At 48.7% G+C, this 142,607-nt stretch overlaps 1 protein-coding gene across 2 annotated transcripts; it reads right to left on the reverse strand.

Moving 5' to 3' along the window:
• Positions 1-798: 798 nt before the first annotated feature.
• Positions 799-117,123, reverse strand: LOC119404753 (uncharacterized). Of its 2 annotated transcripts, none has more exons than XM_049419007.1 (16): positions 117,040-117,123; positions 62,344-62,452; positions 27,242-27,493; positions 26,087-26,377; positions 24,778-24,907; positions 24,011-24,198; positions 22,890-23,044; positions 20,344-20,583; positions 19,392-19,617; positions 16,571-16,939; positions 15,453-15,620; positions 12,893-13,075; positions 12,501-12,591; positions 10,590-10,662; positions 7,424-7,603; positions 799-2,710 (listed from the first exon to the last, which is right to left on the reverse strand). In XM_049419007.1, exons 3-16 carry the CDS (start codon positions 27,375-27,377, stop codon positions 1,265-1,267), a joined length of 3,876 nt encoding a protein of 1,291 aa, XP_049274964.1. In that variant the 5' UTR covers positions 27,378-27,493; positions 62,344-62,452; positions 117,040-117,123; the 3' UTR covers positions 799-1,264. The 2 variants fall into 2 exon arrangements, with proteins under 2 accessions (XP_049274964.1, XP_037527344.1); XM_037671416.2 differs by lacking the exon at positions 117,040-117,123 and adding an exon at positions 86,356-86,374.
• Positions 117,124-142,607: the final 25,484 nt, after the last annotated feature.

Genomic DNA, 142,607 nt, shown 5'->3' on the forward strand with positions numbered 1-142,607 from the left:
GCAAGAAGTGTTGCACCTGCTGAATGACGCCACACTATAGCCTTCGTGACATTTTTCCTCAAAGTTCACAAAAAAAAAAAGCTGGCATTAAACACACAAGAGCGCAGAAAGCTTCCCCTTCGAAATCTGGTGGGTTCTTCACTGTACAACACGAGAGGATTGCTGGGAAATGCACTGCAGCAAAACATATTGCACAATCACAATGAACATCGCACAGAATTTAAACTATGCCAAAGACGGAAAACACTTTACAGAGAAGTTTCATGAGCTTCATGCCTGTACATAATTCTTGAGAAATTGAAAAAAAAGGGGAGGAAGAGAAGTTCTGTACAAGAACAACAAGTCGCAATAGCTTGTGACATTACAAACAGAGCTTCCAATAAAAAAAGAACGAACTCTGCAAAACGGAAAAAGAAAAGGACACAGGCTGTGCTTCTATTTGGCACAACTAAAGACAGACACCCTTTTACAGGGCAAGCCACGAGAGTGACTGCCATGTTTCACTTGTTCTTTGCCCAAACGTAAAAACCTATGCAACATTTCGCGCATTTCAAACAAACTTTGTCTGCTGCAGTGTACAGCCTCGAAGATGCTTCGGCAACAACTGGGCTTGCCTCCAGAAATGCAAAATGGTGCAGCACGGCAGATTGGTAAATGGTGCAGGCTCCTGAACAAGGAACGGTGAACAAAAGCCACTTTTTGCACCTACTCGCACGCGCTTGAAATGAGCTCACCAGGGTGGTTAATGGGGGTGAATGACTATGACAATGAGCCGACACGAGCCCTCGAAGCGATCTTTTCCTTCCCTTCGTGCTCCCGAAAGGTCCTTGTCCCTGAATAGCTACAATAGTAACGAAAAATGCTTCGTGTGTATTCCCCCACTACAGCTCGAGGCTGTTTTCCTTCCGAAAGTCTCCGCTGTCCTGAGAGGCGAGTTTGCAACGGTAAAAAGCACTCCCGCTCATGACTAGAGTGTCAGATATAAAGAAACCACCCCGTACGTTTTTTCCCCTGAGAGGGTTACCAGACTGTCGCAAAGGGCGGACGATATATGACAAGTGTAAAAACCAGAGAGAGAGAGAGAGAGAAACACTGGTGATAATCGAACAAGGCAAGTTACAGGCCCGCCCAAGACATCCCGACGGCTGTGGCCGCATAACGAGAAACACCTTCACACAGAGCAGCCGCAAGATCTGCAAGCTGCCAGCAGCGGCACTGTATCAGCGTTCGAAACTGGAGGTGTTCCTAAAGGCCCTCACGTGAGTCACACCGAGCAATCCACCCCCTCGGGCTTGACGCCGGGCACAAAGCTGACCGCAGAAGTCCTCGAATTGACGGTGTCGGCCGTATTGGGCAGCACAACGTACGGTGACGACGTTGGCGGAGGTAGTGCACTGTTGTCCTCATCTGTCTCGCCATCTCTGGGTGCAGGACGCGCCCAGTCAAAAGCGGCCACGTGTGTCACGTAAGGGGTCACACCTCTTGTTTCACTCGGAGACGCGCAGGGCAGGCGCGTGTAGCCGTTGGACGCGATCTGTGGCTCGCTTGTCAGGTCTAGTGGGGGCGGCTTTGTTGCTGGCTCAACAGATACAGGTGTCTGTCCCGATGTGCTCTGCGGTGACTGACGAGCTTCCACGAGTTCGTCGACACCGGGCCCAGAGGCACTTGAAAACGAAAAGTCCTCGAGCGAAGCGTTGTTACTGTTGTCGTCGCCAACGATGGCCATGTCATCCGAAGAGGAGTCCGCGTCGCAGAAGTTGTCGTCACGGGGACCGGGTTCTCCGGCAGGCACCGTTGTAGCCGGGAGGGCAGCGTGGTGTACACCGACTACGGCCTGAAGTGGCACGTAGGCAGGCACGCCTGGCCTGGTCAGTGGCTTTGGAGGCTGGATGCCAAACTTGGAGTAGGCTGGCCCCGACTGTGGCTCCGTCGCAGGTGGCTGGGTCTTCATGGCCTGCCCAACCGTCACGTATGCGCTGGGCTGTGGAAACAACGACCCGGGCCCGCTCTTCAGGTGTGGCAGTACCCTGGGTTGTTCCAGTGCCAGCCCAACAGTGATGTCCGCGCTCGGAAACGCGTGTGCCGGCAAGCCATTCACACCTGGCTGTTGCCGGAGTGCAAGCTGGGAGTAGGGAAGTGCTGGGGGCCCTTCTTGCCTCCTGGTGCCCGGAGACGGTCTGCACATGGTGTGAGGTGCCGTGGATACGTCCTCGCTGCTTCTTGCCAAACCAAACTTGCTGTATGGAGGGAGAGGCTCGACGGGTTCTGGAACGTTCTCGGATCCCTCGAACAGCGACGGCTCGCTTGTAGCCAGGGCCTGACTCTGAAGCAGCGGTGCCTGCACATCTGGGGTCGCCACAAGTTTGCTGTACGATGGTTGCGACGAGTCCGACGAGGGAATCACGATGGGAGGCGTCACTTCGGTGTCGAGCCCGGAGTCCTGACTCTCGCGGACTCTGTCTTCATCGAGCTTGGGAAGGTTGGGCCGGCAACGAGCAAGTGGAGTGTGGTTTCCGGCCAGGAGTAGACAATCGGGAGAAGGGGGCGCTGCGGGGTCGCTCTCAGCACCGGAGTCGCACGACGAGGTGGCGCCCGTGCGTGCCGTGCTGGCGGACACGACGCTGTCCTGGCCGTTAGTGCTGCCACCGCTGCTGTCACCACTGGGGTTGCGGCCAAAGGTGTCTGCACGCCGAGTCTTCTTGTACAGCAACTGAAATAGACGACAGTGCTTTGGTAAAGGATGCGTGTATGAACTCCTGTGCTGGGTATTCCAAAACCCCCACTATGCGTATTACCAGAAGTGATTGCCGAGCTATTCCGTTGCGATTGCATGACTTGTTTTAGGCCTTTCGCCACCACTGGCCTACTGCCATTGGTAGAAATTTCTGGGCCACGCCTTTTGACCAATGGCAGGGGGCTAATGGTGGCGAAAGGCCTAAAGGAAGTCATACAATCGCAATGTAATCACTCCGCAATAGCACCCCAGATCTCCCAAGCCCTGCAAAAAGCTACAGGAAACAATTCCACAGCTGCTCGATCTCCTGAACTTGGCAGCTCCGAATACCGTATTTACCCGCATAATTTGCGCCCTCGCATAATTTGCGCACCCCTAATATTTAGCTGGCTTTGCTAAAAAAGAAATATTTACTCGCATATCTTGCGCTCCCCGCCCCGCTCGAGCCAGCTCGCCGGCGCGCGCGCACTGGGAAACTTTGGACGGCCGCGCGGCCCTCACCGAGCAGGCGAGCGCAGTCATACACAAGACAGGCTGCGAGTGCGAAGTCCCTTCTTCCGATTACTTCGTTCTATTCTCCGGAAACCGCCGAGACCGTACCAACCATGTACCAACCGTACCCGAACACCTAAACCTGTTCACCGGTTGTCGGAACTATTCGAGCGTTCTCCCGCCGTGAGAATGCATGCACGCGACACGGCACGGACTACTTTCTGCATCGGAGGCGTGCGAGGGCTGGCGAGGGCCAGTCGCGCCAACATTTTCCTGCGCTGACCCTCCTCCTCTGCGTCCGCGCTCCGCGCTGCGACGCAGCCTTCGTTGATTTCGGAAGTTTAGGCAGTTTAGGTTTCGCGATCAGTCAGTTGCGTTTTCACTGTTCTCTTGCGCTGGGCTACAATAACTATTCGGCAAAATTCAAGCTAAGGAAACGGGAACCGTGCCGCAGAAGGGTTCGCTTTTTAATACAAGACCGGGAAGGAGACCGTTCCGAGGACCGAAGCATGGAAAGCTTCCTGCCGTTGAAAAATACCTTTTCAAATGTGCGCGAGAGCTTAGGCCCACCGGTATCGCCGTGCCGTGGCACCTCGTCACTCCCAGCATTGTCGCGAAGAGCTTCAAGACGCCTCAACGCACTCGACGGAACCAAGGACGACGCGCTTTGGGAAAGCGGTGACAGCGGCCGCGGCGATGATTCTCAGTCGGACTTCTCAACCAGTGATTCTGACTAGACCGTGCATGACCGAATCTGGCTGGTTAAAGTACGTGCTAATTCTGTTAAAAACCGTTCGTTTGCGCTATAATTTATTTTCTTCTTTAATGTATTATATCGCGCGTGTTAGGACTATATATTGTGCGTTATTTCAGATGTGCTCGCGAAATCTCCGCGTAATTTGCGCACCCCCTTTTCGGAGCTCCAAATTCGCGAAAAAAAGTGCGCAAATTATGCGAGTAAATACTGTAGACATTATCCATGAATCTTGCCACTTGCTGAGTGACTTTGAGACTTTCGTCAACAACTGTGGCTTGTATCGTGCAAACCGCAACAACACAGCACGCAGTAATTAGAGAATAACTTGTCATAATTAGCCCACACCTCCTGCCATGATTACTACGAACCACTATGATAACACAATCAATGCTAAATAAGAATCGGGAACACAATAAAATAGGGACACATTAAACAGAAAAGACTTGAACTAGAGTGCAAATTACAAGCATTAAAATATGCTACATTTAAGAAATTTCCATATATATAGTCCATGTAAGCCTGTATAATACACTTTTAAACTTAAGAAAAAATAGTAATCAGGGTGCAGGTAATTTCTACACTGAACCTTGAAGTGCGGCTTCGTGGCAGTGTAGATATCCCCTGATTAGACATTTTCACTACACAGAGGCCCCACACCGCAGTGGTATTAAGTTTTTAGGCGGCTTACACGCGGGAAAATGCGTCCATTCATTTGTTTCAAATATAGAGCTGTGCGAATAGCAAAATTTCGGGTACGAAGCGAATATTTTTCGAATATTTCTCGAATATTTCTAGAAAGTTTTTCGAATACTTCGAAGCGAAATTGCAGAAAGACAAAAAAGAGGCTTCCTAAGCATATTTTTATGAGACAGCGACATGAAAGTGTTTCTTTTCGCTAGGCTGATGAAGCACTGGCAAGGTGGTGTTTCATAGTTGTCTTATCAAGAATGAGGTAACGTAGAGGTCGAGTTTTATTTATGTGCATGATTTGGTGCAACCAAAGTGTTGCCGACAAAAGTTTACACGTGAAAGGCAAAGATGCCATTTCCTCAGCCTCTCCTCCTCTTTCGACTTCTGTGGAAGCCCAACTGATGTGGTGGACAAGGGTGCGCTCCGTTCAAGTCCGGAGTTCCAAATCTGCCTCGTAGACGTCGATATATAAGAACATCTGAAATTTTGGATGCTAAAAAGCTTCGGCTTCCGATTTTTAGGACTTCCTGCCTAAATTTTAGGACCAAAACAGCATTAATTGAGCCCCCACCTCTGCCACATCTTTCATCTCCATGTTGGAACCAGCGTTTTCTTGAGTTAATACATGTGCGACATTAGCAGAGCTTGAAAGGCAGCTTCGCCGCAATACCGCAATAATAGTTTGTTGATTTACAAACTTAAATCACTAGGAATTAACTCCAAAGTCGTCTCATGGATTGAAGCCTACCTCTGTTACCGTTCCCAGTTCGTTTATGTAAATAATGCAAAATCAGACCATCTTGCCGTTTTTTCAGGGGTCCCACAAGGATCAGTTTTGGGGCCAACTCTATTTTTAGTGTACATAAATGACATCTACTCATGTATGGAACCCGGGGTAAAAATAAGGCTCTTCGCAGATGACTGCGTCATTTACACATCTGCTAGGACAGTCGATGATCAGATAAAACTTAATAAGTGTTTAGAAAATATCAGCACTTGGTGCAAAAAATGGGGCATGCAAATTAACACAAAGAAAACCATGTACATGACAATCACTCGTAAAAAAGAACCTTTACACTTCACATACACACTAATGAACGATCGCGTGGAACGAGTTGACTCGGTTAAGTATCTAGGTATTACGATAACAAAATCGCTCAAGTGGGACATACACATTAGTAATGTTTGCGCTAAAGCGTTTAAACAACTTGCATTTTTAAGAAGAAAACTAGCAACGGCTTCCCCCTCGGTGAAATTAACCGCTTATAAAACTCTGGTCAGGCCTATATTGGAATACGGCAGCATAGTATGGAACCCGTATCAAAAATACTTGTGCCTCGCGTTAGAAAAGATTCAGAACCGGGCCATCAGGTTTATATACACAAAGTATTCCAGACATGACAGCGTCACCGCGCTTCGCATCGAATCTGCTATACCTACGCTCGCTTGTCGGAGGAAGATAGCGTGTTTGAAATTTCTTTATTTGATTTATCACGACCTGACAAAGTTAACCAAGTCCGACTACTTGGGGCCACCCGGACGTCATTCTAGTAGAACCAACCATGTCAAATGTATTAGGCCAATTATTTCCCGTTGTAACACATTGAAATGCTCTTTTTTTCCCTCAACAATAGAACTATGGAATTCACTTCCAACTGATATTGTTTGTTCGCAATCTGTGGCTGCTTTTGTATCGGCACTCGAGTTGCACCTTGAGTCGTTATCGCAACCATGACTACGATGTGTAGCATGTTATCAAACCTACCGCATACTCAGTATCTACGCGTATACTGTCCTTGTACTGTAGCTGCAGCTTTTCCTTTTCTTTTTTTTATGCTCAATTTTTTGCACATGGTGTTGAGTGTTTACGATGACATGTTATTGAGTGTATACGCGTGCGCGAATATGGCTCACTGCGTCGCTTATGTCATTTTTGTATAACGTGGCTTTTAATTAGGTGCCCAATGTGGATGCTGACTTCTTTTATTTTTTATTTTATTTTTATTATTTTATTTTTATTATTTTTTGACAGAGCTTGTCTATTGTATTTAGTTGTTCCTGTGTCGTTCTTGATCTCATCTGTCTTCTTTAAATGGATACTTTGGCAGTACTTTTTTGTATGCCCACTCCTGTATGAGCCTTCGGCTTACAGTATTAATAAATAAATAAATAAAATAAATACCGGGGTTTGATGAGGTGAAGCGTATTGAAAATTGAGAGACCACTTCCAATCAGACGACTGTCTCTTGGCAAAGTTCCACCGTAACGGAGCTTGAAAGGCAGCTTTGCCGCAGTACGAGAGTGTAATGATGTGAAGCATATTGAAAATCTGAAGGGGTCACTTTAAATCTGACGTTGACTGTATTTGTTTTTGGCAAGTTCGAATAGTTCGAATTGTAAAATTCCAGTGCGAATCAAATCGAACAGCAAACACTATTCGAAATTTCGAATATTCGCACACCCCCTATTTAAATACTTTGAAATTTCAAAAATATTAAATATGCAGCGAAGCGCATTCTACTACAGTAGACTCCTGTTAAACGAAAGCTGAAGGGACCAGGAAAATATGTTTCATTTAACAGGAGTTTCGTTTACTGAGAGATGAAAAGGGGTGCAGAATTCAAGCAAAAAACCAATCATGTTAGAGGCAGTTGTTCCATTTAAGCAGCAATTTCATTTAAGAGAGTTTCGTTTATTGAGAGTCTACTGTACATCATTTGAAGCGTTCAATCATTAGGCCTACTGCCTACCTCTTCAGTCGAAGAGCTGCTGCCCTGAGAACGCCCCGAGTCGTGGCGTTTCTTAGGACCAGCGCTGTCAGCGGCAGAAAAGCAGCCCATCCGGCCGTAGGCGATGTGCGGACTCCGGTTGGTTTCACTTGCCTTCCCGGCAGAACCATTCTTGCTGTTCTTGTAGCTCTGCATCTGATTCTGCAATGCGTACAGATGTGAAATGAATGTACAATTGAATTCTGAAGTAACAAATAGTCTCACACTCTCGATGTACCTCTACATATTGCGTAGTTAGGCAGAGTAAAGCTTTTATAATAGGAATTGAAACATGCATTTGTGACGTGTTCTTTGATTAGAACATTTGTCTCCAGTTTAAAAATATAGGTTTATTAGAAACAAATCTATTCGTACTAAGTAAACTCTCAGTAAACAAAAATCTCTTGAATGGAATTTCCGCTTTAAAGGGGTCATGAACCACTTTTCCAAGTAATGATCTAATGACCTCAGTATCGGAGTTTACTGCCTCCAGAATCGATTGCCGCAAAAATTTCTCGAATCCGTCAAGAATCAGCGGAGTTACGGGGATTTGGCGCACGCTCCCAGTGCTTTCCCTCTTTTCTCGTGGCGACGAGCGCACTCGGAAGCTAGACAGGGAGGGATGGCACTGGGGGAAAGAAGTTATGTCAGCGCACGTCATGAAACGCGATCGCTCTCCCGCTGTGATTCGCTTGCGCGAGTGCGGCTACCGTGTACTGAGGAGTGCGGCACCGGGAAGTGGCGGCACCCCACGGCAAGAAGCGCATCTGATCCGAACGCCGCTCTCGATTTACGCCGGCTATCGGCCAATAAGCATGCTATGTCTCTTGCGACGTAAACTGACAGATCCGCGACGTAAACTGACAGACGCCCCGCCCACCGATGAGAGTGAGAACCGCACCTCTGTTTGAAAAGAGGGCGCATGGGGAAACAGCAACTTCGCGCTCCGCTTGTGGCCTTTACGCGGCGCGCACGACTGTAGTATTTGGCAGAGCAGTTCATAGCCGTGTCAGCTTTCCGCAGGATGTGTTTTTTCAACAAGCCCAAGGGGTGCTTCATGACCCCTTTAATGGAACAACTGCCTCTAATATGATTCGTTCCGTACTTCCTCTCTCTACCCGTGTTCATATCTCAGCAAATTAAACTCCTGTTAAATTTGCGATATTTTTCTGGTCCCTTCTGGTCCAGTTTAACGGGAGTCTACTGTATCTTCTACGGTTTCACAGTGCTGCTGAGAATGATGTTCTTCACATGCGAGATGGTATAGTAAATACTTCCTCCGGTCTACAGTATACTTGAGCACAGCACCACTGCAGCACACCCAGATCAGAGAGCACGATCAATGCTCAAGAAAAACGTATGTGACAAGAAAGTACCACAAAGTTGTATACATGGCATAAATAATGGATTAATGTGACAAAAAGTACTACAAAGCTGTGTTCATGGCATAAATAATGGATTAATTGTACCAGTGGCCATTGCCCAAGCCTAATATATGCAATGTCCGATTCATTATGTGTTAGCTTACATGAGTGAGTGGATGTCATGTGTTTGATATAGAAGGACTAGCCCAAAAAAGATGTACCGTATTTACTCGCATAATTTGCGCACTTTTTTTTCGCGAATTTGGAGCTCCGAAAAGGGGGTGCGCAAATTACGCGGAGATTTCGCAAGCACATCTGAAATAACGCACAATATATAGTCCTAACACGCGCGATATAATACATTAAAGAAGAAAATAAATTATTGCGCAAACGAACGGTTTTTAACAGAATTAGCACGTGCATTAACCAGCCAGATTCGGTCATGCACGGTCTAGTCAGAATCACTGGTTGAGAAGTCCGACTGAGAATCATCGCCGCGGCCGCTGTCGCCGCTTTCCCAAAGCGCGTCGTCCTTGGTTCCGTCGAGTGCGTTGAGGCGTCTTCTTGAAGCTCTTCGCGACAATGCTGGGAGTGACGAGGTGCCACGGCACGGCGATACCGGTGGGCCTAAGCTCTCGCACATATTTGAAAAGGTATTTTTCAACGGCAGGAAACTTTCCATGCTTCGGTCCTCGGAACGGTCTCCTTCCCGGTCTTGTATTAAAAAGCGAACTCTTCTGCGGCACGGTTCCCGTTTCCTTAGCTTGAATTTTGCCGAATACACTCAAACCTCATTAAAACAAAGTCGCATCTGCCACGAAAATAACTTCGTTATATCCGAAAATTCGTTATAAACGTTTATTTGTAACACTGTAGCTATGAGAAGACTATTCTTCATTTACTTCGTCATAACCGACAATTCGTTATATCCGTGTTCTTTATAACGAGGTTTGAGTGTAGTTATTGTAGCCCAGCGCAAGAGAACAGTGAAAACGCAACTGGCTGATCGCGAAACCTAAACTGCCTAAACTTCCGAAATCAATGACGGCTGCGTCGCAGCGCGGACGCAGAGGAGGAGGGTCAGCGCGGGAAAATGTTGGCGCGACTGGCCCTCGCACGCCTCCGATGCAGAAAGTAGTCCGTGCCGTGTCGCGTGCATGCATTCTCACGGCCGGAGAACGCTCGAATAGTTCCGACAACCGGTGAACAGGTTGATACGGTCTCGGTGGTTTCCGGAGAATAGAACGAAGTAATCGGAAGAAGAGACTTCGCACTCGCAGCCTGTCTTGTGTATGACTGCGCTCGCCTGCTCGGTGAGGGCCGCGGGGCGCGGCCGTCCAAAGTTTCCCAGTGCGCGCGCGGCGGCGAGTTGGCTCGAGCGGGGCGGGGAGCGCAAAATATGCGAGTATATTTTTTTTTTAGCAAAGCTGGCTAAATATTAGGGGTGCGCAAATTATGCGAGGGCGCAAATTATGCGGGTAAATACGGTATGTGGAAATTAAAGCGTGGTTTATGCATGGTAGCATTTTGCGCTGTAACTTATGAATGTCGCACCAGTGACGAAAATGATTTTTCTCCGAAAACGTGTTTTTATTATTGCCCGTTTTTTCTCAATTTGCCAGTAGCTTCAGAGCCATCCACTAGTAACAATCGATCAGCAATGTATTTTCGATGGCTTCACACAGTTATACCTCATGTTCATGATGAGAATCTTATCGTTTCGCGCGAGACTTCGTAAAATTCCCGTGACGACACGTCAGAAATGGGAAATACTGTAAACTCACTGCTTCTGAAGAATCCAAGCCATCAGGAAGCTGAATCTTGATCTCTTTGATAAGGTCCACTTTCTTCTTGAACCTACAGAAAGAAGATAGAAGAGCAGAGAATCAGTGCCAATGCTTTGTGTTTAGCCACGCAGGCCAACCTGAAACATCTGCAGTACCATTTCTTTGTTGTTCTGTAAAAAATTTTCTTTGTCTCCCATTGCAGTTCCCTGTCCCACATTCACCTAAAAATGTGTGCACGGCTGATGAGATGAAAGGCTGGCATTTAATAATGCAACAATTCTGCTGCAATTCTGTTCCTTATTGTCTTTGTCCAATGTGAGGACTTGTCCTCCATTATTTGTGGCTACGACAAGAAGTCCCTTCGTCAAAACAATGGCTCCCAGTTGTGCCCCAATGCTGATGACATTTATTTATTTATTTATTTATTATGAATACCCTCAAGTGCGGTAGATTTATAAAGGGGAGGGGGTTACAAGTGAATAGCAATTCAAATACAGAAAGAGTCACATAAAGGTGGCAATGTCATACAATGTTTAAATACAAGAACATGAAGAAACATTAGTTACGGAAATTGTTATACAAACAGCTATACAAACAAAAAGATAGCACAGCACTAAACAACAGGTAATCAGTGGTGGAACAGTGTTATGGAATTATTCTGTGCAACTATTTATACATTCTATTGTAACACCTTTAGATGCAGCAAACACAAGCAGGACTGTTCTTTTTTTTTAGATCAGAGTGACTTTTCTTGCGACGTATTGCTGCATACCCCTCTTGCATTCATTAACACTGCTAAATATTTCAGTTACCATGTATGAATATTGAGGGGCCAACTGATCCAAACAAGGCAAGGTATTCACACGAAGAAAGACTGGAAGTGATTGACACTTTGCAGCATTTAACAACACTTAACATATAGGCTTACTTTTGTAGGATAAACACTGGCCTTGTGAACACAGGGAGCTTAATTAAATTAAGAGTTTTAAAGTTGTTCAATTCTAACTGCCCCAATGCACAAATTAGTGAATGCAAACTTTTTTGTCTGTCTGTGCCTTGAAATATCTGCCGCCTTTGTTGCTTCTGGATGAACATTTGTGTTTTATGTCACTAACAGCCGAGAATAAAGCCGATTGCCCGCCCAGAAAATGGCCAAACTAGCCAAACCACGCAACCAACGATCACATGCTGACTGAGGAAGAAAAAAAAAAAAACTAATTTGAGACTCTCTGGCCTTGGTCTCTTGCATACCCAATGCTTTTTAATGTGACTTTCGCTACAGTACACCAGTGCCATGTGGGAAAGCATCTTAAGAATGGGAACGGGTTATGAGCTGCCATGGGATCAATGTGTTTGATTGGGCAGGTTGGTGCTGCATGGTAGACGAAGAATAAAAACAGCACTAAACACGGGACGAGAAGAGGACACATACACAGCGCCGATACTCAGCGCCGTGTATGCATCGTGTCCTCTTTTCGTTCCATGTTTAGCGCTGTTTTTATTCTTCGTCTACCTGCCACAGGACAACACATTTTGACCCGTCATTATGCAGGAGTGCACGCTTTGTACAATAGCGAGCACCAGTATGATTGTTGACATCTAAAAACTTTACTGGCAATCATGCAGAGCTGGCTTTGATGCTGCTGCTGCACTGAGAAACAATAAACAGCACGTTATGAGAACTTCTGATAATAAAAAAAAAAAATCCTGAGGCCCCCTCGAGCTTGAATTATCGAGAGTACAAACATAAAAAGGTGTACTAAGAGGTTACGGAGTTAGTGGGTGTCCAAAGCTACCCAGGGGTGCCGTATTTATAGATGCACGTTGTTTTCTGCCACGGGCTTCCCTTCATCAATACTGCTGCTAACAGACTAAACTCAGTAAAGTGAACCAGGCTGCATATCTTACCATCGTGCAAACACGTAGATCGAGAAGACGAGGGCGGTCAGGCCGATGGTTCCACCCACGGCACATCCAATCACGAGAGCGACGTCTGTCCCTGCAGTGGTGGATGAGAACGGTCAATCATGGCCACGAGCGACACACCGTCACCGACAAAAGCAACCTTGCTGCAACTATATAAACCAACACAGTGTACTAACAAATGTCATCAGAAAGCTCGAAGCCTTTCAGAACCACTCGACATGCTTCACGCAGTGTAACTGCCGTGAAAGCAATCCTTCATCTCCCCTCACTTGACCACTCATATCGCTTCAGGGGAAAATATTATTCCAGGACTTTAAAAGGGCACTGAAAACATATTTTTCAATTCCAAGAAGTTTTGAAGGACTTGTACGCACCCAGTTCAGTCCTGGCACACTGCGCCGGACTGTCCTCAGTTAGCTTCCCACTGGAAGAGGCCCTTATTACGGCCCGGTAAACTGCGTTGGCAGACAGCCCTCCCAGCTCTGCCTCTTCGTCATCCCGATCCGTAATGTTGTAAACCTTGCAGGTCTTGGGATCGTACTTGCTGTACATACATCCTGAAGATGAAAGAAAAACAAACACACAAATTATTGAAACCTATGTCGATCTAAAACAAAGGCAAAAAAAAAAAGAAACAGTATGGTGCATGAAAGCTTTTAGCACTATCTGTTGAAGGGGCCCTGCAACACTTTTTCAGCATGGTCAGTAAAACTCTGCCGATCGGTAGTCGAGGCTCCTGAGAACAAGCGAGCCTAACGTTATAGTGCAGCACACAGCCTAGAATTTACAATTAATTTTCGATGTCAGCTAAAAATCATTCCCTCTTCCTTCTAGAAATGATGTCATATACCCAAATTCATGGCCGCTGGCTGATTGCGAGCTGCACAGTTACTGAGGCTGCCGCATGCACGCGTGCGCTCGCGATCACACTGAAAGTAAGCCGCGCGTTCAAAGAAAATAAAAAAAAGGGCTCAAGGTCACAATGTGCGCGATGTAACTTCTTTCCCCCATGCCACCCCTCCCTGCTGCTTAGCTTCCAGCGCGCTCGTCGGGACGAGAGAAGAGAGGAAGCAATTACAGCGTGCGACAAATCTCAGTAACTCCGCTCATACTTGACAGAGTCTAAAATTTTTTCGGCGGTCAATTCGTGAGGCAAATAAAGCTCCTTTAATGAAGCTATTCGATGTTTACTTGGACAAGTGTCGCAGGGCCCCTTTGACATGTACCAAGTGGTTGGCTTCGAAGTTGACTTCATTCAATCGGCATTTCTGAACCACACGACTACACTCAAACGTGATTATAAAAAAGTCACATCCGACATGAAAATAAGTTCATTACAATCGATAATTTGTTATATTGATGTTTGAGTGTACTGCCATTATAAGCAAATAGAGCGGTTGCTCGGAGACTGAGAGTTGGAATGTGCTAACGGAATTCTTTAAAAAGTACAATTGCGCCCTTTTATAAGAGACATGCACCGCGAAGCAGTTCTTGTCACTTTATACGAGGTGTCTCTTATAAGCAGAGTACCTGTTTCTCATTTTCTGATCAACCCTTATTGCGATATAGGCACACTGGTGTCTCTTGTCTGTTACATCGGTGTCCCTTATAAAGGAGTTTAACTGTAATACAAGTGAAGATGAAGCAAAGAGTTTGGATAACAGCAAATCAAAGAAAACATTTTCGTATAAGAAGGAATATTGTGTATGCTTCTATCAGACTTCTCGTGAATGGATGACGGTGAAACTTGGAATGCAGACTAGTCATAGAAAATACAAATAAGGCGCGAACTCCTTTTCCCTGTGCAAAATCAACAACCTCTGAAGGAACTACACGTTACATTTGAAACTTCGCTTCAAGAATCATGCAACATTCCCTCGTATTATGTCCTTGGACATGAAGTATTAGATACGGAAAGGATTAGGAAGGAAGGTGCTTTCTCAAAGAAAAACTAAAGCGGCCAAGCAACGTATGTGCTGAATATTCAAGGAACAGTTAGCGGCAGGTGAACAATTGGTAAAAACGAGCTGCCTCCAAAAAAAAAAAAGTGCTCGGGACTTTCTATCATAATAATCTATCTTTCTGCAATTCAACATCCCTGATTTTGAAGGTTTCAACTATCCACGCAGCTGTAAAGGCTTTACCCAATTCTTGTTTTCTTTCTTGTCCATTGAAGCCTTAGTTAAGTTAGGTGAGGTTAGGTGACAGTGGTACCTGTTGCCTGTTCTACTTTTATTCTGACAGCATTTATCATATGCTAGCATTGCGAAAGCCAGTGCTCTTGGTTGATGAGTGAAATGTGTTTATCCTTGCCTCTGCACGTGGGACAACACATCTGTGAGCTTAATCAGTAATGGAATGCTTACTGCAATAATAGGCCAACAAAGGCATGAAAACTAATCTGTGTACTTGTCTAACACATTGCCATTACTATCAACACTTTGCCTTTCTGATGGAACTCTGACACTCGCGTCTTACTACCATGTTTAGTTAGGACTAAGTTGTCAGGAGAGTCATGTGTACTCTCCTCGTTTTCAATTGGCCTTGCTAACTACAATAAATCGTAGTGCTCAGACACACACATGAACGTAAAAAGAGCCGACATACAATTCAGGCACGAAGCAGCAGACAATCCCTTTCTAACCGCTACGACAATGGGCAAAATGAAAGCAACTCAAGGATTTAGGGTTGACTCTCCTTAAACAGAACCTGAAGGGACCAGGAAAATATGTTCCATTCAAAAGGAGTTCCGTTTACTCAGCGATGAAAAGGGGTGCAGAATCCCAGTACGAAAGCAATCACATTACAGGCAGTTGTTTCATTTAAAGCAGCAATTCCATCTAAGAGATTTTGGTCTACTGAGAATCTAGTGCACTGTTAAAGTATCGAGCTCTCGCCCTCGGCTCGTGACGAGCGCCTACAAAGGGGGCTCACCGTTAGTGTCGTGCAGTGCCTGCTTTTGGTACTTTGGCAACACCTCGCAAGCTTCGATCTGGTAGCCGTTCACGTAGGATTTCAGCGTACTGCACTCGAGTTGCCAGCGCATCAGCAGTGAATGGCCGCCGTTCTTCTCCAGCGTCACTTGCGTGATCTTCTCCAGTTCTGCAGCGAATGTGGAAGGGAAAAACGTTACACCCTCGTTGCGAATAAACAATGCCAGCGTGACAGTGCATTCTTGCGGCGTTATTAAAACAATACCGTATTTACACAGTCGTTGGTCTACCCATTTTATCTAAACTTGAAATTCAAAGTTGGGGGGGTTAACTTACAATCGAAATCAAATTTACAACCACCGGTTACGGCGGGACAAACGAGAAACTGTGGACGCTATGGCATGGTTACATTTCGTTTGCGTTCTGGCTCTACCTGTAACATATAGCATATTTTCTCGCGGATAACCCACACTCTTAGTAACGATTCCGAAAATTTAAAAATGATCTCTGCGTATTGCCGCAGAGCTGGCTTCCCTACAGAGCTGTGAAGCACTGCCGTGAAGCCACCTCCACATGCCACAATTCGAGTTTTTTGTCTTAATTGCAAATTTCTGTATATCCACTGTTTCAACCGGCTGTGCTCTAAACGGACCCCCACAACTCTGATTTTCGAAGTAATCACCTGTTGGAGTGTACATAAGCTCTCCCAAACATTATGTGACTCACCAGATTCTACTTTCATCTTTACCTCTGTTCATATATCACCCACCCGCATTTAATCTCTAGCACGTGCTATCACCTTACTTACCCATTCAATATCTACATGATTAAAGGAAGAGATCCAGACAATGACCAAAATGATGTTATAATCATTTGGGTTGGTGTCCGGATCCCTTATTTTAGCAAGTTTCATCACGACCAAACGAGCTTCTGTCGTACTCATGACTTCAACATCGACATGAATACAATGAATCACAGAAGCATCGAAGCTTCAGCGAGCTAATAAACCCTTTATCGTACGACTATAGTACAGTCGCCTCATCGATAATGAGGAACCCGCGCAAAACCTGCTGGTGCTTTACTCATGTTAACCCGTCATATCTGTGCTGCTTGACTCACCCTTTGACACTGGAAGGACGCACGTCGTCCAGTGACTCTCTGAGGCCTTGTCAACGGTCTGCGCCGCGACCGCAAACTGGTACACGTTGCCTGGGTCGAGGTTGAGCACTATGGAAGACGTGTTGAGCTCAGTCTTGCGCCACTCGATGGATTCGTTGCAGCTGTAAGAGCGCGGCAGCATCCGCGGGCACCAGAACACCGTGTAGCTCATGGGTCCCAGCGGCTCGGAGCTGGTCGCCTGCTCTTCTTCCGTTGACGTTGAAGTTGAGGAGGTCAGGAAGGGCATGCGGGCGGAGGGCGCGCGCCATGAAACCACGTAACTGCCGGAGCCGTGGGCAATGACCTCTATGTCCTGAGGTGCGTTGATAACTGGAAAAGACAACGTCGTTTGGTGTTGCGAGATGCAGTGCGACGTGTTTCCACCAGAACACCTGCCTAGCAGTCACCCACTTCTCAGTAAGCTAGGCTGCCAGGGTTGAAAACTAGTGCGTTGCGTATAACACTGTCACCGAGGTGCAGCGAATGCCGGCAGCAATGATGCAAGGCCGGCACAGCCTGAGAATGTTACCACTACGTTATCATTCACACCAAAGCAAGCCAATCGCTCCATAAATGTGAATAACTAATGGCATCATCATCAAACTGCTCCGGTTCGCCCTGGTGCACTGTTTCGTCCAATCATTGTTGCGCATGGGCACACAGTGTGATTGGTCGAAAACGGCATAAGAAAATAAACAATGTTTACCCGCTTCTTTCTGTTGATTCCCTCTAGAGTAAGCCAGTATTCCGTATCAAAGAGATATTTTATGCTTGCACTGTCGTGTACAATCTGCACTGCTTTTTCTCAATTTACAGTGCGGCAACACGCAATGATGGAAGGTACCTCCAAAAGGATGCAACATCAACGTCCACTTATTCAGGCAGCGTGGAACAGAAGTGGTGAGCAAACCAGCAATTCTTGAGCAGTGATCGTTATTCTCGAAGACAAACATTCAAGCAGTCTTATTGCTGACTAACATAAATGGTAGAATGTTACAAGAGAAGAAACACAAAAAATGAGACTACACTGTACTTAGAAAACGAGGCATGCCGGAGATTCTACCGTATACAGTAGAACCCCGGTGATACGATCACCGATCGTACGAATTTCGGGGTGATACGAATTTTTCTGTGGTCCCGGCCAAGGCCCTTTAGCTTGCAATGTAATGGAGTACGGTTGTTACGAACCGATTTTCAACCCGCGACGTTTGATATGAACGTACGCTACCGTGCAGGTACGAACAGGTGCTGCCCGCACTGTCGCGGAAGATGCGCCAATCGCGCGGCCGCAGGAACCCAAGCGCGGGCAGCGCGCCGCGCCGTCAGTTTGGCCATCAGCGGCGTGTCGTAGCCTCTGAGATTGTGCGCGAGAATCTTGAAAGCCTTAATGCGCGTTTGTGTGCCTTCTTGTACAAATTAGAGATGACGTTGGCGTCGCGTTTTTTTTTTTTTTTTTTTTAAGTGCTGACGAGTGCTGCTGTGCTCGAGGCAGAGTCGTTGTACTGTGTTTGCAAATGCATGCCACGCCGATGCAAGCCATGTCCTCGCAATCAGACATCCCGTTAAAGGTGGACGAGGACCTAAAGAGGACGGTCATGGCGAAGGAGCTAGGCCTCGCAACGTCAACATGCACGGTTGTTGAGGGCGCGCACACCTGCCAACTCTCCAATTTGCACGGGGACTCCCGATTCTTGAGCAAACCTCCTGATTGCGCGGGCACGGCCATAAATATCCCGAAAAACATCCCCAACACCAACGCGATAACAAAAGAATCAAAACAAAGGACAGCGGTTGAAAATTGTCTGACCTTCATATATCGCATGCAAAGCGCTCCTTAAGTCATTTTTGTTGCAGTACTCCGATGTCATGCGAGAAAGCATACTAAAATTAGGAAGGGGCTACTAGCTGTCACGGGCCACATCACACCTGGTTCATCACGCGCACAAGCAACGTATGTTTACGAGTACGAGTATGATCATTCACATCTTCAAACCTTACTAGAATTTCTTCAGAGCGCTTCATGACGTTACGGCCCTGAGAAACAATAAATGAAAACGGATGCCAGCTTTCTTTTGTCGCAGAGTAATTTTGCATGTTTTCTGGTGATACGAATTTCGGAAGATACGAATATTTTTGGCGACCACGCGAGATTCGTATCACCGAGGTTTTACTGTAGGTTCCGAGGTTTTACTACAGGGGGTAGCCAGTCTGGCTTTCAGACATCGGGTCAGTAAGTTAAAGGGACACTGATGTAAAACAATGAATTGGTTAGGTTGATAAATTTTACTCTGAAAACTGTAATGTGGCTAATTTATACATCATAGCTTTAATAATAGAAGAGAAAGTCAAGGTCGAAGTCTCGTTTTTAAATTTCGTGCTGAAATCTCCATGCGTGGCGTCATGGATTTCAAAGTGAATTTTTTCGTATCTCTGCAACAATGGCCCAACGAAATTTCCTGAAACTTGGCGCGTCAAGTCTTTGTCGCTCTCAGAGGACGATGTACTTCATTTTTTCCGATTAGGAATGACGTAGGTCCCAGTAGACGCCGTCAAAATCAATGACATCATTGCGCTTGGTGTGAGAACTTAAGGTGGCAATTTTCTGTCAGCGTATTTTGTCGCTTGCCAAGTGTCTTCTTTTGGTAAGCGTGGTGATTTTGGTATTGTGAAAGAGTAACTTACTAATATGGGAAAAATCGACTTTCTCTTTAGTGTCCCTTTAACATCTTTGGGCTGGTGTTGAACATAACGTATAAAACAACTGCAAATAAAATATACTCACGTTCGTCGTACTTGTCCACCTGGAGGCTGGAGTGAACCTGGGAGAGCCCAATTTCGTTCAGTGACCACAGCTGGAAGTTGTAGCGCAAGTTGCGGTGCAGGCCTTCGAATGTAACGGTGGGCATGTCGACAGTCTTGTTCTCGCACTTGTCCTCAGGTGCATCCTCCTCGCAGCAGGTGATGAGGTACTGGAGTGTGGCCCCGCCCCACTTCTTTTCGAGGAGAGCCTGCATTCGTATTGTGAACCAAACAACGGTCAGGAACTACTCATCCAAACCCGACAAGCAAGTTGGCAGAAAGGACTGCGAAAAACCAGGAAAAAAAAAACATAGAATCACAGGTTCAGGCATACTGCTAATCTACAAGATACTTTCGCACAAAATGTGCCACCGTTGGTCGAGTTCTGTAGGTCAGAATGGCGACGTCTTCAACCACCAAACTACGATGCATTCTTTAATTTTGGCTTTGGCCAATGCTTGCAATATTAGCAAAACTTCAGTTGTTACGCTGTGTGATGTTTATGTATTGTTTGCCGACAAGATAAATACACTTAAACTCCATTACACATGAACAATTCACATCTGGCAAGAAAATAACTTCCATTATATCTGAAAATTAGTTATAAGTGCGTATTCATAGCACTGTATCCATGACAAGACTATTCTTCGTTTACTTTGTTATAAGCGATAATTTGTTATAACAACGAGTGATCATATCGTTGTGTTAAAAAGGTGTTCGACTTTGCTACTCTTTGAATCTCATTAGACCGAGATGCACTTTTGGATTGATGAGAACGGATGCAGCTTCTGCAGGAGTTACACTTCTACATAAAGGAGAGCACGCATTATATGCAATACCGTCGCGTCATTGTCCATTTGAAACACGAGTCAAGAGTTGGCAAAACCGGAGTACCCAGAGACGAAAGCGTCAACGAAGAAAAGAGTCACACTCACCGCAAAGTTAAGCACGATGGTACGCCGGCTCTGATAATTCTGCACCTTGAAGCCGCTTCTCGATATTCGAGGCGGCGCTTCGGGCACGTCCTTCAACGTCGTCTGCGAAAGCACCACATCGTCGGTCCAGAAATATTCCTGCACCGCCTTGGATGCCCTTCCTCGAAGTCGAAAAGTGTACTCAGTGTACGGGTTCAGCTGCTGTATCATGTGTGACGTCTTGTTGAACACCTCCACAGTCTGGCGAAAGAAGCACCACAAGGCAAGAAACACACATCTTAAGAAACAAGACAACTTGAGAACTGAGGCAAGTAAGTGCAAGAGTGGAGACGAAAGTAATGCATTCACTCACACGCAAACTTTCGTGACTCACCAAGGGGGCAAAAAAATGTTCCCATACAGCGCTAAACGTAGTTCAAATCCAGCGCTAATGTCGTTCATGTGTATCAATTGGTGTAGTTCGAAATCCTGCGCTGAATGCAGCTCCAATACTTTGAAAGCTGAGAAAGTGCGTAGCACGAGCACCCAGCGATTCCCATTACGCTGTTGTTAGTTTCCGCCTGTGAATGATCTCTCGCAGGAGTTCATAACACCGGTGCTCCTCCACTGGGAGGAGAAATCGTGAGCTCAGCGAGACGGTGGCCCCCTCTATTGTGCGGCGCAGGAGTCAACCACATGTTTCCATAGCATTTTTAAGTTAATTATTGTGATTACTTCTTCGTTATTTTTGTTATGTTATTTTAGACCTTGTTCGTTCATTTTAACTCAGTTTCGAGCATTGCTAGCCTTGTTTTAGGCCTGTATTGACTACTTGATTACGAGCGTGATCACGCCACGAGATCAATGGACGGACAACAAGCCGGTCCCCTTAAAATGCTGCAAACTCAAAAGATTACAGGGGACAAGCGAGATAGTCCACAGCATTGAGAACACCCAGCAAAACAAAACACAGAACGTTAAGCAATGCATCAACTCAAGCTGGCTAGTAATCCACGATGTTTTTTACGCTTTAGATTTTGCGTCCTTGCACGAGGGGGACACGAACTGCGGAGTGCACAATAGAACCTGAACCAGTTTACAAAAAACTGCAAGCCAGTTTTAGGGTGTTGCGTATACAAAGGTCCTGCATGTTACCTAAAGGCGCAAAATCTGACTCTTCCCGATCTCTCATTCTCGTTTTGATGGCACTGTAGGTAAACTAAATATATGAGGTTTTTATAACCTCGAGAGAAGTCAGAAAATCAATAACGTAAACATAATTGAGTACAGCATGTAAAAGTATGTAGAGAATAACTTTTTATTGATGGATAATCATAACGAAAAGTATTTGCAAGGGCAGAGTGTCTTTTCAATGCGACATAAACAAGAGTTGCACTAAGTCGGATTAACAAAATTACGCGCATACTGTTAAAGAAAACTGTATTCAACTGGCTTCGAAAAGGCTGATGTGCTAGTTTGAAAAATCAAGGACAAGTTTTCTTCGAAATTAAGTTTTAATGCCTGTACTTGCGCTTGCCTATTAAACATACAGCTTCATATTCCTAAATGGTGCTTATGAACGAGAGTAGCTTGCCAGCTAGTGCTGAAGGAAAAACTGCGGTCATTTAATGCGTAAATGGCACATTAAACAAGTAAATGGGCAGAGTGGGGAATGCTGCATTTGTTCTAGGACATGGCTAGTCCTCTGCATTGCGCGCCCCTTTCCAGCTGGCGCAGAAGTACAGAGGTTAACACGGGGCTCTTTGAAGATGATAAACAGTTAGCTGCTTCAACTACTCTTCTTGACGCTACTTTAGTGGAGACAACAACCATTGTTCTGTCACGAGGTGCTTGGACAAAGGGCAATAACGACTAGGGAGCTGAAAAGGAAAAAAAAAAGAAAAAAAAAAGAAAGTAGAAGGCTACAGCTGCAACGGTGGAAAATGAGGAAAACACCCCAGGCCTCTCTCCTAGCACAGAAGGTGTGAGCTCTCTCCGACTAATTATGCGCAGTACTAGGAAGGCCAGGCTTTAACTCGGATTCAAAGATTTATACGGAATCGCAGACTATCACCCACGAAGGACTACGCGCAGGCGTTCCAGGTTTGGCTTCCAACACGTGCGGAGACATTTCGGAGCAGTTGCAAATGACTTGGGATTGGACACGAGAATTTATGGAATGTGGGTGCACATAAACAACTTTTGATTTATGCTGGTTTGTTTAGTTCGGCAACGATTTTGAGTTTGTGGGGAATACCATGTCTCAGGGACTTTCTATTAGTGGGCTGTAGTTTTTGATACTTGCGAGTTGTTTTCATCTCGCAGTGGGTACACTCTTTTCTGCTGCTACCTTCTGAAAATATTTCTGTTACTACGGTTATAAGTCGCACCATAAGAGAGAGAGAAAGGTGAGAGAGGTCATCCAACCTAAATTTTAAGTAATAAGCTAATGATGGGTTACTGAAAAAAAATATATATATGTATATGTAGTAACAGTCAATTACTCTGAGTGTAAGGCACAGATTGTTAGCATCACAATATAACGAGAAAGAAAAATGAAAATGTACCTTCCAGGTGGATTCGTATTGAGACTGGTAGCGGATCTGATAGATGACAAGCAGTTTTGGGTTCTCTTTCTGCTCTATGCTAGCGTTCCAGCTAAGTGTGATGCTCCTCTTGGACACAGCACTACACTTGAACTCAGCCGGCTCGGAAATTTTCACTGCAAGCAATGGAAGGCAGAATAAGAAAACAATACTCCAGACACAATACTTTGGCTATTATCGTCCCATACCATATAAATATCAAGCATCTCTCACTTCTAAAACATTCACGCGGGTTCCCTCTTGAACACATGCAATGGTATTTCTTATCGAAAATGAGGAAAGAGATTATGATAAGAGATAATAGGATGTCACGTTCGACAAGAAAACACCTTTTCGATATTCAATATAAGGATGCATTCATTACCAAGTGAAATCAACGAGACATGTTTTAGGTCAACTTCATTCATCTATGTCCATTAGATTGATTGAGGCTTATGACACATTGATGTGACAGATACATCTTGTACTGTATATAAGAAGGCAAATTAAATATAACTTAGTAATGCAAGCACCTGAATTTTATACAATCAAACCTTGCCAGAAAGTTAGCCCAGCAGAAATTATATCTTCATAATATTTTGAAGTCTTTAAACATGTACACAGTCACATCAGCGAAAGAAGAATGCGTAAATAAAAAATATGTAGCTACATACAATAATTTGTTACAGCCATGCATTCATTAAAACGAGCTTTGACCATCGTACTTTACCAACTACACAATTCAATGAATGAATGAATCAATGAATGAATGAATGAATGAATGAATGAATGAATGAATGAACCAATCAACCAAAGTTTAGCCAGGAAATTCTAGGTCGTCATCAGGACTAAAAGCTTGACTGGGTCCCTGAAGACCCTTACACTGGCAGCACATGACGTTCACAGCACGAATATGCATAACAAATTATAATTTTAACATACGTAAGCGATACTGTAAGAGTTTCGGTAGGGATGACATCCAAGTAATAAACATAGCATAGAGAGAATTACAACAGGATTTGCGTCAATTGTAGTAAAACAGTGTGGCAAAACAGTGAAAAACAGCGCTTGCCCCTGGGAGCAACGTACTCAGAAATCCTCACCTATATTAAGGTGCTCTATAAGGTACGTGAAGTTCCTGACGCCAAGGGCATTTGTTCCGTTCATGACTAGGTGAAATAGTGTGGTTTCCTTGCGAAACGGAGTCTTGGATGCCACAGTCCACGAGCACGACGATTCATTTCCAGAGTGGGCCGGCAGCGGGCATGACCGATAAAAGCCCTTGTGTGCCCTGCGTGCGAAATTTGAAAGTGAGCCACGTTAATGAACTCGGCATTCACACCAACGTGTTTTAGACACGGCAGAAACAAGTGATCCCTCACTTTTGCCACCCTTACGACGAGATCTAAGGGTAGCACTTATGAGTGAATTTCACGGAGTTTAGAGAAATACTACCATGAATGTCCACAGCTAAATGCCATATCAAAAGCAGACGGGCATACCTTCGCTTTGCCATAGGGTAGCAGCCTTACCCAACAAACCAATTTGAACATTTAAAGGAAGCAACTCTAACACTTTAAGATTAAGCACATTGAATAATGGTGCTACGTGCTACTGTGTGTGCTTTGCTGAATGCACAAGTACCAACATGGTGCATGTTTTGTATTTCCCGATCAGCAAAGAATACCATGCCAACTAGTTAAAGCTTCAAAAGCAGTAGCAACGAGACAAAGGCTTTTAAGAAGATCACATCACGAACAGTGCATCAAGAATAGTCATGGACCTGGCGTCGAGGTCTGGCATGCGTGCCGAGTTGACAGAGCAGCAATCTCTGGGGAGCAAAACAGCGCACATGACGGCCACCACTCACCGTGTCAATGCAAACATCTCTCCGAGCCTGTAGTCAGTCTTGACACTGTTTGGTGGTGGTTCCCAATAACAGGTCACGTTCTTGTAGTAATAACTGATACATCGGAAATTTTCAACGGGTAGTGGTGGTTCTGCGAAATAAAAAAGAACAAATGTTTCAGCTTCAAGCTGAATCAAACATCTAATTCCTCAAACTTCAAACCCACATCTAATTGTGGGCCTTAATTGCGTGCAGTGGGAATAAACAACAGTTTCCAAGGTCCCACCAATGAACTCAGCCTCTCTAGAAATTAAGGCAGACAACTGAGAGCTCACACCTACAAAAGGCAAGAATGCTCTCTGCGTTTTGCACTGACTGTCAGATTGCTACAATTAAATGAAACTCACATCGCTGTCTGGGAAGAGTAATAATCATAACAATATACAAATGACCTTAAATAGGCAGACACTGGCTGCAACGTCCATGAAGTTACCTGTGTTAGAATACTATAAAAATGATATTGCAACATTGCACCTATGACGAACTCCACAGGGAAGCCATTCATGCTTTCTATTCACTGCAAGCAGGATACTTCGGGTACTTTTCCAGTACCTACAGCATGAGACACACTTATCAAACGCACAACTCATGCAGTTAAACCCCATAAATATACCTGTGTTCGCTACGTTTTCCCGGCATTTACGATCTGAATGGCAGTCCTGTTTGAGACTTGTTTTTAGCAACTGTTAGCAGATGCTACGTTTTCCTGGACCTTGCATTTTTTTTTCTTGGTCCTCTAATAAATGGAATGTGCTACTGCATATAAATACATCAAATTCCGTTGTCTTGCATGCCAAATTGGAGATCTGATCATAAGGTACGCTGTATTAGGGAACTCCCGAGTAATTCTAACCACCTAATTTTCTTCACAATATCCACCTAAATTTAGGCACACAAACAATTTTTGTACATCTCACCCATTGAAATGCAGCTGTCATGGCCAAAGCTGAACCCATGAACTCGCCTACATATCCTTTCCATGACAGTGGATTAGGCCACATACATACCTAGTGACCATGGGTGTTGGCAGGGGGGTGCAAAAGAGGCACTTGGACAAAATCCTGCCAACACTCATGCTATTGACATAAAACGAAAAGCAAATGTAAGAACTGCACAGAAGTTGCTGAATTTCAAGCGTCAGGGCTCCCACAGGGCTCCAAGTTTCTCATTCGTAATGAAGACTTCTAAGTGTTCCGAACAATCGAGTCAAATTATTGTCTGCCCGTAGGAAAGTATACAGATAGATGCACTGTGACGACGTGGGACCCACCTCCAATGGTGACCTGCGTGGCGCAGATGTGGAAAACCTTGTCAGAGGGGACGCGAATGTTGCAGTTGTAGTTGCCCGTGTCCGAATACTCTGAGCGCTCCTTGCGAAATGCCACCCACATGTCGCCCACTGTCAGCAGATCGCTGGGCACCTTGGTGTCGTTGAATTTAATCTCCAGGTGGCTGCCGTTGACCGAGTACTGCTTGTTCGAAATGCTGAACTCTGGAGTCTTGAGGGTGCAGTTGAGCACCAGTGGGTCTCCCACTTTCAAGCTGAAGTCCTTAGGCATGTCTGCATGCAGAAGATACGACTGCTTAGATAGTTAACAAGAGCCATTAATAAGAACCTTAATTGATTACATTTCGCTTTAAGTTGGGGGTTTCGTAATATTTTGCTGTGCCCCTGCAGTTGCGAGTACACGTCATGCTTGCATGAGTCATTCAATGGGTGAATGACATTAGCTATGAATCCAAAACAAGGCAGGAGTTGGGGAAAGATGGAAGCTTGTGCTGGAGCTGACGTTTTGACAAGTGGATTTGTCTTCGTCAAGGCTGCATCGTTCGAGTAGCAGCACAGCCCTTGTCTATGAATTTTTTATCATTAGCTATGGATGTAATTCCCTATTCCCGTGCAGCAGCGACAAAAATGACATTAACACCTAATTACATGCGCTGCAAATGAATTTACACCTGCCGTATGAAAAGGGTATTAGATACAAGTATGGTGTTTTGAGTGTAGGAGGATTAATCAAGTTTTCAGCAGTTGCTGCCAAAACAAAAACACAATTACGAGACACACCGTGGTGAAGGGACTCCTGATTAGTTTTGACTACCCAGGGGTCTTTGATGTGCACCTGAATATAAGTTAATAAGTGTTTTTTGCATCCTGGCCATATTTGAATATGGCCACACACATTAAGCCACCAGGGTAGGAGGATTACTTCCAATTAACTGAATGATTGCATCAGAAACGCTTCCATCACATCACTGGGGTGATGACAACAGGCTGGAAGCCTGATCGACATAATATTAGATAGAGAAACTACTTTCTGTTATGCCGACGTAATACAATAATACACTTTGCCACTTGGCACACAGCAGGGCAGCAGTGTTACATGCTTTTTGGACACAGTGAGACAACGTGGGCAGAACCTACCTCCGGAAATGGGCGAGAACATAGACTTGCAGAGCGATGACTGGGCACCTGGAAACACATACAGCAGGAGCAGAAGCCTGACACCACATGCCAGGCGCCGCCTGTGGCTCCCGCCCATGAGAGGACCGGCGCGCATGTCCCCCTTCGTTGGTTACAGATGGCGCTATAGCAGGGTCCGTCGAATCATGCACCCGGTGTGACAACTGGCGCGCTGCCCTTTTCAATCAGCAGACACAGTTGTTCCGCAGCGCTCTGCGAGAAGATTCAAAGTGACGAGAGTTAAGGTCAACACCTAGCATTACTGCTTTACAAGAAAAGCCAGCTTGTATTGATTTCTGTGGTTTTTGGTATCCCAGGTCTGCATGTGCAGTAGGTCATAACCAAAAGCTAAAATAAAGGTATTGCAAAGGAATGACCAAACAAAACTTACACACTTTGTTGGATCAGACAGGAAATTCAACAATATCTCAAACAATCATTCACACTTCGCAATGCATAAAGCACCAACTGTTCAGAGGAGTCCCCACATGACATCTAAAAAAGACTATGTCCCAAAAGAGCCAACAAGTCAAATCAAAATTCCAAAACAAATGGCTGAGTGATGAAGAATATTTGCAACAGTATTCTGTGGTTTGAACGCTACCTTCCAAGAAAGAAAGCCTGCAACCATTGCTGCATTCAGAAAAGGTCCGACAAACAGTACGTTCATATTGAACGAGTTGAAACACTCACCCAATCCCAAAATAGGCAGTTAGACCAAAGAATTTGAAAGAGTAGTCCGTGACTTCCTGTTTACAAACACCAACTGCCAAGGAAGTGCAGTGCAGCCCGTCCACCAGCACGTGTGGCCCGCACTCACACGGAAGCCAAGGTCGACTAACAGGACCTGCCAATTTGCTCTCGCAGGGGTGAACAACATGGCATGGAATGCAGAGAGCCGAGACATCATCTTTTGCACCTCGAACATCATCCTCCGGGCCGTGCCAAGGGGAAGGCCGTGGCCTTGCAAATCCAAAGAGAAACGCCCCTCCCCGCTCGCCACATCTCACCCAGCCCTCCCTCACCGCAACACCCTCCTCTCAAAACCAGTTCCACCTGTCCATGGAACGCCGAACACCCTGCTAGGCTACAAATGCAAACAGCAGCAAGCCTTCCTCTCTCCTGTAGCAGAGCCATTTGCTCTCCAGTTTTTCTGCTGCTGCAAGGAGAGATTTAAGAGAGACACACCGCACCCCTAGGGATGAACAAGTAGTAGCTCCTTGTCATCATATGGGCTTTCCCTTCCCCACCTTCTTCTTTCTCTCTGTAAGCGTGATTGCATGCAATCAGACTCCGAAGTGCATGTATGCAACGATAGCTGGCACGCTGTCGCTCCCCTTCTGTCGTGTAACCAACCCGGAAAACACAGCCCTGCCCGACCGTGTAACCAACTCACAAATCGTCCACCCTGCACCTATTTCCTTTGCAGATACAACATCCGCAAGTGACACAACGCAGCCTTCAGGTGGTGCAGGTTTTGTGCACAGCACCTGATGGGGGTTGGCCCTGCTTCCTGGAGTAGCGTGGTCACGACATAGTAACAGCACTAACATTTGCTCTATCCTGTCGCAATATACTCACTACAAAGCAAAAAATATTGGCTTGATGACAAAGCAGTCAGTACTAATTACTGTGTAGTCTTAATGGAGAAGGCTTCACACAAATTGAGACTCATAACTATAGCCTCAGGGCATGAGGCATTCATTTCTAAGCTGGAGTATACTTGCACAGCTAATAATAACTCTGTAATGAATAAACAGCAATTATGTGCGGTGATCTTAAGACAGGAGTTAAAAATCTTAAACACAACAAGTCCATGACACTATGTTTGGCACCTACACCTTATGGCTATCACTGGTTCAGTGGCAACAATTATTTTTGCACTCCATGTTGCTTCCTGCTGACCTTAAAGGGACAATAAAGTGAAACAATGCATCCGTTTAGATTTATAAATTGCACTCTGAGAAGTCTAACGTCATTAACTTCACTATCATAGGTTTATTAATAGTGGAGAAAATCAAGGTCAAAGTTTCATCTTTAAATTTTGTGCCATAATCTCCGCACTTGGCGTCACAAATCTCAAAGCATATTTCTTGTATTTTCACAACATTGGCTCCACGAAATTTTCTGAAACATGGCATGTGAAAGTCTCTGGCCCCCTCAGAGGATAATGTACTTCACGTTTTACTGGTTAGGAACTACATAGCACCTATAGATGCCATCAATATCTCTGACGTCACGACATTTGGCGCGGGAATTTCAAGGTGGCATCACAACTCGTATTTCCTTTGTGGCCGTTTTCTCGCTTACCAAGCGTCTTCTCGCGGCAAGCATGGCGATTTCAGAATTGTGAAAGAGTGATGTACTAATACGAAAATAATGGTTTTTCTCTCATGTAAGATTCATGTAAGCGTATGAACTAGCTACTGCAGATTCTCTTCACGGTGACACAAAGTACAAACATAGCTTCGCTGTGAGCAGCAGATGCTTTCAGAACAATGCAGAGCCCTTCAACTTGAGATTCCTTTTCGGTGAGTAGCCTTACTGGAGGGGGCAGTCAACCCTGTTGACAACCACGAGGCTTTTGAAGCCGGTGCCAAACACCGCGATCAGAAAGCGAGGGTGTGAGCGAGATTGAGGGGCCAGTCCTGCTGCCTGCCTTGATGAGCTCAAAATAAGTTGAGCCCCTCTCCGACCCAAAGGGGCAGCAATGGCTCACTCACACGGGTGCCCGGGGGAGGAGCTACTGCGACAAGGACCGGCGGAATGCTTACGAAGTAAACACGGGCCGCTGTGACTGGACCCTCGGCTGATAGCTTAAATAATAAACAGCAGTTCCCGCTTGCCACACAATGGAAGCAGGCAAGCTGAAGTACCAAACAAACACACTTTGCATAGCGTGCCATGCAATGACCTGCACATCTTCCTGGAAATAACTTGACCCAGCCTCTAAGGAGACTGTGCATCTGCACTAAATCTCTCTCATGCGAGTGGATGCCTGTGCTTTCGGCGATTGCCAAGGAAAGCAGCTCCTTTATTTTTGTTTACTTCGCTGCCTCTGAGTTCTAAACTTTGCATCTTGCAGGCAAGCTGGTGCAACCAACATCAACCCTCTCCTAACATGAAACCACTAACCAATTCATCAGAGTAAGAAGGAAAACGCAGATGAGGAAAAAAAGAAGACAGACAGCAATAATACAAAAGTGAAAGAAAAAAATGCACGCTTGCCAACTTATAAGCCTTATGCAAAGCATGAAGTCTCCAGTGTCACATATTTCAGGTCATACAAGTTTATGCAAGAGGGATGAGAGGAGGAAATAAACAGTGTGAAGGAATGGATTCAAGCAACATAGGTAGAAGTAGAAACACCGGTTAATAAAACATTCCTTGTTGCAGCCGCCCTGCATTTCCGAACCCATGACACACACTGTTCTTGAATTGCAAATGCAACGTGAAAGCAGGCGCTGCTTCGAGAGAGTTACGAAGCTGACACTACTCGAACGCCTGCTGAGTGCCATTAGTTATGCAAGGTGCCTATTTGCATAATTTGATCCGGGCGTGACGCTGTAGTGGCGATGGTGATAAACAAAAGTGATTTGTTGCACAACATGCCAAAGTAGATTATTACATGTAGCTGCATTTTCTTGGCCAGTAGCAAATGCCACAGAACAAATCAAGAGGTTGTTTTGTAATAGATGTCTAAAAAAGACGTGAAGCAGCACAACGCGTAACAGATGAAGCATTCCTGCTTTACCACGGCAGTGTCAATTTGAATCCTGAGCACGACCATCAAGAAATGTCATGCAAGAATGTGCCACTAAATTGCTTGACGTCCTGGAGCCAGAAGGATGCCTGAAATGGCGTCTTAATTTGACATCAAAGGCCGTATTCTGTAACAATTAGGTTTCCAAGGAGCGCAAATGGATGATGTCATCAGCAAGCATTGCGACAAGGGGCATCACCCAATCGCATGCTGGCAAAGCAAGCTCATCGGAAACTGAATCTTAACAGAATACAACCCAATAACTTGCGCATACATTAGCATGTAAGGACAGCCTGCGTACTCAAAATGTCTGCCGAGGTTGGCTGAAAAGCAGTAGTGTGATTAGCTCCTAGCCTTGAGGGCAAGCCTCCGTGTTCATGCCATTCGGATATTTGGTCTTTATTAATCGACAGGCTCAGGCAATTAGAAATTATATAATCTTGTTTGGATAAGAACACTGCCTGTTTTAAGCAAGAGAAGCTCCGCCATAGATTACATCTCCGGAAGGCGATTCCCGTGTAATGCAACAAGTCTTTAGTAAGGCAGGCCAAATGAAGAACAAGAATATGCTAAATCCAAGAAGGGTGCAAAATTCGCACCTCCTCACTCGATTTCTCGCGAGAGTTGCCCACACTTGCAGAGAACCGATGACTCCGGCACCGCCTCCCCCCCCCCTCCACTACCCCCCCGAAGCCGCCATACTATGGCATCTGCGTCTGCTCCAGAAAGGCTGATAAATGCAAAACCTTCAGCAGAAAGAGACAACAAAAAAAGATCAAAGTTAGGCGCTAGATACTACATACTACACACGCGCGCGAGTGGGAGAGGCAAACGAGATGGGGGGGGGGCACAGAAGACGAAAGACGAAGGAGGGCGTGCGCGACGATGGACGGACGGGCTACCAGAGGGCGGGGGCGTAAAAATCCCGTCTGCCAAAAAGCACTACGCCCCCCCCCCCCCCCACCCACTAGTCCAAGTCTCTCCAAAGCGAAAGCCCAGCTAGAGAGAAAGCATGCACCAAACTGGCAAGAAGGATATAAGAGAAGACGGTCTGTGAAGTGTGCCGCCGTCTGCTTATCGGCGTCGCCATCCATCACTGCGGGGGTGGGGGGGTTCCGCCAGGGGTCCGGAAAGCCGGGGCAGCCCCCCCCCCCTTCCCCACTCTTCCCGGCACCTCGCCTCACGCTGGTTGGTGGTCGTTCCTTGCAAAGGCGCGCGAGAATGACATAGAAGGAGCTCTCTTTCTTGTTATCTTCCCCCTGCCAGTTCCGTGCAAACCTATTTGCTCCAGTTTATATCGGGTGCCACTATCGAAAACGAGAACAGATGGGCATTACTTTCTCAAGAAAAACTTGGCAGTGGGCTAGTTGGTTAAACATTATCGAAGATTTTTGCGCAAACTTTACAAAAAGTGACTGGGAACAGAGTAAGAGCACACAAACGGAACATATGTGCCGTTTGTGTGCTCTTACTCTGTTCCCAGTCACTTTTTGTAAAGTTTGCGCAAAAATCTTCGATAACATTACTTTCTCTGCCACCCTAAATGGTATCTGCAACTTGCGTGCCAAACGCGACAGAAGGTAGCTCTTGTTGACCATAAGGAAGACGATGCTGCAGCCGGATCTCGAAATATTACCTTCAAGACGAGTTTTTTCCGACTCTCTCAATATTTCGCGGAGGAAGCCGCTGACGCACTGAACAGCAACTGTGACTGGAAGCGTGTGAAGTTTTGTGTTCTTTTCCTAGCTAAAATGATCTCGCGCAATGTTCTAGAAAGCTATTCATGGCTCGAGGTGTCAAGAGTTGGGTTCATACGTATGCTTGTCCGTCTTCGTTTACATCACGGGGTGCGAATTAAACCAGGGTTACTCCGCATGGGACGATTCATCACAGGAAAAGGACAAGGGGATGTATTGTAGGAGAAGATATTCGAGAGCACTACACTAAGACAAAAGAGCTTGGTGGCCATGGTAACCCACGAACTTCCTAGCATACACCCATTCATCTAGAAGCAGGGGCGACGGAACGGACTGCCTGTGTCGAATCGAACAGTGCACGCAACTATGCCCTGGGACAAGAAGCACCACAGGGGCTCCGGAACGAGCGAGAGGCGCTAGGCAGTTCATTTCCCGTCGCCTCAAGCTCATGCACCCCGGGCAATCCCTGCCATGGCGCCGTCAAGCACCCTCCGGAGCGTTTGGCGGGCGGCACGGCGTTTAAATTGAGGTCTCCCTAGGGGATGACGGAAAAGATATTTGCCGGCTGTGGACGCATTGCCTCCGAGATAAGGCGCGCCGCTCTGTCTCGGAGGCCACGCTGGACGCGATTCAGGGACGAGCGCGCGATGACACTCCTTGACGCAAACTGCGCGGCAGTGAAAACGAGTATCCCAGCTGCGAGTGTGACAGCCGGTTAGCGTGCGAGGCCTCGAAGACGCCGGAAAGGACGAATGACTAGCATAATAGCCGCCGTAACTGTACAGCTCCAGCAGGAAGTGATTAGCGCGAGTGACCGATGAAGGGACCCGCAAAATGGCGACACGCGGAGCTCTTGTTCACAAGGGTTATGAGAGGCGTTGCCCCGAGCGCACCAATAATGAGTGGCAGACACAATCCATCTGTTTCGAAGCGGTAGTGCCCGGCGGGAAGCAGCCCATACTGAAGTCAGCCCTTCGAATGTTAGTCGCGATTTCACTCTTGTGATCACCGATCACATGTGTTAAACTTCTTCCGTTGCAGCTGTACATAAGTCGTAACGGCGAGGTTGACTAAGCCACAGCTGCTGAAATGTACTGACCATATACTGGTAGCCTTCCGCGGCATAAACACAAACTCCAGTTTTGAAGCGAGCAAGAATAGCCTGTTTGACCCTTGTAATGGATGCTAGGATAGGTTAATTCAGAGTTGTAACGCGAGAGTATCCGAACGAAGCCAATGAGCGTTAGATGGCGGGTTTTTTCTTTTTCTTTTTTTTTTCGTACTTTTGTAGCTTTCCACTTCTCGAACAATTTGCGCAAAACCCCGTGCAGAGTATACAACAGGATAAGCACGGCTAGATTAGGCACCCTCCACGCCCCAGCATTTCTTCGAATAATTTCGCTCTTTATGCGTTGTAAGTTGAGTGCAGCATCGCCAGTGAGCTATTTCTTACAGGGTCATGCTGTCCCCCATCGGGCGCGAAGAGGCAGTTCACGCTAAGGCCAGTCCGGCCTCGCCACCGGGCGGCTCTGCGTGACAATGCCATTATTGCGGGTCCGAATTAGTTTTCACGATGTGAGATTCTTTAGATGCATCCCAAGCACAGCGTACACGAGCGCCTCGACCCTTTTGAGAGAACTGCAGCGGTCGCTTCGGAAGTCGAACCTGCAACCTTCCACTCAGTAGCAGAAGAACGTCATAGCCATGCACGACATGCGTGAAAGAGCCACTCGGCTGTAACTCACGTCACGGTGCTCCGGTGCTCGAACACGGCGAAGGAACAAGCACCGGCCGCTGCGATAGCCAAGAACGAGCGGAGAGAAGCTCTCCGCGAAAGCACAGATGTGCAGGGCAGCCCGTCCCACGCGCACCACTCGCCGGCTCCGTGACCAGCACTCGAAGCAAGCAACACGGGGTACTCGCGGACGCCACTCGTATCGCACCGACGGAACAAGAGTGCCAGACGACGAACCAGCCCAGCGGGGTCGTAGCCTGCTGCTCCTGAGGGGAACCTCTTTATAGGATGGAGATTGCGCCGTCGACCCTTCCGGCAAGCCACACACACACACGGACGAGAAGGTCAGCGTAGGGAGGGAAAGAGGAAAGGGGTGGGGGGGTATCGAAGAAGACCCTAGAGGAAACGGACGGAGGAAGGGGAAACCAGCGGCTGCGAAGGGATTCTCGCTAAGAGGAAAAGCGAGACGTCAGTCGCCACGTGACCACCGCCACCGCTGCTTGCGCCCCGGGGCCAAGCTGGGCCTCGTCTTCCCAATCAGGGCGGTAAACACACGAATCTCGGCGGGGGCCTGCATTTGGTCGACGTGACCGGCGATACAAGAGAGAAGTCCTCAGCGTCCATCTGTTGTTTGGCGCGTGTGTGTACGCGACGTGAGAAGGCAACGGGCCGGCAAAGGAAATCGTCGATGACGCCGGGATGGACGTAACCGTGACTTCGGGGCGAGCGGCGAAAACCGCGTTCAGGCCCAAATAGTTTCGTATTTTCACGGTTGTGGGGGAGAGAGAACTCAAGAGAGAGAGAGAGAGATGTTCACGAAACAGCCGGTACCAGCGAAGATCTTCCATGGCACGCCCGTCGGCACGTTCTTCGTAGAACGCTCGGCGGGAGAGAAGAACGCACACGTCCAAGAAACCCGAGACCAATCGAGCGAAGTTCAGGGATCGCACGCTCGCACAGCTGAAGCGGAGGAGGGCACCGCTACAGAAGTTAACAGGCGCAACAAGCAAGCGCCAGATCAACGCTAATAATTTTCGCTCCACACTTCATATTTTCCCAAAACAGCCAACACGGTGCATCTTTCTCGAACGTGCACGCTTCCACGGCATCTTCCGAGAAGCTTCGCGCGTCACGGAGCAATATCCATCCGACTGCAGGCAGGGCCAGCGGGAGGCGCAAGCGCCGAAAGAGGGAATGCTCTCTGTTCATCCGTGGGCCGCTACGAAACCATAACAAAGGCAGGCCGAGGAAGCAAAGATGACGTGGGAGCAGCAAGAGCAGCGGACGCTTCTTCTCCGACGCGATAAACACCGGAGAACGCGGGGCTGGCAGTTTATTGTGGTTAGGAGGGCGCTCATCCTTCCCAGCTCTCACTTTCTTCTTGTTTTATTCAGGGCCACGCAAGCACCGCCTCATTGCATCGCGCTGTACGGCGGGTGCATGTCCCAGAAGCGAAGCACTAGATGTCCGGGACGTCCTGGACTGAAAGCCTTGAGTGGCACAGCAGTTTGCGGGCTGGCGGAACGCGCGCTGGATTCGCGTGGGAGAAAGAGAGTGAGAACAAGAACGAGAGGAAGAAACCCTCATGGTTTACAATACCGTGCCTCCCACAAGTTCCCTGCGGATTACGGTCGAGGGTCCGTGGAAAGAAGGCAACGGACTTCGTGCTAAAACAACGGCTGCAAAGAGACAAGAGGGGGGAGGGTTCCCACTTGTAGAGGGCCATCGGTTCAACGGACGTTTACGCGCCTCGTTCTCGGGGTTCGGATCCGGAGGGTCTTGAACGCCAGCGTAGAAGGAAGACGCGGTTTGAGGAGGAGAACGAGAAGAGCTTGACGACTGAAGGGGAGAGCTAAAACAACATACAGTGTGGCGCCACGCTTCTACCGCCAAGACCCGGTGTGGTTGCTAGGAAGACGGCGGAAAGACAACATGAAAGACACCCCCCCCCCCTGCTTTGTAGGAAGGGAAGGAAGCAGAATAACAAAGGTTGGTTTGACCCAAGGTTTCCTTGCGAGATCCGCGGGCTGCGCTAACGTAAACGTGCAGCTCGTTGCTTTAGAAGCAGCGAGCGGGAGGCTTGGTTAAACAAATTGAACCGCACCACGCTCTCTGCTCTCCTAGCGCGAGTTTGGAGAACTGAACCCCAGCCAAGAGCATTCCCATGATCTTCAGCACGCAACCATGCCGGCTATACGGGTCTTTCCACGAAGACCAGCGCGTGGAACGGTATATACGGTTGAAAAAACGAAGGATACACAGGAAATTCCGTGAAACGATACGTTACGTTCTGTAGAAAGGACGGGCTGACCTTTACCGAGAAACTAGCAAACTATACACGTTTTAAGCCAGAACAGGCATGTTTCTTATCTATCCTCACCATGGAACTCGGAGGAGGTCAATGGTGGAGGAGGCACGGTTCGAGACCGGGGTTCTGCATGCGCACAACTATTTGGTATTCTTAATTAACCAGCGAGAAGTCATGCTGGTTAAGTCTGGAAAGAACGAATTCGCACGGGAAAATCATACGATCATTCAATGCTGGATTGAAATTGGATGAAACCGACGCTGCATTTTTATTGCTGCTGAAATATTTGTCACAGCCTCGTGAAAACTGAACTAGACGGTTCACGTTCGTACCGAAGTAGAGTAACTAAACTACAGAATCACGATAACGTCGCGAGATACTTTCATTTATTCACCCATAATGTAGCCGCTTTGTGCCTTCGTTACGCAGATGGCCCAAGGCCCCAACTCAAAACACCTAGACTTCGATCAGAAACCATCGTCATCGTATGCAGTGTTACAAGAAGTTGGTGAAAGATACTCATGGATACATCGTCTTAACAATTAATGCGTCCTAGGCTCGCGTGGGAGCAAGGTAAAAAGTTCACGAAATAAGGATCACGCCAACCACGCCCTTGCCTGCTGCCTTATGTCCTTCAGCTCTCCGCTGTCTTGCAGTAAATAAATTTCGGCTGCGCTCCGAAAGGGTTGTGGGATAGGCAAACCTAAATCACGGCAGAAACAGCCAAAGTACGCACTATTTTAACTTACGCAGCAATATTTGCTGAAGAGACACTATCGCGCTGCCTGCCGTCATCAAAGGCAGTTCGAACGTTCGGCTATGCTGTCATCGCGCCGGAGGTCGAGAACCTAAAGCAGTGTTTAGAAAGACGGCGTGTAGACAGCTGCTGCTGCTGGCGCCGGCGTCGCCATAAAGAACCGCGAATGCGCAGCTGGATATCCCATTGGAAAATACCGAGAAAATAAAAAAGTAGAAGGGGGGGGGGGGTTAAACAGGAGAGGCCGGGTTAGGGACCGCGGTTCAACAAAAATCTACTATGCTAACACGATATATGCCCAAGACTAGCACTCTTGATTTTAGATACTTCAGCAAACAATTACATATCGAAATATAACATCGTGTCAAAAACTTCCCACGGTGCACATATATAGTATCAAGATGGCGTGTCCACATGATCGGTTCATGTTGAAGAGATAGTTTAAAGCGCGCCGGCACACAGACAAAAGATTACAGAAACAGACGTCCGCTCGCTCTTTTGTAACCTTTCGTCATATATAGGGTCGCTGCGGCACTCCAGCCCAGCGCCCTTGTGTTTCTTTACGTGCTTTGCACGTCTATCCACACCATTATTTTGGTTCCTCTACACGCATTAAACCAAACTGCGGAAACCGCTAGCATTTACAGCGCTTTACAAGTTACAGTATATAGGTTTGGCGCAGCGCGCTACCCTATACAGCCCCCTGTGTCGTGGACTGACGGCGTCCGAGTGTGTGGATAGCTATACTCGGGTTCTGAGAAAAGGGCGCCGCCGTTATTATTTTCATACTATAGCCAACTTTCAAAAATCTGTCCGGTTTTCCAGCGCTTAACGGGGTCAATTGAAATAACGTACTGAATGACAGTGCAATAAGTTATATCGAGGCTACATGACCGCATACGCATTACAGAACGGTGAACTGCGTATATCACTCGACTGTGCAGCACTCTCGTTTTAACGAAATACCGCTTATACCGAAACCCAACTCCGGCCACATGCGACTTATCCTCCCGCTCTTATCCTCCTTTCCAAAAGTTGAAATACTTCATTCTAATCAGTTACGCTCTCTCTTTGGAAGCGTATATACAGTGTCAACAATTCCTGTCGACGGAATGACCTCGCTTACTTCTTCTGGGAAGCTTTTCCTAAAGATTCCATCTCTTAGAAAAGAAACATGTAACAGAATACACCCTCTGACTTAACAGGTCAAGGAGAAGAAGAAAATAACGGCGCCTCGTTACTTAGAAAGCGAAAGTACGAATTAATTTATCACCAAACGCGCACGCGCCTGCATTATCCGTGAAGCCCTCCGGCACAAGCTCGCTGACATAAGCGGGCTCGACGCCCCGACCCTGTCAGTCACGCTTATCTTACAGCAAATGGGCATGACGGAACGCTGCACGTATAACGCTTATCTCGCGTCTCACTTCCAATCGGGCTCGGAGAATTTCAGCCATCTTGAAGATCTGGGAAACTCTCGTATGAATCTTTCTCTGTATGCTTCGCGTGGGGGTATAGGTTTTGAGGACCTTCTCGAAAACGGCAGCGCTTTCGGGTTTCGAGTCTAAGGCGCGGAGGTCTGGTTCTCGTCAACGCACACGCAACGATAGATAGCAGGTGACCCTGAGCGGGAAAAGGAGCGCGTCCGCGCCAGTGGGGATGCGCTGTTCACTTCTGGCTTTAGCGAAAGGGACATACTACTGCGCCGAATGCTGCGGCGCGCAACGCAACGACGCGCATTCCAGTTGCGAGAGCGGGTCTGGGAGCCAAGGCAGATCGGGTATCGGTTCCAGTGACCGAGGCGCCGCTGTGTCCCGAGAAGCTCGAAGGCGCAAACGTCGAACGTAGCATGCACGCTGTTAACGCGTCTCGAATGCGACAGAACTCACACAGCTCGTCAATCACACCAGTTGTGAGAGCAGGCCCCAAAGGCAAGCCTCAGAAGTATCGTGTACGAAGTTAAACCGTGTCTGCCAACTGTCACAGACGGAAGAAACACCTCTGTGGAAGGCTTCGGACTATATGTTGGCATGAGCCTTCTTTACACCTGCCATCACGCGTCGGAACACATTATGGACGTAAATATATAATGTGGCACATTCTAAGCGTTCACCGCTCTGCCACCGGATGTGCAGCACGTCTGTATCACCTACAACATCACCCGTTGAACGAGAGTACTACATTCGGAAAAGAGTACTACATTACTATATTAGGAAAAGCGGAGATAGATGTATAAGCACACCGTCAATCTGCCTCATTGACAAGGAATTTTCCTCGAACATCTTCGACATCTACCACTCTTGACAATACTTTATCAACGTATATAAGTGTTAATAATAATAATAATAATAATAATAATAATAATAATAATAATAATAATAATAATAATAATAATAATAATAATTGTTGGAGTTTAACGTCCTCAAATCACGATATGATTATGAGGGACGCTGTAGTGCGAGGGCTCCGGGAATTTCGACCACCTGGGGTTCTTTAATGTGCCCCTAAATCTAAGTACACGGGCCTCAAGCATTTTCGCCTCCATCAAGAATGCGGCCGCCGCGGCCGGGATTCGATCCCGCGACCTTCGGGTCAGCAGTCGAGCGCCATACCCACTAGACCGGATATTTGAGATTGTTAAACTTTTGAACTAGTTTCCATAGCGCGAGGATCAGCACTCTTAACGAGCTTTCATGCGACAGCCCGCACGGAAAGCTTCACCGGGTGGTATATATAATAATGTAAGCGAAGAATCTCTGAATGACGAAAAACGACTTCTTTTGCCACGAGCTCGTCGGCTCCTCTCTCGTCTGTCTCCACGTCATCGACTAGACGGGACGGAAACCCAAGACTCGACCCTAAACGCGCCCCTTCTGTCATCGCGTATTCCGTGGCGGCATTCTCGGTATAGCGCAACAAGTCTCTCGACTCCCGTTTCTCGCCCCCCCCCCCCCCCCTCGCTACCCAAGACATCGCCGCCTTTGGACCGATAGCGCTCCCGACGAAGTCGTCCCCTATCGTATACGTATACACGCGAGCCTCTTGGACCAGCGTCAAGTGGCCACGAATGGACTGACGCGACAAGAAAGGGCACCAATCGGGGCTTTCGCCGGAAAGGCTCGCCTCCACGCGACAGCGCCGATAGACACCGCTACCAGGAGATGAGGGTCACGGGGGTTGTAAGCACGCGTGTCAAGTGACCGATACAGCTGTGCGCTCTCCAGGAAGCACACACGTACAACAGGAAGCAACGACGCCACGTAGACGGCAAGCTGAAGTGGCTGAAAGGGCACAGTTTGGTTAAGGACCGGTATAAGAGAGTCTCAAAAGTGCGCTTTAAAGCGGATACCCGAAGTAACGTCACTGCGCCGGATAGGCACGAAAGCCACATAAAACCTAATTAGCTCTAGTAGGGTACACTCTCAGCAAAAAAGTGAGAGTCACTTGTCTCTTTTTGGTGAGTCCTGACCTGGCGCGTATGTGACTCTCTTTAAAGAGACACGTGAACTCTCTTTGGAGATCACCATACTCTCGTCGGAGAGTCGTGGGACCCGTAATAGAGTTAACAAATTTCCTTAAAGAAATCCATATCTGTGGCAAGTCAAGACTCACCAAAAGGAGTCAAAGGACTCTTCTTCTTAGGGTGTACATGTATGCTGCAGCGGCTAAAGGCACGCAAACGCGCACATATGATGTATGCACGTATACCTGACCGCCCACAGACCTCAACGTCGACGACTGAGTGCCTTTTGCACTACAGTATGAATGATGTCATAGCTACTAGCAGGCAAGACCACTGCTAAAGGGGGATTCCAATAGGCACCGCCATCATCATCATTCATCATTTCTATGTAACTATGCCTGCGTGCTCCCTCTGTCAGCGCACGTTGGAAGCTTGATCTAATGCGCCGAGTAAGTCATCAGCCTGTCGTTTGGAAAACAGTAGACTGCGCAAACGGTAGATGATGGCACTGATGGCATACATCATTCATCACCATCATTGACGATGTGTATTTAAACATAGCTGACCCCACTCTTAAAGGACCAGTCGTTAGCTGCGGCTGTCGTCAAGACAGAGATCCACCGTCCACAATCTTATATCTCGTCTCTCTCCTATTTACATGGCGGGTGTGTTTTCTGTGGAAACAGTCAGTGGAAGCTCACGTCAGTAAAGTTAGGACGAGCATGGCGATTAACCTTCTCAAAGTCTTTGTGCAGTATAACAGCGAACAGTTTACTTTACCAAACACGGTAGCTCCGGTTCTGCAAGAGTCAAGAACATGGCGATGTCCTGTGCGCGCGAGACGAGTTAGCAAATCATCAGGCGATGATGTTTTTTGCATCCCTCGTGTTGACGCCGCCGGTGGTTCATTTTCACGTTTGATGAGACATCTGAGGCTTTCGTTTCGCTTTAATATTAATATTTGCCACATTATTACATGAAAGCCTCGCTTCGAAGACGTCGCTTCTTATTAGGCGTGTAGCACGTACACATAAATGACGTCTAACTTTCTTTATCGCGGTTATCGAGGTTAACTGCGTTCATGTTACAAGAATTACAACATCACCCGAAAGGGCTCCAATTATGGCTCCCCATGTATATCAACACTTGTAAACTACGTCGTAACGACCGCATTACTTAGGCAGCAGCAACTGGTCTTAACGACCATCCAGGCCTCAGTTTCAACTACGCGAATAGCTGCTTCCGTCAATTCCTACCACATTCCTCATCACGGCCTGAGAGAGAGAAAGAGAGGTGCCAACGAAAACAGGCAGGCGACAATTACCAGAGACAAGCAGCCGAGACAGCGGCGTGCCGCTAAAAGCTGCCAGCCACGCAGTGTAAGTGACCTCCTCCAGCAACAAGTTCGCGTGTCGCTATCACACGACGACGGCGACATGCGGAAGGGCAAGTGCGGCTTTCAAGCAAGACAGCAAAAAACAAAAGAAAGCCGAAGGAAGATAGACAACAGCTATGGCTACATGGAGCGGCTGTAAACCGACCTTTAGATGTTATGGACTCCTTCGGCGAAACTCGCGACAGAGACCACACGGCTCTCGCACTCTTTTTTGACGACGGCAGCGACAAGAGGCAGCGAATGACAAAAAGCGCGTTGCGGAGTTCAATGACCCGTGCGTTCTCTGGCCGTCATGTCGCCCTGCAAGCAGCAGCAACAGCCGTCCCCGGCGCCCTCGCTGCACGACGCGGGTCCGCACGGAAGTAGTAGTCGTCGCCGACCGCCGCCCCGCGCTGCCTCGATAATCGCATTCGCCAAGGTTGTCGAGACCTCCTCCTCCACCCGAGACGCCGTCCTGGCAGAAAGAGCCCCGGATGCAGCGTGATGCGAGACCTACAGCGTCGAGTTAACATATACAGATGCGACGTGCCACAGCCTCCTTCCTGCCAGAGTACGTTTACAATGTCTGTGCGATATATGCTACGAGAATGCACGACACTAGTAAGTGGGCCCCCTGCGGTTGCGCCAAGTTTTGGGTGGGACGACGCTTCATCACGACGTACTGCATCGCGCGTTTCGACATAGGGGCCGTGGTCGTTGCTTTATACTCAGACATCCAATATCAAATGAACATTGAAGTGAGACGTAGTGCAGATCACACACATACACAAGCTCACTAAACTGCTGGAAGATTTAAAGTGGCCAAACGATGACAAATATACATCCGAAACAGTCTGCATGTGCTACCACCAGTACTCGCTCACAGAACTTTCGTGTTACAGTCGCTCGATCGAAGGGCACAAAAGTGAAGACAGAAGTTCAACATTTTTATCAACAAGCTCTACCCATCACTGCTTGAAAACACGTAGCGCCTAGCATTGGCGCGACAGCTCAATTGTCGCATAGCGCCAGCGTACTCCCCTGATGACCTCTGCAGGAAAGTTCGTATAACGACCCGTACTCGTACGTACCTTTCGCCGCAGTACACACGGGGACGACCGAAGGCAACGGGACGCTCGATCAGTATACGAGCTCCTCCCAGACAACGCTTCTCTGTGTCTCCAGCCGCTTCGTCTTTGGAGCGGCGCCGAGTCCGGCAGGTTTACGAACGTGTCCGTGTATAGATGCCCCGACCGCCTGCATCGCGGACCGTCGCGATGATCTCGTTCCGGCAGCGGATTACGACCGACGGCCCGGGGGATTCAGGGCAGCGTAATAATAATAAACACGGCTGAACGCTCGCTGCCACTGTTAGCCTCGGTGCAAAAGCCGACAGCGGCTTTCCAGCTTCCGAAGCCGACGACTTAGGAAGCGCTGTAGTCCGGCAGGGAGGGCCTTATCTCTACCAAGATGGCGGCCGAAAGGCGGAAGAAGGAATGGAATAAACAAAGCAGGACGGACGCGATTTCAAAACGAAAGGTAGAGGGGATCAAAGAATCTGATCTGCGTTCGAAGCCCGGGCTGTAAGGAAGCAGCAAAGGCTGCGGCAAAGCCGAACACACGAACACACGAGTTGGGATAGACAGCGAAATACATAACGTCACGAAGTGATGATCATGATCGCGGAGCTTGGAATTTATTTTCACTCCGGGAGAGAAGAAACTTGATTTCAGGCGCGCCTTGAGAGAGTTCGCAAAGATGATGACGTAAAGATGAAACGTTGGAAGAAACGTATAGGGAGAGAAAACAAAATTGAAGAAACAGTGAGGTGAATGGACTACGCGTTGTATATACATAGATGTAGCAATGCGCAAGAATAGAACGAAGAGACGAAAGAAAAGAGCGCGACACGCTGTCGCATTGGAAGTTCAAATCACGCCCCGTCTTTTTCTGAAGAGAGAGTGAGTGAGTAAGGACGGCGGATGTTTTAGAGCGAGCGAATCCGGCATAAACTGGAAACCGCTCCCCGACGCTGCCCGTACACATGGTCTCGCGTATACGCTTGGCGCTGCCTTGAAATGGGAAAAGAAGCTCTCCGCTGAGAACCGTAGAGACGGAGGCGGTGGTCTTGGGGCCGGCCTGTATGTATAAGCAATGACACGGGGAGCGGCGCACGTTACTTTACGTCCGCGGATTTCTTTTCGCGATGGGAAAAAATGGGACCGCGCGAGAAAATGCGGGAAGGCAGGGTAAAAATGCTGCGCCACCGCCGTGCGCTACACCGCGATATTAAAGCTGGAAGTCACGAAACCGCGCCGCTTAGAAACCCAAGCGGATTGTTGGTGGTAAATAAAGATCGCGTGACGAGACGGGAAGAAGGCATTACGAGGTGAGCTGACGCAAGACGTGGGTAACCGAGATCGCAGGGAGAAAGTGCAGTCGCGCGTGCCTCGTGCATAAAGTACGAGGAGATAGATGCCTGTGTGTAGTAATACTTTAGCTGCAACGGTAACGAAATGGCGCCGGTGGTATTGGCAGACCTTGAAGTGCTAGTAGTATAAAGTATACATAGTAGCGGTAGTTGTGTAATTAAATAACGAGTCTGTCTTATGAAACCACGAGATCATCATGAGGAACGCCGTAGTGAGGAGGACTCTGCATTGATTTCTACCAACAGGGGCTTTTTCACGTGCACCCAAATCGAAGTAAAAGGGCGTTTCTTTGCATTTCGCCCTCATCGAAATGCGGCCGGTAATCGAACCCGCACCCTCGTGCTTAGCAACGCGAAGTCATAGCCCGTAAGCTAGTAGTAGTAGCAGCAGCAGTAACAGGATGAGGAGGAATAAGATGTAGTTATGACGTGGTACAGGAAGTACTGGTAAGGAATGGTTCTTGTATAAAATAGTAGTAATAGCAGTTGTAGTATAGTGGTGGCGGCGGTGGTGGTGGTGGTGGTGGTGGTGGTGGTGGTGGCGGTGGTGGTGGTGGTGGTGGTGGGGTAGTAGTAGTAGTAGTAGTAGTAGTAGTAGTAGTAGTAGTAGTAGTAGTAGTAGTAGTAGTAGTAGTAGTAGTAGTAGTAGTTGCAGTATTGCTATAGCTACTGCTGCTGCTCTTGAAGTAGTCATAACGGCGGCGGTCGGGCTGTCAGTGACATCAGCGCAGACAGGCGCAAATGCCACAATTGGACACAGCTGCCGACAGACACGCCCCCTAGCGGCAACGCGCGCGGTCGTTAAGGCTAGAGTTAAGGAAGGAACTGTGAATAACGAGCGAACGAGTTGCCCAACTTAGCTCGACAACGCGAGCGAAGAAGCCAGTTCACCGCGGCCACCATGGAGGAACGGTCTGCGGTGAAGGGTTCGCAGTCGCATTCCGAGACATAAACGGGAGCTCTCCCAAGGCGTTGTCGCTCGAGCAGCGAGGGGAGGACATTCGTTTCTAACACGTCTCGCGGTTGTAAATCCTACGCTCTCCTTTTTTCGCCCGCTCCGAGGCGGTGACGCCGAGTCGCCATTTATTTCCCAGCCAAGCCAAGCCCCAAGAAGCCGTTCGCGAAGTCAGCAGCAACCGCGTGGTGCTCCGCACGCAGCAATAAAATGGCACCGCCCCTCTTCGTCACCTTCTTCTTTTTGAAAGTCGCGCGCTGGTGTGAAGGCAGGTTAAGAGAGTGAGAAAAAGAACCGAGACGAACGATTCGAACGAAGGAAAAGTTTAAAAAAGAATTGGAGCCCCGAAGACAGGAAGCTGAAACCGTCTCATCCCCTCCTGTATTTCTTTACCCGGCCTTGACATCGGTGAAACCTGACAGAACGTTTGCGTTCCCTACTTCGTCATCCGCACATGTTGAAAATAAGCTTTTAAAAGAGAGAGAGAGAGAGAGAGAGAGGGGGGGGGGCGCAGTACCGGCATATCTTCAACAGAACATATTCTTTTTCTTTTCTTTGCTGCAACATGTGGAAGATAACAGCGGGGGAGTTGTCCAAGAAAAACGCGAGCTGCAGAGCCAAATCATGAATTATTTACAGGTTTACCCTCTCGGGGCTGCTTCGGTATAAAAAAAAGGCTCGCTCGAATTTACGTTCGGTTCATTTCCTAAGGCCCCAAAACAGGAGGACCGCGCCCACGAGAGAAGGTCGTGCTTCGACACGCGTACTTTACGCGAAACGCAGTGGACAGACGAGAGCACGTCACCTGGCGTCTACGTTTCATGTCTCTGTGATGTTTACAGATGCTACTGTGCTGACACCCCAGTGACTAATAATGGTACTTAGTGACAACAAATTCAGTGACCCTTTATTCATATTTAAATGTTCTGACGTGTTCTAGTATCATTCGCTAATGATTATGCGATGATCTTGGCCATTCAGCTGTTGTGCACGAAAAAAAAAATAATAAAGCGCGACCAAGCCTCCTCTTCAAATTTCAGATATGTGGCATTGGGTATATGGAATCGCCATAGACAGACAACGTTGATGATCAGTTCGATTTAAAATATGACGAAGCCGGCAAAAGAGAACTTAGCGAAGACAGCACCAACACTATGGAGACGACGCAGACTACACTGCTGTCCAAACAAGATAAGATAGCGGCCAAGAGGAGAGGCTTAGGGGACTCGACGGGACAGTCGTCTCCCTCAAAGGAAAATACATATAGCCACGCTTTTATACATGCTGATTGTAAGCTTTGTTGCGTTCTTCATAGGTTAGAACAGGAAAAAAAGAAAACGAAAAATAATCAGCGACGTGTGATTCGCTTAGTTTCATAACCTTCACTAGCCGACGAGAGGTGGCGTCACTTCGGGCAGACGACATCTAGACACGTATTACTACTGGGGCTCAAAGCTGTCTTCACAACTGTCAACGTAGACTGTCTCCGATGCTCGCCGTAATTAAAAAAACTCTTATGGTGACATTTATATGGCTATATGGTGACCTTTATGATGGCGTATTCGAAGGGCTGTTTTTGTAGGCCCTCTACCAGAGCTGCGAATCCACGTATTAAAAAAAAAAATACTCACAGGATTGCGAGTTGGCAACGTTGATAACGCTCCATGTATTACTTGTCAAAAGTGGCAGTGTTGATATTTTACTGTTAGTACCAACAAAAGCTGCCTCTATACAGATTATAATTGGAGCAGTATCGTCGCTTAATTTCCCAGCTGGGTATTCTCATAACCCAGTCTTTAAAGCTTTGTTTCACCGGCTTCATAGCAACGCCATAAAATAACGCAGGCTATATACGGTGTTCTGCGACAACCACGTGACCAAGACATCCAGCAGTATTGTTAAAAAAAACTGCGCCGTACGTTTACATAAACAGACGAATCAAAGATCAGAAGAAGATAACGTCATAGAACTTAATCTGTGTTTGGCATTGCTCGTTGTACTACTACATGCCTAACGTACTTCTAGAATTCCGTCAAAGCCGAGCCGATCCAGAGCCATCGCACACACTTCAGCCATTTTAGAACTTGTTGAAGGTTTAAACGTGTTGCTGCTAGAGAGCCCGCTTCTTAGTGATGCAGCTATGAACCTGAAACGACCGATAATATTCCGTAAGCATAACTATCAAACTAGTTATAGTACGTCGTCATAACCAGCTTTTAGCGTAACACGAAAAAACTCAACCTATGGGCATATTGTATCTTCATCGCTGTCACAACCACTATAGTTCAGTGGACTTGAGACAACTTGGAAAAGACAGCAACAAAATGAACAACCAACACGGCATGCTTATTACTATTTCTTTTTCTTTCATCCAATCACAGCGAGCTGGTTAGTGAAGTTCCTGCGAAATTCGTAATCACCAGGCCATGGCCCGGGCGGCAACAGCACGGCGAAACGAATAATAAGCGATAACGAAAAATCGCAAAATATGCAGATCCGCTGCATCGGCGCCTGTCGGTCGTTATAGCATATAAAGTGGAAGCACTCAGCTGTTCGTAACTTTGCGGAAAAGAAAAAAAAAATGGCGTGATGCAAATTCCTCGAACAACCACATCCATGCCAGTAGCGTTATCAGGAAGAAAGTGGCAAAGCCTTCCTTACATTTTTCTTTAAACTCGGCTCTTGTCTCGGGAGAATGTTTTTTGCGGCGCAATTATGAAAAACGGTAGAAAGATAAGGAGCGGCGAGCGAGGAACAAAAGTATTAAGATAATAATTAAGGCCAGAGTGTTGGAGAAAATAAAGTACAGAAGAAAAAGAAGCTTCGGGCTGCAGCCGAATAACTCTCTGTATAATAGTCATGTACGAAAAAAGCTGGTCTGTTCTGAAAACTAAAACAACTTCTTACACAGGTTTAATTCTACCTCCTTTAAAGCGATCGCATAAAAGCCGCGAGTATCAAATTGACAACGTGGAATTACAAGCGACCTCGATAAAAGGTCAGATTGCCGTATCAGAAACGGCTAATCGCGGACAAGTCCACGATTGAGAGCGCATTAGTTATAGGAAAACTGCGCATACAAAACAAATACGCATATATGCATGACCAGCGCACCTTCGTCGTGGGCCGCACTTCTGTATACACTCGTCGGCGCCGGCTTTTTTTTTTCGCGTACAACGCCGCCGCCACCGAAATCTGTAACTCATAACAGGCTTCCGCGGAGGCTTCCCGAAATGCTGAAATTTGAGTGATGAAGGGGGTTACAGAACCAGGAGAGGAAGCGAAACATGCTGCGATCGATTGCTGCTTCCGGTCTGACCTTTCGTACGCGATAAAAGCGAGCGCCGCCAAGACATCGGCGGGCAGCACGGCCTATACTACTGCACACATGCGTTCGTGCAGAGATGGCAAATACGAACAGACGACGCAAGCAGACGACACGTGTGAAAGAAAGAAAGAAAGAAAGAAAGAAAGAAAGAAAGAAAGAAAGAAAGAAAGAAAGAAAGAAAGAAAGAAAGAAAGAAAGAAAGAAAGAAAGAAAGAAAGAAAGAAAGAAAGAAAGAAAGAAATGCCCCCACCTTCCCGAAGGGAATCGTGAGGAAATGCGAATGCTTTTCTTGCGCCGAGAGTACACGGCGTAGTAATTTTAATGGCGTAAAGCTGGACACATCGCCCCGCCACGGTGGTCTAGTGGTTATGGCGCTCGACTGCTGACCCGAAGGTCGCGGGATCGAATCCCGGCCGCGGCGGCTGCATTTTCGATGGAGGCGAAAATGTTTGAGGCCCGTGTACTTAGATTTAGGTGCACGTTAAAGAACCCCAGGTGGTCGAAATTTCCGGAGCCCTCCACTACGGCGTCTCTCAATCATATGGTGGTTTTGGGACGTTAAACCCCAGATATTTTTAAAGCTGGTCACATCGACGCGCTCAAGTGTCTCCCTTTTGGGCGCCTCTTTCAACGAACGCTTCCTACGTGCGTTCGTAATCACCTCAAGGATGTTGCCACCGCCTTCAGTGCAGCACAAACGCGTTTAGAACGCGCTGTTTTCAGGCTGTGTCAAGGCAGCACAAAAGCTACAAACGCGTTTCAAACGCACTGCATTGAGGCGGTGGCGCAGGGAGGAGAGAGAGCGAACGGCGAGAGGAGCGGCGAAGCACTGCACCTACCCTCTCCTACACTCTCTCCACACACGCCAGAGCGCACTCCTCCTCTCCACTCACTCTCCGCTACTCCGCCCGCACCACCTGCTCCGGTTGCTAGGGGGGGGGGGGGGTAAGCGCCCGCGCCCGCAGCTGTTGCTATGGGAGAGGGAGTGAGAGCGGGGAGGCGCGCGGACAACGCCGGATGCCTTACATAGCCCGACTAAGAAATGCATTCGCATTTAAAACGAACTGAAAGGTCGTGAATCATTTAGCAAAGAGAAAAAGCAAACTGCAGTAATCCTGCTTCAGTGTGTGCGTGTGTGTGCATGTGTAGGTGTGTGTTTTAAAGAAAAGTGTAAAGATAAAGTTGACACGTGCCGCTGTCGCTGTTTTGTAAAATTTTGTACAAAAGTATATAGCAGAAGGAAGAGGGCGGGAACATCGTTCGAATATCAGGGCGGAAGTGCACGTCTTCTTTTATAACCGGACATCTTCAATTGCCAAATCCCTGAGAAGATCGCCAAATGTCATTCTCCCCGAAACAACGTTAATTCATTCACGTTATAAAACACGTGGAGAGAGAATGAGGGCGCGGAACAGGGAAACAATACACGATCTCGTCCATTTCGCGAAACGCGCTAGCGCTTCCGTAAAGTTGCGACACGAATTGCAGGCGAAGACTCGAGCGCAGGAAAACACATCGTGGGAGTTTGATTTCCCGACATAGCTTGCTGCCAGTACCGAGCGTAAGCTTAGTTGTTGAAAGCAAACTAACGTTCGCAAGATGACACCCGGTACACAATAAGTCTGTTGAATTGGGGCAGCTATCGGTTTAAATGGGACTCCACCTATCAGCTGAAAGGGGACAGCTACACTTCGCGACCTCCGTTTATTGTAATACGATTTCTCAAAGGTCAAGCAATGCGGCACGCGCGTTCGGATGTGCACAAGAGGAACAAGACACGTGGGTAGCTAGGTAGGTAGGTATACGTACACGTGCGCTCTTTCTAATTGGACGACTCGGCCCGGGGATGTTTTTTACGCCGGTGCAACGAGGTTTCGTATACACACGAGGATCAAAGCGGGAGCTCGAAAATCTCGTCGCCATGGAGACGGGAAGCAAGAATGTGGAAACAGTGACGCTTAAATCGCGATGCGGGAGCGGATTTTAAGGCCTGAGGAGAAGCGAAATGAAATAAGGAAATAAAAAGACGGAAATTGGGAAGCTTGTGCGCGTCGGTCGCCAAGAGAGAGGGGTTGGTTGGAGAATGAAATCAGGAAATGGGGAAGCAGGTAACGCAAGACTCCCGCCATTGAAGGGAAAAAATGCGGGAAATGAGGGGTAAAAATGGCCGCAGACGACAGAGGCAGAGAGAGAGAGTGTGTGTGTGTGTGTGTGTGTGTGTGTGTGTGTGTGTGTGTGTGTGTGTGTGTGTGTGTGTGTGTGTGTGTGTGCGAGAGAGAGAGAGAGAGACGTTTCGAACCTACTGAAGGTCTCCAATACAAAAAGAAAGAAAGAAAGAAAGAAAGAAAGAAAGAAAGAAAGAAAGAAAGAAAGAAAGAAAGAAAGAAAGAAAGAAAGAATACGCGTAACAAGAACGAAAAGTAGGCTTAGCAACCGAGTCGGGAGCCGAAATGAAATCGGCTTTGGGGCGGGAGACGCGGCGTTTTCAGTAAATTAGTCGTCGCTACAGCGCGGGACTCGTTGTTCAGCGCAGTTTGTACAAACGGGAAAGCCTGGGGAAAAAGAGGGAGAAGCTAGACGCGAGCTCCGGTTTCCGCGCAATTGAGGTTGTTTTTCGCGTGTACCACGCGCGCGCCGCTTCAATGGCTTTTCCTTTCTTCTTTTTGCAGTACAAAAAAAAAAAATTGTAAGGTGAACAAGTGGAGGGCTAAAGGCGCAGCTTCGCAGCGGCAGGCAAGAAAAGGATTGTACAGATTAAGCGAAAAACGAGCGCCATTCGTTCGCGTGGCTCCGAAAAAATGGGTACAGTTCTTTTAGGGATTAGGGAGCGCCGCTCGGACGCCCGCGTTGCGGGACTTGTTTTGACCGGAGAGCCGTTGGAAAACAGAGCGGCTAACTCGAGTCATTAGCGCGCAGGCCTTTGGGATGGCACGCGCGAATCCCTTCCGGCGACGGAGTATCTAGTCGGGATGTAAAACGCGACCAGGAAAACAGTTTCGCTTGCGAGTTTTTTTTAGACCATTCCAGGAAACAAGATGGCCTTTGTTGGTGTTTTGTCACAAATTTCAACGACCAGTTGTGTTCGGCCAAATACGCGCTCGTCGAGTGAGGTAGCTTAGTATAGAACTCGCTCGCTTCGCGAATTTCACGACGCAGCAATGAGCTGCAGCGTTTATGACCGACTGCGCACAGCGCACGGGATGTCGTTGCACGCGTCGATATGCCTTTCGTTGTTGCTCTGAGGTGTTTCATTCAATTTCGTTGATACTTTATGCAGAACGCAGCTATAGCTCTGACGGTGGTAAGACCAATTATGCTGAATTTACCTCGACGCGAATCGCTCAACATATCTTTGCAGTCTTGAACACGGCTTCCGATAGTCACCATTTCGAGTAGACTTGCGGATGAAGCAGCAAAGGCACCATGCCAGACAAGACTCACCGACGGGGGAAAAAGACGAAAAGAAGATACCCACGGCTTGACGCTGAGTCATGAGCTAGACGATCAGGTGGCAGCTTAGTGGTATGATAAGCTAAGGAGAAAGGAATGGTAGACTCTGAACGCAAGTCGGATATTTACTATAAGGAAATAAACAATGCCGCAATAGCGAAATTTACATAAACCAGATCATGATACACCACCCGTACATATAAAGACAGGTAGAGTTTCGCTAAGGTTGAAGGCTGGTGTTGATATGGCGCAACTACAGCTGATAGCTCTGCACTTCGACGGGACAGACAGGAAAGATTCAGACACAACTGCACGACAAACGCTCTGTTGTGTGAGAATCTTTCTTGTGTGTGCTGTCGATATGTTGCGCTATCCAACCCCAGATAGGCCGAGTTTTCTTTTTCTTTCTCGCTCTCTTCTCTCTTTCAAATCGAGATCGCTCTGTTGAGCTCGCTATGCACATAAGGGCGAGCAGAACAGAGACTAAGCGACAACCGTCCTTCCTCAATATGACGTCGACGCAAAAATGTCTCGGCCATGCCAGCCACAGCTCCATCCGAGAGTCTGCTGAGCACACGAGAATTAAACAGGGCGGCTCAAACAACGCCTTAAAAGGACACTAAAGAGAGAAAAGCTATTTTTCTCCTATTAGCAAGTTACTCTTTCAGGCTACCAAAATCACCACCACTGCCGCGAGAAAACGCTTCTTAAGCGCGAGAACGCGCAAAAAGAAAATGCAGGTGGCGACGCCACCTCGAAGTTCCCGCACCAGTCGCCATGACGTCATAGATTTTGACGGCGTCTACAAGAGCCTACGTAGTTCCTAATCTGTGAAAGTGAAGTACATTGTCTTTCTTCCACGGAAGCCAGAGAACTAACGTGTCAAGTTTCAAGAATTTTCGTTGCGCCAATGCGGCCAAAACGCGAGAAAACGTTTTTAAATCCGCGACGTGACTATCAGAGATTCTGGCGGGAAAGCTTTGAAACTTTCGACAGATTTTCTCGTCTATTATTAGAACTACGGTGGTGAATTGAAATTGACGACACTAGAGTTTTCAGTAGAATTTATGAGTCTAAACTAATTTATCGCATCATTCAGTGTCCCTTTAGTGGCCACCCACCCACGAACAACGAGACTGGAGTTAACGTGGAGGTGATGAGGGATGCAGGCACAGCGCACGACAAACGGCTGTCCCACTTTATTCCGACGCCAGCGCTTAAGAAAGAAGGCGCCGAAGTACTGAAGAAGACACCCCCGCACACGGCGGCCGCTGCAGTTTTGAGAGCGGTGACGAACTTCCGACAGGGGCAACGAACGATTCTACAACGCGGGCGCCGCTGCTGCCGCTGTAGAAAGGCGAGGTCAATCAACCGAAAGCGATGACGTACAGTCCCGCGACGCGACGCTGTTTCACGACAGCCACGCGAGCGCACGCGCACACAGACGCACACGAAGTCACCCCGGCGGAATCTGCAACTGGGTGTTCCTATAGAAAAAAAGTGCGCATATACATACACGTATATTTACACGCTTCGACGCCTCAACGTCCCACGCGAGCAGAGGCGTGGAGAGATGGATCGCAGCACGTTGTGATGCCGACGCGCCCCCTCAAGAACTCGCCAAGACGTGACTGTGTGTATTTCGAGTTCTCCATGTTGCACGATCGACACTGCGGGAGACTCGGGGTGGTACGCGAAGGGTCGAAGAAATATCGAAGGCGCGGGCCTTATCCAAGCCATATGTGTGGCGCAGCTGGCAAGCCAAACCTATACGTCACCTGCGTACGCGCATTAGAAATGCGCGGAGCGGGGAACTGAAGGCGAAAGCTGCCGCGCTGAACGAAAATCGTAGCTAGGCCAGCGTCATTCGTCGGCGCGGTATATACGGCCACTGACACGACTGCTCAAGGTCTCCGATTCCGAAGGGTGGTCGAGTCAAGAAAGGCAAATAGTAGATAAATGTGATAGCTGATTTTTTTTTTTTTTAACCCGAATGGTGGTGGTGCTGATTCTGATATATGGAGTTTCACGGGGCAAGTACCAGGTATGTCCGACGAGCGCCATGAGCTTTTTCTTCCGAAACGACACTCGATTTCGAAAAACAGCGTCGCATAATCTGTTACTCGCTTCACTCGAGCCGAGATGTACGTCGTTCTTATTTCGTTTTTCGAAAGGAAACGAAAGCAAACAAAGAAAAAAAAAAGGGACCGACAAGACTTCTGAAAGCGCAGAATCGAAAATAGGCAGTTAAATGGGCAGACGGACAAAACTGTGCGAAGAACGAATACATAGGGGTTTGCGTCGGTTATAATATATGTAAAATATTACGAGGAGGTGGAGTTAAACGGTCCGCATTGCACAGGACAGACGCCGTGACAGACCGCGCTTGGTCCATATGTCTCGTAACAAGCGCGGTAACGTGTTACTCTCACAATGGAATAGGACAAGTACAACACGGAAGAATCATTGAGAAGGCTAGGTGGCTGCACAGAAAGTAACCGGTGATGTTTTCGTCCGTGTAGTGCCTTCAAATACTACCCACGGAAGCATGCCCGAAAAACACACACACACACACACTCCCTCTCTCTCTCTCTCCTCATAACTTTTGTGACGTTCGTTTCAGTATAGTTTAACAAACCGGCGAGCCTGCTTACATTCGCAGCGCTTCCACAACACGAAGGCGGCAGCCAAACGGAAGAAAAGACAAGGCGCACAGCGATACGCGTCATCAAGGTCTACACCGGCACCCACCGCGTATAGCCAGTATAGCAACGACAGTGCGACACGTGTGACAACCGACGCGTCGCTATTTTCCGTCACGCCCGGCGTCTGCGGGCGGCGCATGCACTATGCATACGCTTCGGCTCGGCTCGCGCAACGCGGCGCATGCAAAATGGACGGTGCCAGCACCGTCGCGCAAGCAACGCACAAACGCACAGACAGTGGCGCGCGCCGCCTGAAAACGCGGGCAAGCATCCAAGACATCCTGCGCGAGAGGGAAGACACCAACTGACACGCGATGCACGCATGGCCAGTGAAGCCTTCGAGCGCTTATGCGAAGGTCGTTCGTCGCCAGTCGCGCAAAACAGCGGGGAGCGCTATAACGCGATGCGACCGACGCGTCGGTTTCTGCCTAACTCAACGTCCTCGTCGTTGTATTGTCTCTCGACTTCCGCACGGAGACAGTATAGTGACTTGAGCGAACGCGGCCAGTAGTAAGAATCGCCGTTCCTGCGGCTCAAGTGGCATTCGCGGTAAGGATGAAGGTCTTGCCCCTGGAAGCGCGTCGCTCCGTAACGCGACAACTGGCAGCCCGGCCTGGCGGCAAAACACGCCCGCCCCTTATATAGACTAGACTCTAGTTTTGACTTATATGAATGCCGTCGTCGCGATTCTGTCAAGGCATCTGGATCAGGAAGTAACGCTCGCCCACTGTTGAAGAGAGCTGAGACGGCAATGACTATACGGTTGAAAAGCAGATCATAAGTTACCGGTGCGCGTGCATCGCTCCCGTGTTTTTTATGACCCAACGAGCAGGCATACAGGAGTAGATCCCTCTCGATATGGATCTATTCGTAAGGCCAGTCTTACTTAACTCAGTATCATAGACAAATGCCATCACACTTGGCGGAGCTAACAAAAAGGTTTTGAAAGGAATCATCCTTTTTCTCTTGTTCTTTTCCCGATATGGAAGCGATAAGGAACGACACTCATGTCATAGAAGAAAATGATGTTTTCACTATTTTGCGATTTGTACGGTATGCACGTGAAGCCAAGTACGCTGCATTCTATGTATAGAAGGTCGCCCTATGTATACTTAACAGCTCTATAGCTTTATTGTCAGAGCCATGCAACTGACGAGCTGTCGGTTCTCATCTTAAAGACAACCGCCGTTTAGTTTGGTTTGGTTCGCGTCATGTCTCATTTATTAAGCCAATCACCTAGCCCACCGATGCACGTAGCAGCAAAACTATGGCACCGGCCGATGCGCAGATTACGAACCAGCAAACGCACGACTGTGACAGCTGCTGTCCCTGTGGCAATAAGAGGTATACACCTGCCTCTCTGACACACTCAAAGGCGCCGCAATAACCTTACTCGCAGGCTGACACCTCGGAGGTCCCTTCTAGTATGCCTTACGAAAGAGCCCGCATGACGTCATAGCGCAGGTAGCCGCTCATGTTGCCGCTGGATGTCGCAACGTACTACAGCCGACTATCATGAGCTGCTGACAGCTGTAGCTAATAGCGTGAGCACCGCCTACGAGCTGTCACTGAAACTGCATTACCGTCTGTCTGTTTGCGAAACCCCTTTCGCTTGCCGACTCCAGTCGATTCTGTTTCATAACGAGTATCTGAACGTCCTAAAGCCGATTCATACGACTTGTGTCCTGTTAAGCAGTTGGAGCAAACATGAGATAGACGGACGAACACTGCTCTCCTCGTATTGATGTCAATACGGAAATAATGTGAGAAGACTTATATCATGACACCGGCTCAACGAGCTTCGGCCAGTTCAGAGCGAGGTAAGTAATACAAGTCGGAAGTCGTGACGCAAAGAGCGAAATGTTAATGACACACAGCTGCAGCATTCGAAACAGACGCGCTAGTCAAATTAAACGCCACTGATTCCTACACTGGACGAAACAGAGACGCAGAAAAACGTGTCACTGAATATGACCGCTAGTAGAGGAAGTCGTTTTGACGTCACGGTGACGTCGAGTGTTAGGTCTATTTTATCGCCATAGCAACCTACAAGTACAACGATTTAGAACGCCCCGAAAAGCCGGGCCAACCAACAGTCGCCTACCTCTGGCCAAGGCTAAACTACAGGCTGCGACACGGATGCCACCCGTATTCCAAAAGCCACGTGACCGCGGCTACATGGGACTTAAGCACACCCATTTGCTCCATATTCGCCCACCGAAACACAGGCGTGGCAGCATCACATCGAGTCCCAACAAATAAGGCCGCACTTAAAGAGCGCGTTTGAGTTGCCGCTGTCAATTGCCGCCCTTCGCGCATATCCACGCGCGTTGGCAAACACGGCAGCAGCATGCACACCCCCTCAGGCTACAAGATCCAGTGACAACAGGCGCCGCACACGCAGGACCCACCAATTACGCTTCATATTTCAAGACGAAAGGAAATCGCAGAGACAAGATAAATTAGAGGTCTAGGCGTACATGCACGTCGACGGCAAAGAGGCCTCGTAAAAGGCAGCAAATACGTCCCTACCGTTATTTAAATATCGGTTTAACGAGGTCGACGAGAGTCGAATTAATTCGTCATATCGAAAAACCACTCGAGCGAATAACGTATTTATTCAAGAGTAACGTCCTTACTTGCTTCTCAGCCTCAGAGATCAAGGAGTAAGGCTTGCAATAAGTAGAGAGAAAACACAGATTCCAAGTCGCTTGCGCTGAGCGAGTGGCGCTCTGTAGTAAACTAATGCTCAACCTGCTATGCTGTTTCACGGCCGGTTTCCTTACAGGAAAGCGGCCTGCCTGAAACCTGCATTTTAATGAATTTATTGCAGGCATGTCTGAATAAATGCCGAAACACTCTGACGATGACGGGTGTTCTGTGACGCGTTTCTTTGTCCACATCAGCACTCAAAATACGTTAATTCAATGGAGACAACTTCGTTACCTCACGATATTCAGCACGTTATTATTTACAAATGCGTACTGGTGAATCGAGAGCGTCGCAAAACCGTGTTTCGGTAAGTCAAGGCTAGACTGTATGAAGAGAGACTTTCAGTCACGAACGGTATGAACATAGCATATGGAAAATCATCTCCTTTAGAAGGCCTTTCACATATTGTCCGTGTGTTTTCAGTTCTCGATGACGAAGTGGTGCTTTGGAGCTAAACTGTAACAGCCATATAAATAGCTATGTGCAGTCGTAACAAATCAACAATATTCCATTAGTAAGCCTCACGAGAACCGCCAAAAGAATGGGCTTAAAAGATTGTGCTGCACAAAAGCGATACTGCCGCGTCCGCAGCGTAAAATCCGATCAAGGCGAATGTGCCGGGAATAGCTCGGATTCCGAGCAGCTAATGTGGCGGAACCTATTTGATGACGTCATCACTGGGTAAGCGAGAGGTGATGAACAAAAAACAGAATAGTTATAGCTCGAAGACGAAAGAGAGCTGCCGCGCAGGTCGAAATGACGTCTAGCGGAGACACAAGCACGCAGATACATAAGCGTCGTGCGACCCGATACCCTATTAGCCGCGCCACGCACTTTCAGGACAGCGTGCGGAGGCACGCGAACGTGTAGAGACAGCATTCGCGCACACCGCCGGCGTCATTAGCGAGAGACTCTCCCGTGTACACGATCGATAATTGCCCTCTCGTCTGCAGGGCCGCGCGGTTTCACTACGCCGCGGTGTCGCGCTCCACGGTGGCCGTTCCACCCCGGAGCTCCATAATCGTATACCGCGCAGCAGCTGCTGCGACAAACCCTTGGGAACCACAGCTTACGCAGAGAGAAACGCTGACTGGTACTGAGCTCCGACGTGCGCAGACTGTCGTGCCACCTGTGAACGCAAAACCGAACTAACGACGATCACTTTTGGAGCGACCGTGATCACTCGTTCACTCCAGTAATGTTGCGGATGAAGCTGAAATAATAAAGTCTAGTTTCACTAACACTCCGATTAGACGCAGAAATGGAATTTGTGGCTACTCTTTCTACCGATTACTACACCGGTTTTTCGCAGACATGTAGAGAAGAATATATAAAGAGAGATTTATATCGAGCAAGCAAACTTGTAGCGGGCTTTATCATTCATGACTGCACGATGCGCGCGCGCAATATGAACTTGAAGACACATGCGTCGACTGTTGCGTCATTTGTAGGATGTTCTCTATGTTCAAGACGCCCAATTCGGCGGCGTCCGGTTGTGCGGTATACTCCGAACTAATTCTGAGTTCCGACTTAGTCCAACATTTCAAACGTACCTAAATCTAAGCAGCCCGAGATAATTTGAAAGGCTGCAAGTGGCCAACAGCGTTGTGTCAATTTAGCGGTGTGTTCACGGAAGATTTTCGCCGCCATCAACCACAATTTGCCGGTACCCAAAACCAGGTCTATCACATTTGCAAGGAAAGAGAATTCGAACGTGCAATAACACCGTGTATACAGTTCCCTGTATGCACGGTGTTATTAAACCCTTTATGCAGTTCCGTATACAGTTCTGCGAAGAGAACACGAGTGTGTTCCCTTTAGCGAACCGAACTGCATACAGTTCAGATGTACACTTATACAGTTCGGAACTGTATACAGTGTATACAGTGACACGTCAATCACTCGAGTGGGAAACGTCGCGGTGAGCGTTGCGTCACGCAGAAAGCGTGAAGTGATAGATCGACAATACGGTGCCGGGGGGGCCAACACTGCGACATCGAGGAACTGCTGAAGAAGAGAACAGCCACGGCAACCATGGCACCCTGACATTCCCAACGTCAGGCAATTTCGTCTCGTTCAGCTTACGAGCTTCGCAGCATGGAGTACGCCGTGCTCACGAAGCACCGCGTGCGAGACACCAAGACACCCGGGAAAGCTTCACAACGAGGTACTCGAAGGTCGAAGACGCTGCACTCGGCACACGACCGAGCAAACATGATTGCGACAGCGCCGTGCAAACGCTCGGAGCTGGTCCGTCAGCGCCGGCTTCAAATGCGCCGCGGAGACAGCAGCAGCAGTAGAGGAACGGAACGGGGCAAATCGAAGGCGACTGCGAGGGATGACGGCCGCGACTGTCATAAAAGTGGTGAAAAAAGCATAAACTTGCGCGTCTCTCGAAAGTTCAGAGCAGCGCGCGTGGGAGAAGGCGGACTAGCCTCGCGGCAACCCGCTTTTGACTTTACACACCACCTTAATCTCGTTCCACATAAGCACGCGGAGCATCTTAAAGAGCAGTGCTTGTCGCCGGGGCTTGGTGCATAATGATCCTTAAACAAGAAAACGGACTAAAAAAAGAGGACAGGACGAAAGCTGCACATTGCCAATGAGCTTCATTAACAGGCTTTCTTTCTGCGCTGGTCTCGGCAACTAAGTGACACATCTTTGCGGAAATGTTCCACCTAAACTTACGTGCAAGGCGATTAAGAGTGACTACCTAAAGAAATTAACAGACGCTACTTCGTTCGCGCTGCACTGAACTAGCGAGCAATGGAGATGCAAAACGACATCGGGAGAACAAAATGGCGTTTCGTCACTTCTGCGGAGACTGCGGGTATGCACGCGAGCAAGCGCAGCAAACCCGCTCGTACGGGGACAAGCTATGCAACGTGCATAACCCGATGGGCAAACACTTTTGAGCGAGGCGTAAGACACACAGTCGCGCGCTCGCTCTCTGAAACCACGACCTTGCAAGCCTGACGCAGCTGCAACGAGCAAAGAAAACGAGGACGAGTGAAGAAGTCTTCTTCTTCCTCCTCTCTCTCGTCGGGGGGGAGTCGATGACAGCTGTCAGTTAGCGCATGCCTCACGGCTCAGCGGCAACGTGACGTCAGCGCGGAGTTCGTTCCCATGCGTGTGCGTGTGCGCGCGCCTCGTCAGAAGCAGCGCCGACTCACCCCAAGTACGGAGCCCACGGTCTCGAATACTCCTCCACGAGAAGCCGCTCAAAAAACACCGCCGACAGAGCGCTTCCAATGGCGGACAGCATGGAGAGGATACGCGGTTGCCTTTGAAAAAAAAAAAAAGTGACTTCTTGTCATCGCAGCGAAAACGAGAGACGCGGTTCTCGTTAATGTTGCGCTCTTTCTCTCGTGGTTCTTCTCCAAAGAGATGAAAAGCTACGACGATTCTGTGATGTACCGCACACCGTCCGATACACAGCAGAATCACCACATGTTGGTGTGCCCACATGTTGGTGTGCCCACAAAAAAAAAGATGGGGAAGCACGACACTGCGCTGTGTTGTGTGTCACCCACAACCTCCTTGGTGTCACCCTTCTTTTCTTCGTCTGCGTTAGCCGCGCTGTTAGCCACGACTAATATATACCAACTCGCCCAGTATCCCATCCCGCTTAATGAAGCATTCGACTGGTTGCGTCACAACGTTCTGAGACGCACATGTCGCTGAATCACAGCTGCTACTTCGTGCTGCTAAGGAAATTAGTGAAATTTCAGTCACTTTAACAGGAATATACCTCAATGATTTATTTTCCCGCTAAAGCATAGTTGCCTAATTAAAAGGCGCTTGGAACATTTCAGGAAAGGCTAGGAATTTTTGTGCGATGTAAACACTAGCTTTACCATTCAACGAAATAATTCACAGCACTATCTGCTCCTTTGAATTTTAGCTAGCCCCCCCCCTCCCTATTTCCCTATGCTAACACAACTCTAGCGTAAGGAACGCTAAGTGACAAAACAAGCAAAAAAGAAAGTCACTTCCTTTCTTCTCTACCTTTCTCTAAACGCTCAACACATGACCTCCGAGATCGGGCAGCGCGCTCTCCGCGTGCTGTGTAGCATCTCGGAGGCGACGTTTGGAGTATAGCCACTCTGCACGCAGCCAGGCTATCTATAACCAAACTCGGTTGTCCGTTTATGTGGAACATACCGGACTGAACGAAACCGCGCGAAGTTGTGTGTGCGCCACTGCTAGTTACCCGGGAGAAGGTAAAATTCCGCGAAGCGTTTCACTCGAGTCGAACTCTGCATATATTAAAAGGAAGGAATGCCAGGACTTTATAGATGGTCCGAATAACAAGATGGTAATGAAAAAAAAAAAAAAAGAAGAAAGAAAGAGACGGACCGAGGAGACGATAAACATCACTTACGTGTAAGGCGAGTGTCCTGGCGGCGTCCATTTGGATGCACGGAAAGTAGCAACGGCAGCAGCGACGAGGGAAATATTCAGTGCGCCGGTGGTCGCTCTCTTATCAGCGCCTGCGAGAAAAGCAGAAGGGAAAAGCGAAGTTCGTGAGAAGATTGCCGCGAGGCCAAACACGTAAAACGAACAGAAACAACAAGAGAACTTAGAACTGACTGTGGAATGCAGGTATAACACACACATCTTGAGACATAGAAAAACAGAAATGTGATTACGTGATCGCAGTGCGTACAAAGCGAGACCAAACACGCAAAACAAACCAAAACAACGAGAAAAGAACACACAGAGTTGACAGCGGAATATAGGTAGCATACACACCGCAGTACACAGAAACACAGGAATCAGATTACGCGATCAATGTGCGTACAAGGCGAAAAAACAAACACACACACACACAAAACGTAAAAGTGGCATTGCGAAAGGCAAAAGAAAAGCAACCGGCATTTTTTTTTTTTTTTCGCGAGTACGAAGCCTAGTGATCTCGCAGTTTGAGAAAATTAACGGCAGTGTAAATCAAGCTCCCACAAAAAAATTTTTGAGCGGGGGCTCTTTTACTGGCTTTGCATAACGGAGTATCATGATGCCCAAAGACAATATTTCTGACCAAACTCAACTAGCTCATCTAACCGCAAAAAAGAGAGAGAGAGAGAGGAAGAAAAGAAAAAAAATCAGAATGGTGGTTATGCGGCTTTGTTGTAAAACTTCGCATAAACGGCACACAGAAAAGAACTACACTACACGAGCTCTCACTTGCAACAGATATTTTACTGCGCGAACACGAAATATATAGCCAGGGATTACGTGTTGTATTCTTTGTCGTCTCTGGCTATATATTTCGCGTTCACGCAATAAAACATCTGTTGCAAGTAAGCGGCCGAGCAGCGTTGTTCTTTTCTATGTCCCGTTTCAAGTCAAACGGTCCCTTATGGATTAGCCTAAGACGGCACGAAGTCGAAAGTCATGCTCCTCTTCCTCTTTTCTTCTCAGTCCCCCCCCCCCCAGCCCCCCCATAATGGATCCCCCCCAGCCCCTCCCCATAAAGCTTTCTGCGCCCAACGTGGTTTCGCACTGCCTCCGCGATCGGAGGCGTTGGAAGCTTTCTGCCCTTTCATTTTGCAGTGCCTTGGGATCGGCACATCTTTGATCAAGCGAATGTATGATGCGATGACGTCACCGTAAGACGTCACGTTATGTGACGTCATAATAATAATAATAATAATAATATCTGGGGTTTAACGTCCCAAAACCACGATATGATTATGAGAGACGCCGTAGTGGAGGGCTCCGGAAATTTAGACCACCTGGGGTTCTTTAACGTGCACCTAAATCTAAGTACACGGGCCTAATGACATCACAAATTCTGGCGATCTGTCACGTCATCACATGATTTATTTTGCATCACTTCATCCTGACACTTTTCGCGTTTGATAAGGCATCTAAGGCGCTCGCCTCAAAAACAACGTGAAAGAAAAACAAAGTAGCAGATGACGACAGCAGGGTGACCAATCTCAAGAAACCACGAACCTGACCGCCTATATGTATACTATACGTCACAGGGAGGAGGCGACGCGAGAGCACTACGGACCACAGCAGTAGACACCTTGAGTTTTCGCTACAAACCCTGTCGAGCCCGCTGTGCCTTATCGAATGCACCCGATCGTTCTACAAGACTCCATTAATCACAAGCTCCGTTCTCGACCGAAACCGTGCCCCAGAGCGACACGTGGGGAAGCCAGATAGCAGGCAACAACGTCGGCGACGCGGGCGCAGTGATAAATGTTGCAGGTGGCAAAATCTGATTAACTTGAGAGTAGCGGGCGAGTTTTTGTCAGCGTTGGAAAGTACGGAATACGTACGGAAAACGACAAGATATTGCTCAATCAAACGCTGCTGCCTCCGAATTACTGCAACCGGTCCTTTATTTCTCGCTCTTCCTACCTCCGCGATACACACACACACACACACATCCTGGTCCTTGAGAAGGCGGCAGTGGCAAGAACTCATTAAGTCTCGAGTTCCTCCGAACTACAAGACAAGGCGCACCTTTTGTACTTCTTCTTGACTCGCATTTTCCCGCGAAACGCCTCGCTCTTTTACTCGCAAGAGCCCCTATCCGCCAAACCACCTCAGATGCCACAAAGTGTAAGTATAAAGCAATCCCCAAGTCGGAAACATATAAAGAGAGAATCAGTAGCAAAAGCGGCAAGGTCTCGGCGGTGCCGGGATGAAAAATGTCCCACCTTGGAGGGGGGTGTCTATGTGTAGGGAACAAGGCGAGGCCTAAAACAGCGGGTGGGGAGAGACGACGGACTCCATAACAGCGAGCGAGTCGCTCGCGGTCACGTACTACATTATAAATAAGGTCACGGAGCGCCGAGGAAAACGGCCTAGCCGCGACGAGGCCGCGGTAGAAGGACAAGACCGCAGTGGTAGACAGACACACGCGACGTCGATGAGAGTCCCGGCCCTTTCTCGTTCTCGCTCTCGTCCTCACGCTCTTGCCTCCGCTCCTTCCCTTACTTCCCGCGAAACGACGACATTCACGACGCACAGCTAGAGCTGGAACAGTGACGACGGATCAGAGCGGCGCCCCGCATGCGAAGGCATGGAAATGCAAAATTGCGAGGACGGGCTCGGAACCCTATATTACGACGGTCCTCCTCACTGCTCGCAGCGCTTCATATTGAGGTCACTGTCTCCCCCCCACCCCCCAACTCACCCCCCTCAAAAGAAAAAGAAAGAAGCTTAATAATAAGAGGGGCAAATAAGGAGCGGTACGGAAGCGAAGCCTGCGGGAACCGCCGGTTCGCGGAGGAATATTATTACAAGAGTCGGCAAACGAGCGATAAAAACGGGGGTGTGTCTCTTCGCCACCGAAGTTCGGAGCTGTGCGGCAGAGCCTACCCTCAAGTTACAAAGGAGACCCACCCTTCCCAGCGCGTGCGAGCTGAGCCCCGTTATTGAAGTGAGATCATTTGACATGTGCGCGTACAGTGCGTTGCAATGTCGCGCGTCCTTACATCCTGCGATGTGCTCGAGGTATACCCTCGGCTGCCTAATGTTCCGTTAAAATCGATTTACATATGCGTCACATTGTGCGACGCAGTATCCCGCTGTTTTTTGTTTTTCTTTTTTTGTTGACATGAAAGAATATTTCATTGCCCCTTCCGTTTAACAACAGCAACGACAAAAGAAGACTATTTCAGCATTTTCAAAACTCGGCCAAGCAATTTCAGCATCTCGAAACTCGCGCAAGTTACCAAAGTTCTTAGAAAACGAACGTGATTTGGCCACGACTGCGCGCTTTCAACTACCAAAAAAATAACGTTTTTCCTCAAGATACGAACTAAGAGCTTAGTATAACTTTGCAGATTGATGGGCTTCATGGACAACATATGGGCTTCATGGACAACATGGACAACAAAAGAGGGTTTTCTCACGGTTGAGGTGAAGAGATCGTTTCCGGAACGTGCGCAGATGGTTCCCAAAGAAGCGGCTGCTACATTATTTTACGTTTTCTGTTAGAGACAGGCTTAAGTGCTGTAGTACATGGTGAGATATAATGCGTGGAAATAGTCGCTCAGGCGGAGAAATTGCCGGCCATGTCTGCCAGGCTTACCACGCCTGTGGCAACGCCATCACCAACACCACCGCCACCACCACCTTACTACATTGCGCTACTACGACCAACAGCTCTATCTACCAGAATTTCTTCCGAAATTTCACCTTTGCCCTGCTACCGTGCCCTCCGATATACGTTGTCACGAGAGACCACGCGACCGATATCAGAGGCCATGTCAGTAAGCACCTGAAGTACGAATTATCGGCAATATACGCTCAGTCGGCTCTAAAAGAAAACGCTAGTGACGTTGTACACATGGACCGAACGACACTGAAATGCATGATGCATACTGTCGGTTTCGCCACGATTTAGAATACCGCAATGGCGCTATCTTAAGCCAATCAGATAGACTGTTACGGACGTTTGGACCAATCAGAGCTCAGGAGAAGGCGAATCCGAAAACATCAGGCTGATAGCGACAATGTGAAATATAGAAGCCCCAGTCGCCGCGACGTCGCTTTCCGAACCGCACGGCAAACTGCCAGCCATCGAAAAGAGACATCTGCTACGACGGAACAGGTTTCTTTAAAACACTCGACGAGCTACTACCAGGCAGTCGACTGCAGACTGCCGTGCAATGCCAGCACAGCAGCCCTGCAACCGCCAGAAGAACACAGGGGAGACTTTGACAAAAACTCGGCGCGCGTAAAGATAATCCGACAAGCACGAGCCGAAGCTGCAGGCTACACGCCAGGTCGCGGCTGGCCAGAGATAAGGATCTCACTTTCGCTCGCCCCGGCTCGGAAAAATCCCCAGCAGCAATAGTATACGGCTGTATAAAAGGAGCAGAGATCTGTAGATAAAAAGAAACGAAACGAATAAATAAAGGGCACCGCGTCGTTAATCACGCCCGCAACTGCATCATCAAAGAGACAAGCGCGGTCGCAGTTTACGAGGGGACGGGCGATAAAATAAGACAAGGGGAGAGAAAAGCCGGGACGGCGGGTGCCCGAGGAGACCATCTCGAACGTCAAGACACCGAGTCGGGACCCTCTCCGTGACTTCTTATACAATCTTAGTACGGATGGATGGGTAAGGATTTGAAGGCGGAGGATGAGTGGGTCAATCAGCCGATAAGAGAAGAAGCTTTCAAGTGACTCAATCGAATACGAAAACATCTCGACCTTCTTGTAGGGTACAGGAGATTTTCTTATGCCACTGTAAGGCAAACGAAGGCGTAAGAGCGGCGAAAGATTTAAAAAATAAAAGGAAGGAAGAAGGAAAGAAAAAGAAAAAAAAAACGCCGAGAGGTGAGACTCCTGGAATGTAAAAACAGTCTGAAAGAGCAGCAGACGTGACTAGCGTGGGCAATGTTCGTTCATCGAATTCGAACCATACGTCAGATGTTGGCGCGGTGTAAGCTGGCAGCGCGGGCAACTGGTATCTGCCTCGCGAGTCGGTGGGCGAAAAATTAAAAAAAAAAAGGACACGACTTTGATGTCTGCGTAAGCTAAATGGACAGAGTTATACCAGTTTCTTCTTACAAGCTACCGGCCGATGCGCAACAAGAGTATACGCTCCGGTCGTCTCGAAACAAGCTGGCGTGGGACGGTCGCTGACAGATCGAGCCGGCCGGGACCCTGGCGCCGTCTAAATTGAAAAGGATGGCAGCGGCCTGTGTAAAGGCGAAGATGTAGCCTATAAGACACGTACGTCCGTCGGCTCCTCTTTCTCTGCTGTTGTGAAGACGGGGGATACATGCGGTACACGGTGCAGAGCGAGACACCGATGTTGTCAAGAGCAGACTACACGAGAACAACACGTGGTGACGTTGCATTTGCCATCTGCCCACCTCCGAACATGTATGCCTATGTAACCGAGACTCAAAGAATGCAGGCATAGCAAACTCGGCGTTTTGTCTATGCATATGCGAACGCACGCGTACAGGTTCCGGCAAATATTACGACCCGCAGAATTTTTATATTGGTGTACTTATTACAGCACACACTTCATGACGGAGAGAATAAGGCGACAAATCCTGAACTAGGCGACGCAACGTTACCGTTATAAAGGCGGACTGTGAACTTGACCCGACGTTAACTATCATTCAGCCATGTTTAGCCGACATTAGACACCATGTAGCCAACAGCGATCAGCATTACCCAATGCCAAACAATGCTGGTACCTTGTTAGGGCAAATACAGTAGCTCACGACACCGGTCGCCGCTCGTTCACAAATCGCCGAAGATGAAAAGCCAGATGCAAGTACAACAGATACCGGAAAACAGCGAAAAACAAGGTGATTGCCGGAGGACTTTAAGTTGACTTTTTCTGCGATAAAATTCATTCTATCTTTCGTCCTGTCGCCTTCTTTTTCTGCGTCCGTTGTGCTCATAGATTTTTCGTCTTCGGTCATCTAGCCCACTGGCCCAAGCTTGCAATTGTCGCTGAAGGGGGCGAGGGGGCGGGCGTATGACAACGTAGTGTCATATCTATAAAACGCACAATGAAGCAATACCAATCTCCACCCACGCTTACAGACCCTGATAAGTACTATATTACAGACCACGCCAGCTCTTCTGGAGTACATAAAGCCAACTTCGCGTGTGCTTGTGACAGTGACCGCGTTTAGTCCTGTTGTGTATGACAAGGGCTATCCATCAAGCACGCCTCCATGTCATGGGACCGCGATGCGAATCAAATTCGGCGTCCTTGAAAAAGCGCGCCTGGTCTCGTATAAGCGCAATGCGTCTTAACAATTTTCGTTGCCAACGCACGTCGTCTCGAGAAGGCGTTCAATCCGTCACGATGACGAAGCGCCCGGATCCGCCTCACGTCTAAAAACGACGAGCAGTGGTCCTCGCTGAACGACCACGCACCCCCATTACTGAGATGCTATTCGCTCAAACTACGCTCATAACGTCAACCTGAACAAAAGAGAAGCCCATCTACATAAAACTCCGAAAACTTTGCACAAAGATGAAAGGCCGCCAAGCTACAACTACGCTGGGTTCGCCGAAAGAAAGAACGGCCATCCTCATTTCCTACTTGCAGTTCGCAGAAAACACACACGCTGGCTATTTCGTCGTACTCTAGAGTCATTGCCTAAGGACACTCGCACATTTAAATAGTGCGTACAGCGACGCCTAATTGTTGCAATTGTGTCTAGGACTTTGTTATCTCTCTCTCTCTCACGCGCGCAGAGAGAGAGAGAGTGAGTGACTGTGTGTGTGTGTGTGTGTGTGTGTGTGTGTGTGTGTGTGTGTGTGTGTGTGTGTGTGTGTGTGTGTGTGTGTGTGTGTGTGTGTGTGTGTGTGTGTGTGCGTGCGTGCGTGCGTGCGTGCGTGCGTGCGTGCGTGCGTGCGTGCGTGCGTGCGTGCGTGCGCTTCTTTACCCGACACATCTCAAGACATCGACCACGCGATAAACGTCCACACGCAAAACAAAAACCATTTCAATCCGGTCTTCTCTTCCGTGGCGAAAGACGATAAGCGTCGCACTGCCTAGAAGAGTCAGCGCGCATGCGCAACACGACAAAATAAAGTACCCAGCGCGCACCGCGAGCATGGCAACGATGTCAACACACGAATCGCCCATCGTCTCGCATCAAGGATCCGTTACGTAATAAGCAAGCAAGTCGCCTAGTGCCCGAAGCGAGACACACGAAGGCGCCTCGCTGACGAAAGCAGAACCAAGGCACTCCGACGAAAGCCAATTAGAAAAAGAAACAAACCAACAGCACGGTCCACGCAGACGTAGGAAAGAAGTAAGGGAGGAGCATTAGAGTTGTGCACGCGAAAACTCGATAGCCGAGCTCTCGACCCTGCTCGCTACACCACGACGCACGACCAAGGCCGTCACCGGGCTCGTTACACAAGCGCACGACAAGGAGAGGTAGGCTGTAAAACGAGGCGCGGGACGCTTTGGGCAACACCCATCAAGGGTTCTTTTGAGGCACCGCCGCGACCAACGTGGCTGCGACAGAGGGTGGGGAGAGAGCTGGTGCCCGGCCGTTGCAGAGTCACATGCCCACGGCCTCCGAGATTCCACCCATAGGGATCACAGAGGCCGTGCCATATCCGTAGTTTCGTGGGCTGGTGTGCTGGCATGGTGCTTGTTGTAGATATTGTGGACAGGATGCCTGTTCTGGACATTGAAAGATTGCAATGACTGTTCCCGTGAAGGACACTCGAACAAATTGTTGGAAACAATGGTCTGGTTCCGCTTGTTGCATATGTAACCACGTTGTCGAGTTCGCCATCTTTTCGACTATGATTGACCGACAGGGCTGCTACGTATGGGCCTCGCTCATTGACTCAAAATGCCGCTATAACCAAAAGTACGGATAGCAAGTGCATATGCATAAGCTAACTACTGTTATTCCGTCTTCAAACTGCCTTGCAACGTGTCAAACGGCCTTACGACACGGCTACGCTTAGAAAAATACGATTGTTCCTAAATAGGCCGATTAAGTGCAGCAAACAAAGCGGCGGAAACGTCACGCACGGAAAACCAGACAAATACGTAGAATAAAATTCATTCTAATGGGAAACGATAAATAGAATAGAAGAGTTCTACTAGAGCTCGCTTTATATAGTACCATAGAAATTGGGTAGTCAGCCGAGTTGAAGTGATGCGTACGACTCTTTGAGGCCGAGAAGGGAGACAATGCAGTGGCGGTCACTGCCGATGTCCCGGTGCCCGCCTCGTTACCAGGATGCGCACAGAGCGTCGAGTCGCACAGAAGGAGGAGGATCCGCTCTGGCAGCCGAATGACAGGTTACGCGACGCAAAATCCGCTTTCCCGCGGCGTCCGCACAGATCACAGAGGAGACGCCGCGGAGCGCGCCTCAATAAGGATGTCGCCGCAGTCTGACACGCACGAGCAGGGCACCTCGCGACGTCAGTCTTCTACAGAGTTGTAACATCCTAGCTCACGGCCAGGACTCACACCAGACTTCTGCTCGCCGTACAAAGGAATTGTAGAGGCTCGACCACTGCGTCCGTCGAGTCTCCGCAGAAAGAGAGAGAGAAGGGGGGGGGGGGGGGAGAGGTGCAGCATGACGCAACGGTATCGAGAACCCCTTAGCATCGAGGGCTTGTCTACATGCGTTACAAACAAGAGACCAGCTGCCGCGCCGCTTCGCCCTGTATTGTGCGCGCAAGGCTGCGACATGCGGTTGTGTCGATCGCAATCGCCCCGATCGAGACATTTCCAGCGAAACGAGAGCTGCGCGACTTCGCCGCGCGTGTGCACACAGCTGGACGGTGTAAAGAGATCTCGAGGCGAGGTTGCCCCGATAGGCCAACCCAATAACCGCTGAAGTTATACCCGGAGGCGCGAACAGCATAAAACGCGTAGAACACCAATTACGCTGCGCTGCAGCAACCAATTTCATTCTGCGTACGTGACCACTATAGCAACAAGAGAAGAATTTATCGGGTTTACAACGTTTAGAAACGATACGAGACTTTTCGCTTTCCGTCACCGTCACAGCGGGATCGCATTTCACGACCATCGGGATTATGCGCCTTTTTCATTTTCCTGAATTGCCCTCTGCCGTTTTGGTAGGGGTTTGGTAGGGGCCGGGACAACCGGTATTGCCAGAAGCAAAGCTTCCGAGATGGTCAGACGTTTCGCGACATTTCCGCTAGGGGAGACCGCATGCGCGGCGGCGTCGTGAAAGAAGGGCTGATTCCGTAAGTGTTCTAAGTGGACTGACCGATTTCAGCAGGCCTGACTATATAAAATTCGAGTTCCCATCCCTCAAGAGTCGAACCCTGAACTTCGTGTTCGGTAGCATAACGCCGTAGCCACCTCGACGGATACAGAAACGTAATACAGTGAAACGCCTTCATAAGAAGCGTTCCGCACGCTCAAAGTACCACTTTGTTTTATCATCATCATCATCATCAGCCTGTCTGCGGCCACTGCAGGGCAAAGGCCTCTCCCATGTTCCGCCAATCAACCCGGTCCTGTGCTTTCTGCTGCCACGTTATACCTACAAAATTCTTAATCTCATCTACCCACCTAATTTTCTGTCTCCCGCTCACGCGTTTGCCATCTCTTGGAATCCAGTTTTATACAGGTCCCTTATTTGTAGATGTCGAGCACCATAACGTTGGAATACAATCGCTGGGACTGGACGTAAAGAACCCTTCGGCGTAAAGGCCATTTCGCTGTAAAGGCGTTCAACCTCGTACGCCTTGAACGCGGAACAGAACCAATTTCACGCGAAGGAGAAACAACTGATTTGTTTTAGAGAACCACAATTATACGGTCCATTGACAAATTTCACGCGAAGGAGAAACAACTGATTTGTTTTAGAGACCCACAATTATACGGTCCATTGTACGCCTCAACCAGCAGCTCGAGCAAGCGAGATTCCGATCGTCCAATATCGTCACACCGTGCCGAACTCCAGGGCGTCGGTCTCCTTCAAGGACGCCGAAGCACAAAGAAAACCGACGAAAACCATCTTTTTGAAGAGCCACTTCTTAAGGCTTGATCTTCAAAAGCTACGAGGGTGTAGCGGGATCGAAGTTTAAATGGCAACAAGGGAAAATGTCGGGAACGGTCGAGTAAGCACCGAGAATGCCGCGTATACGTAAGACTCGGCTGTACTCAAAGAATTCCGGGTTCGTTTCACAAAGGAGGACACCGCACCTCCGGTTAGGTTTAGTACTCCCCACGAAAAAGAAAAAGGAAAAAAGGGCAAAGCCAGCCACGAAGCTCACGCTCGCCTAGAATGACGGCAAAAGCTCAATGGGCTCAAGTGGCCATGAACGATCGCTTGCCGAAGCGCGGTGAAGAACACGCAAAGACGACGACTTTTGCGCGTCCCTTCTCGTAGCGTTCGAGATGCAGTCACCGTGCCTAAAAACGCCCCTCGTCGTTTCCCACATATCCCCTCCAAATTCACTCAGAAAGGGACTTTTCCCGCGTAATACAAACAGGCAAAAAAGGTCGCAGTATTTCTTTCCCGAAGTGACAAGTAGCGATGCTAGTGGTTTCGGGGGCTGTCGGTATGAAGGAAGCCCGCCACATCCGGTTCCGCTCATGTCGCAGTCTTTCTTTCCTCTCTCTCCGTAACAGATGACAGTTCTCTCTCATTCTCTCTCGCCCGTGCAGTGTCATTTCCCGTAGCTTTTCAATGACCCCCTCTCCTGAAAAGCCGCGGGCACGGCGGTGTTCTCTTTTCTGCCCGCAAAGCGAAGGAATGGCCCCGGCGAGGCGATCCCATACAAACAAGAGCGTGGGGCACGGTCGGCCCAACGAACCTGGCAAAAGCGGGAAAGAAATACACAAGACTCTTGCCTCCCGTTCGCCGCAGTGAACGGTCGATCGCTACGCGAGAGCACAGGAAAAATGGGGCGTAAAAAAAGAAAAAAAGAAGGCGAGGGCGGCCATAAAATATCCTCGAAGTGGGAACCACAAGCGCCCGAAATGGGATGGCCGAAGGACGGCGGCAGTGGGTTTACGACGCAAGCAACAGCTTGCACGTAAGCACGCAGTCGCACGAATAGTAAAAGCATAAAGATAGAGAAATAGACAGTGTACAAAGAGAAAGAAATAAAAAAAAAGTCACCGATTTCAATGTCGAGAGCTTCGAGTCGTTTTTCACGCGTGTGTAGGCACAGTCCCAGAGTGCGCAAAAGGACAGCAATGACACGACTTAATGGTAACGCTCGTGTTACAAACACCTCGTTTAATTGTCGATAGAAGCTACGTTCTTTTTTTTACATATTTGACATATTTAACAGTTGACATATTTGATCTCATTGTCAGTGAAATTGTGCATAAGCTGCTTAATCCAATACGCTAAGCCCTGCTGCATGATCTGATAACTACACCTGGAACCAGTAGTAGCAAGCATGCAACGAACACCGTGGCGCCGCCCTGGCGGCGTGCTGTGGATGTGACCAGCGTGATAGATGAAGCAGGCGCGCTGTAAACACAGCACAAGCGTGCGTAAAATACGGAGATATTCAAAAGCAACTGCATCATCATAAGTAAAATACATCTACTATTTGGTGACCAACTGATTCTGCAAAATAAATTTGTCGCCAGCAATGGATTTCCCATTGATTGAAAAGGCAGCGAATGCGCAGCCTCCGTGATTCACGGGTGAGTCGTAGTCGGCAAAGTAAAACACCAGAACGACTCTTCAAGGTGCTGCGTCAATGACCGCACGATGTGATGGATTTCGCAGTCTCTGTATGTAGCGCAAAAACACGAGGACACAGAAGAAAAGACACACGTGTGTCTGTCCTACGTGTGTCTGTCCTGATTCCTCGCGTTTTTGAGCTACATACAAACGACTGCAAGATGTTACACCAAGCCTAAATAATAATTGCTCGTCTTTAACATCCCAAAACCACGATGCGATTATGACAGAAGCCGTAGCGGATGGCTCCGGGAATTCCCACTATCTGGTGTTCTGTAACGTACATCTAAATCTAAGCATACGGGCCTCCAGAATTCCGCCTCCATCGAAACGAGGCCGCCGCAGCCGGCATTCGATCCCGCGACCTTCGAGTCAGCGGCAGAGCACCATAACCACTAGACCACTGCGGCGGGTAACAAGATTAGATGTCAACTCAAGCGCACTATTACGGTGTTCCCATTGACCAGCTATGTTCCAAGAACAACCAAAGGGACGGAAAAGTAAAATCCGGAACTGCTAGACAAAACAACATGAAGGATCGGAACGGCCGCCCGACAAGCGTATGGACCGTGGTATGCACAACGAAAAAAGGGCACCCAAAAGGAAAGACAATTTGCACCCTTCTTCCCTCCAGGGTCTTGGAGCGTCGTTTGCGACTCGGGGAAGACCACGAAGTTCGAAAAGCCACTTCGAAAAGCGCGCGGAACGTTCAGCTGCTTTTCAACCTCCCCTTAACAATCCGTGTCATCTTCGCAGGGCACTTTAGACTGAAGTTGCAGCCGAAAAAAGAAAAAAAAGTGCACGTTTTTCGATCAATCTCCCGAACACAGAAGGCTGCGAGAAAGGGAGAGTCCGGACCACTCTGCTTCCTCCAAACGAGCGGCGCCATTGGCGCCACAGACGCTTTCTCGCCGCACGCGATAAATAAAAACACGCAAACACGGCGAGAAGGCTCCGCGACCACTCTCACCGTCGTCGTCATATTGTCGTCACGGGCTGCCGAGACCGGTCTAAAGTACGCGCGTATGTGTATATATGCACGCTGTGTCCGAGTTATCTGCAGCACGGCTCAACGCCTGTGAGCGGCAGCAAATCGCGCCACCTTAATGAAGACCCTACAAAAGAAGGTGGACTATACCTTAACACAAGCACCGGTACGAAAGCGTGTCTGGAGAGTGCCGGTTCCCGCAATTCATGCAGTTGCGAAATAACCGTTAGGTAATCTAGCAAGTTTTGTGAAGATGTCTTTAGGAAGTTAGCAGAACCACTCGAACACTTGGAAGTCATGGCGATTTCGCAACGAATAACTATCACAAAAGTTCTGACACAGCGACACTGTACACCTGCTGCCGGTTAAACATCCAGTGATTAAAAGCAATAATAATCATAGGCGTGCGCACAGGGGGGGGGGGGGGGGGGGGAGGGGGGGCGCCACCTAATCACCTACGGGGGGGGGGGGGGCGCAAAATCTGATCCATACAATGACCACCCCAAGTCACCTAAGAGGAGGGGGGGGGGCGCAAAATCTGCCTCGTACATTGACTTAGTAGGGGGGGTCGCTGCGATGGACCTTCGCCCCCCCCCCCCTGATGGGGAACTCTGCGCATGCCTATGATAATAATAAACGACACACTCGGAGAAACAATGGCAACAGCGGCAAGTCCGAAACCGTAAAACACCGAGGAAAAGCGACGCACAAGGACCCTAATCGCAGGGGCAGCTACTTTTCGCCGCCGAGTTAGACTGGCGGCATGCACTGAGCGCTGCTCGCAACTGCGTACGCGTCGGTGCAGCGCTATACGTAAGCGCACTGCCGCATAAACTGCCGCGCGCGCGTGAGCACTCTGGCGAATCCGGACGGACGGGGATAGACCTTGCGTCCTTCGAGAGAGAAAAACAAGAGTCGGCGAACTCCGCACGGGCGTCGCAGGACTCGCACTTCTCCTCCTCTCCCTCATTTTGCTACCTGAAGGACGGGACACGCCGACGCCTCTCGCTACGTAAAAGGTGCACATGAGCGTGGACGACAGGAAAGTAACGAGTCCGCTCAGCTCACGTACCACAGGCGACTGACTGGTTGCGGAGTGACGTCGGATGATCGCAATCGCTCCCTGAGAGCCCGCCGGCCGGCGTGGAAGGTTGTGGGTTCGGTACCCACTGGCTGCTTGTTGTCCTTACGTCGTCAGCTTTCATTCGTCGTCTGTTTACCTCATAATTGCAACATTTTAATTAGGAACTACAAATAACAACCTCTACGATATGCTTCGTTTCGTTATCCGATGGTCTGATGTGAACGTGTGAACAAGCTTCCGTGAAGACGATGTAGCTTGGCGATGGCTCTATTTTCAAAGTGTTCATGGATAGATGAAAGCCTCGCTAAGCTGTGCACTGCACTTGCTAAGCTGTGCAATGCACTCTCAAAGATAGAGATAACAAAGCACGAAGTTTCAAATGGGTATGTCACGTGCGACATTCTAGGAAAACACCCGGGACAGAAGCAATTGCCGGCCACGACTGCCAGGCTAAGCCCGCCTGTAGCAACAACACGTGTAAACAGAGGCAATAAATGTAAAATGAGTTTCTTATACTGCCGAAGAAGATAGTACGCTGCGACATTTTAAAAATGATAAGTACTGCTGTGAGAAGAGATTAGAGGTTATAAAGGCTGTAACGTCTTATACGGACACCGCCACGTTTCCCGGGGTGTGTATAAGATAGAATGCGCACATTGCGCCTGGTTCCAAGAATCGCGACACCCGTGACCTCGGCGCGTAAACGACCCCAGCAGACTTCCGTTTTCGTGGTAGCGATTAGCCGACCGCTATCGCACGATACGCTGAGCGCTGGTGCCTCCAACACAAGGGGAGTTAATTAACAAAAAGCGCCGAGCTCCTAACAGCTGGCTCTTATTTCTGGTCAAAGCTACAGTATGATTACTGTTGGGGTATTACGTCCCAAAACCATCCCAAAACCACGATACGGTTATGAGGGACGCCGTATGTGGAGGGATCCGCAAATTTTGACCACCTGGGGTTCGTTAACTATCGAAATGCTGCTGCTGCCGCGGCCGGGATTCGATCCCGCGACCTTCGGGTCAGCAGTGCAGCGCCATAACCACTAGTAAAAAGCTGACACTCGTATGTCAGCTTCGACTAATCAGCTACTGACGTTAGTATGTCAGCCATACAGACGGGAACTGTAAGTGTTTGGCCTTCCATTAGTCCCAGTATAGCGTCGACAAAACTTCGCTTCAGGTTAACTTCACCGCGGTTCGTCAATATTTCACAGTGCCTCTACAGCACTCTTCCGTTTGCTGCCCATTCATGTAATAGCATTCTATTTGACATGGTTCCCTGGTATAGAGCCAATGCGTAAGAAAAACGACTCAGGAAACAATCCAGAGCGCCGCACGGCAGGGAGACTGCCACACAGACATCCTTGTTGCGACACCCTCAACACGTTTCACGATGCTATGCAGGCGCATTCTGAACTGAAATATACATATATACCCATAAAAAAACAATTCACAGTTATTTGCTATAAATAAGACGAAACTAGACGGATAAACTCGCTTTTCCAATCGCCGCGACAGAAAGAGGTCCCTGGTGAGCCATTTCGTTCTGGAATAGTCTGAAGTGGACACTTCGAAATCGAACTACGAGCTGTACACCGCTGACCAATGGTCCGAGTACACTTGGTCGATGGCCCCGCAATGCTGTCGAATGGCCCCGCAATGCTGCCGTGAATATTGCCTAATATTCACAACACATAACCCGCTGCCCTTCTCGACTGCACTCCCAAGGACTTCCCTTGGCAAACGTGGCGTACAATATATGGAGGCGTCTAAAGCAGAACCTCCTCGGCAGCACCTCGATCTCACTTTCAAAACCAATCGCGATTGTTCCGTGTTATCCCGCTTGTATTCACGAAGTGAACGGAATGAACAATAGAGTGCTTTAGCAGTACCGGTTTACCGTAGCTCAAGTACGGAAGCACCGTACCGTCGTGGTCGACACGTCACTTTTTTTAATCTGGAATAACAGTATTAGCGACTGTAACCATCTCGACATGTTACCGTACCCATCGAGCAACTTGCGCAGCTAATAGTTTTTCGGATCATGGCACGTTTTACCCGGAACGGCAAGTCACTGCAAGAACGCCATAATAACGCACCAATGACAGAACAGCAGGTGGCGCAGTGAGAACGTCGACAAAAATTCGCTCACGTTACACACCTTGTTACTACACCTGTTCCAGTTTAAAAACAAGAAAAAAACTAAGCCCAAGAGCAGCAGGTGTGATGAGCCACGGAAGAACACAAGTGGAAGCTTCAGGAGGCTTCCTTTGGGACGGTCAAGACGCCGGCGAGGCCCAGTGGACCCCCAACGAAAAATAAAACCGGAACCGCAAGGCCGTGACTACGTGATTCGTCTCTCTCGAATCCTCCTCGTGAAACTCATATAAACAGCGAAGAGAGACGGGGGCGGGGGCTTAGCCACCAGTTGTGCAACAGCGATCGTGGGGCCCAAAATATTCCGTAATCGTCAACGGCGAGAGAGCCTCGCCAACACCCTCTCTTTGTTTCCCTCTCCCTCCAAACAGTAGTGCGGTTCTCTCTCCTCCATCCACGAGGTAAACGATCGCGAAAGCAATCCCGAGCGAGAGCGCTGTCTTAGAGAGAGAGAGAGAGAAAGAGCAGAGAAGGCGGTCGTGCCATTCTCCATCCTCAACAAATGAACGTGCCACGGCTATGCGCGGCGCCAGGAATTGGCGAAGAGAAAGAAAAAAAAACGTATTTAGATCTCGGTCAGCTTGTCACGACTTCGCAAGACTTGTACGTAAGTACGTATGAGAGCCGCCCGCGAAAACTGCCGCGGCTGGCCGGCCAGCATCAGCGTGCCCTCGCATCGGTTCCACATGCTTATGGCACATTCGGGTGGTCGTTTTGAGAGCGCTCTGTGTTTGGAAAGCGGTGAATAAGCAGGTATGCAAGTCACGTTTCTCCTTCCTCATCATGTATTGGCCCGATTATTTTAGCAGTAACGCTTAGTTGCTATTTTACCAAACTTTTTTCGGAGCCTCCGGAGCGCTCGAAAACGACAAGTTCAATGTACCAATACAGTCTGCATCGACAGAACGGCTCGCACGCACGAATATGATCACCGGCGGTCGCGAGGACCTTTCCGAGAGCGGCCTAGGAGAGCCCATATTAAGTGTCTAAAATTGAGAGGCCTAATACGTAATGCTTTTCGCTTGCTCATGCTCTCCCCCGCAACTTGCATGTAACTTTCGCTTACGTTATGTCCCAAAAGCACGATTGATTGACATCTCCTCTTCCGAGTGGTGTGCCGATTAAAAAAAAAAGAATCAGAAAGCTTTCCTTCAAGGTCTGTTTTCCAACCAACAACTCTTGTCCACAGACTGCCTTTCGCGCAGGAACAAAATATCTAACCTAACCTAAGAAATCAACACTGGCCCCTGCCTTTCATTTACACCTTTTTTCACTCTGTGCAGCAGTGCTTGCACCCCTACCCTGTCCACTACTGAGGGTAACTGAAAGACGTGACATTCATGTAGTGGTTCGTCGAAACGCCTTTGCGATGGTCGTGCACCTGCAATGGGATGGGGGAGCGCACTTGGAAACAGGTTTGTAAGGAGAGTATTGGGTGCAAACAAACCTTGCAGGAAAGCATGCATATATATATATATATATATATATATATATATATATATATATATATATATATATATATATATATATATATATATATTCAAATGGGGTTGTTTTGCTTGAAGCAGGAATACACGTTGCGTCGCGGAAGGCTTCTTGCAAGTCAGGTCAGGTTACCAGCGAGCGCGAGCGCGAGCGACAACCACAGCCACCGATTGTCGTCTTCCTCTTTCACAACAACAGAGCGTCTGTCATTCGCATTCAGTACAATTATTCCCCGCGCAATAAGGAGCCATCCTGGCGACCTAGGGGCCAGAAAACACAGGAGGATCGTAGCACTGTTTGAGTCTGGACACGTGAACGATTTCCTGGCCACGGCGGCGATGGTCAGAAGATGGTTCCAGTGGCTCGATGAGGTAGTTCACCGGCGAAGTCTGCTGAAGTACACGATATGGACCGTGGAACTTGGGGACCAGCTTGGAGGAAAGGCCAGTAGTAGTACACGGCACACGCAGCCAAACGAGCGAGCCAGGATCGTAGGTAGTAGTGCTAGTGGACGCGTCGTGGTGGTGCTTCTGGCGCCCCTGGTCTTGTGTTGTGAATGAGCGTGCAAGTTGGCGGCATTCTTCAGCATATGTAGCTGCTTGGGATAGAGTTGTGGACTCTGAGGCATCGGGTCGGTACAAAAGAATAGTGTCCATAGTACAAGAAGGCTCGCGTCCGTAAAGTAGGAAAAAAGGGGAGAACCCAGTAGTGCTTTGAATGGCGGTATTATAAGCGAAAGTAATAAACGGTAGTACGCGATCCCAATTGGAGTGGTCTGACGAGATGTACATAGACAGCATGTCGCCGAGAGTGCGGTTAAAGCGTTCCGTCATCCCATTGGTTTGAGGATGATAGGCGCTTGTGGTGCGGTGGACGACGCGGCACTCACGCAGCAATGCTGTGATCACGTCTGAGAGAAACACACGACCGCGATCACTCAGCAACTCTCGAGGGGCGCCATGACGAAGGACGAGATTGTGGAGAATAAAAGTGGCAACGTCCTTTGCTGTCGACGAAGGAATGGGTGAAGTTTCGGCGTACCGTGTGAGGTGGTCGACGGCAACGATTATCCAACGGTTACCATCTGCAGTGCTGGGAAGGGGTCCGTAGATGTCGAGGCCGACGCGGTCGAACGGTCGGGCAGGGCACGGCAAAGGTAACAAGGCACCGGCGGCGTGTTGAGGGGGAGTCTTGCGTCTCTGGCATGTGGAACATGCCCGAACGTACTGTCGAATGAAACGGTACATGCCACGCCAGTAATACCGAAGCCTGATCCGAGAATAAGTTTTAAGGAAACCTGCGTGGCCGCATTGTGGGTCGTCGTGGAACGTCGAACAAATTTCAGACCGGAGGTGACGCGGAATGACGAGTAACCACTTACGGCCTCCGGGTGTGTAATTTCGGCGGTACAGCACGTCTTCGCGAGTGGTGAAGTGCTCGGCTTGCCGACGCAATGTCCGAGAAGATGGAGAAGGGGTCTGACCAGACAGAATGTCTAGAATGCAAGCAAGCCAAGGGTCCTTGCGTTGCTCAGAGGGCATGTCGGAGATGGTGAGGGCAGTGGTATCACAGGTAGTAGGTGTGAAGCTGGCAGAGTCAGGAGACAGGGGTGAACGGGAGAGGGCGTCTGCGTCTGAATGCTTGCGGCCAGAGCGATACACCACGCGGATATCGTATTCTTGAAGCCGTAACGCCCATCGGGCGAGGCGACCACTTGGATCCTTTAGTGACGACAACCAGCACAGGGCATGGTGGTCAGTCACGACGTCAAATGGGCGTCCGTACACGTAAGGCCGAAATTTCTCAATCGCCCAAATAATGGCAAGGCATTCCTTTTCAGTGACAGAGTAGTTGCTTTCGGCTTTGGTAAGAGTTCGGCTTGCGTAGGCAACGACGTACTCTTGGAAGCCATCTTTCCGTTGCGCAAGAATAGCGCCTAGCCCGACACCACTAGCGTCTGTGTGGATCTCAGTGGGTGCAGATGGGTCGAAGTGTCGCAGAATAGGAGGTGACGTGAGGATGCGACGCAGTTCGTCGAAAGCGTCGTCACAAGGGGGAGACCACGCCGAAAGATCACTAGAGCCAGCGAGGAGCTTGGTCAAAGGAGCGATGATGGTAGCGAAATTGCGGACAAAGCGCCGGAAATAGGAACAAAGGCCGATGAAGCTTCGGAGCTGTTTCATGGTAGTTGGTTTTGGGAACGCGGAAACGGCTGTAAGTTTGGTGGGGTCGGGAAGAATACCGTCCTTCGAAACCACATGCCCTAGAATCGTAAGCTGCCGAGCGGCGAAGTGGCACTTCTTCAGGTTCAATTGCAGTCCCGCAGCGGAGAGGCAAGCAAGAACTTGCTCGAGGCGGGTTAAATGGGACGCGAAATCGGTAGAAAAGATGACAATGTCGTCTAAATAACAAAGGCAAATATTCCATTTGAGGCCTCGAAGGATCGTGTCCATCATACGCTCGAAAGTAGCAGGCGCGTTGCAGAGGCCGAAGGGCATGACTGTGAATTCGTAAAGGCCGTCGGGCGTAACAAAAGCCGTTTTTTCGCGATCGGCCTCCGCCATGGGCACCTGCCAGTAGCCAGAGCGCAGATCTAAGGAAGAGAAGAATTCTGCTCCCTGTAGGCAGTCTAGGGCATCGTCGATGCGCGGCAGAGGATAGACATCCTTGCGCGTGATACGGTTGAGACGGCGGTAGTCCACGCAGAACCTGATGGATCCGTCCTTTTTCTTCACCAGCACAACTGGAGAGGCCCAGGGACTGCTGGACGGCTGGATTATTCCACGCTTGAGCATATCGTCTACCTGTTGATCGATGACACGACGTTCGGAAGATGACACACGGTATGGACGCTGTCGCAATGGTGCATGTTGACCGGTATCAATACGGTGGACAACTGCTGACGTTCGACCCAAAGAAGGCTGGTCGTGGTCGAAGGAGGCTCGAAAACGCTGAAGGAGTTGGACAAGCTGTTTCTGCTGCACAGGCGTAAGGTGGGAATCGACAGCTTTGCAGAATACGTCGATAGGATCAGCTGTGTCAGTTGCAGAAGTGATGGCACAAGGCAGTAGTGATGCCGTGTCTCCAAGTGTTGTATCGTCGAAAATGTCAGCAAAAGTAGTGAGGCTCCCCAGACATTCGCCGCGTAGTAGGAGCGACGGGCAAGCAGAGACGTTGCATGCGTAAAGTGCCGCAGAACCATTGCAAAATTTGATGACGGCAAACGGGAGGACGAAGGTTCGGTGACGCGCACTCGTTACAGATGGTTGAAACAAAACAGTAGAGTTAGTGGCAGCAGGCGAAAACACAGGCACTAGGACGGCGGACAAAGGCGCGATGTGGACGTCAGCTGCGGCAAACACTTTAGGGGGACTGCGGTCGTCGAGGTCAGGGCACGGATTCGACAACGTCAGTTCAGCACGAGCGCAGTCTACGAGGGCCTGATGGGTTGAAAGAAAATCCCATCCTAGAATGACGTCGTAGGATGATCGCGGAAGAACGACAAACTTGACGGCATACCGAACATCTTGAATCACAACACGAGCTGTGCACTGAGCCGAAGGCGTGATGTAATGCGATGTCGCTGTACGCAGGGCAAGATTCGTAAGCGGCGTGGTCACCTTTCTCAAACTGCGGCACAATTTCTCACTAATGACAGAAACGACGGCTCCTGTGTCGACAAGTGCACGTACGGCGATACCTTCGACTACTATATCAATTTCGTTGGGCGGATGAAGAGGTCTTGAAGAGTTCGACGACAACGCAGTTCTTGCCTCCGGAACTGCGGCTGTCAGTTTTCCTCTCGTGCGGGGCTAGGTCGGCGAAGCATCGGAGAGATGGATCGGCGACGGGGCGAAGACGAACGGCGTGAGTCGAAAGGGCGTCGAGGGGAAAACGAGTCAGCGACAGCCGAAGAAAGTCGTTGGGAATGCTGGGCAGCCTGATAATTGGAGGAAGCCACACCGTCCTGAGACTGGAAGCTGCGACGTCGACAGTAGCGGGCTATATGCCCCGCAAAACCGCACGCGAAACATATCGGCCGATTATCAAAGGTGCGCCATGGGCTGACGGCAGAAGGTCCGGACGGCGAAGTAGGATGGGGTACCACAGTGCGTGTGGGCGGCGGCGTCGTGTAGAATGATCCGGTGGCCCGGTAGGCGCCAGAAACAGATGGAGCCTGTGGTCTGGCAGCGACGGCCGCGTAGGTCAGCGGTGTAGTGGCAGGCGGTGATGGTGGTAGTGCCTGCGCGACTTGCGCCTGAATGACCTGACGAAGACGTGGTTCCAATGATGTCGCTGGTTCAGGTATTTGGGCGACAAGGGAAAGTTGACGGGCAACTTCCTCACGGATGAACTGCTTGATCTGTGGCAGTAAAACGGTGTGATCAGCAGCGACGTCATCGACAAGGGCGGAAACCTCAGCTGTAGCCTCGGCAGCATGGCGCGTCGAGACACGCTGTTTTCGCAACTCGTCGTACGACTGACAGAGTTGGACCACATCGGCGACAGTCTGAGGGTTGCGAGCGACAAGCATCTGGAACGTGTCGTCGTCGACTCCTTTCATGATGTGCTTTATCTTGTCCATTTCGGCGAGAGATGGGTCGACGCGCTTGCATAGGGACAAGACATCTTCGATATAGCTCGTAAACGTCTCGTCCCGGCGCTGGACTCGGCTACGCAAACGCTGTTCCGCGCGAAGCCGGCGCACGGCGGGACGACCGAAGACCTCGGTGATGGTTGCCTTAAAGGTCGACCAATTGGTGATGTCAGCCTCATGGTTTTTAAACCACAGGCTGGCCACATCAGCTAGGTAAAAGCGCACGTTGGTGAGCTTGTCGCAGTCGTCCCATTTGTTGGAAGCGCTTACGAGTTCATACTCAACGATCCAATCCTCGACGTCGTGCTCGTCGTTGCCGTGAAATACGGGCGGGTCGCGTTGCCGTGGCACGCCAGTACAGAAGACTGTCGTTGTGGTGGCAGCAGCTTGCGAAGGGCCAGGAGCAGTCATGTTGAAAGGTGATGGTAGCGTCCGATTGCGAAGTTCCAGGATGATGGGAACCCCGGCTCCTCCACCACTTCAAATGGGGTTGTTTTGCTTGAAGCAGGAATACACGTTGCGTCGCGGAAGGCTTCTTGCAAGTCAGGTCAGGTTACCAGCGAGCGCGAGCGCGAGCGACAACCACAGCCACCGATTGTCGTCTTCCTCTTTCACAACAACAGAGCGTCTGTCATTCGCATTCAGTACAATATATATATATATATATATATATATATATATATATATATATATCGAACACGCCACTCAGCGCCTGCTCCTGTGTACCATCGTTGCCTCGTGTTGACTGCCCAATTTCCGATGCTGTTGATATGAATTCTTTAACTCAGATCTCCGATTCACTGAGGCTACACCAAGGGCATCTCGAAATGGGTAAGCGTACACGAACGTGTGTGGCGGTTATTTCTGTCATAAACAAGCATCAGGGCAGAGCGACTAACGGTGCATGTAATTAACAAGCAGATACACACCTATGGATAACCGCTTGCGTCGCCTCAGCAACAAACAGGAGTTGGATAAGTTTCATCGAATTAATGAAAGTGACGTCAAGTACAAGCTCTGCCCACAGAACCGTGGCGCGCTTGTCAATCACCTATGTAAGAGAGTTTTATATCGAAGCGTAAGTACTATTTTCTGTGTTAACGTAAGCAGCACGCATATCGAAAAATAAAGGTTCGTCATTCCTATCTAAGATACGATCTTTGGCTACGCAGTGATGTCAGAATCTATGATGAAATTTGCCAGGACGTTCGCGTTATGGTCTTAAAACCAGCGACACGAAAGAGTGTGCATGGGAATACCAATTATCTGAAAATGCGAAAACTGCTTGACGTTACGGAAATGAGCAAAGGTGATTGGGTGGAACGTCCGCGCGTATTCTCCCTGTGTGGGACAGCTCCCGGTGGACCTTATATGTATTCTTACGTTGTATCCGGGTATACACTTATTTTCGTTGGCACCGGCATGGGAGACAATCGCTTCGGTCACGGTATGTCGATTTAGCAAGGAAGAAAACAATAAGTGTTCTAATTCCTAAGTACGTCGGAACAGAAAAGGTAAACCAATGACATACTAAACGCTCTGACAACGGGCGCTGGTGCTACTGTCGATCGTGAACATACCGTCGAACTTCACGAAGAGCATCACTTACAAGGAGCGAAAACTAACCTTCACCAAGTATCCCGCAAAGGCTCGAAGACGCGAACAAACACGCAGGCAACGGTTTCGCGGAAATCTAAGCAAGGGCGTCAAGAAAGAACATTTGCCAACCACGCAGGGCGAACGAGGAAAACCATGCAGGAGAAAGCGATCAAGCCAAGACAAACGTTTTCTCGAGCAGACCGTGCAAAGGAGACACGGAGACGGCAGGGCCAACATCATCAAACCATACTCGACGCACCGAAAGAAGCACGGACCGCACGTTCACTCAAACATACGCACTCACTCACGGAACATACCTCACTAGGGTTCGACGACGCCGCTTGGTGAAAGAGTCAAGAAGGCCGCAGCCCCGGCAGAAGGTACGGCGCGAGGACGACGAGGATGGTAGCGCCGGCTTCTTCGCTTCGGCACGCAAGGTTGCGCCGTTCGCCCGCCCTCAACGAAGCACCACGAATTCGAGGGAAGCCTCCACGCAGCGGGGTTTCTCTTGCGGCGAACTGGGAGAGCCCGAGGTTCGGCCAAGGCAACCACGGCTCGTCGCCGGCGGCAACAGAGACGCGAATGGAATGTCACGAAAAAGCGTCGCCGGCGCGCACGGACACACCATTCACAGACGCGCACATACACACGCACGATGAGACAGAGAGAAAGAAGCCAGGGGCAGCCGCCACCGAGAGGACGTCGATGGAGACCGGCTTCCCCGCTCGTCGATAGGCGCCGAGCTCGGAGGAAGCCACAGCGGCTGCAGCAAGACTGGTTTGCGTTCGCGTCTGCAGCCAGCCACCACCAGCGGAATAGTCGCGGCGGAGGTAGCGGAGGCGTCGGAGAGGGAGAAAAACGCGCGTTCCGGCCGCGAGACGCGACGACGGCGCTGCTTTCCTATCACCAATATGACGTCACGGGCGACGTCACATGGGGGGGTTCGTTTTCGTTGCCTACCACCCGCGACCCCTTCTTCGCGCGGTGGTAGGTAGGCGGAGCCGACACCCTGAGGCGGAACGGAACGCGCTCCTCGCTCCAAGCAAGCATCCCAAAACGAAAGCTAGAACAAAAATTTACAAAACAAACTACGCAAACACAAAAGCGCGCGCAGCGACGACATCGGGCTGCCGCTGAAGGCGGCGCTGCGGTCGTGCAAGCTGGCAGGCAAAAGTGGCGCGCGCGCTCTTCCTACGTTGGGCGCCAACTTTCGTGCGTTGCTTTTTTTTTCAGCTGCTCACGGCACAACAGTGCAGCCCCGGCTTCCCTGCTATTCGTTTTTACTTCAGTCATCGCCTCCCGTCTCCCTTGCCTGCAGTTGTTGTGCTGCATTGCTTTGCACTTTTCTCGTCCCGACAATGCGCACTGCCGCATGCACTACTACCGCATCGTCGGGTCCTCCCTCCCACCCATTACCTCGCTCCCCGGTTTTGCAAGCGTCGACTTGGACCTACAAAAGGAGGGATGGAATGAACAAAAAGCACTTTGCCAAGTGCTCCCGCCCTTCCTAGCCGCCTGACGAGGCACAGGGCAGCCATCAGGAAGTGTAGAAAAAAAAAGCTTTTACCGTTGTCGCTTTTTTCTTTTTGCTTCGTTCTTGCTAGTCGCTTTAACTGCATGGCTAGATTTCGTCCACCGCACTTTGTCCCGAACGCGCAGTCGGCTTCCTCTTCCTCGGGAAACAGCAAATTTCTACGCTCGTTTTCTCAGGCGCGCCCGTATACAAGAATCCTCAAGAAAGCAAACCATTTGTAGCCAAGAAAGAAAGCGGTGCCTAGGGCGCAAGCTTTTGTTCATCGGTTCCAAACGACGGGAAAGAAAAGAGGCAAGTGCTTTCGAGATAAAGTTGACGCTGGGTACAGAGTTCAAACAAAACAAAACAAAAAAGAAGAAAGAGCACACACAACACTGGCTGCAGCCGTCCTACAAGCAGTGCCTACTGACCCAGCCCCACCAATTCGGCCAAGCCTAAAGGAGCTAGCTCCTCTTATTAAAACCCACCGGGGTTTCGTTGAGAAATAGCAAAGGACCGCGACGGCCCGCTCTTTGTGAGAAGTGATTCCAATACGGTGCCTATTTGCATTCTCCCAGGCAGCAATAGAACTGCTGTCGTACGGGCGACGGCGTTAACGAAATAAAAAGAACGATATCTCAGAAGAGTGCGAAAATACATAGTGCGGGTTACGTTGGGCCGTCGAGTCGCGTACGTTCCAACGTGTAGCAGATAACAAAATTTGGTGGCTACTGCTGCATAAGAATTGACGGTCCAATCCAGGTGCTATATTGGGAGAATCCAATTTCCGAAGTACTGCGCACTTTGCTCGCATCGTTAGGCGAGTAAAATGCATGCGGGCTTAATACAATGAGCCCGCTTGCTATCGCACACGGGGTCCTTCCTCCTCGAAACGCACTCGCCCACATTTAATGCGCCGATCAATAATTCAAGACGCGCGCGCTGCGAAACTCAGCCTCCGGCTTGATCTGCACACGGATAACTAGAGCGTTTTATATGCGGGGCAGCGGAGCGACAAAACAGCAACGTCATGCGGGAGGGCAGCCATGTGATTAAGTATGCATATTCATAACGTTAATGCAAAAAGGATCGTACTGAGCAAACCAAGAAAAGTAAGCGATGCAGGGTACTTTGTCAGATGTTGTTCGGTTCGAAATTAATGCGTGCGAGCAAATAGAGCAAAAGTGAAAGAAAATATTCGGGGTACTTCGACAGATTTAGGATGAAACTACGATGATGCGATGAAACATTCCACAGCATCACATACTGCGTCAGATAGAAATGAAGGTAAAGTAGGGAGTTTGTACATAGCAAATAATCGGTTTGCTACCCTAAGCTATTTAGAGGGGGGGGGGGGGGGTATTAGAGAGACCTTTAGAACAGAGAAACATGACACATGCGCACGATCGTTGCTGTCGGCAACACAGTATGAAACTTGTCAGAACTAAAATCATTCGCGCCGGTTTGTTGTCCAATAACCCACTCTTAGCCATCTGAGGGTTTTTGAGGTCAGCCTTCTAAGACGATTCCTTCCGACAATGGTCTGTCAACAAAATGTGCCAACACAGCCGCAAACATTTGTCTCCAAATCACTGTAGACGACGGTCGCAGTCTTGAAAACGTTACTCTTAATGTTGAACGAGTGAATCCAGGTGCCGTTTTGCTTACTAATGAACTTGATTGGTTCATCGGTTAGTCCATCGGTTAGTTAGCATGAAGTGATAGAAAAGTATTTCATGGAAAACAGCATTTTTTCGCAAACGTACCGAAAGTGTCAACATAGGAAGAAAAACATCGACAATAAGTTCCGTACTACCTATGCGGTTCAGTATGTGCAACCCAAAAGAAGCGTAGCATAGGAAACCAATACACGCAAATTGTTTTTTCATCGGTTGGTCGACCGATCCACCGTATGAAGTAACAACAAAATCCGTCCTGTAATAAAGCAGCTTCCGCAACATACTTCCGGTGCTAAAATCGTAGGAAATACAGAATTTTTCAGCATTGTCGATGTTTTTTTTTTTCCTACTTACCACAATTCAGTCAATGTATACGATCTAAAGGATGTGTAACAAAGAAAAAAAAAAGAATACGTGCAAACTGCTAATTAATGTAATTGTCGGCGTTTTTACGTCCCAAAACCACGATATAATTATGAGAAACGCCGTAGTGGACGGCTGCGGATATTTCGACCAGCTGGTTTTCTATGACGTGCATGCACCAATATCAACCGTTGGGCAAATAAAGTTTATTCAACTCAACTCAACCTAAATCTAAGTACACGGGCCTCTAGCATTTCGGCTCCGTGTAAACGCGGCCACCGTGACCGGGATTCGATCCCGAAATCTTCACATGCAGATTGTTAACACACAGTTACCTCATCACTTCGATTTACCATGTGTTATTGGATCAACGGATATATATATATATATATATATATATATATATATATATATATATATATATATATATATATATATATATATATATATATATATATATATATATATATCTTTTTTCCGTGTTCACTGAGCCCCATGATGACTGATGGCACCAAACGGGCGGCCGCTCCATCCTAGCGTATTAAGCTGAATAATCGGGCGCGTAATTCGCAACGATGGGCGCGCTCGCATAAAGTGGAATGCCAGTCCGAGCGTATAATGTTTTCTTATATTTTTTTTTCTCGTCAACGTCACGTGTGCAAATCTTTTGAATCCGTCGTACCTCTCGCTTCAGATTACGCTCGAGCAGCGGCGGGGACCCGGGCCAACCCGGCCCGCGCTGCGGTAATTGGCTAATGGGATTTGAATACACCGGATCCCAACGCATCATGCACCCTTCCACCGAGCCAGGCAGGGAAGCAACGGGGTGGAGAAGAAAGCACCGGGGAAGTGATTTCCCAGAGGAGGGCGTTCGCACTCGAGCGAGCTATGTTCGGACTGTTCCTGCTCGATTTTGCAGGTGCTCTTTTCTTTCTTTCTGTCCCACTCGAGCTAGCCTTCCTTCCTTCCTTTCTCATTTCGATGACGTCACAGCATGTGTGCTCACGTTACGACTGCGCGGAGGGCTATAGCGTTACATGACGGTTTTACGTCACGTGACGCGATATCGCGGATTCCTGGCTACTGAGAACACACTTAGGTTTAGCAGTTCAATGAAAAGTTCATGACGTCGAAATTGCCCCAGTGCCTGCATCGTCTTTCTAAGCGCCAGCGTTGAATATAGACGCAAAGTCCAGTCAATCCATCGATCGATTAGTCAAACAGCCATATCACATCACGTAATATCATGCACTCGAAGCATCAATCAGGCTTCTTGTACGTCTTCATACTCCATAGTAACAGTGCGTAGGTATATATAGCGCGCGCGCAGGCGCAGGCACACGCACACGCACACACACACACACACACACACACACACACACACACACACACACACACACACACACACACACACTCCGCGGACATACCGCTATAAAGGAAATAAAGAAGCACAAGCTTTTTTTTCTTTTTTTTTATCCGTGTTGAATCACTACGTTTGTTCCATCCTGCACAGAGATTTCAAGAATTACCTTTCATAGCCAAATGAAACGGGAACTCTGAAAGCCGCGGCATGTACGGCCGTTGAGTGCAGTGGCAATTAACACGCCTCTATTAACGGAGACTCGCGAAATAGATAGTTTACAAAAGGTGATGCTGCAGAGAATGGCGAACTTGCGAAACACGGCGGCGAGGAGAAACGCGTCTGATTTACCATTACAGGCTGAACACCTCAAAAAACGCTGTGTATATAAAAAGAAAAAGAGTTAGACAGCAGTGTTCTTCTCTACGCAACTAAAACAACAAAAAAAAGTTCTTCAAAAGAACAAACGTGCTCTTTTGACTCTAGACGCACGCTCAAATGAGCGGTATAACAAATCCTGATCGATGTTCGTGCTTTTGCAGCGTGTTCCCACGCGCCCGGTATCGTACATTTGCATCCCTTTCACGGGTGCTCTCCGTGCCTTTGATGTGAGGGGGTTGATCCCCGGTACACTCAGCTATCGATACCAGCGTATCCCTCGGGGAACTATACTTGCTATATATGCGGCCTGCTTGTATCCTCATTATTCAGGCGGAATATAAAGTGTTATCGGCCGCTAAAACAAAGAGTCAAAAGGAACTCGGTCTTTGAACACGCACACTCTCTCTCTCTCATTTCTATTTTTATAAAGGTCACCCTGCTCCTCCTCTGTACCTATACGCCTCCACAACCCACACTCTCCTGATGGACAGGACTGAGAGATGCCGCTGCCGGATGACAATATTGCTTAGTGGAAATACTACATGATAAGTATACGCCTTGGGAATACAAGGTGCAAGAATAGGCCTGCGGGGACTCAAAAGGCGAAGCTCTGGCGAACTTCCAAAGACAACACTATCAGTTACATTCCGTCCACCAATGCCCCTATCCGACCGATTTCTTGTACAGCAGCACTATTACCCATATTTTATGTTTAGCGGTGCACATTTTTTTTATTTGATAATAAGCTTATCCCCGAACCTCGAGGTTCGTTTCGAGCCGTGCAGTTCATGCCCAGTACGAAGCTGACACCTTCGAGATGCCCGCAATCAACGTAGCCGGAGGTGTTACCTTTGAGATGACTCCCCGCCCCCCGAAATTTATAAATTTTGAATGTATACCTATGCACGCCATATACAAATACACACGCGAACACACGCACTCCCAAACAAAAATGAACTTCAACACACAGACACATATTTGCACTAAGTCGCACGTATGGCACGCGCACCTGTGTAGACACACAGTAAAGCGTGCATTCTCTCGCATACTCAATTGGCACACACGAAGCTCTGGCAAAAAAAGACCACACGCGCAGAGAAGCCCACAAGGACGCGGGCATGTTGACGTGTCTGTCTTTGGACTGCGCCTCGGCGCAGGCGTTGACGCGTCGCACGTTCTTCACGCCTGTTTGTCCTATACGCAACCACTCCGGCAGTTCGTCGTGTTCCGCCTGAACTGCGCGCGCTTTCTCAACGACGAGCCACGAACATCGACGCGAAGAGTTCGAGGTTGGAAGACCCACTCGCGCCGCGGACGACGCTGCCATCGTCGCAGTCGTCACCGAGGTATAATACACGGCGATAAATATTTCTCAACGTTTTTCTCCATGCGGGCGTGCGACAACGCAATAATCGAGCGCCATGCATAATGAAGTGCCTGCTGCGCGACCACGCGAACGAACGGCAGCGTTTCGTCAGAGACATCTCAAACGCGCGCGCGCGCCTTATGAAGCAATTATCGCGCGACGTACGCTTACATGCAGCACCCATTTCAGCGACCCGCAATTCATACGCGCATTTATGCGTGTATGCACGCACGTGCGCTCGTCTAAGCCCTGGTAACGCATACGGCAACACGGGTAGACCTTGTAGTCAGTTGCACACGGCGCAAGCCTCGAAATTCCGAAATTCACCTCAGCGTCGCGAGAGAGAGAGAGGAGGGAGTTTATACGGAGAATGAAGACTACAGGGGCCCTCGATTTCCGTAGAAGCCACGTCGAACTGACAGACGACAGACGGTAAATGAGACAGGAAGAGCAGAGAACGTGAACAGCACCACCCTTCCCGCAGAATTGGCTAGCCAGTAAAGAAGTAAGAACTATATATAAAGACGAGTAGGCGCCATGGCTGGCTTCGAAGCTCCCAAACCAGCTCGCAACGACGTCATCCAGGACATCACGCAGTCTTACGGTGCCTACACGTGTTTAGAAAACTGCCTATCGGTAAAGACATACATAAACTATATCTCGAGTAGAAACGCCGCAAAGAAACACGACGTATAGAAAGGAAAAAAACAACGGCGCTGCAGACGCGTACACGCATTTGGCCTGGTTGGTCCACAACTTTCTTTTTTATATATTTTTAATGAGCCACAGAGGCTGACGATATACAGTTAGGAAAGTCACGTTTCATGACAAACCGCAGAAAGAGCGTTTCCACAGGGGACCTCTGTGGAACCAGGGGGCCAATACCAAAGTACAGGGGTGCCAGGAGAGATACACAACAAAGCGTTTGCAGGTCGGGGTGTAAGCTCTCTTGCCATCCAATATCGGGTGCAGGAACGCGGAAATAGGAAGTACATACTGCATGGGGGTTGTTCTCTTGCACACGTCCATGACAAAAAAAAAATTAAAAAAGGGGGGGGGGGGCATGTACACAATACGAATGCACAGAATACGAGCGTATGGGAGCGACCGCACCACGTCTGGCAGTTTGATTAACGAGTCGGCAAACCACCAGATGCAAATATGTATCGCGTATACAGGCGTTAGCCGAGCACGGTACACGTACTGCCGCACGTTCTCGAATACGTCGCACGCGTTGCAGCCGAGAGAGCGCGTGCGTCGTGATCTCGCTGCACATGCGGCGTGCTCGCAGTCCAGCACGAACTGTGACCAATATATATATATATATATATATATATATATTGAAAAATGGTGTGCGTCTATTGAAAAATGGTGTGCAACTTGGAAAATGCAGCTAAATAAAGAAAAAACTGTTGTTTTACGCGTGACAAACAAAGTCAAGCACGTCCTAAATTTTGATTATGAATTAAGTACCAGTGTACTAGCTACCGTTAACAAATGTAAATACTTAGGAGTGACAATATCTAAAGACCTCAACTGGACTCAACATATCAATAATATTTGTTCTACCGCTGAAAAAAAGCTATGGTTCCTACGTCGCAAATTAAAGCTCGCTCCAGCACCAGTAAAGCTAACAGCGTACATAACAATAATAAGGCCTACACTAGAATATGCAAGCATCATATGGGACCCTTATCAGAAAGGATTAATCAATAAACTTGAGCGAGTGCAAAGAAGGGCGGCAAGATTTATTCTTTCAAGGTACTCCCGAACTGATTCTGTGACAGATATGCTGCAAGAACTAAACTTGCCCACCCTCTTGGAACGCCGTCGCATAGCCAGACTAAAATTCTTGTACTTACTTTCTCGAAATACATTTAACTTTGATGTAGCGCAGTACCTCATTCCACGACATGTCCGAAACCTACGAAGCGATCACTGCAGAAACTTTCTAATCCCCCAATCTCGGGTACACACATACGCATACTCTTACTTCCCTAGGACCATAAAAGACTGGAACGACTTACCGGAGGCTATACGGGATTGTGAAACTTTAGAAAAATTTGAATCCAACACTACGAAATATTTTCTGAGTAAATCTTCATGAATGTCAACTCTATTTCTCTTGCAATTGAAATAATGCCATGGAATGTAGCTAATTTGACATATTTCATGTGAGTTGTAAAATTTAGTATTGCGATGTATAATGCTGCGAAATAGGTGATGTAATGTATGTATATGTAAGTTGGAGAACGAATCATCGTGATGTGAATTTTCCTTCTATTGCCTATGTATTGCTGCTTTATGTTTTACATAATATTTATATGCAAGTTATTTACTTTTTCACTATTTATGTGTAGTGACATATTATGAATTCTAGAATATATGTATTAGCTAAATGTTGCTACTTCATGTACACAATGATTGATGATTGATTTGTCATATTTGTACCCCACCCCTGTAACGGCCCAATCGGCCAACAGTACCTGGAAATAAATAAATAAAAATATATATATAACCAGCGTCGACGCGCGCATATTATGCTCGTACAATGCCAGCCGCAAAACAAACGCACGCACGCCGTACGGAGCCAACGTTCGCATGCAGTCATGCCAATAGCGCGCGTCGCGTCCCGCTAGGCGTCGCGGCTGTCGCCTGTCCTGTCGTTCCCTTCCTCAAAGCGCACCTATTATTACGAGCCGCGCGCGCACGGCGGGGCAGCTTTCATTTCCTGTCTCTGCTGGAGCGTTCATTTGTCAAAAGGAGAGAACGTACGGCACGGCGGGGAACCGTGGCTCTTATAGAATGAAAACAGCGGCAATCCCTCTCCACACATCTCTCGCGCCCCGTACTAACGTTACGCCGCATGTGCGAGGAATACCCTCCCCCACCCACCCCCTCTCACTACTTCGCACATTTATTTCATATTCCAGATAGTGTGGCTTGCAACGTTAACGCCACGATTGTCAGTCGTCATTTTTCTTAAAGCCGAAGTAATATGTAGCAGCCAGAGAACGGTGCTGTGCGGCGTGTCGCTCTCTTATTGTTCGGTGGAACTGCAATTCTTGATTGATCACTTTAATGTCGATATATATAAGCCTATAGGAGTGGCGAAAATTGTCATGCGCCTACTTTCTGAGGTACGAAGCTACGAAGGAAACTTGTACGGCGCTTCTCGGAAACAAGGATTCAAGATCGAATCATTCGTCCTGGTCCTAGACCCGACACCCGGAGAAATTCTTCCTTTTCATGAACAATTCTTCAATTTATACGGGCCTCTCTCATGGTACTTGAAGTGAGCACTGTCAAGATGCTCGAGGACAGCACAACACTCGACATATTTACGTTTTAAAAACGTTCACATCATTGCGTGAACTTCAATTTGCAGTAAACGGGTTCATATCAACGGGCGTAACAAGAGGACAGCATATCGAAGTATGTGGTCTCGTAACGCTGCTAACACGACTGTTTTAAAGACACGGCCTCTCTAAAAGTCACGTAAAATAGTGTAGTGGTCGAAAATTTTATGTATATCGTTCTTGTGTGTGTTTATCGAAAATGCAGAGTAAGTCTTTCGGCTTCGAACACCGGCTTGCTTCATTTTACTATGTTATAATAAACAAAATCGCTTACAATATAAAAGCTGCCCGGCCGAATGCACAGACGCGAATCATTCAACATCACACGCGCGTCGCCCCCTGATTGAGTCCAGACACCGCTCGAGCTGTTAATCATCATCTCCTTTCCAGAATGTATGACAACATATCTTACACACGCCTGCACAGAGCAGCAGCTCTAGTTATAGGCCGAAGCAATGAAGCAAACGTCGTCGGCGATATTCGGGCCAACGAAGAAACGGGAGCCTCCCATCGCTTCCCGCCGCAGTTGCCTCGACTTGCATCGCGGCTATCAGCGGAACCGAAATCATCAGTCACCGCAAAATCAGGCCGCGACGAAAGCAGCCGTTCTCCTCGCCTTATACGAGAGGTCTGTATTAGATTAGGCATGAAAATACCGTCGCGATGCATCTACAGCAAAGCGAAGGAGAACATCGTTTAAGAAAACAACTCGAACACGGAAGACTGAGAGGGTGGGCAGAGAATCTTGAAGCAGAGGACGAGGAAGAAGAAGAAGAAGAAAGGCGTCTGCCGCCGCGAAGTTCTCGGAACGGAAGGGAACGCCGGCTGCAACGGCACTACCACGAGAACGCGGCGGAAAGACACGAACCAGACGCGCGCGCCGCGGGACCCAACACTGGGCCGCCAGAGCTTTGCGCGCCTATCGGCCCGCTAGCACAAACAAAAGGGGCTCGCGCGCACGCCGGCCAAGCCACGCGCCGCGCCGCGCGCTCTTCGCCACCGCCACGTCTATAAACGGCGGCGCAGTGAAAGCACCATCCCCGCGATCTTCGCACGTTCGCCGAAACATCGTTGCTGCAGCCGGCCAAACGCCGAGGAAGCAGCATTTCTTTCATATGGTAGGCCCGCTAGCGTGTTTTCGATTCAAACCTGACTTGAAAAACGGCTTGGAATCTGGCTTCAAGTTCAGCTCATTTTATTATGGGCAAAGCCTCAGACGCCTCACCAAACGCGAAAACTGACCGTCCACGTCCGGCGACGTCGACACACCCTAACACGAGTGATGCAAAAAATCGCCATCACGCGATGACGTCATCATGAAGTCACACATCGCCAAGAATTGTGACGCCATGAGGGCGTCGCTCGGTCAAAGGTGGACCGGTCACGGAGGCACTGCAAAACTAGGTAAGATGCAGAGAGCTTGCAATGCCTCCGATGCAAAACCACGTCAGGCGCAGAAAGTTTTCGGAGGGGCGCGGGGAAGGCTCAATACACCGACTGTGAAGAAGCACAAGACTGCTTTCGCATTCGAGTCGTCTTAGGCGAATGTATCAGGGACCCAGTGAGTTCTTACTTTAAGAGCCCCTGACAATTGAGACCTGACTTGAAACCTGGCTCTTAGGAAAGCTTCTATATACTGCTTTCACACGACAACGCGGGAGTAGATGCGCCCGTTATAACGCGCACGAAACAAAACCAAACAAAGAAAAGAAAAGGCTCGAGCGCGTTAAGGAAGATTAAAGACGACCCGCCCGGGATAACACGCTCGCACGCTGCGCGGAAAGAGGCCGTTAATCACGCGGGGGAAACATCGTTCAGCGCGCTCGCGCTTAATCCCCGCAACATCTCCGGCCAGGAGCCACGACCCAATTACCGCGCCTCGATCGGCCCCGAACGTATTCACGACCAGTTTGATGAATGACGGCGCGGCGGCAGTCGAGACACGCCCACCTACGGCTACGCGTGGCCGCGATAGACCCATAAAGTGCATAGGCCGCGGCAATGCCGATATAATAAACGCCTTACGCGCGACGTATTGCGGGCTGCTATAAATGCATGCGGTCGACGCGTCATCACCGGCGAATGCGTGAAATCGAAAAGAAGGGCAGTGGCATTTTGGAACGCTCTGTGCATATATATTGCGATATTGCTTGTTTCATCAGAGTATGAAAAATATACGTGTTTATAGGCGAGCAAGCAAGCATGCAAGCATAAGGACCAGGCACAAATAGAGGCGTGAAACCAATCGAGAATGAAAACCAATTGCTAAGGAATGTATGGGGGACATTACTTGTATAGTACAGTAATTACATTACTTGTATAGTACAGTAATTACATTACTTGTATAGTACAGTAATTACATTACTTGTATAATACTGTATATGGTAATTATGACATAAATGGAAATGAAATAAAGTGGGTCAGAAATCAACTAGCGGCAGGTGTACGGACCGAACTTTCAACCTTCGGATAACGCGTCCGATGCTGGACGGACTGAGATATACAAAGGCGGTCGCGTTCCCATCCACTTTATTGGGTCTCCTGTGCAACCTTCTGTGTCTTACTGTAATCCTGGGAGCGTTAGCTGCAGCGTCGCTCGCAGTGATGACGGCGAGTGTGGAACGCTCTTTCGTTGCCAGCTGGAGTCACGTATAGCACGTGATCTTATTACGAGCTGGAAGCTGACCAATAAACCCTCGTTTACTACACATAAGGCACCGAGTCTAGCGGAACGAGACCCTGGCTACGAAAAGGAACGAAAGAGGGCTCGCTTCTTTTGTGTGTTAGGTTGTATTTGACACAACCTAACGAAACGAACAGTGGATGTTAGCATACATATTCTTCGAACTATCAGAACTGTCCAAGTGGAATGACGGACGCGGGCACAGTGAGAACTTTGGGAACAGTACACGCATCTAATCAAACAACGAAGGATTGCGGAAATGTAAGACCGCGATGCAAAATGCTCGAACTCCTATCAATATCGCTCACGAACGCGGCGAGGTCTGAATATATACACTGTATGATATACACAGTTTATATGGCAAGTACCCACACGTGCTGTTTATACCGTCGTAATCATATTAACAGCGGGCGCGGCAAACGTGCTCGGAACCTTACCCGCGGCAAGCGCGCACGTGTGACGTACAATACGGGCCGCCTGACAGGCAACGTCAATCTCGCTTAGTTTCCAATTAGGCCGCTAAGGGGAGCCCGCATGCTTTCGCGAGCTCCGGGCTCGCGACAGGACCGCTAATTTCCGAGCCATGTATACCTGCGACAGGACACTTATGAATGTCGCGCTGTAGTTATGCGAGCAAGACGATGCACATAAACACACAGAGGTCGCGTTCACAGTCGGGAAAATATACATGTTTATGTCTTTATAGGGGCTCGCATCGCACGACACCGAACAGAGCAAGCTTTTTTCATGCGCTATGCGACTACATGATACCGATCAGCGCGTAATGCGCACGCAAGAGATGAGACGAGGTGCAAAAGCGAGGGATAATGCGCTGCATAATATACTCCTCGCGAGCCGCGCATGCGCGCCTTGGGTGGTCAGATCAATGCGGCCGAGCCTGCGTGTGTTTGCGTGCATCTCCACGTGCGCTCGTAATGAGAAACGCATGTTTACTATACCAATACGCACGTAAACAAATGGATCGTATTGCGCGTAGACGCAATATAGAAGCGTAACGTATAACAGGTACTATGTCGCTGAAAATTTCAGCTCTTGTGGGTTTACGTTGATAACCCTGCTGCAGCTAAGAGGTATTTCGCACAGGACTATAGCGAGTGTCCCCTTTGCACACACGCACCCTGCCGAAGTCCATAGTGGGCGATGAAGAGGAGCGATGGGCGGCCTTTCCACCGCCGCCCAACGTGGCGAGAACGCATGGCCCCTTTCTATTCGCAATGCCCACGAACTATAGGTGGCGCGCTGTGCTTTTCAAGATGGCGCCAGGAGGAGGGTCAACCCGATTGTTAGCATAGGAACAGATAGGACGTGCGGACGTACGGACCATGCCACTTTCACCGGATGAAGTTATGAGCTGCGCTGAAATGGATATGAGGCTAAAATACTTTCCCAAACCATGGAAAGTGCTAAGTACTCGCCACCTAATTATTTGCTGCGAAGTGAAAGGTTATATTTCAGCTCCGTTACCGTGCATAATGATGCTTTGCGAAATCCTGTGCGTGCTACATAAACCTGTACGAACTAGAATTGACGTATGAGCTGAACGGCACTCCGAGGTAGTACGTACCGAGCCTGCCTGACGGATTTGCCGCAGTAGTAGGCCGCCAGCGAGTAGCGCCATCGCTGCTGCGCGTGATGATGGCTTGCAAACATAAAAGTGTTCTGCGATAATACCCCTTCGTCATTACTTTCGCAGTCGGAAACGCGGAGTTACGTCTTCAACGGAGCACAAGCATTTAACATGCCATTCAGTACCGCTTGTGTCACAGCCATGCTGAGACTCTAGCCGTGTGTACTTCACTCGCATGTTGCAGGTTCGATCAGCACGATCGAAACATGAATATCGAAAAGAATGCACACGTGTGCTTTTCGCAACGTCGAAGAAGTTCGCCGAGAAGCGTGGATTGTGGCCGTGACTGCACGCTCCATCGCTCTAACCATTTCGCTTCGCTGGTCGAGCTCGAGCGAGTTGGCGGCATGCGGCGCTCCATAATATCCACAATAATTGTGATACATGCAATGCACAAGAGGAACTATGCTTTTATTTTGATCTCGCTCAAGGATATTATACATTAAATACAATCAAAGTGACTTACGAGTTACGAGCGTGAAAGAACATTAACGCACGAGGGGACGTGAAGTGCAACTCGCTCGTCGTGAGTTAGCAGCTGGTGGTTCATCGTCGCTATCACTCTCGGTGCTTTCACAGTCTTCTACGTCCAGTGAAAAATCCTCGTCGTCAAGATGGTTTCTTTCAACATCACTGCTGAAAGCAATCAGAAGAATTTCCTCCGCCGAACGACTTCGACCACTCCGCGTCACCACGTTTACAATTAGAGAGACGTCTGGGCGCGGAGAACGTTTTGCTCTCAGACCGGTCAACAAGCAAATCGCTTGCAGTGTGCTGCCACCTATCAACAAACGTACAAAAACAAGCGGCGCAGCGGTGGCTATGAAACCCAACACACTGGCGAAGGACGGCGTGGATGGAAAGCGTTCGCTCCACGAAAGGCGTCGAGCAGACGCGTCCTCGAATGATTGAAACGTCGCTCGCACGATTCCTAACAGCGCTTTGCTGACGAAGGATAGAGGCCCTATTTTAATGTATCGCCAACTTGAGATCGCTCAGTTATACATGAGCACATCGCGAGCCCGCGCGACCTCCCTCCCGCGTACAGTGTTATGGGACTCATGCACTGCAAGAAACATTCACCAATTATATATGCAAGTAAAGCAGGGTGAGCTTCAACTGAATATGTCAGACGATAACATTTAACTTACCTACGTGGCTACAGAAATCCTCGCGAAGCTGATAGTATGTGTACACTGTGGGCAAGCATTGAAAGCGCGAGTTGCTACGTATTTTCACGAAGACTTCGCGTCTCGCAAGAACGAATCAGATTTCTCGTGTCACGGAGGGCCCGGTTTGTTCACTGATGCAGGGAACATGCAAAGTCGTAGTGTTCCTTTCTTGCCAACGCGTTAACACTGAGGCTAGCACAGCCGAACACGGGAGCGACTGCATAGTGCCGCCATTTTGTCGTCTACTAAACCTCCTCGAGAGGACGCTCCTCGATTCCGCTCGGTGGCGCGACAGTCTATGGGCATTGCGAATACCCCCAAAATACCCTTCGTCCGCACCGACAACCGTGTTTTTCTCCCGAGTGCTTTGGCTTTCAGCGGATGTGTCCACATGAAACATCAATATACAGTATTTATAGGTATTATAGCGAAACATATGGTTTCCGAACCATGTTCTTCGATAGGCACTTTCATCGATGGTCATCCAATCCACTACTTTCGGAAAGGCTTTTTCCTTGTTTTCTTTTTCTTTTTTTGCATTCTTCAAGGTTGTTTTACATTCTATACACGTGATGACGTTCACTGTTGGCACGCTGCTTTCTGAATACGCTGCTGACACGGACGCATAGTGCTCGAGAGCCTTCTATATCTGGCATAGGGCTACAGCCATTAGGCTGTAGCAAGTACACACACATCGTGAAAAGTTGCCCCATGGACGCCAGTTTTCAACGCAAGCACAGGTAGTGTGGTCATGCGGCTACCTCAACTCGCTAATGTTCTAGGGACACGAGATATAGGCTGTATTCATCGGCAGGTATAAATTTCCTGATTCGACCAGAGTTCCCGCTAATTAGGGATCCCGGTGCACACATATCGGATCACGCATGCGCATATGCATGACCGAATATTCAACGGCCGTCCATCAAGGGGGGACAAAAATCCCCATTTGAACCGCTAAAGAAGCAAGTAAGAATCAAAGAGGCTCAAGTGAATACGCAGGCAGAAACATCCGGAACTTCGCCCAGAACGCCACATTCAGAACGGCTGGCGTCCGGCGAAGATGCATGCACACGTGCGTACACGCGCTGTTTTGCAGCGGCTCCGAGATTCTAGCAGAAATAAAAACGCCTTTACACTCATCAAACGGCATTAATTACACCACGTAATGAAAAACGATGTCCATTACGCGAAACATGATACGCTACTTCCCTCTGCACTGTTTCGGAGATGCATATCTATATAAACAGTGAGGCCCGCAGTACATCAAGCGCTGAAGTTCCGTTAATGCGTGGGACCCGTGAAAGCTTCCGCAAAAAGCACCAGCTCTCGATTTCAAGCACAACATCATACCTTTACATGTGAGACCCATAATTAGACATTTCATAAAACTCGACGAGTCGATCGTTTCCTGTTTTTGCCCGCGCATGTTTCTGGCACGCTTCGCGCCGATGAGGAAGCTTAAAAGCGCGACGACGTGTGTAAACATCCATTAGGGCCGTCTAGAGAACCAAACGTACGGCGGGCCGTCTCACTTTCAAAGCGCGACGCTATATGAGGTCGCTCGCATACTTGAAAAATTGAAAAATATGCACGGATGAATAGCGGTGCGCGTGAGCGTGCTGCATCGCCGTAAGGCTGGCATAGTAGTCGCGCACGTGTGTCAGACATGCCACTGACGTCTCTAAACAACATTTAGCGCTATATCAACTTGTTATGATTGACGCAATTGTGAACGGCACATTCAGGTGGTCATCAATCAATCAATCAATCAATCAATCAATCATCTATCTATCTATCTATCTATCTATCTATCTATCTATCTATCTATCTATCTATCTATCTATCTATCTATCTATCTATCTATCTATCTATCTATCTATCTATCTATCTATCTATCTATCTATCTATCTATCTATCTATCTATCTATCTATCTATCTATCTATCTATCTATCTATCTATCTATCTATCTATCTATCTATCTATCTATCTATCTATCTATCTATCTATCTATCTATCTATCTATCTATCTATCTATCTATCTATCTATCTATCTATCTATCTATCTATCTATCTATCTATCTATCTATCTATCTATCTATCTATCTATCTATCTATCTATCTATCTATCTATCTATCTATCTATCTATCTATCTATCTATCTATCTATCTATCTATCTATCTATCATCTATCTATCTATCTATCTATCTATCTATCTATCTATCTATCTATCTATCTATCTATCTATCTATCTATCTATCTATCTATCTATCTATCTATCTATCTATCTATCTATCTATCTATCTATCTATCTATCTATCTATCTATCTATCTATCTATCTATCTATCTGTCTGTCTGTCTGTCTGTCTGTCTGTCTGTCTGTCTGTCTGTCTGTCTGTCTGTCTGTCTGTCTGTCTGTCTGTCTGTCTGTCTGTCTGTCTGTCTGTCTGTCTGTCTGTCTGTCTGTCTGTCTGTCTGTCTGTCTGTCTATCTATCTATCTATCTATCTATCTATCTATCTATCTATCTATCTATCTATCTATCTATCTATTCATTCATTCATTCATTCATTCATTCATTCATTCATTCATTCATTCATTCATGTATGTGTGTTTATTCATGTATGTGTGCGGGAGTGCGTGCGCGATTTTCGTGGGCGGAACCAATTCAAGATAGCTGGAAAACCTTTTAACAAGTGATCGGGGGCGACACATTAACAAAAATGAAGTAAATGTGTCTACAGCCGTTTCGATTCAACCGAATTTCTTTTGCACATCGAAACCCGCCCGCGTCTACTGCGATCACACCCACTCCGAAACTCCAAGTTCGAAATCCCACACAATCTTTCTCGGTGCGAAGCAGTGTGCTGGTTCTCAATCAAAGGACGGCGAAATACAAAGCCAGAAAAACGTACTCAATCTGCCTTTTTATTCCTCTTTTTTTTTTCTTGACCTTTGACCGTCGGTTTGCGTGTATACGTGCTTGTATAGTTACGTAAGATGTTTTTGTCTCGCTTATATTCCTTCTTCCTGCCTCTGTGTCACTACACGGTGCGAGCTTCACGCTTATGGAACGAACAAGCTTCAGACTTTTACGCCAATTAGCGAGTGCGTTTTCGCATCGCGCGAAATGCGACAGTTTCGTCAGCGACATAATTAAAGAGCTCTAGGGAAAACTGCGCCGAGAGCATAGCTCAGACACGTCGTTGCGTCGCGTATATCGCACGGCGACAAGAACGCTTGTCCAGTTTGTTCTTTCTTTGCTTCTTTGTTTCTCGTACGGTGGGTGCTCTCTGTTTCTCTTCGAAACAAAACATGGACAAGCCGTTCGTGGGTCTGACGACAGGCGCTGGAGGTGCACTCGGTTACCAAAGGTTTAGAGAGGCAGTCGGTCGGGGACAGAGTTACCAGATGACGCCGAGCTAACAAGCGAGTGATTGCATGGTTTGCATTGACGTCACCGTGGCCGCCATCTTGGTGCACGAACTGGTTGAGACGCAGGGTGAACTCTTGCTCGAACGCGCGGAGCAAGAAACGGTGACATCAGATTAGTTCCGGTGCCCCCTCCAATCCTTTGTGTTCCCCCTTGGCGCAGCTGACTAACAGAAGAAAGTGGGGAGAGTGCAAAGGAACGCGCGAGGAGAGAACGGACTGCGTGTCCTCCGCTGAAATGACACTGTAATAAGATAAAAAAAGTCACGGTGGCCGCCATGTTGGTGAACAAGCGCAGAGAACCTGTCTGTGACGTCACGTGCAAGCCATGTCCCAAAAAGAGCGGCGCGACGTTTTCGAAGAAGCCCAGAAGGAGCGGCAGTTTAATAAATTTTCTCATTCTTGAAAATATTCTTATCAAATATAATAAAAAATCGCTCAAATGCGGACTGATGATAAGAAAATGACTAATTATTTTGTTCAGCGAAAATAGGCGCGGCTATAAAGGAGAGCACATGTTTACTATTGGACACAGTATCCGGGGCAGTCTCCATTTTGTTCACTGCACGTTTGCCAGGGCGTCAATGACGATACTTCCTAATTGCCCCTATGTAAGTCTGATTTCAGCGTTCAACTACACAAGGTCATTGATAAACGCACTGTCGAGTAAACGTGACGAGCACTAAAATGACTACATTTGCAGGAAAAATGCGAATAAGCCCCAAAAATTCGACAGGAAGCCCAAATCTGCTTATTAGAAGTGAAACTAAGTTCTACCCGGGGATCACAATCAATACACTAAAGACTCGTCCAGCTTTCCAATCCGCCTGTAGGCGTACACCGGCAACCGGTTTAGCAAGGTGGAGCAATAAGGCTAAAAGGCACAACAGCAAAACGCGCCCCACTGAGGTGACGCAGGAGAAGGAAGCGTTATCAATTTTCGAGACTTCAAAAATATAACGAGATCTCGAGAGAGAAACGAGGAAAAGAAAGAGATTTCAATCAGAGGGACGTCTCGTTCGCTACGCTGAACAGGGAAAAGCAGACGAAGGATTGGAAAAAAAAAACAGAAGGGCAATCGCTACAGAAAAGCCATTTCGCATGCACAGTATACGATAGACACGGGGCGCCTATTATACAGCGTATATTACGATACCCGGCGGTTGTTTAGGGCACCCCTTACTTAAAGCATTATACTGGGCTAGTTGGAATATTTAACTTTAATAAAGCATTTCCAGCGCTTAAGCGAAGTGGGAAAAAAAAAGCATACAAACAATGAAAGAAGGCACCAGCATGTTTTTCTCGTATTTCGCTTAAGCGTTGGAAATGCCTCAAAGTTTAGAGCACCCAGTTTGCATTTCCTATCTTTTTTTTTACATTTTCTTGCTTTGATCCAGATTACGAGGAGCGAAAAAAAAAAAAAAGAGCCATTCTAAGGAGCAAACGAGAAGCACAAGTGCACCACTGTCGCTAAGAGCATTCTATAGGCTGCCAGCACTGCTCCGTGTATAGTGCCGGCCGCCACACGACGCTCGGCGCAATGCGGGTGATTAGAGCCGTTGCGTGCGCAGTAACGAAAAGCTACCGACAGCGAGTGCTCGTGTCTGTAAAAAATTGTGGGGGCGGGCAAAGGGGGCGGCGCGACGTGCCGCTAACGTAAACGGTCCGTGCAGCATCGCGCCCTCCTGCTCGCTTCGCAGCCAACCAGGTAACAAATCACGCGCCAAACCAGCTGTGCGCCTGCGTCTCGGGCGTAGTACAACAACGAGCCGTGCGTGCTCGCGCGCCGCGCAAGTGTGCGAGCCGCGTCTCTCGGAAAAGCCGCTTAGCGCGAAAAAGTGAGAAACGTGAAACGCGCGCCGAGTCTCGGCCGCCGCAGTCGCTCACGGCTCGCAGCTCGGCGGCCGGGAACGCGGTCAAATCTGTGGCTACTTCACAGGCGTGCCGCCCCGGACGAAGGCCGAGCCTAAGCGACATTTTCTATGCATTCCGTCCATCAACATCGGCAGGCCAAGGCAGAGATCACGTGATTGGAATAGCGGGCTACGTCGACACAGATGACCTGCGCAAACGCAGCCTGTCAGACACAACGCTTGGTCGTGCGCACCGTACTCTGTTCTCTCTCGCTCTTGAGTTCCTTCCTCCTCCTCCTCTTCTACAGACGCACGCGAAAGGTCCCTAACCGTTAACCAGCGCTTCCGCATGTCTGATATCTTGGCAGTTGCCATTATCTAGAACACGCTGCAGCGCTATATCTGTACGAGCGATGACACAGCGCAAAACGAATTTAAACCGGATGTGCGGTTCGATTTAACTGAGAAAGTTGATTTGAATCGCATTGGCGAAACCGGAAACGCACAACGAACCACTCACACTTATGACCATGATATAAGCGTGGTAACTACGCCTCCTAACGTGATAATGGGCTATTTATTTCACGATCACGTGCCACTGAAATGCTGGAGCACCAGCATGGGGGGACGCGACGTTCGCGATGTCAAATTATTGTTATCGAAACATCACGTGCGGATTCTTTCGGTATGCACGCACAGGGGCGTGTCAGCACGTTCAGAAGCTGCGTCCATGACGTCGCGTGCAAGCTACTTTTAGTAAGTATGCGATTGTTTACTTCAGCAAACGTATTAAATAGCAGGGAAGAAAAAGAAAAATATTTACTTCTGATCGTACTGTGACTCTAGCTTGAACAGCTTGCACCTGAATGAAGGTCATGAGTGGGCCAAAAGGAAGGTGGTAAAAGAAGAGAGAAAATAGAGGAGAAACATTTACATACACAGAAGGCTCGCTGTTAGCTGACCAACAGCTACAACTGAGAGATGGCAGTTGGCGATAAGTGTACAGAAATGCGCGCTGCGCCGTGCTCCTGACCGGGCTGCAGAAATTCTCCTTTTCCAGAGCGGTGGCGCGCCTCTAGCGGTGACTGCCAGAATCACGACTTGTGGCTCTCTCACCTTCCTCCGTCCGCGTTTCCCGGCTGTGAATGCGTGTTTGCGCGCTGGCGTGACTAGCCGTGTGTCGCATGGGAAGTGTAAAAGAAAAATAGGAGTGAACTTGTAGTGTGCTGTTCGGTCGTAAGTGCAGCGAAGCATGAGTAGCAGCTTTTCTGCGGACGAGTTGAAGAAATTTTTATGCTCAAGCGGCTCGTGGACTGCCGACCTGACCCATGTGCCGCCTGTGTGTGAGCGTGTTATTCAAGCACATTTCGGCGCGTCAACTAGCCGCGGGCTGCAAAAGGGCTGGAAATTTAAAGAAGAAAAGTATATTCGCCGGCTGGAATGCTGCACTACTCGCCATCCTGCCGGGTGTGAGCTCCACCTGCTAAGGAGCATATGCCTGTGCTCAATGAAGCCTGGGCATTACAGGCAAATCGTTGCCCTCCGCGAGGACAGCGTCACGTCTGATTGCAGGGGTTAGGATGATCCAGCACGACTGACTAGCGTTTCCATGAACTCGACAGACATTCCTGCCCGACAAACGACCCAGCCGACCCGTTTACAGCATGCGTGTAAATGCGGATCGGTCGGGCCCGCCAGCGCCGAGGCTTTTGGAAACGGCAGCGGGGACCGGAAGCCCAGTTCGAATGTGCTGATGTCTCTGCTGGACACTGCGTGTCGTTTTTTCTAGAGTCGTCAGAAGCGAGTTCATGTAAACGCGGTCACATCGGGATCGGTCAGCCAGATTTCTGAATCCACTTTTTCCTTTTTGCTGCGTGTAAAGATGCTGCAGGGAAGCAAAAAAACCTAACCTTGGGGAGCTTATTGCTGGCATTTGTGCAACCTACAGCGGCGCACCTCTGCGGCATAACTAAACCCGGACACGAACGCTTGCCAGTGCAAACACGAGATACCTCAGTAAAAAACGCGCACGTTTTCTTCGCAAAACGAGTTCGAACAATAGAATCGCTAAAGAGCGCCACACGACATACGGGGAACTGAGAACACCCGCTGAATAGGGGGGAACTCTGTCGTACGCGGAGCACCCCGTGTTTACTCACCGACCACACGCGAGACGAGACGGGCGCGAGGTTCCTGGACATTCAAGAATAGGGAAGAGCGTAGCAGCGACCACAGTACGTTCGGGGGACAAACAATAACATCGATCCGCGAATACACGGCGAACGGTAGGCTTCATTCAAAACTAGGACGGGCTGCCAGCGCACTGTACCCACGTGCACGACAGCTACGAGCACGCGGGGAGCCAACCCGGCGTAGCCACGATCCGGGGATTAGCTCGAGGAAGGGGAAGGCTTACAAAGACGGCGAAGCCGTGCACGTGAGCAGCAGCGTAGCACGCACGTACGCTGTCCAAGCAAACCGGCAGCACGCGCGCACGAAGCGCGCCAACTGTTTTCCAAAGAGATCATGGGTGATTATATTCGCCTCCTCGGCCGCGCACGCGGACAGAAGGGATTAGCCGGGACGGACCACACCGGATTAGCGAGCGCTCCGGGGGACGCGTCGAAAGAAACGTGCAATGAGGTAGATATGGGGACGGGGATGGGGGGAACTGGGCCAGAAAAACTGGGGAATGTGTACTTTGTGCCAGCGGAAACTGACATGGCCGCAAAGAGAGCAGTAACACTGACACGCGTTACCAGTGTAGTGTCCTTCCTTCAGCAGTCTTCCATCCCAGGCTGCACAGCACATTGGTCCAATATTGTTTATACGTTGGCAAATGATGGCCCAATGATGGCCCATACAAACCACTATAAAACCAATGTTGGCAAGCCAGCCTACAAGGATGCCAATAATGGTCCATCTTTGCCAGCCAACATACAATATTGGTCGTGCTATTCTTTAAGGTTGGCAACAACGGCCCATCGTTCCCGATGTAAATACGATATTGGCAGAACCAGGCCGTATGGATGGCAATATTGGGCCAGCTTATCCGTTGGTAAAACAATATTGGTTAAGTAATGTCAGTAGATTGGATATATTGTCCAGTCAATCTGACTGGTTAAACAATATTGGACGGCCAATGCTACGCGCCGGACAATATTGTCCAGACTTACACGTTGTCGCTCCAATGTCTTAAACACTGGCAAGCATATGCATGATTAATCGGCAAGAATGTTTTTTCCCCTTTTACCATCACTGAGGGAAGGTTAGCCCGAATCGAGCCACCACCTGCATGCACGCTATTATGAAAATCACTTTGTCCGGCATACAGCGCACCTCAAAGAAGATTTCTGGTTACTTATCACCATAGGCGTGCGCAGGGTTCCCCATTAGAGGGGGGGGGGGGCAAAGGTTCGTCGCAGCGTCCCCCACCCTACTAAGAGGTTCGTCCGAATTAACCGGGTTGCGGACAGGTATGGCCGAATTAACGAGAGTGTGATGCCGTTAAACAATAAACATGCTTGCAGGGACCAGAGAACGCGTCCTAATTATCCGACTTTCCGAATTAATAAGTGTGGAATTAACGAGCTTTTACTGTATAAAGATGGCAAAAACAGTCCATCGTTGTCAGCCAACAAACAAAACTGCAAATTCCAATCTATAAGAAAGGGAACAATGGCGCACACAGGGTCTCGATTTTTAGGTTGGCATTTAGTGTGGCACAAAATATATGCAAAATAGTTGGACAAAATTCGTTTTACAGGTGTGGAGCAATGTAATATAAGTACCAAGTTCTCAACTGAGTTTTGCGCGCTGTTGGAAATACATCTATGAGAAAGGAAACACAAAACAAAATCTCACTTTGCAATGCTTGTTGAAAGTTAACGTTAATTGTGTGATACAGCCAGCGTATACATCGCAACTGTATAAAAACAACCAAAAAACCCTACTTTTACATTGATTGAAGCTGTACATAGCGTTGACGAGTTAATGGAGTAGAATAGAAGTCATCTGCTTCGCAATGGGCCTCTGCGCTGGTGCGCCTTCTGCGCACCGCACACGCACCGAAATTATTCTCACGGCTTTATTAGCGGCAAACAATCAAAACATTTCATGTGACTTCAACCACGCTGCTTATTTTCGTGTTTGCTACTCGACTGGTTGAATTACAGGATTATAACTTCTTTGTGTGCGCGCAACAGCGACGTGCTGTCCAAGACTACGGTATCGCCCGCGGAATCTTTAAATGATCGATGAGTTATGTTTGCACTTTCAACGCTTCACACAACCAGACGTGTTCACTTTGAATAAATGTTCTCGGTGATCGGGAGGCCGGAGAAGCAGCGCGGCGCCATGTTTTGCTCCGGAATTCGTCCTCTCCTCGCGGCAGTGGGGCAGCGCGGTGGTCGCTGGTCATAAAACACTTGTCACTTGACGGTTGCTCCGCCCACGACGGTTCGCTTTCAATGCCTGTGACAACGAGGGGGGGGGGGGGGTTGAGGGAGATGGCGGGAGACAACGGCAGCTCGGAAGATGCGTACGCGTTTCGGCCCCTTCTGGCCGGCGGCTATTCTTCGTCAGTCAGTGGCGGGGAACTTTCCCTCGTTCGGGCTCCCAGCTTCGGCGGGCGCGCGCCCCTCAGTATTCAGTCGAGAGTCATCGGGAAAAAACGGAGTCGGATACCGGGACAGGATGCCACGATTCTACGGATACCGAGATTCGACGGCGATGCCACAGTGAGAAGGCAGCTGCCCTGTTCTTCATCGGACCTGACTGTTTTGACTTTTGAAGAGCGATCCGCAGATGAGCGCCGATAGGTTCTGACAACTCGCAAACTTTCCGCCGGATTTTTGTGTTCGTATCGCGTTCAGTAAGTCGTTTTTCTCCTTCGTCGCATGTTACTTTCCGTGTTGTTCGTAAGGGAAATGTGTGCTGCGTTTATTATTGTCTACATTACCGCGTAAGATTTTTTTAAATTTGCTAGTTTGTGAATACCGATGTGGGGGGCTTTATTGTGCGCTTCGAAGTAGGTTGGTTAAGTTCTCGCCCTCAGCGATGTTGTCAGCATTTGCGTGTGCTATTTTGTTCTTTTCTCGCGTTGTAGTGCGTCAGCTTAACACCCTTTTTTCATTTTCCCTTCGCCGCTGGATTCGCGCAAAGAAATGATGGATTTGTAACACACAAATTTTTATTAGTTGTGAAGTTGTCGCAGACTTTCAAGCTCTTGCCGCAGTCACCTTTTAATTAATAAATAGGCGATGAACTTTCTGGTAGTTCAAGGTGGTTATGGATCTCGGCTGTATCGAATGTCTGTTCACGTGTACATGTTCATTTATTTCATTTTGTATCACGCTTCGCTTTTCACTGAATTCCTTTTGAACCTTCGGTGAACTGACAAATCAAATAAGCGCTAACACCTAGGGAGGCTGTGTGTGTTTGTGAGTGGTCCCGTTTCCCCGATTTCTAATATAAGGACGTTATTGAAGGTAATTAGTGTAGGTTCTGTGCAGCTGTTATCTGCCAGCAAGCGGTCAGCAGTACAAAGCGCGAAAAGCGAAATTATTTTCAAAACTTGCAGTATCTTTGCCATATGTATACATGCAGAATAAACTTGTGTGTACTCTCAGCTTTTGTACGCTGATTATCCCTGCTGCTTGCCTAAAAGCAAAAGCCTGGGCAACATGCATTTATTTACGTGCACAAAAATCTACCTCACGTTAAACTACACATTCAGTGGAAAATGTTTTCATTTCCAGCGTTAAACGCTGGAAATGAAAGAACGATGGTGCAGCCAACGATAAAGGCTGGCAAAAAATATTGGAGCTGCCAATATTTATACAATGTTGGCGATACGTACGACGAACAATGTTGGCTACAGCCATCCTTGCCATTATTGGCGATATGTTGGACGGACAATGTTGGCTACAACCATCCTTGCCATTATTGGAAAATCATTGGCATCCAATATTGGACCAATGCACATTTAGGTGTAGCAAACCCCCAAAAGCCAACGCAGGACCAATATTTCTGCCAATGTTTACCAACATTGTTCCGAGATTGGTCCAATGCCGGCGTGCTGCCTGGGATGCTACCCGTTGACAACTGCGAGACCGCCCACCGCGCCACGCGGAACACGAAGATGCGGAACTTTCCGCGCAATACGATAAACGAACGGCGCGAACGCGGAACAAATGGATCTGGATACGAAATGGGGGGGGGGGGGGCTTCTTGTCCGCGTCTCGTCGTCTTGTTGTGTTTGTCCGGCACGTTTGCCCTAGCTATTGTGTTGCCATACCAACGAACCTCAAGGCTAAGAAGAGCAAACTGCGGAGCTCTTTGCGCGACGCGAGAGTAATGACGGGAATTCAGCGTGATGCAGGCAGGAGTCTTTCAAATGAAACGAATTTAATTTTTATAGACTTACGATACTTCAATAGATCCACGTCATATCACAGAACAATGTAGCACTGCAACAACATAGTATAGCATAGTAATAGTATAGTAATAGCATAGTCTAGTACAGCACAGTAATGGAATAGTACAATATAGTATAGTTATTAGTGGACGTCAGCAGGAGGCTAGCTTCCAGGCCCGAAGTGTTGGAGACAATACAGCGTAGTGGCCGCCAGAGCCAGTTAGAAGCATAGAAGTATACACACAAGACAGCGTATGTTCGGCGAATCGTTTAAGTCGTTAGGGGAGAAAGAATAACAAGAAGAAAGAAAAAAAAAAAAGACGGGACACAGCCGCAGTCCCGAGAAACGCGCGACGTAGACCGCCTTCTCCTCCCCTTTACGTAAGCTTACCTTGGCTTCGCCATTCTTCTTCTTTCGTTTTCTCGCGAGTGAAATATAACAATGACGGGCGCGTCGTGTTTACGCGCTCGCACGCAAATTGCGCAGGCGCCGAGCCAAAACCACCTGCGCCCAGGAAAACTAGGCTTTTCGTATACATAGTAGCGCGGTAGTCCCGCGACATGGAAGTGAGTCTGCTGCTGGTCAAGGAAGTTGAGAAACTCCGTATATGTGCGTGTACTAAATTCAGGTAATGTGAAACACTAAATCACGACAGAAGAGAAATGAATAAAGGGCATGAAATCAAACAGACAATGAAGCCGTGGCTACGAATGGCGCTGGGTAACACTCCCAGGTTCACAACTTTAGATTCACAGAGGTATCTAAAAAAAAGTGGACGGGAGGATGACCGCCGCTGCAGCTCGTTTGGTATCGGACGCGTTATCCGAAGGTTTCAAGTTCGGTCCTTATATTTGCAGCAAGTTGTATTTTCGTTCACTTCAATTTCTTCACATTTATATCATCATTACTACACTGCAGACTACAACTAATGTGCCCTATACCTCCCTTGGCTCCTTGTTGGCTTTGGTAGATTGTATATAATCCCAACAGAGTGACATACAATAATTAGAGAACTTTATTGTCACTGATTTCATTAACATATGTCCATTACTGAAAGAGAGAAAAAATACCTTCTGTTACCCAGCGCTTCTTACAGACGAGACAGCAAGGTCAGCCTAGAGTCTCTAGTCCGAAAGTGCTATTCCAGACACTCGAATTCCGCCATCTTGTCAGTTCTGATTGGCCCGGAGCTCTGCTACGGCCTTTCTGATTGGCTTAAAAAACAGCCATTACGTAATCTTACAATAAGGCGGAATCTGACAGCGCCCACAGTCATCCCAGGGTGTCCGTTAGCCCACGGTCATGCTCTCGCAGCCAAATATGCAAGCCATTTCTGGCAAGCTGGATCCGGGTTGAGCAGGGAACATGGACATCGTAGTTTCGTTCTTTAATGTCGCGCTGAAGGTCCAGCAACCGAATGTCAGCGTAACGTCCGCGGATTTCAAACTTTTTTTTTTTTATGTTCTCGTATTGTGGTCATAATTTTCTTTCCCGATTTTCTCCTGCCCCCCCCCCCCCCCAAAAAAAAATAAATAAATAAACCCTCGGCGGTTTGATGTAGAAATAAGTGCACGAGTCCTATAGTCGTCCATTCTTCAGAGGTCTGAAAATAGTACTATGGCTGCATAGTGCCCAGCACGATTCCCACACGAAAACATCGAACACGCAGTCAATACGATTTCCGGCATCCCGTCTTGTGTGAACCCCACGGACCTTTCTTTCTTTCTTCCTTCCTTCCTTCCTTCCTTCCTTCCTTCCTTCCTTCCTTCCTTCCTTCCTTCCTTCCTTCCTCCCTTCCTTCCTTCCTTTCTTTCTTTCTTTCTTTCTTTCTTTCTTTCTTTCTTTGTTTCTTTCTTTCTTTCTTTCTACGGAGAGTCATTAAAGTGTTAAGCTCGTACGAGTGACAGCATTAGAACGGTAATCAAAACGCCCAAGCGTCGTCGTCATCAACGATGGTGATTGTGATGCTGATTATGACCATTATGATCCCATTTGAAACACGAGGGGGGGGGGGGGGCGTAACTGTGGAGCATGTCATTGAGTTCTTTTTCCTTCAATTATTATTTATCCGGTTGCGAACGCCACGTTCACAGACAATAGCTAAGAGCACTATGGAAACGATCTCTAGCGATAAAGAACAGGGCTTAGACGTAGCCACAATCTCCCATTCCGTTGCAATACCCGCAATCCAGAAATAAATGGGGCTATTTTTCCTCGAGCGTTAGTTAAGCCGACGAACGCTTATCAACGTTGCATGCAAAAATAACACGAGCCACTGGTACTTTCACCACCCTTAAGCTCTCCGTTAACGTTTCATTCGGCCTTCCTTCCTCTCGCTACAGTTTATTACACAACCATTCGCTTCACCGCTCTTCCGTGGCCGGTCTAGACACTACGTCTCTAAGTAGTTCGGTGCAACAGTGCGAAAGCTAAGATCGCCTCGACCGATCCTCGGTTTAAAGGGACCCTTCGACGCAAATTAAGCGCGTCGTTTTCGTCACTTCTTGTCGAACTGTGGAATGCATCGATATCGTTGAGCAAGCGGCAACGCCGAAAACAAAGCTGCTATAATTTTATTTCAGCGGCGAAACCACTTTCGTTTCGGACGACAGCGATACACACAGCGGCTATTTTCGTGATCGGAAGTGACGTTTAATCACGTGGCCGAAATGACAATCGCCGGGCGTTTTCACTGGCATGGCACGACAAGTTGCATGTAATTTTTCATACGGTCCCGGCTAGGCCACACTTTTGCGCCCTCCACTAGAAAAAGATTTCTGGTTTTAAGTGCTATTTTTCTAGAACAATCGCAAAGCGACGCTAGGTGCACTGCGCAACGTCCACCATGCATGGGGCGAGACTTCCGGTATGTCTCTATAAGAGGCGCGCGGTGATTGGACCCAGCCGTTGACGTCAGTGGCAGAGGCAACCAAAGGGAACGAAAGGAAATGCGAAAGGGAATGTTTCTCTTTCTCGTCGTCTGATGGAGTTTTAAAGTTTGAAGACTAATACCTTTCGTTCCCGTGCATAAATTTTGATAATTCCTTTTGCATTCATCTCAGTATTCAGCACTACACGCGCTCCAGTGCTGCAGAAGGCAGACGAAAAAAACATTGCAGGGCGTCTTTAAAGGAGTACTGACACGATCTTGGGGCACCCAAAAAGGGACATTTTTCGTTTCCATGATGTGCACTATCAACGCTCTCCAAACACCGGAGCCAGACAACACGTATAAAATATTCTACTTTGCTTTTAAAGTTTTCGTCGTCTAGCATCTGTAGGCCAGCCCCACTACAATGGACAGCATCACGACGAGTCAACACAGTTCACTGGGTTTGCGAACTCTGCGTCCTGCATGCAGCCTAAATCACAGAAATCGCTGTCGCTGGACGACAGTTCACTCATCGTGGTTGACGTGCACCACGCGAGATTGACAGCAGATGACAGAGCTGCTGATAGTGCGTCGCAAGCTGCTGTCTCCCCGTGACGTCAGACTGTGTTTACACGTCACTGTGAAACCGCTCACTCGCTATAGAAACCGACAGTTTTCCTTTAAGATAACGATATTTAATAGTCCTCCCGCGCAAGCATCTTCGTTTGCAGGACTCGCAAGCCCCTGTTGCACGGAACTAAACCAGGAAGAAGTATACTATATAAGCCGCCGGGGCACCTTTCTCGAATGCCTGGCGGAATGCCACGCGCGAGTACCGCACACGCTTGTTCCTCCGAGCCAACGGTGAACACACATTATAACATAACACAAGGGCTACTCACTGTGTTCGTCGGCACTGTCGTGATGACGATACCCTTGTTGCTCCGTTCTTGTGGTCTGCAGCGACGCACACACGAGAGTCGATCCTGGGAGTGAGAAAAGGATAGCGAACGGTTTCGTTATATAGATACAGACACGCCAGAAATACGCACATAACTCAAAACTCCTTATAACGAAGCCACATCCGAAACCAATATATAACATTCCTATATTAGAAGCACATATATATTGGTTATCACACTATATTCGCTGTAAACCGTATTTATAAACGTGCATTCAATATAGCGAGAATTCGTTATAAATATATATTTGATACAGTATTAGCAGCAAGAGTTTTTCGATGCCTCGTATTGTTGCGTTCGTTATATCAGGGTAATGCTATCAAACGTTAGACATGACGGGTACAAGGTCCAACAAGAGCTGCATGCTGAGAACGCTGATGGTGTAGGATTTGCACGGTGACGGATAAACAGGGCGAAGGTCGCGGATATAGCGAACAGGTGTAACAATAAGCGTTGATTTGCCTAGCCGGATCTCTTGTTCCCCAAGTGCACATCATTTTCATCGACGATTATCGATTCGCCGCAATGTGATAAAACACAGGTATACGCTATATCATTCTCTGTGCATTAGGCACAATGCACGTCGCCAGACAATGGCTCATGTCACTGGAGGGCAGCCAGGAATGCCTCGCATACGCTTGCGCTGTTTTCTCGCTGCTTATTTATAGAATACGTGCACTGTCTCATCGGGTAGGGTGGCACAAGGGAAGGGACGCAGCCCTATCAGTGACTTCAACGACCGATTTTAAAACTTCTTTCACAAAACTTCTTTCACACTTGTGGAACACGAAGCCTGCCTTTTATTTACTTATTTTTATTGCGTCAGCAATAAAAACCATCGTTTTTCTTTTCTTTTTTTATTTGTCCTTTAATGTGTTTGAAGCAGGCACCATCGCGCATCTGCGAATGCGATCAACACAGATAGAAAGGGCGCGGCAGTAAAAAAAAATAATAACTCATTAACTCATTAATATGCTCCTATGGCTGGATTTGATCTCTGGACCTCTAGTGCTCCAAACATTAGCTACGCCACATGCCTCCATCAGACGGAAGAGCACATTTATGAATTTCCCGCGTGCAAATAAGCGCATTCGGACGCTTGGCGCATTTCCGCAGCGGTGACGCTTCGCCGTCGGTTTGATCTGATGCATACACCATGGCCTCCTCGATTAGCGCGTTGCCGGAGCTAATCGCGGAGGTCACGCATACGCCATCGTGGTGCGAGTGCTCCACCACTGGCGGAGGTGCCGACCCCTGCTCTTGCACCCTTCAGTTGCTCGACTCTGCGAGCGGTACCACGTCCTCCGACATAATTAACGCTCGTTCATTGCTTCCGCCCTTATTTACTGCTAAATCTACACTTATTTTACCTTTAACTCAACGCATGCAAGGAGAAATTGGCACCTCGTGTGCCTTGCTCCAACACGCGGAATAAACAAGAGAAAACTTAAGAACAAGGCACTGCAAGAGCCCTACAGAGTTTCCGCGAGTAGTTAGCTCACCGGTTGCCACACAAGCAGGAAGCTCGCGAATGTCTGCTCTTAATGTTCCAGCGTGACCACTACAAACCACTAACGTTGCATAAAACACCGGTTCAACTGCACTTTCTTCTTTGGGTTTTAATGCGCTACCACACACAATGCCCTTTGCGTCAGCTCCGAAGTTACCAAATGACGCGAGATCGCGATTCCGGAGAAATGCCTGGGCATGACGCAACCAGTGAGTACTTGGCAGAGACCCTGGCGCTTAACTTATAGAGCTGTGTCGACAGGGTGATCCACGCGGAAGGAAAGTGCTCACCCAATCACCGGTGCGCATTAGCTTTTTCAACGCAAGCGGTAAATTTTCATCTCGCAAAGTCTACAAAGACGCGCACACTAAGGGACCCCTTAGAGAGAGCCACTGCGATGGGCAACTAAAGCAGCCAGAGATAGAGAATCGCTGCAGATAAAATAATAAAAACCTGGAACGCCACAATGGAAACGAACTGTTTTTTTTTTTCTCTCTCTCTCTCTCTTTCTCTAGCCAGCGCAATAACAATAAAGCACTCAATGTTGTAACTCTTACTCGGATGGTATTGTCTATACCAGAATAGAAAGACGCGAACAGTGAACTATAGGCGCGTAATAGATGACGTGACGCGCGGGTAAGCGCGTCACGTCCGGAAAGGTATATGTATAAGGGTCATTCTCTTCCGCAGGATGACCGACCCGTTGAACCGTCGCGTCCCTCTCGAGAACGAGACGTGACCTCTCGCGAACCTGCGAGTCGCGAGCGACCGGCCCCTGGCCTCTGTCCTCCTGCCATGGAGAAGCCGATGGAAAGGAGGGGGGGGGGGGGTAAAAACACAAAGCCGGGTCGTGAGCACAAAGCAGAGGAGAGTACGAAGATACGGAGACGGACGAGCTACGGGAAGGGGGGGGGGGGGGGGGGGGGAAGGGGGTTTAGTGCCGCATAAATCCAATCGGGGGCGGTACAACGGCGGGCAATTTGGGAAATTTAAAAGCGTGGAGGGGGCAAGAACCACGGACGCACAAAAACGAGAGGAGGACAGCAAGACAAGAGGAAACAGAACCTGACAGCAGAACAAGAACCGTCCACTACTTTTCAAAAAAGAAAGTGAAAGAAGGAACTACAAATCCCGAAGAAAAGCAGTCGAGATCTGCAAACCCTCAAAAAAGAAGTGAAAGTAGAGAGAGTGAGAGAGAGAGAGAGAGAGAATGGCGCGAGCTGCCTCGTAGGTGGCCTGGTAACCGCGCAATTCCGTTGTTCCTTCTTATATGGGCCCGACGTTGTGCATTCCTCTCTTCTTCTTCCTCGTCCCTTTCAATTCGCTCTCCCCTCGGCGCGCCTCTTCATCGGCGAAATCATCCGGCGTCCATTAAGCCACCGCTCCCTTCGAGAGCCGAGCCAAAAAGCTCTCTCTTCGCCGCGGTGTGGAAATCGGGAGGCCTCCGAAACGACCGCGCGTGCCTCGTCGACGGATGAACAAAAGGAGCCAAGGCTCGGAACAAAAAAAGGGAAATGAAACAACGCGGGGAAACGTGGAGGCCTCGTCTCATCATGGGTAGCCAACCTTATCGACCCCCCCCCCCCTTCCCACTCCTCCTCCTACTTTCTTACTTTTTTTTTCTTCGTTAAACTGCGTATTTCGTTAAAACGCCGCAGCACTATAAAACTGCAGCGGTTCGGGCTGCCCAGTGAAATAACAGATTTAGAATTTCTGGGGACAGTACCAGTATGAATCAACTCGTCCTAATCAAGCATTGCCGCGTGGCTTCTGCTCCATTACGTGAGCGGAGTTACCGAAAGCGACCGTAAGCACGACGCTGAAACTGGTTCACAGCGTGTTAATTTTCTGGTAACGTGTATCTGATCTGACCTCGCCTTTACATCATTGGGCGAGCCTATTTTTTCTGACGTGACGCTCGCTGCAGCAGCACGCAAAATATGCGCCGCCGCTTCGACGCAGCGTACAGATCCGATTCCAGTGATTGCAGCTCACACGATATCCGCGCGATTGGCATAAGCTGTGTTGGACCGCAAACCGTACGTCCGGAACACCGCACAGTTTTTCTGACACAACTTTCAACGTTTCCTGCCCCGATCGTATAGCAGGATTAACGTCCCTTCGTACTCTTTCCGTGTTCCTCGTAGAGCAGATAGCATGCGGACAGGCCCAGTTCCTTCCGCTTCCGAATGCCCCCTTTAACGCCGCCATCCACAATTCCGTACACGCCGAATCCCCTCCGCTCTTCTTTTCTTTCCTTCTCTCCCTGTCGTTTATGTTCAATGCGGCTTCGTCTACACACGAGGGGGCAAAACGAATCATCTCGAATCTCGGCAGTACGCATTACTTCTTCCAGCATACACGCCTAGTTTGCCCGCGAGAATGGAGCACCCGTTACGAGTGTTCGGAGTGGGGAGGTGGGGAGGGGGGGGGGGGGTACACATGGGGCAGCGGGAAGGTCATTTCGACCCCGCAAAAAAAAAAAAAGTGGGAGGGGCCCGAGCAGCGTACCGGGCGCGCTACCGGGCGCAGGTACGCCTATTACGCAACGACCGGGAGGGGGGGGGGGGGTGCTATAAGAAAGCGCGATTTGCACCGACCTCTTGCGTACAGTCGTGGTCCCGGCCCTCCATGGATCTTCCGCCCCTTCTACCCCCCCCCCCCCCCCCCCCCCCGCCATTCAATCTTACGCCCTTTCCTGAAGTTCAAATCTTATCCACCGTTCTCGCAGTCAAGGCCTCTCTCTCTCCCACCAACCACAATCCCAGCGGCGTTAGCGGACGCTCCTTTGTTCTTCGCAGAAACTGAAAGCACGCAATGCCATCAAATCAAAACTTCGCAATACTCAAAGCAGCATTTCTATACGCTACCTTAGCGTACGTCCCTTAGGAGGATGGTCGTGACGTTCAATCTTGGTTTTCGGGTGAGTGCCACGAGTTGGAGTTGAAAAGCGCAGTCATGACCAAGACACCGCTGCGTAATATATTCATACAGGGTATCGTAGGCGTTGTTTATACACATCTTCCTCATCTGTATGTAATTATCATCATCATACGTATGGCTTATGCCTCCCAATATTCCCAGTGTCATCACCATCATTGTGGGTACACTGTGCCAGCTCGCTGCCGATTTCTCGGGACGAATAAACGTATAAGACATGACGTATGAACGTATAAGAAATACGGGGAAAGCGTAAGTAAATAAAGATGCCGATCAAGTGCTACACCAATACATCGTTATCGCGTTCCAGTGAGCAATAGCCAGCGACACGCTGACCATTCACTAGCGGGAGAAGAACAAATATGAGGTAGAAAAAAGCGAGATGAAATTTGTGAAGGATGTCTACGAAGGATTGGGAAACACGAAATTTTCTGCGAATCCAGCCTATTGCGGTATAGCAAGACATTGTAACTGTTATATATTTCGTCCCTGCAGCAAAAGCTTGCGAAGGCATGACAGCGCTGTTGCGACATCACCCGCGCAGTGCGACAAGCACGTCTGATGACAAAATGTCTCCCGTCAAACTCAGATGCCCGGTTTCTTTGACGTTAAGTGTTGCAAGTGAAGGATATGTCTTCTTGCCGACTGTTTTCTCGGTCGACGTAGTTTACGTGGGCGTTCCATCCTATACAAGGCTCGCTAGCTCGCTCGGACGTACGTACGCACGTGTACATACATACATACATACATACATACATACATACATACATACATACATACATACATACATACATACATACATACATACATACATACATACATAGCAGGGTGATTTTCTGAGTCAGTTGGTACACGATGACTAAGTGAAGGGTTCCAGCACGTTACGACGCGAGCACAAGACAAAGGCTCGACTGACAACTGAAGTTCACTGAAAGAAGCTATTCTCTAAAACACCGCCGCGCATGCGTAAAGAGACTACCTTCGTTTAGTAAAATAAACTTCAGTAACAAGTGCAGCCTTTGTTGTCTTGAGCGTTTCTCCTCTTTTTGCATAATCGTGACGTGCTGGAATACTTCAGTTCTTTGTCTCTCTCTCTCTCTCTCTCTCACACACACACACACACACACACACACACACACACACACACACACACACACACACACACACACACACACACACTGAGCATCGTAGATCAAAGAGAGCAAACGCGCACAGAAGCAGCCAAGAGCTGTTCGCGCCAGCGTGCCTTCCATTGTTCTGTGGCTTGTCTGCAAGACTTTGTTCTATGGCTTCCAATGCCCGTGACTTCGACAGGGGCGCTAAAAGAGGAGCGGTGCTTTTACTAAGCGAGGGGTTCACGCGCGTTCAAACGTGACGCCCGAATATGAAGAGAAACGCACGCGGGTTCGTCTTGCGAAACGCGTGCCAGACAGCATATGAAAAGGCGGGCGAAAACCGTATCGATCGATCGCCTTAACACTCGGTGAAAAAGGAGCGGCGCTGTGCCCACTGCCGCTCTCGCTCCAGAAGAAGCTGGATCCTCCTGCACGTGCGCCTCCGCGCATCACGGTCCACGGGCTTCCAAAACGGATAGGAGTATTCAGGGGTGCACAGTTAGTGAGAGACAAAAGCCACGAAATGAATTTACTGAACCGAAGTCGTTATAGCAGTTGCGTTATAGGATAACAGAACAATGCAGAACGTTGCTGCAATATGCACGAGGAAATTATTTTCACTAAATGTCACACGGTCCCACACGCATTTGCCTAAGGAGACTGGAAGGCGAAAGCCGTCTTCTTTTTCTTCTCAGTCGATTGCATTGATCCCGCCCGAATGCTTTCCGCACCCAACGTGGTATCGCGCTGCCTCCGGGATCGGGTGAATGGGAAGCTTTCTGCACCTCACGTGGTTTTGCAGTGCCTCCGTGATCGGCACAATTCCGACCGAGCGATGACGTCATCATGTGACGTCACGACGACGTTACAAATTTGGGCGACATATATCACGTTATCTCGTGATTTCTTAGCATCACTCGTGCTGACGCCGACGGTCACATTTCGCGTTCGGTGAGGCATCTAAGGCTTCCGCCTTAATAAAACGAGCAAGAATGGCTCGCAGGAGCGAACACCAGAAATCTCGTATGCTCTCTTCTAACGTAAAATAAGGACTCCACCCATTGCGGAGTGCCTTAAAGGGACACTAAAGGCAAATAACAATTTATGTCAGAGTGAAATCCCAATGTATGACAACTTCTAAAACGGCAATATTATCAACAGCAGTGCCCTACTTACCGAGAAATTAAGCTAAATGTATCACATGATGAGCGCCACGAGTGGGACATTTTCGAAGTGATCCCGATGACGTAGGGAAGTCGGCCTACAATAAATCACTAGTAATCAAACTAGCAGCAGTAAAAAAAGAACATTCCGAGCATCAAAAGACGTAATAAAATGCTGTTTGTTCGTTTCCGCTTGATTCATGGAAAACAAAACCTCCGTGGCGTTGCGATGGGGAACGGCGCGCGTGGTTCAAAGGTTCCGTTTTCGCCGAGCTGTGCCTCGCCCGTCTCAGTGGTAGTTTCGGGATCGCGTACTGCCGTGCGTGTTTTGCGCGCTCGTGAAAGTCGCTCTGACAGAAAGTTCGACAAAATGCCGCATGCGTGTCATATTGCCGGATGCCCGAATGGTGCACAACGCCAGTGCTGCAGCAAGGAAACCGGTGTGTCTTTTCACTGGGTGCGGCGGAATGAACGCTTACGCTCGAAGTGGCTTAGTGTCATGCCATTGCGCCAGTGTGCTGAACAGTCTGCGTGTGTGCTCGCTGCACTTTCGTACTGAGGATTACGAGACCAACCGCAACTTGGTGACGGCTTTCAATGTGCCCATCCGAGCAAGTCTTTGCCGCAGCGCCGTTGTTGCTACTGTGGGTCCCGCTACTTCCGCTCGGCTGCTACTAGTGTCGGCGGCCGCGCAGTAAAAGCGGGCAACGTTGGGCACGGCAGCAGTGACGTATGAGAGTCGTATTTTCAGGCGGGAGATTTGAAGCGCGCTAACGCGATGCGGACCACTAAAAACGTGATTTTATTTCAAAATAAGCACTTCCTTGGCACAAAAGCAACGCTACGAGGTTTCTGGATCGCTATTTCAGCAATCAACGTCGACTTAATATTTGCCTTTAGTGTCCCTTTAAGGGCTGCACCTCTCTATTGTTTTCAATAAATGTTTTCAATCATCAATCATCTAACGTAAAGCTCCTACTCTAAAGAAAAGGTCTACGACTTCACTCCTAATAAAGCCTAAAAGAGAGGGAATGGTGGCTGTCCGTCCGATGCTATGAAAGGTCACCATTCCGGTTTCCCCACCGCCGTGTCGGACGTCGTATCGCACGGAAAAACGTACCGTCTGTCCATATATACGCTGGATGCTACGGTATGGACACAAATGGGATGAATAGGACAAAGCGGTAACGAAGGTTAGCGCACGAGGCGCCGCAGGCGGCTGCGCATGCGTTGCTCGTGCGCGCGCAGCACCTAAGCGCCTTGAAGAGCGTCGTGCAGCCAAATGTATTGGGTGTTCAAAGCGGCTCAGCGCGGCTCAAGCGAAGAAAGAGAGCATGGGGGAGCGGCCCGTGTTCCACAAAGAAATCGAGAAATAGAGGGAGAGTGACAGTTATGAATAGAGTGCGGTGGTGTCGGATACAAGAAAGGATGGTCCAGAATGGGACTTTCGCACGAACGGCGTCCCGTTCTACAGAATGCGTACGCCTTTGACGTGTTCGAAAAACCAGAACCCAAGGTGCGCGCACCCGCCGTGGTCGCTCAGCGGCCAGTTTTGAATGGCAGCCACGGTTGTCGCATTGCGAGGGATTAAAGGGACACTTAAGCGAAACAATGAATCAGTTTAGACGGATAAATTGTACTGTGAGAACTCTACTGTAGTTAATTTTACCATCATAGGTTTATTAATGTAGGAGAAAATGAAGGTCAAAATTTAATTTTCAAATTTCGCGCCGAAATCTCCGCACGTGACATCGCGAATTTTGAAGATTTTTTTGTTCGTACTTTGGCAACATTGGCTACAGGAGATTTCCTGAAACGTGGTATGTTAAGTCTGCTCCATCAGACGGCAATATACGTGAGTTTTTAGCTATTAGGAATGACGTATAGGGTCCTCCTAGTGGACGCCGTCAAAATCAGTGACGACATTGCAATTGGTGCGGGAAGTTCAAGGTGACATTGCCACTCCTACTTTCTTTTTGCGCGTTTTCTCGCTTACCAAGCGTCTTCTCGCGGCAAGCGTGGTGATTTTGGTATTGTAAAATAGTAAGCCCATGATTTCAGGCGCACTCTGAGCATGTCATATCGGCCTGTCGACGTCACGCTGCAACCAGACTACGCTTTTGCTACTTCGCCGCAGAATACTCAGCAGTGCAACGAAGCCCTACGATGATAGCCGCACGCGTTTTCGCCATATATTACTACGCTTTTTTTTTTTTTTGTCGTTAGCGCGCGCTGTGTTCGTCGCGCGCAAATAACAACAACGGCAGCTGAGCAGGCGTACGGTTTCTATTCACCGCATTCGAGAGGCGTCAGTGCCCTGCCCTCGCTGACAAACCTCCGCCGAGGGAACAGGCGGACTAGGACACCTTATGCTGCAACTCTAAGAGCACGGTTGTAACTCGCTCTTTTTCTATCTTACAGCGCAGCTGCATGTGGCTAGAAAATGTGGCAATCCGCGAGTGCGCAGAAACTATAATGATGAAGCAGTGCTAGCTAAAGTCCCTAGATTTTTCAAAGAACAGGGAAAAATCTAGGGACTTTAGTGCTAGCATACGCTACATCGAAGTCAGCATATGAATACAGCCAGGGAAGATACCTCCCGCAGCATGAATCGCTACGCATAAAATTATTTAGGTGAAGCTAAGCAAAACGCAATGTAGTCAGTCTGTCGACTGGCGACAGACCAGAGCGTATCCGAACCCGGTGACCTCACACCTCATTTACCCAGACATATGCAAGAACTGTGGTTCTCTAGAGCCACCCTCTGGAGCGCGCGCTATGGGAATGTCGAGGGATAACGAAACATTCTGGGATGCAGCCTCTAGCGATCACCTCCGCGTTCGCTGGGGGACTGTGTTGCACAGCTCTGCCCTTGACGATCAACTTTAGGCTGTCCAGAGGCCCGAGGAAGCCACCAGGACTGAAGAACGCCTGGCCGTCACCTAAGCGGGACCTTTTGCCTGTCCCGAAAACGCGTAGGACCTTTAATTAAACTTATTTGTGTGTACGTATCTTAACATTTAAGGTAACATCACCAAACGCTGACCCCCCCCCCCCCCCCCCCGCAAGCTCTTTCACAGGAAGATCTTGATAAAAAGACATCTCGCGTGAGTCACCGCTTTCAATAAAACAGTCCTTACTGGATTGCAACCACTGATAACTCATATTTGAAGGTACGAGATGAAAAGACGCCAAGTAGAGCACCCATTACGCGAGATATTGGTGTTAAAGAGCATTGACACCATGGTCGAAAAAGCAAATTATATGCTAACCGACTCATGAGTCGACTCACTCAGACAGAGCCGCGAGTCTGAGTAAGTCCGAGTGAGTAGTAATATTTTGGTGAGTTTGAGTACGCCTGAGTCTGAGTCCGAATGAGTCCGATTGAGGAAAATTTTGCTGAGTCCAAGTGAGCTCTAAGGGCAAAATATATTTCATGAGCGAGTCTGAGTGAGGTCCACAATTTTCGCCGACCTATGGCTCCGGAAATCTAAGTACACGGGTCTCAAGCATTTTCGCCTCCATCGAAAATGCGAACGCCGTGGCCGGGATTCGATCCCGCGACCTTCGGGTCAGCAGTCGAGCACCATAACCACAAGGCCGCTGAGGTGGGTAAAGTACAACAGAAGGCACTTCGATAGATCACAGGTCGTGATAAACAGCGGTGTTCCAGTAGACAAACGCTTTGCGCAGCCCCCTTCGTCACAGAGGTGTTGCCTGTCGAACTCGAACGTTGCAACAAAAACCAGTGCGCTGTCTACGCCCTGCATCAACGAACTATCGGGTCTGCGTCTACGCAGCATCTTCCCGAGCACAACTTCCTTGCGAAGCTGCGACGCATACAACGCCGTCCTCGTTCTCTGAGGTAGCGTTTGTCGTGCTCTGTGCATCCACACAAGCCACCGATCTCGGGAGTCAGACACAAAGCCCGCTTATAACTGGCCGCGGCCGAAGGTACCTGGGTTCGAACCCTAGCAATTATGGTGGCCGCAAACATTTCCTTTTTTCTTCGCTATGTGCAGAGGACGAAGCTGAGGATGAGCAGGTGGTCCAACGACGACACGTGATCAGAAAAGCTTTTAAGCGTGAAAATAGACGGACAAAACAGCACATTTCGAAGCCTTTACAGAAACTGAAAGAGCAAGCTAGAGGCCTTCACAGGTAAGCAGCCGCTTTGTTCGACGCCGCGCCGTAGAGCGGTGAGGTAAAATGTGCACTTTACAAATGGACGCGTAAAAACGTTTGCCCACGAGCACGGGACGTTCCTCGGCCGCCCGACTTGCGAGTGCTTGAAAGTGTTTTCTCGATGCCTAGGCAGTGAGTAATGAATACACCAATCGAGACGTTTTCTCAGGTATCATTAAACGAGTTACACTTAGCGGCGAGCCTGAGGAAAATTTCGCCGGCTCGAGCTTAAAAGCATGTCCCCCGCGAGCTACCTCAAACGATAAAAGCACTCGTAGATTCCGAGGTCCATTCCAGAAATGAAAAAAAAAAAAGAAGAAGAAGAAAGGAAAAACGAGAGGAGAAAGCTGCGAAGGACGACGCCGGGTACCGGTGGGACAAGGTTGGCCCGTTCCCTCGTTCTCCTGTTCCTTTTCAGAGATGACAATCGCCACGAAACGAGCTTGAACCGATTTCACCGTCCGGCCTCCTCGTCACACTTAGGCCTTTGTCCGTCGGGGTGCACCGAACGGTCGCCCCACCGACCCACAAAACCACTCTCGCTCCAAGCCACAAACACGCCCGCGCTGCTGCAGCACCCTCTAGCTGCAACACCATCTCCGTTTCCCTCCCCATCCTCTAACCCCAAACAAAAACACGACACACGTGCAAGCGTCCCGGGAAGAAAGCATGGTCCCTAAAGAAAGTGGGGCGAAGGGCTGCCCCTTGAAAGCAATGGCGACGCGTAGTACGCTGCTTACTGCGAAAAACGCCAGAAAACACCGTAGGCAAACGAAGAAGCCGTGCTTCTTCTTTAGAGGCGCAGGGAAAAGAAAGAAAGAAAGAAAGAAAGAAAGAAAGAAAGAAAGAAAGAAAGAAAGAAAGAAAGAAAGAAAGAAAGAAAGAAAGAAAGAAAACGATCCGACCATCGTTCACCCGAAGAGCCAGTCCCGGGCTTCCTTTTTCTACAAAGCAATGCGCCAGTACCCCCTACGCCCAATATCCCTCCCCCTTTCCACCCCACTTTCTATTTCTTCTGGCCTTCAAGACTGCTGTCGTCCCAGTAGTACCGCGAAAGCTATCCAGCCTATTCGCATTTGGCGAGAAAGGAAACCCCCCACGGCGATGACCATCACTTTTTTGTTTTTCCAGCTGCCCCAAGGAACGCATCCCCAAAGAGGCACGTCCCGGACGCTAGAGGGCGTATTCCTAACGCCTCGATGCACCTTCCCGCGCAGTTCCATGCAACCCGCGCGGAAGCTACATCCACTCGCACAACCCGATAAGTAGTTGCAAGCGCCGAGACAAGCGGACACCGCATTTATACAAATTTGTGATGCGTTCGTTTGTGTCACACGTCTGTCATTGCTTGTTGTCTGAGACACATGATTAAAAAGTAATGGCGATCCGCTTAACAAGCCTGGAAGATCGTCTCAAGGTTGCGCACTTGACCCGTCTGCGTACACTGCTCTACTACATTGAAATATAAGACGACTCGGACATCACAGCGTACGTAGCAAAGTGAAGGGAATCCCAGATAGATTTCCCGAGATCCGACTCCCAGATCGACAGGTGTCCGCTTCCAGCTGACGCTCCTGTTTCCTGCTGTGCGCACAGTCATAAGAATAACTAAAAAAAAAAAAAGAAAGAGCAAAAAAAAAAAAACGAGCGCTTTTACTGCATGACCTCGGTTTGCCTGTTGAACCTACCGTCGACCGCAAGGCAAAGCAGGCCGGCTCGCGGCCCCTTGTGGCCAACAAGCGACCCCCGCATGGCAGGGAGTCCTACGAGCACAGCTTGCTTCAGGAAGGGAGTGCCAACGGAAGTGCAGCGGAGGCCCCCGCAGATAAAAGCTAAGGTCCGAGTTTACCATATGCGCGGCTGGACAAGGCTCGGTGGCCATTTCGCCTTTCTTCCTTCTTTCCTTCGTGCGCACGCGCATACGATATCCGGGCGGCATTCTGAAGAGCAACAAACGCGCACCCGCTTTGTAACCGACATCGATGCTGCGCTGTGCCTCCCCTGTGGCGACGAAAATCGATGAGCACCCAGAAAGCACCGGAAAAATAGTGTCCCAGTAGATATGCGTCCTAAACTGTCGCACTGTCGTGTGAAAGGTGAGAACGACACTGGGGCACCGCCCGCTGCGATGCCCGTTTAGAAATGGGAGCACTGGGTTTCTTCAGGAGCGGCTGAGGGACAAGGCGCCGCATCCCACGGAATGCAGTTTTCACATTCACCTCCGTAGGTGGTCGCATTCCGGGATCTGCGGCTTCAACAGCTGACCAAAGAAAGGAGGTCGGAGGAAGGCTGCGTTCACTCTCGCAAATGCTCCTCAGGACCTTCTAGTGATGGGGGTAACACACTCCGGTGAGAAATATACGACCCTGCAACGCCGAAGCATAGCTCGTTGCTATTGGAAATGCGCGCAGAAAAAGAGAAGATGGTACAGAGCAACCTCTACATCTGCATTTTTACATCAGCAAGCAGCCCACAGAGGTTCGAGACGCCTTACGGGGAAAGGTGTGGCTCGTGGCCAAAGAGTAAACCAAACGATACGAATCAAACGTGTGGAAGCGACGAGTGACGTGGTTTTGCAAGACTGCCTCCTAGACCGGCCCAAGTTTCACCAAGCGACTATGACGTGTGATGATTTTTTGCATCGCTTCGCGTTGACGCCGACGACCACTTCTTGAGTTTGATGAGCCGTCTAAAGCCTGTTTCACATGCAGCGATTTTGCTCCAAGAGCGGAGCGGCTGCCATCGCGGAAGCCCAAAAACAGGTTTTAAGGGCGACCAAAGGACGCTGCGATCTTGTTCGCTCCATTTGGAAAAATTCGCTCGCGGCAGCGCGTCTAGAGCGTCTGCCCAAGGTCAACCAATGGGGGAGCAGTGACGTGGGGGGCACGTGACTGTAGGGATGGAGACGAGAGCAGCCGCGCGCGCCGGGAGGAACTCGCTCCGACTCGGTTTCCTAGCAGACGACATTTGCTGTAACGAGCTGGCAGTGTAGAAAACGCCGTTCTTTTCCTTTTGTTGTTCTTTACTGCGCTTCCATCAAAGCAGACAAATCGTTTGCACGTGCCATTTTGTTCTTTTGTATTTTTATGTAATCGTGACACCGACATAGGTCCGGACAGGGGGAACCTACGACACTCCGCACTTGTTCGCAGCAGATGTTTCAGTTTTTTTTTTTTTACTAATCTGGTGCAGCACGTTCGAATAGTTTACTGTTTTCTTTTTCTTTTTTTTTTTTTTTAGTGGTCACGTACCCCGAAGACGACAAATGCCGCCGCCTCTTTACTGCAGGATGTCAATAGGCAAAAAAAAAAAAAGAAAACAGAGACGAGCTCCTTCACAAACCCACAATGTCGTCGACTGGGCCGCTTGCATCCGGTTGCCGGCCCATACGGCGCACCAACGCCTTGCGGCATTCGAGAGCAAAAGCCACCGAAAGCCCCGTGAAAGCTTAAAACCCCAAAAACAAATTCTTTCTTTTGCTTTTCCATGGCCAAGTGTATGGGCGTGCAACATGACTTGCGTGGTAAAAAAGAAAGCTGGAACAGAAATAAACGTGACTACTGAAGTTGTTTAATTGCACTCTGATACACTGCACATTTTCATCATTCAAGGTTTAGGCGCGTGAAAATCGATCACCGAAGTAGAAGGCTCGTGAAACTTGCAACCCAAGCGCACCAAAACAAGCGAGCCCGGAGAAAGGAAACCCGCGGATAACGGGCGCTTCCCACAACCATCACTGCGCATCGCAGAGGCGCGCGCCGCGCAAAAGCGGTGCATGTGAAACGAAGCCGCGTCCGAGCGTCCTGCTGCCGCTCGATCGCTGCGGGCCCCGCCGCTCGGTCGCTCGCATGTGAAACAGGCCTAAGGCTTTCAGCTTTAAATAAATAAAAAAAGAACAGCAAGGAACGAACTGCGCTAATGGAGCAACAATCTCGGTATAACGACGCGACCTACACCAGCACGAGCTGGCCTAATGTGCTGGTATGAGGTATATCAGCACCATGGTAAACGTACCACGTACCACCTATACCAACACTGTATGAGGGCCTAAGTGCGCCGTTTTGTTTTCGCATGGCGCATAAAACAGGGCACGCAGGCAAGACGAGGGAAAAAAGGGTGGAAAGGGAGAGATACGGAAGCCACGAAATAAACGACAGAGAATCACGCAAGCGATCGATGGAAGTGCAGCTGCCCACCGCGAGATGAGGCCAGTCCCCATTTAGTGTATAAGGTCGTTCCGGGGCAACGAAAAATCGAAACCCACGCGAACGCAGATTCGCACGACAGTAAAATGAACTGGCGACTGACAAACCGCACGCGAACATGCGACCGCTCAAATCGTTCGAAAGCTTCACAAGTACATCTGAATAGTCAACGAGAATGATATATTCCAAGGCATGCGTAGAAGCAGACACGCGAGAGAGCTTTATTAGGACTTCTATTCGCGGAATATTCTATTCACAGAATACGCGAAAATTTACGGTGTGCTTGCAGATATCCCTAAAACCGGCAGATCTGTTAATGTAAATCCATCAGATATTCAACGCCTTCTTAATTAGCGAGTTTCAATTGTCAGCTGGCACTATGTCGCATGGGCCACAGGTGTTCCGACCCATATCACACTTGGCTCCTATAAAGGGTGTTTTAGGTAAAACATTTTCCTTACGCAAACCAAAAGACTATTTAAGCAAACAAAACAACCTTATACTCCCATTTTTCTTAAAATTCTTTTTACGCAAAAGGGTATTTTGCTTGCTTGGAGTCGCTTAATGGGTGCAAAGTGGTTCGCAGTGCACGAGTCATCGCTTCGCCAGCCTTAATACACCGTTGCGGGCGATGCAACTATACTCGCGGACAACTTTTCTTGGCAATGAAGGAAAGGCTACGGGGGCGGAGCTACTGCACATGTACTGCTCCACGAAGTAGTCCGGTTCGGCGCGCGTTTCGAATTTAGTTTTGGTTTGTGAACCTTCCGTACCTCCTGTGACGGCCATTTGATTATTCGAGCGGCCGTCACAGGCTTACACAGCCGTTTGTTAGTGAAATTCGTCACAAGCTCCCTCGGCGAGTCGTCGGAAAAGCTGGAGGGTGACAAGCGCTCACCCGAAGACGAAGACGCCATTTTGAGTGTGAGGTGCACGTAAAAGGTGCGACGTTTTCACAGGTGCAAAAACGCGAAATGACACCGCATAAAGCAAAACAAATATAAATATCTCTTTGGTTCGTGCTGACCCTCTTTTGAAACAGAGCCCCGTAGAAAATAAAGTAATGTTTTTCTTTTTTTTTTATTCTCACGCAGAAAACACGGACCCAATTGTGGGACTGTAATCTTCAGCGGTAGCACACGCGTAGTTCGGCTCTCTAGCCTTCCCTTCATTGCCAAGAAAAGTTGTCCGCGAGTATAAACACATACGGCAATTCAGGTTCGCCACTGCAGATGGATAACAGCAGAAGTTTGCTAAGATATACGCTCGTATATATAAACACCTTTAACGCCCTTCTTGTTTGTTTGTTTGTCTTTTTCTCCTCGAAAGTCTGGCTCTTCGACAATACCAAGCAATTGCGACCACGATACCTGCCGTCCCCGCCACCATGTGACGCGGTTTGGGTTACCTCGTCTCCCGAGGCTTTTCACTTTCTCTTTCAATTTTTTTCTTTCTTTTCTTTGTTTCTCTCACCCCCCCCCCCCCCCCCCCACCTTCCCTCGTCTAATAACCGGCGCCACGGGAAGATAAGCCACGACCGGGCGAGGGCGCTGACTCCCCGTCGCGTTTTACCTTGGCCAACCGACCAGCTAAGCGCACCGTTCCTTCACGCACGCAGCTAGGGCTTCACGCATGCATACACACGGAGAGCGAGCCCAGCTTGAGCGCATTCACAACGGGCATCGCCCCATGAGCAACAACAAAAACAGCAACAATGGCTTCGAAAGCAACAAAAACAAGCAGCAATGCGTCGTATCGGTCGCAGCCACGCACTCCTTTCCTAGACCGGGCGCCGAGATGCCCCGTTTGACAGACAGGCATACACTGCTGCGTTTGTGTCGGGAGAAAAAGCGAGCTTTTTGAGAAAAAAGGGCGAGCTTCGTATACGGGTCTTGTTTACGGACAGCGATAGGGATAAGGATTGAAAAGAGCCGGCGCCGTGGCGACGCGCTTTCGCTTTCTAAAGGCACTTTCCATCAACCTTGTTTCCCTTATGTTTATTTTGTTTATCGATAGAAGCATAAGGCTTTGAGCCAATACCTTCGGAACACACGTTCTTATGGCAGGGATGAGAAAGGCGTCCGATATGGAGGCAGCGGGGAGTCTCTTGGGCGCCGCAAAACGTGCATAACAACACAGACGTGTCGTCGATGGGAAAATTATTGTCATTCTTTTTTTTTTCTTTTTCTGCATGTGAAAACACGCATATTCGTGCGTTTTCACATATACAAGGGCAATGAAAGGAAATGGGAAGGCTGAGAGTTGCCACCGTAAGGATCACGACGTCTGCAATCTTCTTCTTCCTTCAAGAACCACTTCGTAGAAACGAAAAAAAAAATAAAAATCTCGACCACGGGGAGCTGGAGCCAACGTTTCCAAAACCGCTCGTGTCTTTTTGGTGGAAAGGCAGCAACCACCGGAAGACTAGGCCGCTTGTCGAAACACTGACTCCGGTAAGCGTTTCGACAAGGCCTTACTACGGTCCACATACGGACGCGCGGTTATTAGGCAGTGACCGTTACGAGCATGACAAGGCCTGCGCACATGCGAGCACTCTCTCTCCGGAATTACGCCACCGACGATACGTACGTGTTTTGTTTCGCGGTATATAACAAGATGGCGTGCTCTTCTCTCCTTCAATGCGAGGGAACGCGCGTTGCATACGTCAAACAAGGCACGTCCTATATATATAGTAACCGAATTGCACGAACATGCACGGAAGAACTGCTCGACACTGATCGACGAGCGAGCGAATGCAATCGAGTTGAAAAAAAAGGAATATCAAGGTATGGCTTATACTGGGAAGTGTCTATTACTCGCTCCTTCAATATCCCTCAATATATCATCCCCTCTCCACCCCCCCCCCCCCCCCACACACACACACAGTCGCTCTCTCCCTCTGTTCAAGTTCGCAGATTAGTGCTATTACTACACCACTGCACTATAAAGAAACGATTTTCCTGAAGCGCAAAGTGGCGGTGCTTATAGACCAGAATTTCCAGCGCTCGTAGGGGGCCGCCATGTTTGGCCGACCGAGGCGCCGCGGTGCGAGCATTTGCTTGGGGGCTGCTGAAACGCGCTGGCGCACAACACGGCGCACCACGTTTGTGGCTCTCAGTGGTGGGCGATGGCAGATTCGCAAGCGCTGCAGCCGCTCAGACTACTCTGAATGTCAGAGGATGTGCATCTTCTTTCATGCAACTACATTTTCGAACAGTGGAATTGTGCCAGGGAGCTTGTCGAACATCGCGAGAACGTTCAGCAACATCGTACGAAGGTTTGAATAGTTGCGACACCATGCAGTTGTCCATTCCTTTTCTTTTCTTTTAGAACTGTATCATATCAAGAAACATTTTAAAGTTACGTATTTGCGTATGCTAATGGCCAGATGAAACCTAGTAAGATGTATCTTCTTTTTTTTTCTGAAAGGCAGCAGCGACAGATATTTTCGTGCCGCGCTACCGTCCGACTTTGTGCTGCTCGATGGCTGTTTTGTGCTCTCTCGCAAAATTCAACGGATGAATTTAATTTGGCGATTATGTCAGTTTTTAACGCAGAATGCTGTAGCTGAAATTACGTGCGATGTCCAAGCGAGATTACTGCGAAAGCATGGTCTGGCGTATATGTCCGAAGCCTCTTGTAGCAAAGCTAGACGCAGCGCGCATGCGGGCCCCCAACCTCTGTGCTAAAGAGCAGAGTCTGCAAAAGCCCCCCATCGCACAGGTGCTTTGAATCACGATCAAAACCGACGAAGATTATGTTTGAGTCCGATATTAATTAAGTTCAATCCTGACCGAGCGGCGCACACGCGTGGATATTCTATCGCGACATGCCTCGGTCAGGATATACTTAATTACAATTGAAGTATCGCCCCTGCCTGTCATACGGGCACTTTCGATCACGATTGAGCCAGATCAGGATTTATCGCTTTGGCCTTCCTTTGCTATCACAGTAAAATTTCGTTGTTATGAGACCACGTGTAGATACGCCTCGCGGCTATGAGGTTCAAAATAAATATGTTCTATGAACATGGAGTTGCAAAAGTGAAACAGTTCGTTACATCGAGGTTTACCTGTGCCTTTTTGAACAAATTTATAGCCAAGGTGGCCGCATTTTGGATTTGGGAAGCAAGCTTACACACCCGCGCGCTGAAACTTTTTAGTAACTGAAGCTTGCCTCCAGTCTGCAGCTGCGGTGGCGCCTGTAAGTTTTCAGGCAAAATTGAGAAACATTTGTTAGTTCGCTTCGCAGTTTGAAAATATCTGGTGAGGCGCATGGATACTGTCTTTCTCATTTTAAGATTCGTCGTTGCCGTTCTAGTAATTCAGTTAATTTTTTTTTTCATCCAGCAGGTGGTCCTGTTTTAACCCATGTACTTGCAGTGCAGCCGTTTGAATAGGTAGAAAATATAGCCTCCTGAGCACAAACACAAGCCGCTCGAGTTCCCGTGAATGTCGCAGGTCTGTTGCATCAGCCGCTTCCTTTTTCGCTCGTTGTTCGGACACCCAACGACGGCGCGGTGCCACCCCGACGAATTTTTATACACTGCACTGCCGTTCAGAGTATGTGGCAAGCAAGCAGCTGAGACCCCTACTTTCTAACAGCTCTGAAAGCACTAACACAAGCGCACACGCGACGCAAGCACGGCTATCACCTTCCGCCTTCAGCAGCCCCCGCGTCGTCTGCACCACCAGGCGGCGCCTGGTGTCGAGAGTAGCGGCGCGGCTGACACTCGCGCTACGAGGCTAAGAAAAATCTGGTCTATACTAGCAACACGGAAGGAGCTCACGCGATTCTAGCACGTCGAGGACCAGAACTTGCCCACACGTACGTTGCATAAGAGTAACTACTGACGTTACGTTAGCCCAAGTTGGGTTTCAGATTATCAAACATTTATGCTGTTGAAGAGTGGCACGTTCATTTTCATAAGTGGTTCGCCAACACAAAGGCACAGCGCTGTATCACGGAAACGCTAGACAACGGGCCCAAGCCGGTTTTCATTTCGCAATATATATATATACATATATATATATATATATATATATATATAGCCACTTGGCAGAGAGAGGAATAAATCAAGGACGACAAAGATACAAACCGTTCTCAACGATGCGAAGTAAAGCGCGCATGACTGACATTGCTTTCCTTTTATGACGCAACAGTCGTCGGAACTGACTACGCAATGCGCGAAAACAGCGGACAGCCCAGTGACATAAATAAGCACGAAGGAAAGAAGTGTTAATTTCAAGGGCTCGTTTTCTTTGTTATACACAATATTAATGAGAACTAACAGACAATAATGCCAAGGAAAGTATGGGGGATGTTTTTAGTAATAAATTACAATTACTTTACATTTATTACTAAAAACATCCCCTATACTTTCCTTGGCATTATTGTCTGTTAGTTCTCATAAGCACGGTTATTTCGGATGCAATTCCAAAGCCTCCAGGAACAGTCGCTTCAACACACTGCCTCACTCTGTCTCTCTCTCTCTCTCTTACACACACACACACACACACACACACACACACACACACACACACACACACACACACACACACACACACACACACACACACACACACACACACACACACAGCGGAAAGCAGCTTTAACCGTGTGGGGGTTGGTACAGTTATGCAACTGCGACAAAACGATGACGAGCAAACACACATAGACAGGGCGGGCGCCATGAACAACAGGTACCGCTGAACGATAGATAAAACCCTGCGCATATAACGTTTCATGAATACCGTTTTCCAGGAAATGGAATCCGGAGCTTAATCACGGCGGATAACGAATTTATAACGTCAACTGACTTAACCGTACGCCGACGACAACGCGCCAATTAAGGGCAACGTTAGATTCTTTCCGAGGCACAGTCGCTCATTAAATTCCGTAGCGAGCGATTACAAAGGGGCGCACAACGTTTTTGCCGCGTCCCATCTTTATGTTCTTTTTTAAAGTGTTAGCACTACCTTTTGTTCCTCCCACACGCAGAACCTCACAACCTTTCGGTCGGTTTGCACTCCGCCCACGCTATCAACGCAATCACCCCCCCCCCGCCCCCGCCATCTCCACCCCCAAGAAGACCACCCTCACGAACTGTGAAAACGACGTTTGAGGAAAAACCAAGAGCCAAGTTTCAAAGGGCTAAAAAAGTATATGCGTAAAAATGAAAAAAAAAGAAAGGCCCACTCGCTGTTAGAAAGGAACGCGCTACTCAGATACGGACGCAACAAGCTACAAGCAATTCAAAGAGCGCGAATGTGGGGGAGGCTAGCCACTTTGCTTTTAGACAAGAGCAATGCACCTGACATGACGAATGTCGTGGATGCTTTCCTGTTCCCGCCAAAAACCTGTCCTCCACTCTGCCTCTCGCCCTCTCAATCCTCTTTCCAGCCAGCGCTATGTTCGCCTCAAGATAGCATTCTCCGTTAGAACCTCCCTGCATGCTCACCCATCCTCTTGCGCAGGTTTATTTTTTTCGCCCCGTCATCTATCTCCCGGCACGAGTCCCCCTCACCCCACGTAGCCCCCCAAGACAGCCCCCGCCACCCCACACGCCCCATCGAAAAAATCACGCACGCACAACTATCCGTCCTCCCCGTTTCCATGACGCCCGTTTCTGGACTGGCACTCATCCCCACCACCACCACCGGCCAGTGAGCTTGCAAGTGCCGAATCGTGACTGCGAGGAGCCAGACCCCCACTGCAACTTCAGAGCTGCAGCGCGGCATACCTTACATGAGCGCCTGTGAAAGGGGGGATGAAGACTTTTTTTTTTTTTAATAAAGCGAAACGAAACGCTGCAGCATCCACCTGCAGCTTCGGCAACGTGCATCTCGTCACGCGTGCGTCGCGCGCAACGCGATCGTGGCGGCGAGCGATGGTGGTGGTGCCGTTCCGTTTCTCGGGAAGCAAGGGGCACACAACGCAGCTCCATCTCGCCAAGCAGATAGTAAACGGAGCCAGTGCCGGTACGTTCCCAGAATACTGTTGCCTCCCATGTAAACTAGTGTTAGAGCACGTCTAGACCGCAGTTATCGAGAATCATGGCATCGCGATGTGCAGTAGATGTCTGGCTTGTCCATACGGCAGTACAACCTCGATGTGGCAAACAGTGAGACGCGAAGAGTCCAATACAAGCTGGTAAGTAAAGGATATATATGACACCTACAGGCCAGTGTTAAAGTACTATCGCGAAGGAAAGAAACGCGGACAGCGTGCAATCGTGTGTGTGTTCCGAGTGCCAGGCATGACTGGCAGATGATAAACACATGCGGCGCGATAGCGCCAGCCGGAGCAAGATACTAGCTGCTACTTAGTTGCTGGTACAGTAGCATATAATTAAAACACGGTCGTCGCCATTGCGTACTTCGTCGCCACAATCAGCCTCACACGACCGCTCCGTGGGCGCTTTCCCATCGCGTATGGGGTGCGGCCTTCGTATAAACCGTTATCCCAGAAACCACGGTACATTTCCTTAAACCAGGCTAGACTGAAATTTCATCTTCAGCATCAGGTACCAAGCGAGCGCGAGGCACGTATTCCCGCGTGAGCGATGCTTTCTAAACGCCTCGTTTCGCGCTCTCACATTACAACGACGGCCTAGGTTCTTTCTTCTAACATAAGACCCTATACGGGCAACAAAAACGAAAAAAATGCAGAGACCAATGAAGGATCACCACTACAGAAGCAGCAATAAAGCTCTAGGATATGCTATAGAATCGCAGAGCGCAGCATGCCGAAGCGCGAGGCCGGCAACGGATCGCCCGCGAATTCGCCGAAAAAACGGTCGTTCCTTTTTTGCAACGGAGCCCCGAGTACGAGCGCAATAAAGCGCAAGGTCGCGGCGAGAAAGCCAGAATGCGGTGCGGGCTGAAGTAAATCGCGGCCTCGAAGAGGGTCCAGATGAGTCCGCGCCGCAAACAAGAGATCCAGTTTCCATAGGGAAGCAGGCACGCGCCTTCCGAGCGGTATGCCTTCACGATGAAGCGTGTGCAGTCGCGAGCAAAGATTCTAAAGATCGCACGGAAGTGCACGCCAAACTGCGTCGCTGCGCCTTCTGGCGGCTTCGCGGCTAACTTGGAGAGTGTGTACTGCGCACGCGCGTCCTTTTCTACCTTCCAGTCTGCGCACGGCAAGCTAAAGCTATCTAAATGAAATGTTAACATGTGCAGAGCAACATATGGAGCCCTCTATTGAAAAACATGACAATTTGTTCACGGCAAGGTAATCCTCCCTTAATATAAAGGTCATACGCATGCGCATCAACATAGAAATTACTAATTCAAAGAACACGCACACGGCAAACTAAACATCTTCACTGAATCGCCCCGTAAGCTTTGAAGATCAAACTATGAACACGGTGGCAGCTCAACGCGAAACCAAGACACGAGAGAACAACAAAGAAAACACGTAAGTTCCTCGACAATTCCACGAAATAATCGGGCCCGAAGAAAATCTGGCCCGCGCCTACGCAGCAGTGGACCGCAGCGCCACGCCTTAACACATCGTACGAGAAAATGTACTTAACGTTGCTAGTCGGAAACGTTTAGTGCAAGGAACAGATTAAAAGAAGCATACTTTCGCTAGGCTTCTTCATTCGCTGGAGGATACAGATGACGAAGGAGCTAGCAGGGGCCTGGGAAAGTGACGGGTCAGACTCGGGTAGAAAGCAGTTGTTCGGAGCATGATCTATGCACGGATGAATTGAATAAAACAAGCGCAGGAAATGAACCTGCGTGCAGATTACTTGCTCCAGTGATAATCAGAGCCTTCCCTTGTTACCTTACACTGCCTGAAGTACATTCACATACTGCTCTATCATTTTTTTTCCCCACGAGTTCCTGAAATTCCTTGTGTACTAGTAGCCGCGGTGTCTAGTGGTTACGGTGCTCGACTTCTGACTGGAAGGTCGCGGGATAGAATCCCGGCCACGGCGGCCGCCTTTGGATGGAGGCAAAATGCTGGAGGCCCGTGTGCTTAGATTTACGTGCACGTTAAAGAACCCCAGGTGTTCGAAATTTCCGGAGCCCTCCACTAAGGCGCCACGCACAATCATAATCGTGGTTTTGGGAAGCAAAACCCCGATAATTATTGTTATTTCATTTACTTCACTATACTTCACGTATACTTGAATTGACTGCTTATTTATTTATTTATTTATTTACTTATTTATTTGCTTAGCGCACTAGCCTTAATTACTTCACCGCCCACTGCAGCCGCGATTTCTCCTGGGCGTTGAGAGTAATCGAGTCGCCATTTCTAAAGACCTTTATCCCAAATCCCTACGGAACGACGTACACTGTTTCGAATAATAAACTTCTCAAAAGCCCTACTGCCAACCGCACTTTAACTGTCTATCGTTAACTGCGCGCTACGCGAAGATTAGGTTGCCCAATTTCACGCCGCCTTAAGAGAGTGAGGGAGAGACTTCTGAGATGCTAAGACGGTGTAATTCACCGCAGTGCAAGAGTCAAAAGCCTACAAAAAGGACTTGCGCGTTACACAGGATCCACGCGTTACACAACGGCTGTGCTGCGCGGGTGTTTGAATAAGTTAGTGTTAGGATATAATTAAGAGCTTATCTCCTTGCGAAGACGCATAGCTGTTACACAGAGCGCCGCCGGCTAGAAATTAAGAGCATTCTCCACATCGATCCACCGCAAAAAAAAAAAATAATAATAATAATAATAATAATAATAATAATAAAGAAAAAAGAAAAAAAGAAGAATGTTAGCTTGAAAAACTTAATGCCCTGAGCCAAATCTGTTCTTCACTGACCGCTAACGTAGAAACATAAACCAAATGCAGAGACAATAGGTGTGCATGACAGCAAAAAGAAGTAGTTACAGAGAAATTACTTGACAGAACAGCGACACAAGAGTGAAATCTGGAACTTTTCTTTTGTTGCTCAGTTTGGTTATAAAGAAAAGAAGAACTTGAAGAAAACGAACTGGGCGACAACAAAATGACACAAATTACGTAACCACGATACTCGGGATCCGATGGAAACGTTCGCACGCTAATTTAACTGATTAGGCCTGCAGCCCAAATCTCCTAAAAAGCAGAAGGAATCGATCTAGCTGATCGTCACTGCTAAGGACGTAATCATACCCGTAACTTCATTATAAAGTCGGAACGCACGGAAATCACCAAAATAAAGGCGATTTAGAACGGGAACGAACTTGAAATGATAATCCATGAAGACGCGACGGTCGTGAAGTGTGACCGGCTAGTGCGGCATCGATTAATCAATTAACGCCATCGATCGCCAGATTCATTCTTTGCCAGGGCCAATCGAGTTAAATCACGGTTTTTTCGAGAGGAGATTTGCCGCACTGTCATGCAGTTTCTCGAGGCTTGCGCCATCGAAATATCCGAA

This window comes from Rhipicephalus sanguineus, chromosome 9 (genome assembly GCF_013339695.2).
Source record: "Rhipicephalus sanguineus isolate Rsan-2018 chromosome 9, BIME_Rsan_1.4, whole genome shotgun sequence".
In the NCBI taxonomy this organism is placed as follows: Eukaryota; Metazoa; Arthropoda; class Arachnida; order Ixodida; family Ixodidae; genus Rhipicephalus; species Rhipicephalus sanguineus.

Coding starts and splice junctions, on each gene's coding strand:
- LOC119404753 (XM_049419007.1), bottom strand. CDS start 27,377: ATGCGCGCCGGTCCTCTCATGGGCGGGAGCCACAGGCGGCGCCTGGCA. Junction 15,621..16,570: donor CGTCCTTCCAGTGTCAAAGG/GTGAGTCAAGCA, acceptor CATTCGCTGCAG/AACTGGAGAAGATCACGCAA. Junction 12,592..12,892: donor GTGTGCCAGGACTGAACTGG/GTGCGTACAAGT, acceptor CCACCACTGCAG/GGACAGACGTCGCTCTCGTG.